Below are 135,179 nucleotides of genomic sequence, written 5' to 3'. Positions count from 1 at the left end.
GGGGCCCGGAAATACCACATGACCTTACGTTTATGTGATATAACACCCAACAGAACAAAGAAAGACAACATTATAGAGCCTGGTCAGACTGCATAGATATGAAGGCTGACCTGGCTCTATACTTGTAGGCGGTGGTATCAAGTTAAATGATGGAATGATTTGATTTTTATATTTTTCTGACATTGATCAACAGATGAGACAAATTGTTTTTATTAATCCAATGTTTTTCTGTTGACTAATGTAACCTTGGCCTTCCTTCTTTAAGCTACAGCCTTTATATGTACACGCAAGATACCTTTGGCTGCCAAGAGTTTTATTTTGACCTATTTTGAATTTGACCTTGACCCTATGATTGGCCTTGACCGGATGGTCAGGTTTCTGAGATTTGCGAAAAAAATCATCACAACTTTGTTTGGCATGGCAACTTTTGCATTTCACTTTATCTTCTTGTTCCAACAGAAAAGATCTTCAGTGTGAGCAGCCCTGTCACACTTTGGTTAAGTTTAAGCAAGTTGGTATCTCCAAAACTTTGAAAGGGAATGTTGAATTTAAGCAAGTTGGTATCTCCAAAACTGTGAAAGGGAATGGTGAAGTTTAAGCAAGTTGATATCTCCAAAGCTACGAAAGGGAATAGTGAAGTTTAAGCTAGTTGGTATCTGATAATCTCCAAAACTGCTAAAGGGAATAGGTTGAAACTTAAAATACTTGTTCTCTGTGATTATCTTACATTAAAGGCACAGGTCCCATAACTCTGAGTTACCTTTTAAAAGAGTTAATTCCTTTTCTGAACTGTCAAGTACTGAGAACAGTCGAACACTGTCTTACAGATAGCTCTTAATATTTTAGTAAGTTAGTGTATAATTGATATGCATTATCTCATACCTTTTAGTTATTATATATATTTTTTTTCTTTGTTTTTCAGTTTGTGTCATACTGTGTTATCTTCTGCTGTTGCTTGGCAGTGGTGTTGTCACGACAACGACCTTCACCCTCATGATGTACTGTTCACAGAGGTCACCAAGTGCAATTCAGGCCAGCCATTACACTACCATGGCAACTGTTGAAGTATTGGGAAAACTGGCTTTCTCAATTGTGATTGGTCAATTTACAGATATAGTTGGATACCTTTGCTCATTTTCACTGTTTGTTGTTTTATCAATAATTGTTATACCAGTTCTGCTCAAATGTCCTGTTTTACTTGTAGAAATGGACAGAAATAAAAGATGACGAATGTTTCTTTTGTCCTGTTTTGTTTTTTCTTCCATGGTCCTGTCCATGGTCCTGTTTATTCATAAGTTATTAGCTTGTCTGTTCGGAAAAAAAAGTCTTAAGGTATTAGCATGAAAATGGAATACATGTACTTGCTCATTTTGACAAGGAACAGCTGGAAGATCTATAGGGTAGTTACCTGAAAGTAATATTTTAGGAGTTATGCCCCTTTTTAGCTTACCTGTCACTTTACAAAGTGACATGGTGAGGTTTTGTGACCGCTTTTCGTCCATTGTCCGTAAATTTTTACTTTAAACGACATCTCCTTAAAAATCACTTAGCCAATTTCATCCAAACTTCTCAGGAATGTTCCTTTGGTGGTCATCTTTAAAAATTGTTCAAAGAATTCAATTCTGATTGAAAAAATGAATGGCGGCGTGAACGAGTGGTTAACGTGTCTGACTAGTAATCTAAGGATTGCTGACCGCATGGGTTCAAACCCTGTCAGGGGCAAGCCGTTGTTTCCTTAAGCAAGAAACTTTACATTCATTGCTTAGTACTGGTTGGTTCCAGGAACGGATTCGAGAGTGTTTCAATAAGCTTCAGCTTCCAACACAATGGAACTAAAATAAATTTGTATGAACTAAAAGATGAATGTTAACACTGCATGAGGTGCTCTCAATTATTGAGCTGGATATATAATTGCAAGTAAAGAAATAGACAGAAATATTTAAAAAAAAATTAGGGGAATATGGTTTTTTGCAATCTATTTATACTGGGAAGTCGCAATCCAGGGCTTTGATTTGCCTGGGTATAGACTACACATGTATGTTTACAAGGAAATTAAATTTTAAAAAAAAAAATGTAAAAATATATAGAATTCTATACCTATCAGTGAACGTTTCAGTATCATTTCATGTTGGGCGCCGTAAGGCAATGATAAACAACGAGTATTCTGATAATGAACCAATCGCAACTTTTCGATTTACAAGTTACAAAATTACAGACACAGTTCAACATGTTATTAGGGTTGCCATATTTCAATAAGTCTTTAAGAATACATGTTAATCAGCCTAATGGAAATTTAAAGGCACATTATGCCTTAGAAACAAATTAATTTTTACTTCTTTAGAAAGGGCAAACATGAGTTTTATGTTTATGTAAAGGTTTTAGAGAATGTTAGATGCTTGTTACCTTTAAGAAAGTAGCAATAAATGTGCAATTATTTGTCATAAAAGTAGCGAAATGTAAACAAGTACAGTACAGCTCAAGCAATTTTTCAAGCAAAGTTGGTTCAAGGATGAGTTGACAGTCACAGAGTGAGACAAATGTGCAGTCTGACCATTCCCCTAGCTCCACCAACTGAGATATCCAGCCTCTTACAGATTTTCTCCACTCATTAATTACAATATACCTAGACATACATGTAGTATTTTGACTTCCATACAAAATACATGTACTACTTCACTATAACTGGACTAGTACTGCCAAAAAGCAAGAGATGCAAAAGATGGCCTTTAATACAGTTGAGACTGTCATATGTGACTTTCCAAGGGATCTTCAGAAAAAGGTCACATATGACAGGGAGTCTCTTATTACAGTCTCAAAGAAAATTAAAATTTAAATACCATCTATACCTGTCTTTATACCATTTTGACTTAACATACATAACTGTGTGAAGGAACAATATCTAACCAATTGCAAATAAACATAGGTATTCTTAAAAGTTTTGATGTAAATAAAATAAGAATCCCTGTAAAACAAATATATTTGCATGTATATCATATAAAATTTAATTTTATTTTTTGTATTAAGATTTAAATTAAATCATTATGGTATAAAATAAACTTGAATTTGATGCATTCAAATTATTAAAATAAATATCATACTTTAAAAAGTTAAACAAATCCATATCCAAAGCTTTTTCTGGTTTGGTATCAATATTTTGCCGTAGTATTCACGCAGCCATAGAAAGGTAAATAAAAAAAAAATGCTGCCTAAAAAAATCTTCCGTTGGCACTCGATAATTTAAAATAAAAAATAATCTAACACAAGTCTTAATCCAGTTTACTCAGGTCATTATGTACATTACACACTCATCGATTGCATCATGCTTACCATATTTGGCAGTAGGGAACAGACGCTACCTCACTTGATACCTGTATACATGCAACTGTAAATATAGTATATATGCATAATTATAGTGTGTTATGTATTTGTGTTATTATTGTATATTTGCATAAATATTGTGTATTATGTATTTGTGTAATTATTGTACATTTGCATAAATATAACAAGTATTATCTATTTGTGTAATTATTGTATATTTGTGTAATTATTGTGTATTATTTATTTGTGTAAATATTGTATATAATTTTATGCATAATTATTGTGTATTATGTTTTTGTGTAAATATTGTATATTTGTGTGATCATTGTATATTTGCGTAGTTATTTGATATGTGTTATGATTGTAAATTTTAATAGTTAGTTTTGTATATTTTCATTATTTTTGTATTGTAATTCTTTGAGTGTGATTCTGTGTATTTACTGTGTATTTAGTGTGTAAGAATGTTATTTTGTCTCCCTATAGAAAAAGAAGCAGAAGAAAGACCCACTGATGATGAAGAAAGCAAGAAATGACCCAAATGCTCCTGCATCTACCAGAATACCCATGCCTGAATTGTGAGTATTTAACCCTTGATCTTCTGAGTTTGTGTAATAAATTGGTCCAGATTTACATTTATATAGAGGATATTAAATGAATGTAGTTTGATACTAAATTTATTGAACAAGTTGAATAAAATCATATTATGCGAGCCTCTGGCGAGCATAATATTGTTTTATTCAACAAGTTCAATAAATTTAGTATTGAATCTGCACAAATATAATATTCTTTTTATCACATATATAAAATAAGAATAGTAAACTGTTAAAATGAGTAATTTTTCAATGACGCGCCTATAGTGTAACGCTAACATTAGCGCGCTTTAACGCTATGTTTCTATATAGCGCAAATGACGTCACGTCAAAGTGTTATTACACTAGTGTAATATCGTTTTTATCAAATGGCTTAATTACACTCCTGTGCCGCGTTTTATGTGATAAAGTACAGTCCTTTCCAATTTTTTAATGGATTTCCATTTCAAAATACAAAACTTTAGATACCTACTGTATAAAACCTGGTCAGAATGACACTGTCATAGTTATAGGTCATTGACCAAGACTGCAACTTTAACCACTCTAGTTGTAGGTTTTGTAACCAAATTGTCTGGGTTTAAGTGGTAGAGAAAATGTGTTGTGGCTAAGGGGTGACCTTAAAGGATTAAGGCATCAGAATTCTAAAAATGTGTTGTGGATAAGGGGTGACCTTGAAGGATTAAGGCATCAGAATTCTGAAAATGTGTTGTGGCTAAGGGGTGACCATGAAGGATTAAGGCATCAGAATTCTGAAAATGCGTTGTGGCTAAGGGGTGGCCTTGAAGGATTAAGGCATCAGAATTCTGAAAATGTGTTGTGGCTAAGGGGTGACCTTGAAGGATTAAGGCATCAGAATTCTGAAAATGTGTTGTGGCAAAGGGGTGACCTTGAAGGATTAAGGCATTAGAATTCTGAAAACGTGTTGTGGCTGATGGGTTGCATCAGAATTACAACCACTGTTTATCCCTATGTGATCACAAGAGGCGACTAAATGGGTTCGAATTACTAGTCTCTGTATCTCTTTACTCCAGCAGACGAGGTGCTTTTGAACCCTGGTATTGCTTTGAGTTTGTAACACCCAAGGTTAGCCAAAATCATCTTTTCAGACTTTTGGCGCCATAGGACCTAAGTTGTGTTGGTGCGTCGTAAAAAACCAAACAATTTTTAAATGTAAAAAATATGAAATTTAATAACTTTGTTATCTTGGACTTCTACAGTATACTAGAAAAATAGCTCTCCCCTTTATCAAATCTGACTTCTCAATTTTTATTCTGAAATGTCAGATACAATGACAACTTTTTAGGGTATTTTCCTTTCTTTGATGTCTCTGTTTAAACCAGTAGATTTAACCTAGCTCCCCTAGTATATCAGCATTTGTTACTCATATGTTTTATTCCGAAATGCAAGCTCAATAGGAAGAACATCAAATCTATAGTACAGGGGTCACTGGTTTGATCCTTGGGTGGGGGGGGGGGGGTTTAGGCGACGCAATTTTTTGTGACGACTGATCTCTGACTTCAAGTATGTTGGTCATTTGTCTCTCACTACTGATTCAGAAATCATGGAGGATCAATAGCTGTTCACTTGCAGAAAAATTGGTAATTACACATTAATAATTCAGGATTGCTGGTTGGAACAGGAAATCTCCAAGATATGACCAAAATTGTTTTTTTAAATTGGCGTAAAAACCTGACAAACACTAACAAACAAAGAAAAAACTGAAATACAAGACAATGAGATATTAATAAAAATATTTCTTTCTCTGACTTTTACAGGAAGGACTATGATAAAATGGAAAAGATTAATGCATACAGAGAGGCCCTAAAGAGGGTGAAAATAGGACCCAATTCTCCCCCTTCTATATGCTTCTACACATTTCATAATGCTGTACAGGGGTAAGTAAAGTCATTTACATTTGTTAGGTAGGCCATGTGATGCTTTTAATAAAATGTTCCATGACAAACGTTTAGGTTCTTATATTTTTATGATGTTTAATAGCTTAGCAATGGTTTTTGTATGCTTCTTTTTGCTTTTAGGCCAATATAATTATATACTAATGTTTTTCTTTTGTACAGACATATTGAAAGTATTCTTTTTAACAACAGAAACAATAATTTTGGCAGCAGATAATATACACTTTTTAAGAGGTTTGGATGAGAGTAAATTTTGGATCTATTGACATATGACTTTCAATCTTTGCACACTTGTTCACCATCATGCCCCCAATCTGTAGTCAGAAGATGGTAACTCTTTCAAGCATTTTGACGGAATGATGCCCCTTTTTCTATTAGAAATTTATGTTAAATTTTGCATACCACCTCAAATGTTTTCAAATTCTATTGACATATGGCTTTGAAACATTGCACACTTGTTCACCATCATGCTCCCAACCTTAAGACAGGAGTAGGTAACCCTATCAAACATTTTATCAGAAAAACACCCCTTTTTCGACTTTATGTTAAAGTTTGCATACCACCTCAAATATTTTCATATTCTATTACATCTATTCTGGCTTTGAAATGGGTTAAAATTGTATACATTTCTTTGAATGCATTATAGGACTCTCTCCAAGGCCAATAACTAAAACAAGGATTTGAAAAAAACAACCCTTTTTTGAAATATGAAAATTTTACATTACCAAAGCTCTTTTTAACTATCAGGCATGTTGGAAGAATAAGAAAAGCTCAGTTGTACTATGCCCAGGGTCAGTGTCCGCATTGCCTTCACACTTAAGTTTTTGCATGCAAGTTGGCATCTCCAAAACTACTGAAGGAATTGGGTTGAAATTTCACACACTTGTTCCCCATGATTATCTTACATGATGTGCACAGATCTCATAACTCAGAGTTATCTTTTTGCGCTTTTCTAACTGTCATGAACTGATTATAGAAGCGTGTTCTTGTCTTACGGACAGCTCTTGTTTTAATTTAAGATCTATATAGATTATTTGACCATGATTTTACAAATAAATTAGAGGATATTAAATGATATTGAATGAGTGAACCAGTTGAATAAAGTTATAATATACAAGCCTCTGGTGAGCATAATATTGTTTTATTCAACTAGTTCAATAAATTTAGGAATGAACTTACACAAATTTGATTTTCTATTTATCACATGCTTAAAATAAAGGCTGTTTAAAGTGAAAAACAATTCTTATTTTATTGACGCGCTTATAGTGTAACACTAACATTTAGTGTGTCTTAACACTTTGTTTGTATAACGCAAATGACGTCGCATCAAAATAAATGCACGCCCATGTAATACCATTTTTACGGAATCGCAAAATCGGCACAGGTGTCACCATGTGTGATAAAGAGGGGTATCGTTAAATAAAATTTCTTATTTGCGGTATATAATTATAAAAGCTGTAGCTTACCGTGTTTCGGCCTTCTTCAGCGGCACTTATTACACATAGAATTAGAAACAAAACAAAGGATGTGAAGTAACATCACTAAAAGACGCCCTTCATGGCTCTTCTTGGTGTTTGCAGCATTATTCTTTAGTGTTCACACCATTAGGTTATTATATTCTTATGTTCTGAACTCATTTTTCATGTGTATGTTGTATAATTTGTGCAGTTTAACATCCGTTGAAATATCTGAAGACTCCAGTCTGATGTGCACAGGGTTTGGCGATTCAAACATCAAGATCTGGTCACTTACGCCAAATAAACTCCGAAGTATGAAGCAATTAGAGAGTTTGGAAATCATCGATAAGGAAGCAGGTACTTGTTGACGTAACTTCATACAGTCATGTGACTAATTTCATATTTGGCATGAAAGGGTAGGGGGGGTGGGGGGTAGGTGAGTACCGTGTGTGTTATGGGTGGGGGAGAGGAGAGTGTGGTGAGTGTTAGGGGGCTCTGTAGTTAAGGTGTTAAGATCAATGATTTGGAAGCACTTGACAATTACTGATGTGCATTTGAATTCAGCAAGGGACTTTGGATGGTTTTATGTGCGGAAGCTATCCAGCTAGCTTATAGAAAGGTTGATAGTTCTACTCTGGTACAGCTTTGGTCTTAAATAATGGACAGCAAGGCAACTTTTAACAGACATTTATGTTCTATGCAGACTTTTGATTGGTTTGAAATAAATGTCTTATATCTTATATTTTTTTCATTGAAAATAAGGTTTTGTGATAAGCTGTTTAAAAAAAGATTTACATGTCTATCCTTAATTACTAAATAAATGTCTTAAAACTGCTTTCCAGAATGCTTGCAAGTGAAATGAAATTGAAAGTAAATAAAAAACTTAGTAGCCCCATATTGAGACTGTTAGATCTTATTATTTCAGAACTTACAATGTTTTTTAGCTTGATTATCTCAAGAATAGGGAGAGCTGTTGAACACACCTTTGTCACACTCAGGTTGTTTGTGTGTAAGTTGGTATCTCCAAAACTACTGAATTTAATTGGTTGACATTTCACACACTGATAGGCCCTATAACTCTGACGTACATTTTTACAGAGTTATGGTCCTTTTCTTACTGTCATGTACTAAAAATAATCAAGCGCACAGTCTAATGAAAGCTCTTATTATTTATTTAATTTACCAGTGAAATGATACCACATGTAAAACAGATGTTGTTTTGACCCCCAATCACCCCCACCCCATAAAAAAGACCAGAAAAAAAAAACACAAGCTATTTTCCCCTTAGAAACAATCAAAATATTTTTTGAAATTTTGTCTGATTGATTCTACCTTAAGATTCTGCTGTTTTTCTCTGAAGTACTGATTGAAAACCCCTTCTCTGAAGTACTGATTAAAAATCCAAGATAGTTTTCAGTGTGGTTGCAACATAATAAATTTGTTAATGCAGGAAAAATGTCTTTAAATGGATGAAACTCAAAAGTAATTTCCTTCAGTTTGGTCATGTGCTCATTTTCTCAAGTGCTCAATTGTTGAGCCTCTGGTGGTTAAAACTAAACAAAAAAGTCTCGCACTAATTCAAGGTCTATATATACTACATTTTCTTGAGGTTATGCATTTTCATAGTAAAGAGGATTTGATATAGAATGTTGTTAAAACAAAAGTCTTTTTTGCTTAACGTAATAGTTTTTAAAGTGTTTATTTTCATAAGCAGCAGTTTTATGACACAGATTCTAACAAACGTTTTTCCGTTCATTTTCTATTTTCAGATGACGTATTGGAGAGAATGATGGATGAGCGAACATCTGAAGATACAAAACTGTTGGTAGGACACAGCGGGCCGGTTTACAGCACGAGCTTCTCTCCCGATAGAAGCTACCTCACATCCTGTTCCGAAGATGGCACAGGTGAGTGTTTGTGTCGAAGAATAACACTTCCCTGCTTTATAATGAACCTGTAATGTAAGAGGAATGATATAACTTAATTATCCCTTAACTTGATGAATTTGTGTAATGGAATTGACAATTGACCAGCTTTTAAAGTGACAATATGCACATTTTTCGCTTTCAAGTTGAGTTGAATTAGTAATATACTTCAAAAGATTGACTTTTATTATGGTAACTGACCAATAATTGATTATAAAAAGTGTATTATAATACAATATAAAACTATAATACAATATAAAACTTACCTTAATTATAAAAAGACTGCCCCACTCTTTTGAAGAATTGAGCATTACTGGTCCATTCTGAACAGTATTTATATATATAGAAATTTCCTTTGGTCAAGTGAATTATATTTTTGTCATAGTTAAGTATGAAATTGAACACAATTATGGAAAAATGTCAATTTATTTTCAGTTTCTTCTTTTCACTGACTTGTATGGACATAATGTCACTTTAATTTGGAACAGTCCATTCCAAGTTTAAAAAGATTCCTATCTCAGTATTAACATGGAGCTACCAAATGTATAGAGGCTGCCCTAGCTCAATACTGGTGACTAAGGCCTATTGGAGGTCAAGTGTTATGGTAGCTCAATCATGATGGAATTTAGGAGATTATTTGAACTTCCTTTTATTCACCTTGAACTTCCTTAAGTCATTGGCAAGTCATTGTGCAATCATTTTCAAGTGCTGTTAACAGCCCACTAGGGAAATAGCCCATTAGGACAATAGCCCATTAGGGAAATACAGTCAACTATCGTTATCTCGACATCGCTTTTCTTGATATTTCGTTATCTCGATGCAATTTTGAAAGTCCCAATTTTCTTCTTTTTTATCTATATTGAAAATATTTGTTTATCTCGATATTTTTATTTCGATATTTTCAGTATCTCGATGTAAAATTTCAGCCCCAACAGTTATTTTCACACTATTATCCTTTGTTTATCTCGACTAATAGTTTTCTTTCATCTATTCCCTTCAGACTTGTGAAAAACACTAACGATAATTGCTCAATAGAGCGTGTCATAATGATGATTATGTTTGTAACAAGTTTAGCTGTTATTTTAAAAGTTAATAATTAGCGTGTTTATTGACTTATGTTCAAAATGAGTGAATTTTACGTTCTTTATAAATATTCGTAAAACACTGTATCAATTCATTATGACTTTAAATGTAAATGAAAAAGTGAAAGTATAAAAACTCTATCGTTGCAATATTGTATCACAACATCACCTCCAAATCAATCTGCGGTCGAACAATCTCGAGAAGACCCGATAAATTACCCGGGAGGATATCCGGATCAACCACCAATCACTATATTGATGTATTACTAGTAAACCTCACTATGTGTTTTTATCACAGACACCCGTATTTCCGCTGCTTAACATCCGCAAATGTTCCTTTGTTAAATATTGACTAGGCCTATGAAAACAAGACATGGGGGTATCATAATTTATTTGACATAAGGTATGCACATTTTTTTTTTTTTTGTAAAAATCAGTTTCTGCATTATTCAAACCCTAATATGTTTATCTCGACATTTCGTTATCTCGATATTTTTTTGACGGTCCCGATGACTTCGAGATAACGAGAGTCGACTGTAGTCCATTAGGACAATAGCCCACTAGGGAAATAGCCCATTAGGACAAAAGCCCACTAGGGAAATAGTCAATTAGACCAATAGCCCGCTGTGACAATATCCCACTAGGCCAATACCCCACTAGGACAAAAGCTTGCTAGGACAGTAGCGCATTAGGACAATAGTCCAATGGGACAATAGCCCACTGCTAAATTTGGCTGGTGGGGAGGACAACTATTGTCCTAGTGTGCTATTGTCCATCCCTCTCCAGTACTTGTTCATAATGTCGAAACATGAATACTTCTCAAGAATAGGGAGAGCTATTGAACACACATTTGTCACACTCGGGTTGTTTTGTTTGTGTATAAGTTGGTATCTCCAAAACTACTGAAGGTAATGGGTTGAAATTACTAGAACAACTGGAGTATTACAAAGGTGTGTTCAATAGCTCATCCTATTTCTTGAATACTCAAGAAAAGCTCTAGCCAACAATTCTCTTTAAACCACTATGCAATCACCCCTCTTGTTGTAGAAATTAGGCAAAGGAGAACAATATTGAAATACAATTAATAAGAAGGTTATTTATATCTTTGTCCAGTTTGACCCACGTAGAATGTTGATATAGGTATACGAGGGTTGTCCCAATATTCTGTGACAAGATTGCTTAAAAGCTAAATGAAACGGGTACGAATTTGATATTTTAATATGTTATAAACCCATATCATTTCAACATTTTCACAAATTTTCAGAGATAAATATCAACAAACAACAAAAATATGCCATAAACACCATGGAAACTAACTGAATCGCGGCGCACGTCCAACGTCAAAGACGGCGTTAAATCTATATAAGGCGCCTTTCTCAAATACTCTCAATGGCTTTCAACGCAATAATGGTACCAATAAATCGTCAGTTTCTGACTTAAATCATGTGGTTGTTAATGTCTGTTGAATGTTTTGATGGCATACATTAATTTTTGCTATACGCGAACTTCCGGTCTCGTTACTCCTGTTTTTAGCTGTAGGAAAAAGGCGACGAAGATCGGCCTTCCTATCCGTGTTATCCTTATTTTCGCTTTTTGTAGAGCAAAACTCTAGTTTCGTTCATGCCTTTTGTACACAATTGCTTAGAATATGTTGCTAAACTGTTATATTTGGTATATTTGTTGAAAATCGTTACATGTGTTTTCTCGCAATAGTCATGAAACCTGAGTGACATGTTCACTGCGCCGCAAATTCTTCGAACGTCGCCATTTTAACTTTCCCATTTTATATGAGATATTTTCATTTATTCGTATCTTTTTCGTTTTTTAAGTTATTTAACTAAAATTTTCAGAGATGATTTAAACATAGCAGCAGAGGAAGTCAACGTGACATTGTGCAGACACATCATCAGATATTTGAAATATATGTAATTAATTTCAGCCTATTCATAACAAAATGTAAATTATTTGACGTGCGCCGACAACTCAAACCAATGTCGTTAATACTGAAAATTTCTAAGTAACTAAGGTAAATTTTTTGTAAATGATTTGTTGTAATGTTAAATAATAAACTTAACGGTTATATGTATGAATTATTTTCTATTGGCGTTAAAAATGAACCGGCTATAAAATTTGTCACGGACTTTTGGGACAACCCTCGTATTTATATCTGATGGAATCTTGTTTGACTTACATGACTTTCATGTATTTCAGTACGGTTATGGAGCCTTCAGACGTGGACAAATTTAGTGTCATACAAAGGTCACAACGCGCCAGTTTGGGATGTGAAATTCAGGTGAATATCTTATTTTTAGCTGAAATTTCTAAATGATTTTGTGCCATGTAAACCATGTTTTTTTTTCGAACAATGACTTTGTCATATTAACAGTGACTTTTTGTCATGTTATCGATGCCCATAGAATGATAATTTATATACTAAAAAAAATGAATGTGTGTCATGTTAACAATGATTCAAGGCCATATAAACAATGATTTTATGTCATATACATGTAGATAATGATTTTAGGCCATATGACCGCCTCTGTGGTCGAGGGGTTAGAGTCGATGACTTCTAATCTAGTTACCTCTCTGGCGTGGGTTCGATCCCCGGGAGATGTTTTGGTAGTTTAGCGCGGAGGAAGGTAGTCTAGTACTAGTGTAACTCTCCAGGAACGATGGTTAGGAAACTACCCGCCTATATGACTGAAATACTGTTGGGAAACAGCGTAAAATGAAACAAACAAAAATCTTAGGCCATATAAACAATGATTTTATGCCATATAAACAATGATTTTATGCCATATAGATAATGATTTAAGGCCATATGAACAATGATCACGTAAACTGATTTTAGGCTTAATAGAATCTAATATGATATCAGGCCATATCAACAATGATCTTGGGCCATAAAATCATTAATCTTAGTTAGGGATTGTAACCAAAAATCCCAGAACTCGTGCCATATAAACAATGATCTTAGGCCTTAGAAACAAAGACAGCATAACAGCCCTTTTTAAACATTATCCAGGCTTTGGTTTTAATATCAAGCTCTGAGAATAGTCAAGCATGCTGTCCTTCTGACAGCTCTTGTTATAGAAAGCACTTTTCTTTTTCAATAATAGAATAAAAAGGTTGTGGCCCAGAGTACAGTTTCAGGAAAATAAAGTTAAACTCAAACCCTTGATGCAAGGGTATGAAGCACTCATCTATTTCGAAAATACATTGTATTGAAATAATTCTCCTCAATACAGTAAAGCACTAAAAAATCTTTTTAAGAAAGCATCCATAAACAAAATAAATTTAATCACACATATGAAAAACAGTGATCAGAAAAAGTTGTACCCAAACAGTCCTTGAAAACTTAGCTGGATATATTGGGAAATTTCAGTTTATTTAAAAAAAAATTGTTATTTTTAAGTCGTCATAAATTTGATTTTATTATTTCAGTCCACATGGTCATTATTTTGTATCAGGTGGAAATGACAGGGTTGCTAGACTTTGGACAACAGATCACTACCAGCCTATCCGAATATTTGGGGGACATTTTTCAGATGTTGACGTGAGTTTGTTACAAAATACACATACATTCATTTTGAAATATGTACATACAAATTTTGTACCAGCTCTGTAATTATTTACACTATTAATCAGTAATTTATTTGGCGGTGTTAATCATTGGTTAACACATCAGACTAGTTTGTCTGTAAGTTAATAGCTGTCTACATAATTGAAATGAATCCGATATAAACTAAATCAGTGATTCATTGCAAGGTTTTTCACATACATTGCCTCAAATTCTAAGCTTTCTGAAACTAATATTGTGTAGAGGTCAAGGCCATTCTGCAAGGACAAAGGTATAAACAGGTTTGATTGATTTAATGTTTTACTGTCTGCTTTTAGAAAGTGATGTCAGGGACTTTAGAATCTTTCATGTGAGGCAGATATCCTATAATCCAGCTATCTTACTTTTACTTAGGTTCCCATTTGTGCCTTATGCACAGAGGGGCACCTGATGTTTTCCTCCAGCAGTATAGCTGGAAAGTCACCATTGACTGTTTAGGTGTGACATTAACAAACGCAAAAACGAAAAAAAAAACAACAGATGGTGATAGTCATCTTCTGAATCATTTACATTACAGAGTGTGCAATTTCATCCCAATGGTAATTATGTTGCCACAGGGTCCAGCGACAGAACTGTAAGGATATTTGACGTCCTGAATGGGTCTTGTGTAAGAACACTTACTGGACATAAGGTATTGATTAACAGTGCTTGTGTATTATAGCTTAGTCTTTATTGTCTAGTTTGACTTTGATTTAATTCATAATTTCTCTAACTTTGGATAAGTATCTTCAGAAAAACCATTTGACACACATATTATCTGATATTTTCAGACTTCTGTACATTTTGGTACATTCAGGGTTCTGTGTCTTTTAATATTTCAGGGTACTGTAGAGTTTGACATTTTAAGGGTACTGTACATTTAGATAAATTCAGTGTTCTGTACAGTTTGATATTTTCAGGTTACTTACATTTAGATAAATTTAGGGAACTGTACATTTAGATACATTCAGGGTACTGTACAGTTTGCTAAATTTGAGGGAACTGTATATTTGGAGGGTACTGTACATTATGATATATTCAGGATACTGTACATTTTTATAAATTTAGGGAACTGTACATTAAGAAAGATTCAGGGTACTGTAGTTTTTGGTAAAACCAGGTTATTGTGAATTTTGATAGTTAGATTGCATTTTAATTTAAACTACAGGTAGAGTAGGACTAAGAGAAACCACACGTCACCACCTTATAGGTTAAAATTATTTATAAAAGTCTACTATAGTTTCAATCATTACAATGATCTTCATCAGGACCTTTTAATTTGGTATATTTAGGGTAGTGTACATTTTGATATTTAAGGAGTAGTGCACATTTTGATATATTTAGAGGTAGTGTACATTTAGATATTTTCAGGGTACGTACATTTTGATAACACAAAGTGCTGTACATTTTGATTCATTTTCCAACATTGTGCGTTGCACTATATCACAGTGTTTTTAGATAAATTGAGTACCTGTATGTACTTCAATCTAATGCAATTCAATCTAATAAAATTTTGATATACTATGTTAATGCATTTCAGGGGGCAGTGCATAGCCTTTGTTTCTCACCAGATGGCAAATACTTGGCATCGTCAGGTAATTATAAAAATCTTTTATATATCATATTCTAACATTGGCATCGTCAGGTAATTATAAAAATCTTTTATATATCATATTCTAACATTGGCATCGTCAGGTAATTATAAAAATCTTTTATATATCATATTCTAACATTGGCATCGTCAGGTAATTTTAAAAATCTTTTATATATCATATTCTAACATTGGCATCGTCAGGTAATTATAAAAATCTTTTATATATCATATTCTAACATTGGCATCGTCAGGTAATTATAAAAATCTTTTATATATCATATTCTAACATTGGCATCGTCGGGTAATTATAAAAATCTTTTATATATCATATTCTAACATTGGCATCGTCAGGTAATTATAAAAATCTTTTATATATCATAATCTAACATTGGCATCGTCAGGTAATTATAAAAATCTTTTATATATCATATTCTAACATTGGCATCGTCAGGTAATTATAAAAATCTTTTATATATCATAATCTAACATTGGCATCGTCAGGTAATTATAAAAATCTTTTATATATCATATTCTAACATTGGCATCGTCAGGTAATTATAAAAATCTTTTATATATCATATTCTAACATTGGCATCGTCAGGTAATTATAAAAATCTTTTATATATCATATTCTAACATTGGCATCGTCAGGTAATTATAAAAATCTTTTATATATCATATTCTAACATTGGCATCGTCAGGTAATTATAAAAATCTTTTATATATCATATTCTAACATTGGCATCGTCAGGTAATTATAAAAATCTTTTATATATCATATTCTAACATGACTTGCATTTTTCCCTATTGATAATAGAAAGACCGAAAGTGTGTGTCATTAAGCATTAAAATCACTGTTTGACATTCTATATCTAGACATGTGATGTAACAATTAAAAATACAACACGCTGAAAATAAGTAAGGAAACAAATCAGGCGCAATTAAGTTGATAACAGATACAGCACCATTTATTTGTTGATGTTGTGTTAGAATCGAAATAGTATGTCCCAATCAGTGATTTTATCGCTTTATCAGGCTACATCCTCGTGATATAATTCGTCCCATCCAACTCTAACATTGATTTTATTTAGCGATTAAGTCATTGTTTGGGATATTGTTATTATTATTTCTTAATTATGAGTATAAAGTGTGCTCAGATTTTTTCTTCTTCATTTTTATAGACTCTTTAATAGTAAGAAGACTCTGCTAAGGTTTTTTGACATGACAGGACTTGAAATAATTTTTTTCGAGATGTTTCAGTTGATGTAGGTCTTGACTAATAATGTTCATGATTTTCCATTTTTCCAGGATGATTATACTAATTATAAAGAATGACCTAAAATTTAAAAGCCTTGCAACGTTTTTCATGCAAATTGAGCTGAGACTAGCAGAAAGTACGATTTTCTTCTTATTTCCGAGTATATTTCTTAATTATCTTTTGCATATCTTTCTGATTTAAGTGCCCCAGCTCAACTATGAAAGAAATTCAAATTTAGTGTTTTTAGGCATCAGTGGAGTCCCTTTAAGGACTAACTTACACATCCAATGTAGGCACTAACAAAGTTTGCACTCTTACCCTATGCTACGACCGGATGTAAACAATACGTTCGCACAGGGCATGCGCGGTGGTTAAATCCCACCCATTTTATTCGATTAGATTCTAGAACAACCTCTACTTTCGGTTTCAATTTTGCTGACAAGGAACAGTTTGAGTCAACGTAAGTGTTAATTTTAATTGCAATGTCCAAAACTTTGCACTACACGGCGTAATTTTCATTACATATCCGGTATTATCACCGTCATGGTAGTTTTTATTCCACTCGGTCAAAATGACGGTACACATTTACATGTAAACAAACAGATTTAACTTCTTAGACAATTTAAATAAGGAATGGACACACGGTAAACTCTGTTGCAACGTAAAGTATATTCATAAATCTGTTTGAGAAAAATTGTCTCCGTGTTCAAATAAATTTCAAAAATGGGAAAAAAAGCAGTCTTTTACCGATACCCTGCAACAGAACCTTATTATTCTGACGAATTAAATTGACTTTATTGATCGATTTTCATTATATTTATTTTGCAATACCTATCATTCAATATGCAATCAAACAAAACCAAGTTTTCATACATTCAAGGAAATTGTAAGTTAGGACGAGCTTTCAAAACGAACAGGTAGCAATTTCCAACACGCTTACCGAAACTCCAACATGGCGGCTCATTTGCATAATTTATTCATAAACGCAGGAGCATAGAACTTTGTTAGTGGTAGGGCCAAAATATGGTGTCACACAAGACTATAGATTTTGAAAAGTGAGAGTAGCAGGAATTTTCTAGACATTTATAGAGATAGGCTGCTCCAAATTCAAAGCTTAATATATAACTGTTACCTGGCCTTCAGGGTAGGACATAGAAGAAAACCCACATAAAACCCATCTAGTTACACTTAAAAAACAATGAAAATACAATTTGAACCTATTAAAGTCGAAGTGTAAATTCAAGTCTATGTTACATGTGTTTTATTTGTTTTAGGCTTAGATGGAAATATTTGCTTGTGGGATGTGTCGAATGGCAATATGTTGGCACAGATGAGGGACCATACAAGTACTGTTTACTCACTTAGCTTTAGTCGTTGTGGAGCTGTCCTGGCTTCAGGTATATCTTGTCTTTTAATATAATAAGACTTTTCCCTGGAATACTCTTCTTTCTTTATGTGTTTAGCCTGGTTCAAAGGTACATCCCATCTTTATCATGTATTTAGACATTTTTTCACAGGTAAATTGTTTATTTATCAGGAATTTAAACTCTAGAATTTATCTTGACTTTGGGGTATTTCCCAGATATATTCTGTCCTTGTCATGTATTTAGATTGCTTCGCAGGTGAATCTGGCGTCATCATGTATTTAGATTCTTTCCCAGGAATAGCTTGTCTTTTTCATGTCTTTATACTGGTGTCTTGGCTAACCTCATCTTTTCAGCATATGAGCCGCGCCATGACAAAACCAACATAATGGGTTTGCGACCAGCATGGATCCAAACCAGCCTAGGCATTTGCACAGTCTGATTAGGATCCATGCTGTTCGCTTACAAACTCTATAACAAGTAGAGAAACTAATAGGGAATAGCATGGATCCTGATTAGACTGCACGGATGCACAGGCTGGTCTGGATCCATGCTGGACACTAACGAATTATGTTGGTTTTGTCATGGCGCGGCTCATATATTGATTTTCGGTTGCACCAACACGGTAGAGGTCATATTTTTCAGCTCAAGTGCCCCTTCACACATTATTTCAGGCACAAAATGCACTTGAATAGAACCACTGACATTTTGTAATCTAGCTAGATAGCTTCTTCACATGTTAGAATACAAAATCCCTAGTGGGATTCGAACCATCAGCAGTGATGGAACAAGTGGTTTTAAGTTGATGACCTTCAACATTGCTGCCCAATAAAATTCATGGAGGGTTGGCTGCTCTCCTCAGGTGTCTGCTTGTGCCATTAAAGCTTGGAAGTTGCTATAATCAGATTGAAATGTGGGTCAAATTTAGGGGATCAAGATCAGTATGTTGATCAGCTATAAAAAGCCCATATCATCATCACCTAAGTGCACTAAAGATAGGATATGGAATGAGTGTACGTTCAATACTGAATTTATTGCATAAGTTAAATAAAAATTATTTTATGCGAGCCTCTGGCAAGCATGATATTATTTTATTCAACAAGTTCAATAAATTAAGTAATAAACTTACATGAATTTAATATTCTTTTTATCACGTGCCCAAAATAAAGACCGTTTAAAGTGAAAAAAGAGTCATTTTTCATTGACGCACCTATAGTATAACGCTAACATTTAGCGTGTCTTTACACTTTGTTTATATAATGCTAATGACGTCACGTCAAAATATATGCACGGCTGTGCAATACCATTTGTATGTAGTCGCAAAATCGGCACGGGTATGGGATAAATGATATTACTAGTAAACTGTTACTGCTCTAAAGTAAGGATATCTTGTTAAATAACTACAGATGTATTGTATAATGTCATAAACAAGTCCACTTTTATTAAGATGATGTTGAATAGTAAATTTACGGGGGGATAAGCAATGGAGAATAAACACCTGGCCCTGCTTTCACTAAGAAAAGATCAGGATGTCCATCAAATGATCCTGACTTAATCTTCATTGTTTTATAAAACTAAAATTGATTTATTTTGCTAGAAATTAAGGGTACATATTTAAAGCATAACAAAATGGCTGATTTGCAAAGAAACCAACCTATTTTGGGATAAAATCAACAAATAACAAAACAAATACATAACTATTCGGATCAAAATAAGGATCAGTTTTAGGATCAAGATCAATATTTGGATCAACTGTAAATTGCCTGTATTTTGCAAAAATAACAATAGATTTATCCTAAAATTTCATAAACACGCTATGTCAACTCCATATTTATCAAGTCAATGTTAAATATTTAATCTATGAGGGTAAACAATTGAGAATTTTTGAGTTTTTAAATTTGATCCTGATTCTTAAATCTTCTTGAACTCAGGGCCTGAGGTCTCCCTCCACCAGTAATTTAGCTGGAATGTCACCATATAACTTCAGCTGTTTAGCTGTGTTGGTGTAAATAAAAAAAAAAGGATATTCAAGTTTCTTCTATTAATACATAATTTATTTTCATCAAGTGGTATGAAAATAAATATTTCATGAGTGACGATAGCCATGAGTGAAATATGATAATTTTCATGCCACAAGATGAAAATAAATCATTTATTTGTAGAAAAAACTTGAATTTCTGTTCATTATTACAATTGAAAGAATTGTCTTTAAATTTTTGTCTACTGGCAGAATTTAAAAGAAAGTAGTCCGGCAAGACACCAGTGAAAATACGGTAAATATGTTTCACTGTTACAGTAGTGAAAAATAAATTTTTACAGTGAAAATACGGAAAATGAAAATTAGCATTTTATTTCATCAATATTCGTCAATATTTCATTAAAAAGTATATAATAAATGATAATAATGTACTCATCTTCTTATCATACAGGAGGATTAGATAACTGTGTCAAGCTGTGGGATGTTACAAAAGTCATCAAAGAAATGGATAAAGACATGGACGCTAGTATACCAAGTTCCCTCTCTGTGTAAGTATAAAATATGGAAACTTTCATATTGCTCCGCCTCTTCAAAATAGTACAAAGCATTTAATAACCTGTGTTTGTCTAATTACCTCAAAGGACACTTGAAATACCCCCCAGACACTTGAATTACCCCCAAGACACTTGAAGACTACCTCTAGGGATTTTTTGATAATGCTCTTCTGGAAAGAATAATAAAAATCTTAAGGTTGCAAAAATGACATATTTTCGTTAGGTTAGAAATTCTAAAGAAATAAAGAAAAATATGGATGGGACACACTTTATGGGTCTAAAGACAGTCTTAGGGTAAAAAAGTAAACCTGACAACATATGAGTTAACAGAGGTAAAGTTTAAAGGCCCAACTGGACTATAAAAGCCAGCAGATGGCGCTAGGGCAGGTTTCTTATGAATTTTATGCATGCTTCACTTCAGGGACCCTTTTTCAAAGATTTAAGATTAATTACCAAATGCATTTAAACAACACTTGGCATGTATGTAGGCATAGATATTCTTGATATAGATTGACCAAAATTATTCAAAATAAAACTTTGTTAAGTGTGTTTCTGGAAAAAAATACTGGCTGTCAAATTTGAAATTTGAATTTCCATGGGAGGAGCCAACTGATCATTACAGGTCATGAACCTTCAGTAGTAAACAGATGCACGTGGCAGTGTTTATTTCAGTGAGAGAGATTTGTAGCAGACGATATATATTTCAGGGAGGGAGATTTTCAGCAGACGACGCATTCGAATGCTGAATACATGATAAGAAAAAACAATAACTTTTACTGATCTTACTTTATCAAAAAGTATTTATATCCAACAAATTTACAATAATCCATTAATCTATGATTTTTTTAAATTTCAAAGTACTGATTAAACTTGTATTTAAATGGTTTAAACTTCATGAAAACAGTAAAAGTAACTTCCAGGTATATTTCATTTACACTATATTTTGTTGTAAGTATCTTGTAGCCAAAATTACATTTCACAAATGTTTATCATTTGTATAAATTTTTTATATATTAATAGTTTAAAAATATTTTAAATTCCTGTCAAGATCATTTTTAGCAGTTTTTCTTAAAAGAAATGTCCCATGTAAGGCACATCCCTTGGATTTGGATATAGTTGTCTGACTTGATGAAAAAAAAACTGACTTCAAAAATAATATCTGGACAAGATGGCTTGATAATGTCTTTTAATTAATCTGATTAATCTGTGAGTTATATAAAACATCCATTAAACCTCTCCTGTGTAAAATCAGCTGTTTTGTTTATATTCTCTCTGTAGGTTAACACTGCATTCTATTTTTAGCTCATGGTTTATAACATGGTTTATAACAGACAGTTTTACATCACTGATTAGTCACACCCACAAATACTCGCTGCCGCGGCAGCGAATGTTGCCCCTTTAAAGGCCCAACTGGACTATAAAAGCCAGCAGATGGCGCTAGGGCAGGTTTCTTATTAATTTTATGCATGCTTCACTTCAGGGACCCTTTTTCAAAGATTTAAGATTAATTACCAAATGCATTAAAATAACACTTGGCATGTTTGTAGGCATAGATATTTTTGATAAAGATTGACCAAAATTATTCAAAATATAACTTTGTAAAGTGTATTTCTGGAAAAAAATACTGGCTGTCAAATTTGAAATTTGAATTTCCCTGGGAGGAGCCATGTGATCATTACAGGTCATGAACCTTCAGTAGTAAACAGAAGCACGTGGCAGTGTTTATTTCAGGGAGAGAGATTTGTAGCAGACGATGAGGGAGATTTTCAGCAGACGACGCATTTCAATGCTGAATAAAACAATAACTTTTACTGACTTGCTTTATCAAATCCAACAAATTTACAATAATCCATTAATCTATGATTTTTTCTTTTAAATTTCAAAGTACTGATTTAACTTGTATTTGAATGGTTTAAACTTCATGAAAACAGTAAAAGTAACTTCCAGGTATATTTCATTTACACTATATTTTGTTGTAAATATCTTGTAGTCAAAAATTACATTTCACAAATGTTAATCAAACTGAATGTTGCATATGCATAAAATTTTATTCATTAACAGTTTAAAAATATTTTAAATTCCTGTCAAAAACATTTTTAGCAGGTTGTTCCTAAAAGAAATGCCCCATGTATTAGGCACATCTTTTGGATTTTGATATAATTGTCTGACTTGATGAAAGACACATACAGCATTCCAGTGAAAAAAATAAAAACAACTGACTTCAAAAATAATATCTGTTGTCAGTTTGAAGTCAGTCTGAAGTCAGTTGTTTTTATTTTTCACTGGAATGCTGTATGTGTCTTTCATCAAGTCAGACAATTATATCAAAATCCAAAAGATGTGCCTAATACATGGGGCATTTCTTTTAGGAACAACCTGCTAAAAATGTTTTTGACAGGAATTTAAAATATTTTTAAACTGTTAATGAATAAAATTTTATGCATATGCAACATTCAGTTTGATTAACATTTGTGAAATGTAATTTTTGACTACAAGATATTTACAACAAAATATAGTGTAAATGAAATATACCTGGAAGTTACTTTTACTGTTTTCATGAAGTTTAAACCATTCAAATACAAGTTAAATCAGTACTTTGAAATTTAAAAGAAAAATCATAGATTAATGGATTATTGTAAATTTGTTGGATTTGATAAAGCAAGTCAGTAAAAGTTATTGTTTTATTCAGCATTGAAATGCGTCGTCTGCTGAAAATCTCCCTCATCGTCTGCTACAAATCTCTCTCCCTGAAATAAACACTGCCACGTGCTTCTGTTTACTACTGAAGGTTCATGACCTGTAATGATCACATGGCTCCTCCCAGGGAAATTCAAATTTCAAATTTGACAGCCAGTATTTTTTTCCAGAAATACACTTTACAAAGTTATATTTTGAATAATTTTGGTCAATCTTTATCAAAAATATCTATGCCTACAAACATGCCAAGTGTTATTTTAATGCATTTGGTAATTAATCTTAAATCTTTGAAAAAGGGTCCCTGAAGTGAAGCATGCATAAAATTAATAAGAAACCTGCCCTAGCGCCATCTGCTGGCTTTTATAGTCCAGTTGGGCCTTTAAGCTCCTTTTACCGGACTTCTTCTAGACTCAGTTGTATAATGATTTTTCATCTTTCAAAGTTATAAAACAGTTGATTTTAACACCTTTAAGAAGCATCAACAGATAAATGATTGAATTTTCATGTAAAGACACTTGTCCAGGCGAGCTTGTCATATGATTCACCCGATACTATGCATTTAGGGAGTTTAATTTAAGTTGAATAATGTCATCTGGTTTATGGAATACAGAGGATCTAGATTACAGACTTAATTTTTTATAAACAATGTATTGTAAATTATGAACAAAACAAGACTTTGAAAATCTTTCTGTTTGGATAATGGAGTGTCATGATGATTGAGTTTCTACAATGCATCAATCGGAGGTCTAAATTTTAAGCTTTGGAGGATAATGTATTTTGCTTGAATTATGAACCTGTTTATCATTTCTGTCCTGGAATTGTTAAAACATGATTATCATTTACATCCTGCAAGTATAAATACTTGTTTATCATTTCTGTCCTGGAAGTATACATGTATATACTTGTTTATCATGTCTATCCTGGAAGTTTAAATACTTGTTAATCATTAATGTCCTAGAAGTTTAAATACTTGTTTATCATTTCTGTCATGGAAGTATAAATACTTGTTTATCATGTCTGACCTGGAAGTAATAATACTTGTTTATCATTTCACTCGTTGAAGTATAAATACTTGTTTATCATTTCTATCCTTGAAGTATAAATACTTGTATATAATTTCTGTCCTGGAAGTATAAATACTTGTTTATCATTTCTGTTCTTGAAGTATAAATACTTGTTTATCATTTCTGTCCCTGCAATGCAAAATTTAAAACTTGTTCATCCTTTCTATCCTGGAAGTTTTATCATCTATATAATTTTTATCCTGAAAGTATAAAATTGCTTTTCAATTCTATATAATTCTATTTTTTTGAAGTATAGAAAAAAAGTATAGTAACTTAAAACCCATCAAAACGAAAGAAAAAAACCCGAGCATTTCTTGCAGAAATCTGTGTCATATCCATTTTTATTACGATTTTTTTTTATTTTTAGTAACGAGAGTCCGAATCTTCTGATTGGCTCATTTGCCACAAAGGCCACGCCTGTATTATCTATACACTTCACGAGGAAGAATCTTCTCCTAGCTGCAGGACCAATGAAAGTATCATGAAGGGAATGCAAGTCAACAGGTGATAGTGCCTAGAAAAGACTAGTACATAACTATATTTTTGGGGTATCTATTCTGAAAAAAAAATGATGGAGTAAAAACCCATGTGAAAATGATAAGAAAAAGTTTGGCATATGGAAAGTGTTACTATGAATACTTGTAAACATGTAGGAGTTGAATGTGATGTATTGAGAAAAATATATTTGTGAAGGAAATTGTTACACATTTGCAGCACCATGGATAACGACAGATATAATTGTAAAGTGTTTCTTATTTGTAGTACCAGGGATAAAGACAGATATATTTGTAAAGGAAATTGTTACACATATGCAGCGCTTGGATAATGACTGACATACTTGTGAAATGTTAAACATTTGTGGTACCAGGGATAGAGACAGATATATTTGTAAAGGACAATTGTTACACATATGCAGCGCAGTGGTTAATGACTGATATATTTGTAAGAGAAATTGTTACATAAAGATATACATTTTGTATTTGTAAAGGAAAATGTTACACATATGCAGCACAAGGGATATAGACTGACATATTTGTGAAGTGTTAAACGTTTGTGGCACCAGGGATAGAGACAGATACATTTGTAAAGGAAATTGTTACAGATATGCAGCGCGGTGGTTAATGACTGATATATTTGTAAAGGAAATTGTTACACATATGCAGCGCGGTGGTTAATGACAGATATATTTGTAAGGGAAATTGTTACATAATGATATACATTTTGTATTTGTAAAGGAAAATGTTACACATATGCAGCACAAGGGATATAGACAGGTTTACTTGTGGAATACCTATTTCGCTATGTTTGTGATTGGCTCATTGTATATACATATGAAAGTTGACAAGATAAAATATTCCAACACTATAGATAATATTTATACATGCCATAATTCCCAGATGTCATTCTGGAACACTTGTCTCATTTGTTTTTCAATCATTAAGGATAACCCCTTCCCTTCGTAAAAACACCGCCCCTCCCTTTTTAGCTCACCTGAGCTAGCTCAGGGTGAGCTAAAAGGACCATTGAATGTATGTCGTCCTTATTTGTTTGTTAACACTCTAGTTGTCATATTTTTGACTCAATTATCATCAAACTTTGTAAGGATGCTTGCCTAGGTAATTGCTCGAATGAGTTTAAACGTAGGTCATCTGGGATGAAAAACTAGGTCACAGGAGCAAAAAATAGAAAAATCTTGTTAACACATTAGTGGGTACTGTTTTGATCCAAATATCCTTGAAATTGGTCTTCAAGCTTGTTTTGATGATTTCTAGGTCATGTATGAATATGGGTCACCTTGGGTCAAAAATTAACACTGTAGTTGTCACATTTTTTAACCAGGTTTTCAACGAAAACCGGGTTATTGTAATGCCGAAGTCGGCGGGCGGGTGGGCGGGCGGGCGTCAACTTTTGGTTTCCGGTCAATTACTTGAGTTTGCTTTGGCCTATTGCCACCAAACTTGGTGTGTAGGTAGCTTATATCAAGAGGCAGCTTGGGATTGCTACCCAGGTGTCTGTGATCAAGGTCAAGGTCACTGTTACTAAAAATAGAAATTCAGTTTCCACTCAATAACTTGAGTTTGCTTTGGCCTATTGACACTAAACTTGGTGTATGGATAGCTCATATCAAGAGGCAGCTTGGGATTGCTACCCAGGTGTCTGTGATCAAGGTCAAGGTCACTGTTACTAAAAATAGAAATTCAGTTTCCGCTCAATAACTTGAGTTTGCTTTGACTTATTGACACCAAACTTGGTGTATGGATAGCTCATATCAAGAGGCAGCTTGGGATTGCTACCCAGGTGTCTGTGATCAAGGTCAAGGTCACTGTTACTAAAAATAGAAATTCAGTTTCTGCTCAATAACTTGAGTTTGCTTTGGCATATTGACACCAAACTTGGTGTATGGATAGCTTATATCAAGAGGCAGCTTGGAATTGCTATCCAGATGTCTGTGATCAAGGTCAAGGTCACTGTTACTAATAATATAATTCAGTTTCCGCTGAATAACTTGAGTTTGCTTTGGCCTATTGACACCAAACTTGATGAATGGGAAGCTTATATCAAGAGGCAGCTTGGGATTGCTACCCATGTGTCTATGATCAAGGTTAATGTATTTAGTTTTCGTTTTTCGTGTTATAATTGAGTTTGCTTTGACCTTTCACCAAACTTGCTGAGTGGCAGCTTTGGATTGCCACTTACATATCTGGGAGCAAGTTCAAGGTCATTTGCTTACAATATAATTTTCAGCTTCTACTCAATAACTTCAGTGCACTTTGACCTATTGAATGCTGTCGCATCAAAACTTGGTCGTTGAAAACCTGAATTTCGTCGCATTGCGGCGCTTCTTGTTATTCAATTGTCATCAAACTTTGTCAAAATGTGTGTATAGGCAATTGCATAGACCAGTTTGAACATGGAGCATCTCAGATGAAAAATTATGTCACAGGAGCTAAAAAAATAGTAAAATCATCTTAACAATCTAGTGGCTGTTTTGATAAAAATATCCTGGAAATTGGTCCAAAGTTCGAACATGGGACTTGGGGTCAAAAACTAGGTCACACCGCCTAAATATGTAAAAACCTTGTTAACACTCTAGATGTCACATTTTTAAATCAATTGTCATCAAACTGACTTGGACCATAAATGTAATTTCTTATGTCAAATATCAAATGACCTACTTTCAATATTTATATTGTTTGGACCAGAGGTGAGGTGTAATTTTTGATGCAGAATCAAATAGTGATATCGTCTAATCTACTTTTGATATCACTTGATGTACTTTTTAGCTCTCCTGTTACAAAGTGACAGGGTGAGCTTTTGTGATCGCTTTTCGTCCTGCGTCTGTCCGTCCGTAAACTTTTACTTTAAATGACATCTCCTCATAAACCACTAAACAAATTTCATCCAAACTCGCCAGGAAGTTTCCTTTGGTGGTCACCTTTGAAAATTGTTCAAGGAATTTAATTCCATGCAGAACTCTGGTTGCCTTGGCAACCGATAGAAAAAACTTAAAATACCTTCTTTAAAAAAAAAAAAAAAAAAAACCCAGTCATTGATTTTCACTTTATGCATATAGTTAAAAAACTTAAAAAATCTTCTTTTGGAGAACCCAAAGAATTAGAGCTAAGATATTTAGCATGAAACATGTTCTAATGGATGTCTACCAAGTTTGTTCAAATAAAAGCCCTATGGTCAAGATTGGCCCCGCCCCAGGGGTTCATTGATTTTCTCTTTATGCATATAGTAAAAACTTAAAAAATCTTCTTTTAAAGAACCCAAAGAGCTAGAGCTAAGATATTTAGCATGAAACATCTTCTAATGGATGTCTACCAAGTTTGTTCAAATAAAAGCCCTGGGGTCAAAATTGGCCCCGCCCCGGGGGTCATTGATTTTCTCTATATGCATATAGTAAAAGCTTAAAAAATCTTCTTTAAGAGAACCCAAAGAACTAGAGCTAAGATATTAAGCATGAAACATCTTCTAATGGATGTCTACCAAATTTGTTCAAATAAGAGCCCTGAGGTCAAAATTGGCCCCGCCCCGGGGGTCATTGATTTTCCTTATATGCATATAGCAAAAAACTTAAAAAATCTTCTTTGAAAAAACTCAAATAGCTAGAGTTTAGATACTAAGCATGAAACATCTTCTAGTGAGTGTCTACAAAGATTGTTGAAATAAAAGCCCAGGGGTCAAAATAGGCCCCGCACCGGGGGTCATTGATTTTATTTATGTGTATAGCAAAAACTTAAAAAATCTTCTTTTAAAGAACCCAAAGAGCTAGAGCTAAGATATTTAGCATGAAACATCTTCTAATGAATGACTACCAAGTTTGTTCAAATAAAAGCCCTGGGGTCAATATTGGCCCCGCCCCAGGGGGTCATTGATTTTTTCTATATGCATATAGTAAAAACTTAAAAATCTTCTTTTAGAGAACCCAAAGAACTAGAGCTAAGATATTTAGCATGAAACATCTTCTAATGGGTGTTTACCAAATTTGTTCAAATAAGAGCCGTGGGGTCAAAATTGGCCCCGCCCCGGGGGTCATTGATTTTCCTTATATGTGTATAGCAAAAAACTTAAAAAATCTTCTTTGAAAAAACTCAAATAGCTAAAGTTTAGATACTGTCTACCAAATTTGTTCAAATAAAAGCCCTTGGGTCAAAACTGGCCCCGCTCTGGGGGCCTATATACAGGTGAGCGACTTAATGGCCCTCTTGTTTTGTTTTTTGATGTACTGACTTGAATTTTGGACCATGGGTGTAATTTCTGATGCCAAATTGAATTCTGATACCAGCTGACCTACTTTTGATATTATTGATATCATTTGACCTACTTTCTTGGTTTTTGACATACAGACATATAATTTGGACCAAGACCAATTCTGAATTGTTGATGCTGAGATGAATTTTGGTATTGTCTGACATTCTTTTGATATTTTTGGTGTCATTTGACCTACTTTCTTGTGTTTTGACATATATATTTGAAATTTAGATCCTGGGTGTAATTTTGTAATGCTGAATTGCATTTTAATATGAGCTTACCTACTTCTGATATTTTTGATATCGCTTGAACTATAATGAAATGATTGGTCAGGTGAGCGATCTAGGGCAATCTTGGCTCTTTTGTTTTTAGAAACTAGACTTCATACTTTGATCCTTCGCCAATAGCTGCTACGACCAACATGTTTTCACACAGTCCGACGATTTTTTCAGTCCGATAATTTTTTTCAGGGGCTAGGGAGACAAATATTGATAATTTCCTCGTTTGTTGCTAGCGAGATTACTCTTCCTTGAAAACCGGGTTATGTAAAAATTATTTTCATTGGTCAATATCGTGAAATAGACCAATGGCTGATAGCCGTACAATCGGCGTTATAGAACAGCATACTCGTAGTATTAATTTACAATTGCCTAGAAAAAGGAGAAAATAAATGCAGTTAGAAAGAAAAGAAAAGAAAAAATGAGCATAAAAACATGCTTGATAGATTAAACGCAAATGGAAGAAAGGGCGGGAATGTTTCTACGACAGTGCCGGTAAAATGTTAAAAAATTAAGAAATAATACATTTAAATCTGGATGCTCAAATTTCGTATTATTGCTGTCGAAGATCCTGAATTATCATACGTTTAATTTAACAGGGCATTCGACATCCTGTGCAATCCAGATCAGGAGGATAGACTTTCAGGATGACCTGTTAAACTAAAATAAACTGATGCTGTATAACAGGGATTGAGTTTAATTTGAAGATTATTGAAATAAAGGGGAAAATGTTTAATACCTGGCTTGTTTTCATAGCTGTAAATGTGTCGGTCTGACAGATTGTTTACCGGTATGACAAAATTCAAGGGTTTGTTAAACCGAATGTCTGACACTTTTTTCAAACTTTCAGTCTGTTACGTCCTTCATGACTGTGTGAATTATATTGCTGACTTTAATCTGGGACATACTATAACTTATCGTATGTCCCAGCTTTAATTAAACCACTTGTCACTCGATCACTGCCTAACAGGAACTACAAATGTGTACTTGTGAGAAAGTTTTCCCATGCACTTACACATCCGTCACGATTAAACATAATTAATCACTATATTACTTTAATAGCATTTATGACTTAAACTCTACTCACATAGACAAAAACAATATTTTGGCCCTCTTAAAGCTGCTTGCCTCCATATGAGCCAAAATACATTTGTATTTCAAGAAAATCAAATTTGAGATTCTTTTCAGAGATTTTAGAAAAGGTATCTGGATTCAATATTCATGTATTAATTTACATGTTAAATGCGATTAAAGACCGATCTTGCAGTATTTATCTGAATGTTCCTACTGTGTGACTAATAAAGAAAGTTTGTTTTATTTTGTGTGAATATTTGGACCTCTTTGGTATTTCAAGTGCCGATTGCAATGTGTAAATTACTTTCTTAGTTCACCTTACAAAATATTACTTTTAAATGCATCTTTAAACATTACATGAAAATAAGCATGAATTTGGAGGCGTGTGGCTTTAATGTCAATATAATATGAAACGTTAGTCATCCCCGGTATGTTTCCCACACATTGCGAATTTCTTTTAGTTTCATTCCAAAGAAAGTTGATCAGTTTTTGTAAGGATAATGTATGTTTTGAATTTTCATTTCAAAAACAAAAAACAGCTTTGTCTACAAATCGTAAAATATCCTACGGGCTGCCGTTGATTGTGTAATTCCATCTTGCTGTGAGCGAAGAACATGTAAAACTCATTAAATGAAAACATATTAAATCTTGTAATTTACTCGTAATATCAACAATGTTTAGACAAATTCTCATGCTCGAGTTTGCTACGATAACCCTTCATATCTTAATTGTTTTTCCTTGCCTTGTTCATATTTATTATATGGCATGACTTTTTTCAGTCATATGGAATCTTGGAGTAAACCGGGGGTATTTAAGCTTCACGCCTAGATATTTACGAACCTTCCAAACTCAAGTATCAAATAAAGTGATTTCAAATCTTAATAAATACACCAACATTCTAATGGGTTTTATTTTTAAATGTAATTTTAACAATGACCGAACAAAAATTAGAAACGGGGTAACAAACAAAAAAGGTAGAATCGGGGTAACAAACAAAAAGGTAGAAACGGAGTATGAATAACAAAAGTAGAAACAAGGTATCAAACAAAACAGTAGATGTAAAATAGCAGTAGTAAAAAATATTGTAGAACTATTTCCGTGTATCTAATAAAGTGACTTTATCTTGTCTAAAGCACTTATGAATATAATGATATTTTTCTTATATAATACATTTCCAGGGTTAAACTGTACTTGCTTTTCATTCCTAAAAAATACAGACATACGGAAATGGTTCAAGGGTTTAACTGTATTTCCTTTCATTTCTTACAAAAAAACAACAGACATAAGGATAATGTGCCGTGAGAAACGCAGTAAATTATGCCATGGTTGATTTAGGATTTTAGGATTTATTTTTTTACAATTAGGATTCCGGTAACGCCGTAAACATCCGTGAGATATTCATTAAATATTTAGCATGTGTTACATATCTTGTTATTCTGACAATTTTCTCCGTTATTGAGAGCAGATTGTCAGAATTTAGAGGGTAGTTAAAAAAGTAAGTATCCAAAGATACTAACCCTTTCATTGGCCTTCCCGTTTGAAAAGCGACAAATATGATTATTGGCAATCAAGGATGTGTTCTGAAAGTTACCAATACGTAGATTTATATCAACTCGGCAAACTTCAATGCTTCCTGTTTATGTGATAATCTCGAAAGGTGTAAGTTCTACACAACTGTGCCTGGTCATATCAAAGCTCCTGCGATATAAAAGCAAACAACAAACAAGTTTTTTTTAAAGTGATACATACGCTAAATTTTTGAGAAATCGAAAGATGTAATGACTGAATTACTCTCATTTTGTGGGCGTCCGTGGCCAAGTGTTTTAGGTCCTTGACTTCAACCCACTTGCCCGTAACCGTAATGGGTCCGGATCCCAACAGGGTTTTTAATTTTGCCATGAAATGAAGCTATCTAGCTAACGCAGGAAACGTTTGTGCTTCTACCCAGGTTCTTACTAGGTTCCTGTTTGTGCCAGAAATAATGACCGGAAGGGATGCCTGATGTTCCTCCACCAGTAAAGCTGGAAAGTCGCCATATGACCAATACTGTGATGGTAAAATGTAAAACTTTTTTTGCCCATTCGCTCGCCCATTCAACCTTAATTTATCTCATTTGCAGTCTTTATAAATATCATTCTAGCCATGCACATACCATGAATATCTTTTATTCCATGCAACCTTCGTAAATTTCAATTTAACACGTCTTCGTGAATTGCTTTTGCCTTATTAGATATACATGTAATTGTGCTCACGACGTTTTGTATGAAGAAAACATTTCGCCTGTGCAGTATTAGAATTTCGTCTACATAATCTTCACGAATGTCAATTTTCTCATGCAGGCTTCGTGAATAATATTACGCCAATGTTTCCCCACGTCAATATCACTATGCTTGATCAGTTTTAATGAACTTCACTTCGCCCATGCATTCTTTATTTATAACCCTCTCTATCTTGGTTACATCAATCGGAAAATATCGGATATTTGCCTTAATGTACGTTTTTTCCAGATAAAAGTATCAATATTCATTTACAAATTATTTGCATTTATGCAGCAACTATTGCGAAAGTCCAAAAATATAGTCTTAATTATAAATGTTTATTCAAACTGAAAACCATCGTACGTTTAAAACTGCATGCCTGAATCCAAATCCATTCCTTTTTAAAAGAAACTTTAGATAGTGTTATCAATGATACACCTATCTAATGCATTTATAGGATAAGCCTGATGAAGTAATATTCACAGATATCTTCTATATAAGTGCCTTGAATAGAAAAGTAAGACATATTTTTTCTTAAAGCCTATAATGCCTCAAAAACTGTTTATTTTTGTATCTTGTTTCCGTTTCCAAAAAGATACTTATTTTCGATATACAAAATCTATCTTTTGTACCTTTAGCTCTTTTGGCAATTGGCATAATTATAGTGGATTAGTATTTTGTATGGAAGTCAAAATACTACTTTGTTTATATTTTCCTACCTTTACGATACATAACTTTATGTTCAAGGCTAATTTTCAGCTGTTCAATATCTAACGTGCTCTTATTCCATTACAAAGAATTAAAGGAAAACATTGATTGCTGAGGCATATTGTTTTAAAATAAAATGTATTGTAGTAAATGGATTGTGAATGACTATAAATTTCTCAACTGTTTTAAATGCTTTTTCCACATAACTATGTTCCTATTAAATAGAGGATATTGAATGAGTGTAAGTTCAATACTGAATTTATTGCACGAGTTGAATAAAATTATATTATGCGAGCCTCTGGCGAGCATAATATTATTTTATTCAACGAGTGCAATAAATTCAGTAATGAACTTACACGAATTTAATATTCTATTTATCACATACCCAAAATAAAGACCGTTTAAAGTGAAATAAGAGTCATTTTTCATTGACGCGTCTATAGTATAACGCTAGCATTTAGCGCGTCTTTACACTATGTTTGTATAACGCTAATGACGTCACGTCAAAATATATGCACGGCCGTGCAATACCATATTTACGGAGTCGCAAAATCGGCACGGGTGTGTGATAAACCTTGTTTGAGAACTACAAATTTAATTCCGCCTATATGACTGAAATACTGTTACTGGGAATAGGCGTAAAATGAAACAAACAAACAAAATTAATATGAAAAGCACTTATGAACTAATAAGCTAAGACTGTACTTTTTAAACTTCCCTCGTGGTGTTAAATTTGTGGTATATAAGACTGATGTTTCCTGTGCTTCCCTCATACTAGACCCTCTTCCTGATTATCTAAACTTGTTCGCATTGTAAGATACGTTTGTGACACTTTGGACATAAAAATGAGAATTTCATTTTGTAAAATTTTCTTTTTGAGTTACCTACTGACATATGCAAAGTCAGAGGAACCGCACTGTTCAAAATATGATTTCGAAGAGAAAGTTTTAGAGAAAATGGTTCGCATGGAATTTCAAATGGAGAGAATGAAATCTGAAATGGAACAAAAAGTGACAAGCGTTGACCGTAAACTGAATGAAATGGTTGAAAAACAGGCGAAACATACATTAAGCATTAAAACAACACAGGAAAGGTTTGGTGAGACAATCGAAGCACTACAAAACAAAACGTCAAAGATCATTGATACAAAATTAAAAGAACTGCAAATTTTAAAAGGTAAATCTTATTAGTAAAATAAATTTTGGTTCATTCAAATGACTGTTTAAGAACGTACCATTGCTATGTAGTTCATAGTTGATGTCTACACATATATGATTCTGTACCTATGACCATTCTACTAATTGAAGTATCAAAAAGATAATCTATGTCTTCTTAAACTTCAATAATTGTCTTCTCAAAAATGATCAAAGCTGTCAACTTCTGTAAATCTATTTTTAAATCGACATTTTATCTATGTGTATATGTTTTTAGTATTATTCTTAAAAAGTCTCTGCTATTTGACAATAAGGATCAAAGCAGAGTAACATTTAAAATATCAATATTTTTAAAAGTAAACTAAAAAATAAAAAGATTGATTTATACGTACAGGTGATTGACTTAAACCTAAAGGAATGTTGATTTATAATATAAGTTATTAAAAATGATAAAGAACTGTTTCTTGAGTAAAAACATACAAATACGTGTCGTCCGTCTCCGAACATTTCCTTAGATTTTATTAAATTTATTGTTTGTGTAAGTGTGGCGGAGGGGGGGGGGCGTTCTACAATAACAGTATAAGGGCCATATTTATTTTACTAACCAGCTTTACAAAAGGAATAACTTAGTTGTATATTAATTAAGACACTGACGGGCACCTGAGTAGAACCACAGACGTACCGTCAGCTTTTCTCACATGAAAGAATTCGATCCTAGCGCAAATCAAACATAAAACGGTGAAGGGAAAGTGGTTTTAAGTCAACGACCTTAATCACTCGGCAACGTACGCCCTATGACTAAAATGACTTGATGTCAAGGTAAGACAAGTCATAGTGCTGTGTATAATGATAACGTAACACAGTATAGACATTGAAAAGAATATAACATGGCAGAGGCTCGAATAATATGATTTTATTTAACTTGTTCAATAAAGTCTCATGAAAATATAAATAATTTTACCTTAAATTAAATAACAGCGAAAATAATACACAGCATCATCTCTTGTCCTTCCTTGGCGTCATGGTATTGTACTAATGTTGTAATTAAAAACGAAAATTAAACATAAGCCACGGTACATTGTAATAGATAGAGTATTGAGAGTATTGAAGCCCTTAATCTGTCGGAAAAATATTTATGTTATCATGTTTTATCTATATTGTTAGGCAATATGAGCGAATATAGGTTATAAATAAAAACACGAGTGGTCAATAACCTCAAGGCACCCTCGTTGTATCGCACTCGGACCTGTTTAGCCCAGTCGCCTTTTCCTTATTTCAGGGAACTTAGGGTGTTATTCATCATAATCATTATGTAGTCTTGAATTCCACAACAGTATCTTCTAATTTAAGTACATAATTATAAAGAAACTTGTACCAATAAAGAGAAGGTACAATTCTATGATTGTCGTATCGAGCTGAAATTCATAACATAGATTTAAAACAAAGTCATATATGATATAGTTTCAGTTTGCAGTTTTTGTTTGCTGGGTGACCATGTACACCAGCTCCATTATGCTTGTTCCCGTAAATAAATTTCAACAAAGTTTTGTTTGCATACAAGCAATAAATGAAATTAGACGCATTAATCGTTATCTATATTTTAATCAAGATTTGATTTAGCAATTCGCCGAAGTGTGCACTCATTCAATATCCTCTTTTTTAAAACATCATTTTGTAAACCTTAATTTGGATGCTATTTCAGATCAGATTGTGACACCAACTGTGGCATTCAAGGCAAGACTAAATGCTCACACTGCCGCTCCTGTAGGTCAAGTTATAGTGTTTCCTGTAGTACTCTTCAATGAAGGAGATGCCTACAGCAGTCAGACAGGGAAATTTACGGCCACAACAAACGGAACATATCTTTTTACTATAGCGTTTTGTGTGTTTAATAACAAATATTTGTACGTGGATATAATGGTTGATGGTGTAGCATATACTAGGACATACATTAAAGACAACGATAATCTCGACTGTCATACAGCTGACACTGTCGCCGTGTTAAAAACTGGACAGAGCGTGTGGGTTCAGCCGTCTGATAGTTCCTCTGGTAATATAATTTACCATTCTTCAACCATTTGGAGCACATTTTCCGGGTTGTTGCTCCATAAATAAACACATTATTTCCTGCATAGGATTCAAACGAGTTGTAAATCAATTATTACTAAATATTATCAAACATGTTGATGAAACAAATGAAAAATGATTCTGTGAATAGCTATTAAACAATTTCATTCCTGAACTTGTTAAAATACTTTGATATTACTTACTTGGTATAATTATGTAAACACAATGTCACAATATCGCATCATTGTGTTATCTCACTCGACATGTTAAATATAGCATCAGATTAATTAACATTATTGTGTTCGTACATGAAGATATATTTGGACGAGTAACCATGCAGCCTGATAAATTTCAGAACTCTAGATACGAACTCACAACGGTTCCAAGCCAGAACTTAAACGACAATAGCATATACAACTCGGCTTTTATTTGCAGGTGAATATTTCCATGAAAAATATCGATTCGAACACAAAAGTAAATTTCGATTAAATATACGTATATTTAAGAATGCATGTATCTTATTACTGTTGGCACTGCGTCCTCGCCGGTTATCGGGGTAATGAAAACATTTAAAGAAATGAATGCAAGGCGCTACCTATAAATAATGCAGATTGGCCTCAATTTAACCCCTTTTTAATTACAGTTTTATATTACACTTGTACACGTTCATTTAAAAGTAAAACTACAACCCTTGTTATACTTCAATGTATCAAAGATAAGGTAGAAACAGAAAAAGCCTTTTCATTTTTTCTCGTTTACTCAAGAACCGTAATTCTAAAGATAAAAGTCATATTTATTATGTAGTAGTTTGGTTCTAAATGTATGTTTTTTATGAAAGATAATGGTCATATTTAGTATATAGTATTTTCTTTAAAATGTAAAGGTCATATTTAGTATATAACGGTTTGTTTTATATGTATTTTTTATCAAAGATAAAGGTCGTATTTAGTATAAACAATTTTGCTTAAAATGTATGTTTTAATGAAAGGCAAAGGTCATTTATCATGATACTTTCTTTATCTTTCTTAAATTAGAATAACGTTTCATTAAACAATCTCTTCTGATAACTGGTGATAACTGGACGATTTATAATGTAAAAATAGCATTTTCTTATTTACTTTTTTTTCTATGTTTTTGTTCACAATGTACTTTATATTTGTATAGACTATAAACATTGTTTTAACATGTTTAATACTGAATAAAATTTTCGTATTCGTATATTTAGTTTTATAATTATGTATGTTGTTTCCAAAGATAAAGGTCATTTTTAGTATATAATAGTTTGTTTTTCGTTTGTGTATTTATATCAAAGATTAAGGTCAAAAACAAAGGTCATGATTGGTAAAACATTAAACTTTATTTGTACTTATTGACCCATTACCGGGCATAACAAGCAGTATTATCAATTCATAATATATTAAAATATAATGTGCCAAAGATACGACGTAATAGGACGTAAGATCCGTCCTATATTTTCAAATGTCTAACATATCTTAAAGCTGTCTTACTGCACATGCCCTAACATTACAGAAAGGAACTAAAACAACAACAGCATATTCACATATTTAAAATGAGATTAGCCTTTTCATAATAACTCTAGTCAAATCCATATATACCGTCAGAGTTTACTCATTTATGTCACAAATACTGTACAGTCGTTACAAACATTGGCAAATATTTACTGTACTTAGCATCAACGTTGCCGCATGTTTCGCTTTTTTCTTATTCACATACATAAATACCAGACCTCAACAAAATTTTAGATCTGCTTTTCTTATCTCTAAATTCACTGAAAGTACTGTGACCCAATGCACTTTGTTAGTCAAATATTCTCGGAGCAGCCAGGTTTATTTGAAATTTGTCATATTGAAATATACACGACGTGGTGCGACTAGTTCTAAAAGACAACTCTGATTTGGCTAAATCTGACAGTATTCCAAGCTTAAAGGAAAAGAGAAAAACACACATAGAATAACGGTTGGTGGTGTAAATATTGAGCGAATGATAATCTGTTTTATACATATTTAGTAATGGAGATAAAATTTATAGTAAAGTAACGGAACAAACACAACAACAATATGACGACAAAATCATTTCATTACTTGGCTGAAATGTTAAAATGTCAAATCACGAATAGTTTGAAAATAAAAAAGACTTAACTCAAAAATCTTTTGTTTTTTCTATCTAACTTAATGGGTTGAAACTCTCCTTTACAAAATATTAGCGACCTTTTAGCTTTTCTGGTGGGTGGAAGAAAACTTAAAGTTTCCTTATATGCAATATTTCATGCAGGAGCTGGAAAGCAGAACCACCAACCTTCAAGAGTATAGAAGACATGAAATAGAGAAAGGACAAAAGCTAGCTTATTTGTGTATAAACCAGAGTCAATACAATTAAAGCTGCATGCCTACAGATGTGCTAAAACATTTTAAGAAATCCATCTTCAAGAAACACTTGAAAAAATGTACTAAGATTATAAGAAAACACACAAATCAAGATTCAAATAATAGTATACATCTTTTGTGGCATTAATGGCCGATTTTGAAGTATTTATCATGATATTTTTACTGCGTAACTAACGCAGTTAAGAATATTTTTGCATAATTTTAAATATTTGTTGATACCTAACGTGGTTTATAAGTGCGGTTTGCAATGTTTAATGTGTAAATGATACTTTTTCTTCATTTCACAATATTTTACATTTAATTTCTTTTTGAAATAAAATTAGCATGCATCTAGAGGCATGCTGCTTTAAGTTTGAAAACAAAAACCCCATCATTGACTGCACTCTTTTGCCTTAGTGGCCTAATAAAAATATGAAGGTTTGTACATAAATTATATGTTATTTTGGTTTTGGAGTGATATATGTGGATATATTACCTGTCAAGATTTTATATCACCCGAGCCGTCAGGAGGATGTTCCGATTGTACAGGAAATAATTAATTTGACATTGTGTACACCGGTCTTACTATTCGAGAGACCTTTGTGTACACAATGTTCAATTGATTAAGACATTAAGGTTGAACACCACAACAATTCTTAGATATTTATCATTGCTTTTGTCAGATTTTTTTCTTTGAACTGACGGTCATGTCCATGGGCAGAGCCTTATGTACAATGTAGTTCAATGTTATATACAAGAATAATTTACATATGCAAAGACTAATTGATAGTTGCCGATCATTCATATATTAAAATGCAACTTTGACGATATTCGTCACTGGTGCTGTTGTAGGCGACTTCCCACGCAAATTAAACGCTGTCAGAGTAAAATACACACAGATCCGATTAACCACTCTTTGCCCAATGTAAATCAACTGCTGATATATATTGTTTGTGTGTTTGCTAATTTACTTTTGTATATTGCACCACCCCCTACAGCGTTAGTGGTTATTTTTGGGGTGGTGTATGAAACAGTAGTTGCCTTAGTCCAGTGGTGACCCTAGTTCTTTAACCTTACCATATTTTGAGTTTATGCTAAGTAAAGCCATAGCGTCGCTATTACCATGGGTTTGGGGGAAATCTAATCAATGAAATGTCATGTATTACTAAATGAAATATCTGAAATATAATTTAATTTTAATGAAAATAACATCAAGTATTGAATGTAAGAGATAATGACATGAATAATGTCAAACTCAAAATTTGCCACGTTTCTCTATTGTATTCTAGGTTCATTTTATTTCCTTATTGTAACAAAGTTTAAGTAGTTTTTTATTTCATCATGATAATTGACACGATATATAAAACAATTTTTGCACTTTGAGCATACTTCATATACTGTACAAATTTATATACCCCCTGATTTTTTTTCATTTACCCCCCCCCCCTCTTTTTCAAAGGTAAGAGGTAAATACCCCTAAAAAAATAGAAGTTGGAACACTGATAATCAAAGTAATTATAGCTTTAAAAAAAGATATTAATGTTGATTACTGCAAAATTTTAGTAATACATTAAGTAATAGTAGCAAACAAATACACCTTAATTTAATGAGTGCTTGGTCCTTAAAATATTCTAAAAGTACGAATTATTTGAACGGTACAGAATATTTGTTTTTAACAGGTTTTTTTTTCTGAACGATTCTCTTTCAATTTCCGACCTTAATAATTATTAATTAAAAAGTTAAGTTTATTCGATTGAATTAAGTAAAACTGAAATTTTGTAGGTAACATTTTGAATTTCATGATCGATAGTTTATGCATATTTGTGAAGATGTATATTATTTTTAATTTCAAATTTGCACAGGAAGTTGGAAAGATATTTTTATGATTTTTATTTCTTTCTTAGACGAAAAATCCGTGCTATAAGATATAAATGCTACAAATATTCCGTCTTAAAAATGTTCTTACATTAAGTTGCATCTATTAGATATCATCTATTTAAAAGCCTTACGACTTACCCTCTTATCCATCTATTCATCATTTTTCTGTAAACAATTGTTTTGTTTATTCAGCATTTCATTTTTATTTTTTCCTAAAGACGTTAACATGGTTTAAACATACAGTCATGCATTGTTCTCAGTTCGTTCTCAAATTATCGTGCGTTAGCAGCACGTCTCTAGAGTCATGATTTGCTTTATTTAACTTCCAAACACTTAAACTATTATCATGTATCAAGTATGATCTTATTTTTATGTTATTCTAATTATAAGCGAATCAAAAGTAGAAAGGGGATGGAGATATGTAACAAATTAGAATAACCAGGAGCAGTAACAATAACAGCCCAGCAACACCAGTAGTAATATTATTAGTAGCAACAATATTCATACTCAATTTGCATAAAGCATGAAAGCCATTTAAGTTTTACTTACAGCTTACAGCTTTTTTATTTCTTACTTTATTTTATTTATTTATTTTTATGTTTTTTTTAGGGGGGGGGGGGGGTGTCTAAGAAAAATGAATGTAATGAAAACAATCCATGGGAACAAACTTTTTTCTTGGCAGAATTTCATATGTTTACAATTAATATGAAGTTAGGGCGTAAATGTTCGTGAGATATTCAAATATATCATAATAAACTTATCCTGTTTTCCTATAATATCAGTACAAAGCAGATTTCCTCCATTTTAAGGGAAGGAAGTTAAATAAGTAAATATCCTGAAATACTTCCATAACTGTATCAATAAATTCTCAACTTTAAGGCTATTATAATCATGACAAACTAATGGATTTAAGGTTATTGGCGACGTATTGCGAATGATAACAATAGATGCTATCAACCCGACACAAACCTCATCCCTACCAATGCTTACAAAGATTCGAAAAGGTACAGATTAACTCATTTCGTCCATGGGGTCTTTATGATTTTTATACGCCAATGCAGAATCACATTTTGCCCATGCAGGTTTCGTAAATCTCATTTCGACCATATATCGTTCTTAAATCTCATTCACTCATATATTTTTTGTAAATTTCATTTCTCCAATACAGTTTTCGTACACACAGTTTTCGAAAATTTCATTTCACCGATGCAGTCTCCGATTTCTGAGGCAGTATGTGCCTAACGTAAAGTAGTTAATGGATTGTGAATAACTATAAATTTCTCAACAGTTTTAAATGCATTTTCACATATCTATGTTCCTATAAAACTTCATTTGCTTATCTTTAGAACTACAAATTTAATATGAAAAGCACTTATTAACAAATGGTTGTACTTTTTAAACTTCCCTCAAGAAGTTAAATTTGTGGTACATAAGACTGATGTTTCCAGTGCTTCCCTCATACTAGGCCCTCTTCCTTTTAATTTAAACTTCTTCGCATTGTAAGATACGTTTGTGTCACTTTGGACATAAAAATGAGAATTTCATTTTGTAAAATTGTCTTTTTGAATTACCTACTAACATGTGCAAAGTCGGAGGAACCGCACTGTTCAAAATATGATTTCGAAGAGAAAGTGTTAGAGAAAATGGTTCGCATGGAATTTCAAATGGAGAGAATGAAATCTGAAATGGAACAAATAGTGAAAACTGTTGACCGACAACTGAATGAAATGGTTGAAAAACAGGAGAAACATACATTAAGCATTAAAACAACACAGGAAAAGTTTAGTGAGACAGTCGAAGCACTACAAAACAAAACGTCAGAGATTATTGAGACAAAATTAAAAGAACTGCAAATTTTAAAAGGTAAATCTCATTAGTAAAATTCATTTTGGTTCATTCGAATGACTGTTCAAGCACATACCATTGCTATGAAGTTCATAGTTAATGTCTACACATATATAATCATGTACCTATGTTCATTATACTAAATAAAGTATCAAAAAGATAATCTATGTCTTCAAAACTTCAATGGCCGTCTTCTCCAAAATTACCAAAGCTGTCAATATTAGTTTTAATCGAAATTTTCTTTAAGTTTATATGTTTTAGTATTATTCTTAAAACAAGTCTCTGCTATTTAACAATAAGGATCAAAGCAGAGTAACATTTTAAATATCAATATTTTTAATAGTAAACTGAAAAATAAAAAGAATGATTTATACGTGCAGGTGATTGACGTGGGGGCGTTCTACAATAACAGTATAAGGGCCATATTTATTTAACTAATCAGCTTTACAAAAGGAATATCTTAGTTGTATATTAATTAAGGCACTGACGGGCACCTGAGAAGAACCACAGACGTACCGTTAGATTTTCTCACATGAAAGAATTCGATCCTAGCGCAAATCAAACATAAAACGGTGAAGGGAAAGTGGTTTTAAGTCAACGACCTTAGTCACTCGGCAACGTACACCCTATGACTAAAATGACTTGATGTCAAGGTTAGACAAGTGATAGTGCTATGTATAATGATAACGTAACACAGTATAGACATTGAAAAGAATATAACATGGCAGAGGCTCGAATAATATGATTTTATTTAACTTGTTCAATAAAGTCTTATAAAATATAATTATTTTAACCGTAAATTAAAAAACAGTGAAAATAATACACAGCATCATCTCTTGTCCTTTCTTGGCGTCATGCTATTGTACTAATGTTGTAATTATTAAAACGAAAATTAAACATAAACCACGGAACAGTGTAATAGATAGAGTATTGAGTGAGTGTTAGCTCAATACTGAATGAATTGAACGAGACGTATAAAATTATAATATATCAATATCATTAATAGCAACAAGTTCAATAAATTCATTAATGAACTTACACGAATTTTATATTATATTTATCACATACCAAGAATTTGATATTCTATGTATCACATAACCACCGTTTGAAGTGAAAAATACCACTTTCATTGACGCCCCTATAGTATTACGCGCCTTTAGTATTACGCTAACATTAGATTTAAGTCTTAAGGCAAATGTCGTCAGGTCAAAATATATTGACGTCTGTGCAATATTATTTTCACGGAGTCGCTATAGCGGCACGGATATATGAGAAAACGAAATTTGGCGAGAAGTTATTAATTTTGTGTAATGTACAAACATAGCGTGCTAAAGTAAGCGTTACACTATAAATAAAAGACGCGTAAATGGAAAAAAATGCCAGAACCTCGCTCAATATGAGTTTTATCAACTCGTTCAAAAGATTTAGTTTTTACTATCACTTCAACGAGTGTCTAATTGGCGATTTTACAAATTATCATATTTTGCGAGATAGTTTATGAATAAATCTAAATAAAGATGGTATTGAACACGATAACCTATCATTTAAATAAAAGAAAACTATGTATTTGCATTCAAAATTATCTACGCGAAACGGCACTTGCGAATATAGTTAAAACACTTACGTTTATCAAGCACGGTATGGTGATTGTCGTATTTAGTATAAATGTATTCTTAATTGGTTGTCTTTTATGTAAAATATCGTACTTTCCAAGAATGAGCTGCACAGAATGCCCTCAATCTGTCGGAAAAATATTGATGTTATCATGTATTTACCTTTATTGTTAGGTAATTTGTGCGATATAGGTTATAAATAAAAACACGAGTGGTGAATAACCTCAAGGCACGCTCGTTATATCGGACTCGGACCTGTTTAGCCCAGTCGCTTATTCCTTATTTCAGGGAACTTAGGCGTGTTATTCATCATAAGCATTATGTACATGTAGTCTTGAATTCCACAACAGTATCTTCTAATTTAAGTACATAAGTATAAAGATACTTGTTCAAATAAAAACGGCACCCAGGTACATTGCTATGATTGTCGTATCGAGCTGAAATTCATAAAACATAGTATTGAAACAAAATCATACTAAGTATATGATATAGTTTCATTTTGCAGTTTTTCTTTGAACGGTGACCATGTAAACCCGCTCCGTTAAGCTTGTTCATATCCACGTTAGAAAATTTCAACAAAGTTTTGTTTTACATACAAGAAATAAATGAAATTAGACGCATAGCCTGATATTCATTTTTTAATCCAGATGTGATAAAATGCAGGTGGCCAATTAGCAATTCGGCGAAGTGTGCACACATTCAATACCATATATTAATATTAATGTGTCTTTCATTACCATATCATTTTGTAAAACTTACTTATGATGCTATTTCAGATCAGATTGTGACACCAACTGTGGCATTCAAGGCAAGACTAAATGCTCACACTGCCGCTCCTGCAGGTCAAGTTATAGTGTTTCCTGTAGTACTCTTCAATGAAGGAGATGCCTACAACAGTAAGAAAGGGAAATTTACGGCTACAACAAACGGAACATATCTATTTACTATAGCGTTTTGTGTGCTGCATAACAAATATTTGTACGTTGATATAATGGTTGATGGTGTTTCATACACCAAGACAAACATTTATGGCGACTATAATAACGACTGTTTTACAGCTGACACTGTTGCTGTGTTAAAAGCTGGACAAAGCGTGTGGGTTCAGCCGTCTGGTAGTGCCTCTGGTAATATAATTTACCCTTCTACAGTCGGATGGAACACATTTTCTGGCGTTCTACTCCAAAGATATAAATAAAAACATCATTTCCTTCATATGACTTCACACAAGTTGTAAAATAATTATTAAATATTATCAGACACGTTGATGAAACAATGCAAAATGATTCTGTGGATAGCTACGTATTAAACCTTTTTTCATGAACTATCTTCAAGATATTTGAGATTACTTACTTGGTATAATTATGTAAACACAATGTCACAATGGTTATTACTGTGTTATCTCACTAATGGTAAATAAAGCACCAGATTATTAACATCATTGTACTCAACATGAATATATATATTTGGACGAGTTTTCATGTAGCCGAAAAGACTATATCTAGACTATATCGGGGTAATGCCAATATTTATAAATTTGAATGCAACGCAACGCTACCTATAAATAGGGCAGATTGGCCTTAATTCTACCCATTTTTAATTACAGTTTTATTTGACACGTGTATATACATGTATGTATTTAAAAGTAAAAATACAACCGTTGTTATACTTCAATGTATCAAAGATAGGGTAGAAACAGAAAGGCCTTTTCATTTTTTTTCACGTTTACGCAAGAACCGTAGTTCTAAAGATCGTATGTCATATTTATTATGTAACAGTTTGGTTTTAAATGTATGTTTTTATGAACAATAATGGGTCATATTCAGTATATAATAGTTTGTTTTAAATGTGCTTTTATCGATAAAGGTCATATTTGGTATATAACATTTTGTTTTATATGCATATTTTTATCACAGGTAAAGGTCGTATTTAGTATGTAAACAGTTTGTTTTGTACGTATGCTTTTTATGAAAGATAAACGGCATATTAAGTATGTAGTAATTTGATTTTAAATGAAAGATTACAGTCATATTTTATTATACTTACTTTTTTCTGTCTTAAATTAGAATAACGTTTCTTGAAACATTCTTTTCTGATAACTGTATGATTTATAATGTAAAGTAGCATGTTGTTATTTACTTTTTTTCTCTATTTTTTTGTTCACACTGTACTTTGGATTTATATAGACTATAAACATTGTTTTAACATGTTTAATTCTGAATAAAATTTTCGTATCGTATATCTACATTTAGTTTTAAATGTATGTTGTTTCCAAAAGTAAAGGTCATAATTAGTATATGATAGATTGTTTTTCGTATGCGTGTTCATATAAAAAATTAAGGTCAAAAACAAAGATCATATTTGGTAAAACATTTAGCTTTATTTGTTCTTATTGACCCATTAACGGGCAAAACAAGCAGTTTCATCAATTCATAATATATTTAAATGTAATGTGCCATAAAATAGGATTCCGAAGTAAGATCCGTCCTATCTTTTAAAATATCTAACCTATGGTATAGCTGTCCTATTGCACATGCCCTTAAATTAGACAATTGAAATATAACAACAACTTCACCACACATTTAAAATGAGATAGGTCTTTTTATAACAACTCTATGTCCAGTGAAATCCATATATACCATCACAGTTAACTTCTTTATCTCTATGAACAGTAATAACAAATACTGTACTGGCGTAACATAGGCTAATATTTACTGCACTAAGCATCAACGCTACCGCATATTTCGTTTCTTCCTATTCTCATACATATATAGCAGACCTCAGCACAATCTCATATTTGATTTTCATATCGCTATATAATGAGACCAAAGGCACTTTGTTTTAGTCAAATAATCCCTCAGCAGCTTTGTTTAGTTAACAATTTTCCTGTTTAAATATGCTCGATGTCGTACGACTAGTTGTATTAAGCTAAGTCTGACAGTATTCCAAGCTTAAATGAAATGAGAAAAACACATATAGAATATCGGATGGTGCTGTAAATATATCGCTTATGATAATATGTTTATATATATTTAGAAGTGTAATCAAAAAAGCCAATTTAAATTTGCTGTAGCTTTGGACCCTTCGACCTTCTTCAACGCCATTTATTATACATACAAATATATCAAACAAAACAATGGAAGTGACATAACGTCATTGAGCGACGCCCGCATTGGCGTTGCTTGTCGTCTGTCGCGTTATTCTTTAGTATTTACTCTTAATCTATTTTGCCGAAAATTTTCTAGTGTTTTTCGGTATTGGTCAATTCCCGTATACTTTTCTAGCCACATTATTTAAAAAATCACTGGCCGTGTGCCGTTTGTGTAAAATTGTGCATATAACGGGTCGTTGTACTTGGTCATTAAAAAGATGTCTTTGGTCAACATATCTCCTGTTTGACCATCATAAATGTAACGTTCGCTACGCTTACAATAAACTGCATACACCACATTCGTGGATTTACATTTGATCTAATGCGTGCCTTGTACGAGACCCAATTTATACCAATAAATGTGTCTTCGGCAATGACACATGGCTGTTGAAAGAATAGTTTGTTGTGTTTGTTTATGAACAAGAATGTCCTGTAGGTTATTGTCTCTTCTAAATGCAATAATTGGATGATTTTGGATTTTTGCATTCTGTCTGAGGTGTGTAATTCTGATAGGTGTTTTTGTACTATTTGTCCTATAGAATTGAAGATATAATGTACAATGAAATAAATAACAACCACAACAACAAGTTGACCCACCACTGTACTACAGATTAGCGACTTTTGAGTTTTTCTGGTCGAAGAAAACCTTAAGGTTTCCTTATATGCAATATTTCATGCAGGAGCAAGCAAACAGAACCGCCGACCCTCAAGAGTATATAAGACATGAAATGGAGAAAGGACAGATGTATAGACCAACGTCAAAACTATTAAAACTGCATACCTCCAGATAAGCTAAAATATTAAAAAACATCTTTAAGAAAAAACTTGATACAATTTTTTGAAAGCTTTAGACAAGCACACTAATTCAATATTCAAATAATAATTTATTTGGTTTGTGGTATAAATGACAGTTATTGCAGTATTTATCATCATATTTTTACTGCGTGACTAACGCAGTAAATGCCATTTTGCATAATTGTACATATTTTGTGGTAATATACGAGATTTGTAAGTGCATTTTGCAATGTACAATGTGTAACATACATTTTTATTCACTTTACAACATTTTACTTTTAAATACATTTTAAATTTCTAATTAAATTAGCATGAAACTGGAGATATTCTGCTTTTAGTGTAAAAACGTAAAACCCTAGTATTGACGGCACTCTTGTGATGTAGTGGCCTAATCTAAGTATAAAAGGTTTGTTTATTAATGAATTGATATATGATTTTTGACAGGTTATATGGACCTATATAAACAGTTATTTGTAAATATATTATATTGCAATTCACCGTTTATAAACGTCCAATTTACTCGTCAGAAATACTTATAATAAATTTATAATACAGCAAGCATCTTTTTTAGAAAAAAGATCTTCATAAATTGATAGCATCCGTGTTTATAAATCTTTATAATACTGCACGTTTGTAACGTCATTTTTCATTGGATAATCGTGACGTTTATATAGTTTTATATACACGGCTGCTGTCGATTCATGAATATAATCTTACTTTTTTCTCTAAAAAAGATGCTTGCTGTATTATAAATTCGTTATAAAGATTGTTGCCAGGTTATATGATCGTATATAAACGGCTGTATGCGATATAACCCTCGCCTAACGGCTCGGGTTATATTTACAAATAGCCGTTGATATAGGGTCATATAACCTGTCAACGATCTTTATAACTAATATTATAATACTGCACGTTTGTAACGTCGCTTTTCATTGGTCAATCGTGACGTTTATATAGTTTTATATACACGGCTGCTGTCGATTTATAAAGAAATCTCGCTTTATTCCTCTAAAAATGGTGCTTGCTGTATTATAAATTCGTTATAAAGATTGTTGACAGGTTACATGGCCGTAAATAAACGGATCGGGTTATATTTACAAACAACCGTTTATATAGGGCTATATATAACCTGTCAACAATCTCTATAACTAATAATATAAACGTCACGATTGTCCAATGAAAAGCGAGTTAAAAACGTGCAATATCCTATTTGCCTTTGTATATCAGTCGGACAAATATCGTTTTGCATTTTATAATTTCTATACTTATATGTATATATAAATGCATTGCATTCTGTTCAATGTTATATACATGTACACTAATGTCTGGTATTTACTTAAAATTAAAAGTCCACGTCGAAGGTTGTCGTTTCTTTGTACACGTTGTAGTGAAAGGGAAGTAACCATTGTAAGACTGCAAGACTAAGCGATTCGATTAACAACCCTTTGTAAGACTTCTTTTCAATTTTGCCATATTCATATATTAGTTGATTGTTTAACGGAGTAGTGCATGATTCAGTTGTTGCCCATTTCAGGGTTCTTTTATATTTCAGTGCAGAACATTTTTTAATGATACCTCACAACTATTCCGGTCATGCGAGAAAACAATAACATAACGAAACATTAAGTAAGGTGAAACCATGACAATGCTATGAGCTGTACTTGCTTTAGTTTTCATTTCGTAATTCTTGAAAACAAAAGACTTTAAAAAAAATCTGATTTTATTTTGGATATGTGATAAGTATAATATTATATTCATGAAGATTCCATGTAATATTTTATGAATTAATATTATTTGAATAAGTTGAATAAATATACAATAATAAATGATATACAGTACCCATTTAATATCCCCTATTAATATCTCTATTATTTAGTATCATTTTGTAAAGCTTAAATATGATCCAATTTCAAATCAGATTGTGACACCGACTGTGGCACTAAAGGCAAGACTAAATAATAAATAAGACTGCCGCTCCTAAAGGTAAATTTATATTGTTTCTTTCACTACTCTTCAATAAAGGAGATGCTTACAGTAGTCAGACAGGAAATTTTACGGCCACAACAAATGAAACATATCTATTTACTATAGCGTTTCGCATGAGGCTTCAAAGTTATTTGTACGCGCAAATATTGGCTGTTATAGCGTACACTTCGACAACCTATTATGGCGGAACAGGTCATGAATGTTCAACAGCTGACTCTGTCATTGTGTTAAAAACTGGCCAAATCGTGTGGGTCAGATTGTGGTACCTCTTGTGATACGATTGATCATCAGTCCTCTACTAGATGGAACAAATTTTCGGGAGCTTTCTTCCATAAATAAACTTACTTCTTTCCGATACAGGTTCTCACAAATATTGTAATGAAATGGTATCCAACGATTTTAAGAAACTATAATAATTTAAAAACCAAGTCAGTTGTAAGCTGTGTTTGAACCAACAACGCTCCGAGGCCAGAACATAAGACCAATAACAGAACATCTGGCTATTCTATTACTAGGCATGACTATTTCTAATCTTATTTACTCATCTGCGCTTAAAGATATATTTTTAAACTAAAATATATAAAGGACATATTACCATTATTAAGTTAATATATATTATATAATTGATATCTTGCGAGTGCTTAATTGGATATTTATTTGCTTGATTCCTTTGGGTTTTCATATAATGGAATATATTTAGTGTGTCTAATTATCTTTATTCTAACTGGGTAGAGACATATTGAGCCTATCATTTATGAGTGTATGTTTCTATAAAATAAAAATAAATATATTTTTAAGGTCTCATTTTACTTTAATTTCAATGAGTGATATTTATTTTGACGGGCAGAACAATTGCATATAGTTATAAACACAAAATGTAATTTAAATATCAAGAGGTTTATTTTAATCAATACTCGGCCGAATACCTGCTTTAACTTGCATTTGAATAGAGGGAGAAATGTAATGTCTCCTTGTTTGAAATTAACGTAATAAAGTAATTACGTATGCAAATTTTCATTCTATCGAAGACGCCAGCACGATCAAAACATAATTGCATTCTTACTCAACATGTTCGCTTCAATTTATTTCCCCCTCATGTATATCGTTCATAGATGATGAATAACGTTTTGCGGATATACTTAATTCTCAGATATGGAACACCAATGCAAACACCGAAAGAAAATTTAAATTCGAAAGAGTCCAAATAACACTTAGTCTTTTGAATTTATTTTGTAAAATTACTATTACTAACAACAGTTTGTCATAGCATTCAATGGTAAGATCTAAGAAACACTATAAGGTATGTTTTTAAATGAAACTGCCTTGTTTCGGTAATTGTACGTTACACTGACATATTCATGTGCAAATTAATAGTTGCTTCATTAATATACAATGATACATGCATGAGAATCATAAACTCAAAACAATTGAACACATCAATAATCTTATCATAGCATGAACACTGACCATAATCCACTTAGAGTACCAGGAGAGATCAGAGTGTTTTTTGTTGTGTCTTTCGGTGTTTTCATGCACATGAGTTTCCGTGATCGTGAGCGTTATTCTTGGAGTCGCTATTTTAGACAAAACTTTTATCAGTTAAATAACAGTTAATTTATATGTTAGATAAGCTGTTTATTACAGAATTAAAAAGTTAAAAGGAGTGTTAATTGTTGTAAAATGTTTAATGGGAGGGAGCACGGTTCACTGGTTTCACATATCCGGGAAATTTACCTAGGTATTTGTTTCCGAAACATCTTTAGATAATTTACGAATTTTGATTTGTATACTACCAATAGCCAATGAGATTCCATGATTTCAGATTGTAAGCTTAGAATGACCAATTGTAATCATACCTTTATAAGTCCTTCCCTGTATATTTTTTAGGAAATCAAACTGTTTTCAGAGGGAACTCGAAAACAAAAACAATTTCCACCGTCGGGGTAAGTTACCTCATTTCTTTGGAAAAAAAGAGGACGTAATGACTTGTTTATGATACAACTAATATTTAGCATTCATGCAGTCTGGCAGATCTTAAAACCTTTTGTTGCTGAATTTAATAGTTTGACATTGAAAACCTAAGAAATCTTGCAGAACGGGTTCAATACAGAATTTCAGCGCGAAGTAATTAGCTCACTTTCGAATTTTCTGTTGATATGTTCTGTTTCTGAGCTAGCTCAGGGTGAGCTTTTAGGATCGTTGAATGTCCGTCATCGTCGTCTATTGACATTTGTTCGTCAACACTCTAGTGGTCACATTTTTGCCTCAATCATTTTCAAATTTTGTCAGGATGCTTGTCTAGTGCATTGCTCGGACAAGTTCGAACGTGGGTCATCGGGGGTGAAAAACTAGGTTACAGGAGCTAAAAATAGAAAACATCTTGTTAACACATTAGTGGCTATTTTTTTCATCCAAATATGCTGAAAATTCGTCTATGAGTAGGTTTTGGTGATGTTTGGGTCATGTACGAATATGGGTCACCTAGGATCAAAACTAAGCCACAACGCCCAAATATAGAAAAACCATGTTAACACTCCAGTTGTCATATTTTTGACTCAATTTTCACCAAACCGACTTAAAATTTGTACATAAAAGTAATTTCTGATGCCAAATTAAATTATTGATATCAACTGACCTATTGTCGTCATTTATATCGTTTGATCTAGTTTCAAGTTTGTTTTTTTTTACGTATAGACCAGAGGTGTTATTTCTAATGCAGAATTGAATCATGATATCAGCTGACATACTTTTGACATTTTTGATTTCACTTGACCTTTATTTTTGTTTTTTGACGTATAGACATGAAATTTAGACCAGAGGTTTAATTTCTGATGCAGAATCGAATTGTGATATCGGCAAACCTATTTTGACAGTTTTGATGTCACTTGACCTACTTTTTTGTGTTTTTTTTTGACGTATATACTTAATTTGGATCATAAGTGTATTTTCAGTTTTCAAATTGAAGTTTGATACCAACTGACCTACTTTTAATATTATTGATTTCATTTGACCTACTTTCTTGCTTTTGACAAACAGACTTGTAATATTGATCAAAGGTGTAATTTCTGATGCCAAATTGAATTTTAATATTATCGGACCTACTTTTGATATTTTTGATGTCATTTGACTAATTAGGATCAGGGGTGTAATTCTTTGATGCTGAATTGAATTTTGAAATCAGCTGACCTACTTCTGATATTGCTTGAACTACAATGAAATGAAGGGAGCCATTTAGGTCCATATTGGCCCTTTTGATTTAAGAAACTAGACATAGTCCTTTGAAGTTACGCCAAATAGCTGCTTCGACCGACATAATTTGACACGGTCCGACGACTTTGTTCAGGTTAAGTCAGTCCGACTGTCCGATATTTTTTTCAGGGGCAAGGGAGACTAACATCGATGATTTCCTAGTTTGTTGCTAGCGACATTACTCTTCCTTGTTAACCGCGTTATGTAACAATTATTTTAATTGGTCAATATCGGGAAATAGACAAATGGATATAACTGTACAATCGGCATTTACAGAACAGCATGCTCGAAGTATTAATTTACGACGACATATTGCTAGAAAAAAGGGAAAATAAACGCAGTTAGAAAGAAGAGAAAAGAAAAAATAAGCATAAAAACATGCTTGATAGATTTAACGCAAATTGAACAAAGGGCGGAAATGGTTGATATATGACGATGTAAAAAACGAAATGCGCTGTTCCTCCCCTATGAGTTTCTACGACAGTGCTGGTAAAAATGTTGAAAAAACACGAGCATTTAAGAAATAATACATTTATAATTGGATGTTAAATTTTTCGTTTTACTGCTATAGAAGATTCTGAATTATCATACGTTTATTTCGACGGGAAGTCGACATCCTGTGAATCCAGATCAGGAGGATAGACTTACAGGGTGACCTGTTAAACTAAAATAAACTGATGCTGTATAACAGAGAATGAGTTTATTTAAAGATTATTGAAATAAAGGGGAAATGTTGTTAAATACCCTGCTTGTTTTCATATTGCTGTAAATGTTTGGGTCTGACAGATTATTTGTTGGTCTGACAAAATTCAAAAGTTTGTTAGACCGAATTTCTGACACTTTTTTCAAACTTTCAGGAAGTTTGTTACCTCCTTCATGACTGTGTGAATTATATTGCTGACTTTAAACCACTTGTCACTCATTGCCAAACAGGAACATCAAATGCATGCTTTTGGGAAAGTTTTCCACTTACACATCCGCCGCCATTAAACCTAATTAATCACTTTATTTCCTTAATAGCCTAATGTCCCTCAAAGCTGCATGTCTCCATACGCGCTAAAGTATTTCAAGAGAATCAAATTTGAGATTCTTTTTAAAGATTTTAGAAAAGATATATGGATTCAATATTCGTGTAATAATTTACATGTTAAATGTGATTAAAAACTGATCTTGCAGTATTTTTCTGAATGTTTCTACTGTGTGACTAATAAGTATTTTTTTTTTTGCATAATTATGTGGATTTTTTTGGTATTGCAAGTGCCGGTTGCAATGTGTAAACTACTTAGTTCACCTTACAAACTTTTAGTTTTAAATGCATTCTCAAAATTATCATGAAGTATGAATCTTGAGGCATGCTACTTTGATGTCAATACAAGTGTAAGTGCTTGATATGCTGATAAGAAACGTACGTCATTGCGGTAAGTTTCTTACAAATTGCGAATATTCTTTATGTAAATACAGTAGAACTTTTGTAAGTCAACATGAAGGTACTTGCGTGAAAATTTTGAGACATCGGAATTACGACTTATGAATCGATCTCAATTTAATGACAATCTTTCGAGCCTTTGACATGATTTACAAGGAAGTTACAAAATGCGTAATAAAAGGAAAGGGCGATAACATAATCAGCATATAGTAAATAAATATATCTCGGACACCGGGTCACGGAATTTCTCAATTACTACCTAGTACTACAGCAATTCAAATGTTATCAATAAAAGCATTTTATCACAAATGTTAAGGCTGTTACAAGACACGGTTTGTAATTAACACATGTCATACAGTTGATTGGAAAATATCTTTGCGGTCAGAAAAGGTGTGAAAAGTGTCTTGAGGTCGAAGTTGTCAAAATGACCGAAGGACTTCGAATAAATTGTGGTAAATTGTACTTGATTTATCATATACCGACCACGAAAATACTTCGACACATCGAACAATTCGACACATGAAATTACGACAGTCACTCTTATTCGACTCACTTATGGTTTTTATAAGGAAAATATGAAGGGGAATGCATGTTACTTCGACACATCGAGAAAATCGACTCATAGAAGTTTTACTGTACATAAAGGGAGTTGATGAGTTATTGTAATGGTATTTTATGTTTGGGTCTTCATTTCTTTTCAAAAGCAAACAGCTCGGATAGAAATTCCAGGCATGTTCTGTCTACACCACAATAGACGGTCGTAATATATCCTAAGGACTGCCGTTAACATCTAGCTGTTAGCGAAGCACTTGTTAAACTCATTAAATACAAATATATTAGATCTTTTAATTAAATCGTAATGTCAACAATTTTTCAACGTGTTCTCACGCTCGAGCTTGCCAACGATTACCCTTCATATCTTAGTTGTTTTTTCTCGTCTTTTTCCTATTTACTTGATGGCATGATTTTTTTTCTTCAGTCATATGGAATCGGAGTAAACCGGCGGTATTAAAGCTTCACGCCTAGAGATTTACGAAACTTCCAAACTCAAGTATCAAATAAAGTGATATCAAATCTTCATATATGCACTTACAAATCTAATGTTGTTTATTTTAAATGTAATTTTAGCAATGAGCTAAGAAAAATTAGAAACGGGTAGCAAAGAAAAAGGTAGAAACGGGATATGCAATCAAGGTAGAAACGGGGTATGGATAAAAAATTTAAATTGAGGTAGCAAACAAAAGGACAGAAACGGGATATGAATAAAAAAAGTAAAACGGTGTAGCAAACAAAAAGGTAAAACCGGAGTATGAAAAAAATGTAAAAACAAGGTAGCAAACAAAAAGGTAAAAACGGGATATGCAATCAAGAAGGTAGAAACGGGATATGCATAAAAAAGTAGAAAGGAGGTAGCAAACAAATAGGTAGAAACGGGGTACGCATAAAAAAATGTAGATACGGGGTAGCAAAAGACAAAAAGGTAGAAACGGGATATAATAAAAAAGGAGAAACGGGGTAGCATAAGGCAAAATGTAGAACGGGATATAAATTTTTAAAAAAGTACAAACGGAGTAGAAAACAAAAAGCTAGAAACGGGGTATGGATAAAAAGGTAGAAATCAGGTAGCAATCAAAAAGGGAAGAAACGGGGTATGCATCACAAAAGTAGAAAGGAGGTAGCAAACAAAAGGTAGAAACGAAGTATGCATCAATAAAGTAGAAACGGGGTAGCAGACAAAAAGGTAGAAAAGGGGTATGAATTAACAAACAGTAGAATTGAGGTAGCAAACAAAAAGGTAGATACGGGATATGCATCAAAAAAGTAAAAAGGAGGAAGCCAAAAACAAGGTAAAAACGGGGTATTAAACAAAAACAGTAGAAACGGGGTAGAATTGTGTAATTAAATTGAAGTAGCAGCCAGGTAACAGCAGTAGTAAAATAGCAGTAGTAGTAAATATTGTAGAACTATTTACGAGTATCTAACAAAGTGACTTTATCTTGTCTTAAGCACTTATCAATATAATAATAATATGTAATTTTATATTATACATAAAGTTCAAGGCTTTAACTGTACTTGCTTTCATTTCTAAAAAAGGCCAGACATACGAAAATGGTTCAAGGGTTTAACTGAACTTGCTTTCATTTCTTACAAGAAAATACATACGGAAAATGTGCCGTGAGAAACGCAGTAAATTAATATGTCTTGGCTTATTTATGTTTCAGGATAGTTGGTTCTTTACAATTAAGATTCCGGTATACAAAGTCTTCAAGGCCATAAAAATAGCCGTAATATATTGATTTTGATTAAATATTTAGCATGTGCTACATATCCTGTTATTCTAACTTTTTATCTGTAATTGAGAGCAGATTGCCAGAATTCAAAGGGTAGTTAAAAAAGTAAGTATCCTTAGATACTAACCCTTTTTTCTGGCCTTCCCGTTTGAAAGCTTCAAATATGATTATTGACAATCAAGGATGTGTTCCGAAAGTTACCAATACGTAGATGATATCAACTTGACAAACATTGATGCTTCCTGTTTCTGATTTAATCACAAAAGGTATAAGGGTAATACATAAGTTCTCTGACTTAGCAAAGCACGTGTGATATAATAACAAGACAAAAACAAGGTTTTTTTAAAGTGAGACATATGCTTAATTTTTGAGAAATCGAAACATGTAATGATTGAAGTATTGTCATTTTGTGGCCAAGTGATTGAGGTCCTTGACATCAAACCACTTGACCCTAACCGCTGTGGGTTCGGGTCCCAACATGATTTTTTTATTTTTTCAAGTGAGGAATATATCCAGCTTAGTAACGTAACGTCGTAAGTTAACTCAATATACTACTTAGGTGACCGTTTTTTTGCCTAAAATTATGCACGGAAGGGCATCTGAGGTCTTCCTTCACCAGTAAAGCTGGTAGGTAACCTTAAACCATTCATTCCATCCACTCTCCATGAATATCGTTTATTTCATGCAGTCTTCGGCTATTTCATTACGTCCATGACATGATGTCTTGTATCTTGTTTCAGGTTCCAAAATCATACTAATTTGCTATATACAAGATCTATCTTTTGTACCTTTTGCTGTACCAGCAATTGGTATAATTATAGTGCATGAGTATTTTGTATTGAAGTCAAAATACTACTTTATTTATATTTTCCTACCTATACGATACATAACTTTACGTTCAAAACTAATTTTCAGCTGTTCAATATCTAACATGCTCTTAATCCATTATTAAAAGTTTATGGAACTCAAATTTGACATATATAAAGAATAAAGAAAATATTGAAATGTGCTTAATGTGAAGTAATTAATGGATTGTTAATAGCTATAAATTTCCCAACAGTTTTAAATGCTTTTCCGCATAACTATGTTCCTATTAAACTTTATTTGCTTATCTTAAGAACTACAAACATAATACGAAAAGCACTTATTAACAAATATGCTATGATTGTACTTTTTTAACTTCCCACATGTTGTTAAATTTGTGGTACATAAGACTGATGTTTCTTGTGCCTCCCTCATACTAGACCCTCTTCCTCTTTATTTAAACTTCTTCGCATTGTAAGATAACGTTTGTCACTTTAACCATAGAAAATGAGAATTTCATATTGTAAACTCTTCCTTTTGAATTACCTACTTATATGTGCAAAGTCGGAGGAACCGCATTGTTCAAAATATAATTTCGAAGAGAAAGTGTTAGAGAAAATGGTTCGCATGGAATTTCAAATGGAGCGAATGAAATCTGAAATGGAACAAACAGTGAAAAGTGTTGACCGGAAACTGAATGAAATGGTTGGAAAAGAGAGAATGAAATCTGAAATGGAAAGAACAGCAACAAGCGTTGATACAAATTTTAAGGTACTGCAAATTTTAAAAGGTAAAGTTAATTAGTCATATGAATTTTAGTTCATTCCAGCACATACCAATACTATTTAGTTAATAGTTTATGTCTAAACATATTGTAAGTGGCAATATGCCCATCAAAGTATAATGCTTTGTGAAAGGGTTGATACAAAAATAACTTGACATTTTGTCAATATTGTGCTTGATTATAAATTTTACAATGAAAAAATAATTATTATTCCATGAGGAAAACGAAAATTTCTATACATATCGTTCCGAATATATTAGTTAAGTCAATTTTTAATAAAATTGGACAGTCTTGTAATGATTTAAGTAATTCTTTTAATCTTGAATCATACTATAAAAAATTTACCATAATCACTTGTTGATCAATCAAAATTATATTAGCATATCTTCTGAATATGTATTACTTAACTCAACTTGACATTTAAAAATTAGCAGTGTCACTTTAATTCTTTACCTATGGCCGTTTGACTTATTGAAGTTTCCAAAGCATGATTAACGTGTTCTGTAATTTCAATTACCGTCTTCTCCAAACCGACATGAATTGTCAATTTCAGTAAATGTATTGTTTTCTTTTGATTTTTGATTTTTTAAGTTTACACGGCTTTTTTTCTGAATATTACCTGTTAAACAACATATCAATGGTTTTAAAATTAAAGAAAAATTGCTACCGTCTTCGTTAGTAAAGTTCCATTGTTATAGCGACATTGTCGAATGTTTTAATTATTGATAGAAGTGCAAATAATTCATGTAATCATCTTTTTATTAACCATTAGGTAATTTATGTGAATACAGATGGTAAGTAAAAACAGGAGTGGTCAATCTTACAGCCCTTTGTTATATCATAAAGCGTAAAGTTTGTTATTTTTAGACGTGTTTTTCACCATAATTATTATGTAGTCGCCACTTCAACAACAGTATCTTCGGAATAAGATACTTAATTATTTAAATGTAGCGGCCCGTGATATTTTGTTTTATTTTTCTTCACATTAAAGTTAACACAGTTCAATTTTTCAGTTTTATTTTTCTACCTTTTAAACATCTATATTTTCAAATTATCCAACATTTCTTATAATTTTCGGTGTTCTTCTACACATTTTTTTTTTCAAACTATGATAATTCAAGATTACGTCCAAAGTAAATCTTAACAAATTGTAAACATCGAAAACTTGATGATAATGCTAGGAAATGACATGACCAGTAAAAATCTCTCCCGCGATTAGCGACAATAGATACCTGTGCCAATAAAGACAAGACACCTTGCCACAATTGTCGCATTGAGTTGAAATACATAGTATTTGAAAAGTTGATATATATGTCACAGTTTCATCTTGCAGTGTTTGTTATAAGGGTGACCATGGAAACCCACTCCGCCGTTAATAAATTTCAACAAAATTTTGTTTTTGCGAACAAGCAATAAATTAAATTAGATGCATAACTAGTTATTTATATTCTAATCAAGATTTGGTCAAATGTATATGGCCGATTAACAATTCGTCGAAGAGAACACACATTTAATAACTTTTATTTATGTCTCTGTCATCGACATATCATTTTATGAATCTTATTTAAGACCCGCTTTCAGATCAGATTGTGACACCAACTGTGGCATTCAAGGCTAGACTAAATGCTCACACTGCCGCTCCTGTAAGTCAAGTTATAGTGTTTCCTGTAGTACTCTTCAATGAAGGAGATGCCTATAACAGTAAGACAGGGAAATTTACGGCCACAACAAATAGATCATATCTTTTTACTATAGAATTTTGTGTCCTACAAAACAAATATTTGTACGTGGATATAATGGTTGATGGTGTAGCATACACTAAGACAAACATTGAAGACAACGATAATCTCGACTGTCAAACAGCTGACACTGTCGCTGTGTTAAAAGCTGGACAGAGCGTGTGGGTTCAGCCGTCTGCTAGTGACTCTGGTAATATAATCCGACATCATTCTTTACACTATTGGAACACATTTTCCGGAGTTTTACTCCATAAATAAATACATTATTTACTGCTTATGATTTTACACGAGTTGTAATATTATTATTAAATATTATCAAACATATTGATGAAACAAATGCAAAATGGTTCTATGGATAGTTATTAAACCCTTTCCATTCATGAACTAGTTTAAGGACATTTGATATTATTTACTTGGTATAATTAATAAATACAATGTCACAATGTTTCATTACTGTGTTATCTCACTAATGGTAAATAAAGGATCAGATTAATTAACATCATTGTACTCAATATGAAGATATATTTGGACGAGTAACCATGTAGCCGGATGGAATTCAGAACTCTAGATACGAACTCACAACGGTTCCAAGCTACTGCTTAAAAGAAAATAACATAAACTTTGGCTTTTATTAACATGTCGCTTTTGCATGAAAATTATTGATTTGCACACAAAAGTAAATCCTTTTGATTAAATATATGTTTAAAAATGCATGCATCTTATTACTGCTGGCTCTGCGTACTCATCGGGGTAATGTCAACAATTATAGATATGATTACAAGGCGCTACCTATGAATAGGGCAGATTGGACTTAACTCTACCCCTTTTTAATTACAGTTTTATATGACATGTGTATACGTCTATTTAAAAGTAATAATACAACCCTTGTTATACTTCAATTTATCAAAGATCAGGCAAGAACAGAAAGCCCTTTTCATTTTTTCTCGTTTACGCAAGAACTTGTCATATTTAGTATATATAATAGTTTGTTTTAAATGTCCTTTTTTCGATAAAGATCATATTTGGTATATAACATTTTGTTTTATATGCATGTTTTTTAAGGTAAAGGTCGTATTTAGTATGTAACAGTTTATTTATACGTTTGCTTTTTATAAAAGATAAACGGCATATTAAGTCTTAGTAACTTGATTTTAAATGAAAGATTACAGTCATGTTTTATTTTACTTACTTTTTTCTTTCTTAAATTAGAATAACGTTTCTTTAATAATCTTTTCTGATAACTGTATGATTTATAATGTAAAAATAGCATTTTGTTATTTACTTTTCTTTTTTCTGTTTTTTGTTCACACTGTACTTTGGATTTGTATAGACTATAAACATTGTTTTAACATGTTTAATACTGAATAAAATTTTCGTATTCGTATATTTAAATTTAAATGTATGTTGTTTCCAAAAATAAAGGTCATATTTAGTATACAATAGTTTGTTTTTCGTATGTGTGTTTATATCAAATATTAAGGTCAAAATCAAAGGTCATATTTGGTAAAACATTAAGCTTTATTTGTACTTGTTGACCCATTACCATGATTACCGGGCATAACAAGCAGTTCTATCAATTCATAATATATTTACGTATAATGTGCCTAAAGATAGGATGTAAGATCGTTCCCATTATCTAAAGTGTAAACTATCTTATAGCTGTCTAATTGCACATGCCCAAGCATTAGACAATTGAAATAAAACAACTTCACATATTTTAAATGAGATAAGTCTTTGCATAACAACTCTACGCCCAATGAATCCCATATATACCATCAGAGTTAATTCCCTTATCTCTAAGAACAGTAATAGAAAATACTGTACTGGCGTTACAAACATTGGCAAATATTAAATGCATTAAGCATCAACGTTGCCGCATGTTTCGCTGTTTTCCTTTTCACATACATATATAGCAGACCACAACGAAATCTCAGATTTGCTTTTCTTATCTCTGAATTTCACTGAATGTACTGTGACCCAATGCACTTTGTTAGTCAAATATTTTCGGATCAGCCAGGTTTATTTGAAATTGGTACAGACGTGGTACGACAAGTTCTAGAAGACAACTCTGATTTGGCTGAATCTGACCGTATTCCTTGCTTAAAGGAAATGAGAAAAACGCACATAGGATAACGGATGGTGATGTAAATATTAAGCGAATGATAATATGTTTATATATATTTACTAATGTAGATATAATTTAAATAAAATAACAAAACAACAACCACAACAATATGACAACAAAAATCATTGCATCACTTGGCTAAAATCTTAAAATGTCAAATCACAAATAGTTTGAAAATAAAAAAGACTTAACTCAAAAATCTTTTATTTTTTCTACCTAACTTTAATGTGTTGACACTCTCCCTTATAAGGCATTAGCGACATTTGTGTTTTTCTGGTAGGTGGAAGAAAAACTTAAAGTTTCTTATATGCAATATTTCATGCAGGAGCTGGCAAGCAGAACCATCGACCTTCAAGAGTACAGAAGACATGAAATAGAGAAAGGACAAAAGCCATCTTATCTGTGTATAGATAAATACATTTATATTATAAGTTTAAATATTTTTGACAGGTTATATGGCCCTATATAAACGGTAGTTTATAATATATTATATTGCAAACCAACGTTTATGTACGGCCATATAAACTGTCAGACAGATTTATAACAAATTTATTATACTGCAAGCATCTTCTTTTTTAAAGAAAAGGTGATATTTCTTCATCGACAGCAGCCGTGTATATAAAAGTATATAAACGTCACGGTTATCCTTTGAAAAGCGACGTTATAAACGTGCACTATTATAATATGCATAAATATTTTCCTTTGTCCGTCAGTTAAAATTAAAGGATACTACAATGTTATAAACATGCACAAGAATGATTGGTATATACGGAAAATTCCAAGTTCAAGTCGAAGAATATTGGTCACCGGCTGTCGTTTCTGTGTAGTGAAGGGGAAGTAACTGCTGTATGACTACAAGACAAAGCAACTCGATTAACAACCCTTCGTAAGATATAATTTAATTTTGCCATATTACTAAGTTAGTTGATATTTTTTGGAGTAGTGCATAATACAGTTTTTCTCATATCCAAAAGTTACCCGGGTTCTTGCCGGTGCAGAACAGTTTTTTTATTCATACCTCATTGCCAAACTGGACATGCGAGAAAACACCAATATAACGAAACAATTAGTAAAGTGAAACCATGGTAATGCTATGAGCATATGTACAGTAGAATAAAAATAAAATTACTGTAATAGAATTAATACAATTGCATGTTTGAATTGGAGAATGTGATAGTTTTGTAATATTTAGAATATAAACACTGATAGTATATTAAATATGAGACCTGAGAAAATTCTCGATAGCTTCTTCACATGGACGGATTCATAGTCCCTGGCTGTATTCAAACCAACAGCGAGACTAAAAGTGAGATACATTTACCACTTGGTCATAGTGGCCCCATCAAAGCCATGATCCCTCTCAGCTTGCAAGATTTAGTATTAACCCTTTCATAGATGATTGATGATTTCAAATAATTTACTACTAAATGCAGCTAATATTTTCTATGTACAAGCAGGCTTATATCAAATGATTAATATTCTATATGTTTACAAGATATTAACTAAGATATAGGTCTGTTCAATTTTTTCGATTGTCACATAATACAACATTTAATACAACAGTAACAATAATATTACAACAACAACTTAACAACAATCATATATTATAAACGAGGCCTTGTCAAAACAATTGAATGTATATTGAATTGCATATCTCATCATACGTAGTAATTTATCGCAAATGAGAACATGTTTATACATGTATATATTAAGACAATCATATACAATTGTTAATAAGAACAATATAAAATAATCTGCCGGACTAATTTTGATGGATTAAATCAAAGATCATTAGAAAGTCAAATTCAACAGCCTTCCATTTTATCAAATTAATATATTAAAAGTCGCCTTATTTTGAACTGTTTATCTTGCAATTCACACTTTCTTTGACTAAGTATGTAAATACATAAGATGCCCCATTAACCATGTATTTCCTTCATTAGCTGGTAACTTAGTATAGTAGAACCTCCGATTTTCAAAAAGTATACTAAGCCATAATGAAATTAACTCAACAATTTCTGTACTTATTTGGGCGGGCAAGAAACAACAGAAATGGCCCACCTTACTGGTATCAGCCCTTTCCGTCAGTATTAGTATAAGAACCTCAAACACAATAGGATAAATACATACAACGTATATGGTATTTCGGTCTAACCTACGCTAAGAAACTTAAAATGTAAACAAATAGTAATTTAATGCTTGAAGATGTTGGCAAGTTTATTTCCAATGCATCAAGTAAAAGTTCATCTAAAATATACAAAACAAACAATACATTTTTATATATATATATTTAATGGTTGCAGAATCCAAAAGTACAAAATGCCAACCTGTTGACATTTAGCCGGATTTACTTTAATTGTACATCAGTGGGCATATTAAAATGTTTGTCAGACATATTTTCAATCATAATTGTATGAAACAGACTTCATTTTCCTTTAGGTAACAAATTTATGCATTCTTTTTACAGTATCAAAGATTACAGTCTCTAGTTCTGTTTACATTTGAAATAACGTGGTAGAACTACTTATAATCCGTTTAAACAACAAAGTTATTGGAGAGGTCACAAGACATCGAATATGGATGATCTCCGGTCAAAAACAAGGTTACAGGAGCTAAAAATAGATAAATCTGGTTAACACTCTAATGGCTACTGTTTTGATCCATATATCCTGGAAATCGGTCAGAATGTTTGTTTTGATGATTTCTTGGTCAAGCTTAAATATGGGGCATCTGGGGTCAAAAACTAGGTCACACCACCAAAATATGGAATAAACCTTGTTAATATTATAATGTTCACATTTTAATTCAGTTGTTATTAAACTTGGTCAGGATGCTTGTCTAGTTGATTGCTTAAAGGAGTTCGAACATGGGTCATCTCTGATGAAAAACTATGTCACAGGAGCTAAAGATAGAAAAATCATGTTCACTCTCTAATGGCTACTGATGTAATTCAAATATACTGGAAATTGGTTTGCATGTTTGTTAAGATGATTTCTATATCAAGTTTGAATATGGGTTACCTTGGGTCAAAAACAAGGTCACTCTGTCCAAATATGGAAAAACCTTGTAAACCCTTTACCTCGTTGAAAAGTCCGATGTTACAAGTTCAAACTGCTATGAAAAAAGTTCAATATTGATGAAACTTGGCACAAATGCTAACTGGACCATAGCCTATGTAACAGCATGTTTAAACTTAAATTTTCTGTTACCGTGGCAACGGCGGACGTCTCAAAATTGCCAAGAACCACTATTTTGCATTGTTTTTTTTATCAAAACTTATTTTAAAGTGCTGCAACTTCTCAATGGATTAAGATAGAGTAAACGGTTTTTCAGTGTTGGTTACAAGTTACCTTACGATTGACCTGGGGCCATTTTTATTATAAGCCTGTCAAATGTTCTTTTTTTTGCGTAAAAATTCTTGATTAATTTGTTTGGCGTGTTATCTCCTTACCACAGATTGGGATGGATTGGAGCTCTAAGCATATATTTGATCACTGCCCAAGGAACATTACTATAACATGAAATTTAACAGAATCAAGTTTAAATTTTATTTGCATTATCCGGGTCTGGGGATAGTTGGGCAAATTGTCATTGTTCAAAATGACTAAATACAAAGGGTTTTTAAAATCAAACTGAAAAATACACAGAATATTGATTTTCAGTTTAGTTCGGCGTATGTTCTTTTGTATCAATATTCATAGGTGTAGGAATGCAAAGTAAATACTTCTAAACAATCTGAGTGTGTAATCCATCGAAAGCATTTTTCACAACAAAAATACATGAAAATTCAAGACAGTTTGATGGAACCTATACATGAGCGATAATGAAATAATGCAACACCCTTCGTACCCCTAGTACCGACTTGAGCGGTACAACTCGAAAAAATTCAACACTTAAAAGTGTTGGAGTCAATGATCCCGAAGAACCAAAATAAATATGGGAACACTTAAGTGCAGTACAGAGCAACTTTTTACTGCTGCCATACAGAACTTGATACCTGCTGTTATGAAGTATCATGATTTCATCGCTATATAATTATGTGAATATACATGTACCGCTATAGCCCACTCAAAGATTCGGGTATGGTAGGTCCACTTAAATTTAAAATGTTACTGTGTTTATTTCATGATATGACCAAAAAAAAAACAAACAAAAAAAACAACTTGTCATATATATATACATGTTATTAAAATATTATTAAAAGAAACACTGAACTAGAGCACATTATACATTGTGCATTTGAATAGAGCTTATAAAAGCGATAAAATGAAGATATTATGCAATTAAAGGGAGATTAATATTGCACTTATATATCAAAATACTTATCAAGAATGAGTTCCCTTTCATTTGTACATTTAGTTTGTGTACACATTAATAAAACAATTGGTAATACAATTCTAGGGAGACTACGAGTATTAATCTTTCTAACAAGGGTAACTTCCTTTTGATCATAAATCAGATAGCAATACATAAAACATAGTATTTTGAAAATATGGCGGCTATAAACAAGTTTTCTGTTTTCAAAGAAGTGATCACATGAATGGATGTAACATTTTAGAAGGTTACGTTGATAAGCATGCATGTAACCTTGCATTAATTGATATATGATTACTTGGTGTGTTACTGAAAATCCCTAAGTTTAAGCTTATTTGAAAGACAGATAATTCCACGTGTTTTCCATCTTTGATGATAATTGATATTTGTCCGTATTAAGTTGCCCCATGTGCATGAAATAAAGGACAAAGGGGCACCTGATGTCTTCCTCAATCAATAAAGCTAGGAAGTCGTCTTATGATCTATTCTGAGTTGGTGCAACGTAAAATCCAGCAAAACTAGACATGTGTCCGTATTGGGATCCGTTTTATCAAATTCAAAACAAACGACTGTTACTTATAACCGTGATAACTTTCAAGACAAACTTGCAGATTGTTCTGTTATATAGCTGCGTTATGATTAAGATTATAAATTATATACCGGTATATGTTAAGACTATTTCGTGATTTTAAGATATTTAAGCAGTATGTTTCAATATTTTACGTTACTATATTGTTACTAAGTTGTTATATTTTTCTGGTCCTTTGGGATCATTGATTCCAACACTTTATTTGGCAGTTGAAATTGAGTACCACTCAAACCGTTGCTAGGGTTCGTGAGGTATGATGCACGTTGTCATTATCCCTCATGTACAGACTAAATCAAACCGAGTGTGCAATTTTCTGGTAATTTTGTTGTGATAACTGCTTCCGATGTATCACATTTTATCCATATTTCAATGGTCATAACTAAATAAAAACCCATGATTTAAGATACGTCATTCTTTCATTTAGCCAAAACAAGGGACATAATAAGCAATGGTCCATTCAAAATTTTATTACATATTTATTTTCTTCTTCTCGCTATGATCAATAAATTAGGGCGTCCATTTGCCGAATGGTTTAGGTCTTTGACTTCTCATCGCTGCAGGTTCGAGCTGCGCCCGCGTCTTAGAATACTATTGTGAGAAAACAATTCAGAAAGCTATTCCCGTTTTGTGCCTAAATCAATATACATATGGGCACCTTACAACTATATACTGAGTTGGTTGGACATTAAATTGAACCAAAAAATGCGTATATTATTTGTCTGTTTTGGGAAACAATTATTTTAGAACTTTTCCATCCTAAATATATATTCTAATGATATATTCAAATTAATGACTCCTGATCATTTATTCAACAGTTTCGTTTTTTTCCCCTAAATGATATGGTATTACATAGCTCTATTTTGTTACGATTTGTACTAATATTTAATCATCGGAAAGTATGACTATAGTAATATTTTCACTAACCAAATAACAGCTGTCATTAAGTCCTACATATTTTTTTTAAATAAAACTGAAATCGGCATTACACACCAAAAAATATATTTTTTGAATCTACCAGATGTAAATTTCAAAAGCATTGGAGAATGAATACATTGCTTCAAACGGTGCTATATGAATGAGAGATGTCAACAAAAACAAAATACTGTTTAACGTAGTGTTAGGCTGGTGAAAGATGTTTACTAAGACTGAAAACTGCTTAAGACAGCGCTAGGTGGATTTGAAATGTTAACAAAAGTAAATACTGCTCCTGTTTAAAACTTTCCCATGCTTTTCGGCATTCAATTTTAGATATTTGAACTCTTAAGAAACTCATAATGTTGTCCTGAAATGGAAAAACAAACCTGTTCTGTAACTAAATTTAGCTATATAGGTCAATCCTGAAAATCAAAGTATTCCATATATCAAGGTGTTGATGTCAACCAAAAGTGGTTGGAGGTGTCGAATAACACTCAAATTACCTTTTCCAAGTAATAGACTGGTATGTCTTTTAAAAGCGATATTTCAGTTATTAATGTTATAGTCATTAGTATAATTATTATTAATTTTGGTCAGGCTTTAATCAACAAAAATATTAATGAAAATAGTGTACAAACTGCATGGGTCAGTAGATGGTTAACATACTTGTATGTAGAAATAGCTTATATGTAAGTATATATTCCTATACATATAATTGTTTGACAATGATAAATGTAATATTGGGACGCTGCGGGTTTTAATTGAATATTGATAAGTTAACATTTTTGTATTGTATCACCTTAAAAATTAGTCGTCTTCTAATTCATCAGAAAAAAAGTCATTTTAAATACTAGATTGCTTTCAAGGCTTTAATCAGACGGATAAAATGCACATACTGGATTGTTCTATTTTAAAGTACAAAAATCAACAGTAAACAAATGAATTTAAGGTAAAAAATGACAGCTTTCTAAATATGTTATACTGTTTGTCTGTGTATAAGTAACAATGGTAGGTCCTTAACGAATTATAATATACATTAGAAATGTAACAGAGAATTCACATAACGGGTAAATATATATTGTCTATCGGCAGATTGCACAAGAGGAAGGTTTTGGACTGTTGTAATAACCTTTTAGATTTCTGTATTTCCGTGTCCCGATTTACGCTTGATGCATGATTTTATACTTCTATTTTATTTGAGTTAATATTTTTAACGGTTTCTGACATATATTGTATTTGCAGTACGTTGTTTCTTGATAAAACTATTGGAACTGTGCTCTCAGTTAGCAACCAATATCCATTGTATTTTAGATACATAGATATATTTTAATATACATAATAACACCGTGTCTGCAACTGTCATCTAATTATGTCTTGGTTTGTTAACCGTTTCTGCAATTTTCATATAATTAACTTGTGGTTTGACAACTGTCGATGTTGACAAGTGATGTATGTTGATCTCACTATAAAGACGTTGGCCTCCGCCGATGCATTATCTTAGTATTTTAAGACATTACTGTTGTGGTACCATTGATTCTTTATACATATAATACCTAGGATTGTTACTACAAAGGTCGTTTCTAGGGTCGAGTGAAGTAGCATTTTTTCCATCGAAAGATTCTTGCTTTCCCAGAACATACGGAAGATTTTATGAACATGGAAAGGAATAATCGCCTTATTTACATGTTTTTGTCTACGTAATTATTAACAAATACGACTTTGCTATATCAAGAAGATTTATTTTGTGTTATAATCCTATTTACAAAAGTCATCTTCACACATGTTTAGGTCTATAGTTAAACATCATATGAATACTAAATATCATTAAGAATCAATCAAATGCGACAAGATTCTTTATAAAATGTAATGATTTATTTCATCTTTGTATATATGTATGAGTTGCAGATGTATGAGTGTCATAATAAATATGACGTAAACGTCAAACTTTTCCAACTTCTTTACGAGATTACATGATTTAATGCTCTTCAAAAGATGACATTTAAATAGTAACAATATTTGCAGTAAATTTTATCGGAGGAATGTTTCAGATAAGCGTTTCAGGAAAATGATGTAACCATAAGTATGATTGTTATTGACTATTGTGTTTTACTGGTGTTTTTTTCCAGAAAGCTAATGTTTAGTCGCCTCTGATATAACCGGACAATCTACCAATTGTCCAACAAGCGTGTTTTGTTCACAAAAGCAATGTTTTTCGATTTAATATGTACCAGTACCTTAACTAAAACTATAGCTTGAACTATATATAAATTTTATAACTAAAACGGTCATCTTGTATTTTGATTTTACATTACATGTAATTGCAATGTAGAAATTATATCTTTAATTAAAAGCAAGGAACGTAAGAAAAAAAGTACTATCAAAGAAAGAAATTGCAAAACCAAATAGTTTCTATTTGTTTGATTTTTTGGTTATGAGAAACAGAAGATAAAAAAACAACAACAAAAAAACACAACACAGTTTGTTTTGTATGTTGAAAGTAAAGTTAAGAAAGAAAGAAATTGTATAAAGGACATGTCTGTATTTTGCTTGCTTGGTATAAGGTTACTAAAAAGCAATATTAAAAGACGTTGCTGGGATTGAAGTAAGTTTTGTTTTGTTTGCTTGAAGTTAAGTAATAAAATGAAATTGAAATATCAACTTGTTCTGTATGTTTGGAGTGAGGTTATAAAGGCAAAAATTCAAATGTTTGAAGTTAGATTTAGAAAGAGAAATTGCATATAAACAAATAGTTATGTATATTTGAAGAAAGAAATTGCAAAGAAAGTGTTTTATACATGAAAAGTGTTTATTTGATAAAAAGGTAAAAACTTATATATATATTTATATGAGCCATAATTCATCATTGCTGAGGTTCAAATTTAAGAATTGTCGGAGTAGTTTTTATAATTGATTAGTTAGGTATTTAGAACAAGTACTAGATTATTATTTACGTGCGTTCCTATTTAGTTATTTTTAATGCTGCATTATTTTTAGCACAGTTAAATATATTACGTCAATATAAATCTGTTTTTCCAATTTTTAAATGAATCTTGCATTCAAATAAAATCTACATATATATTTTATTAACGTTGACCAGTGTGTTCTTTGTGTCTTTCTCAATCACTTAATTGTAAAAATATCCAATACCTGTATTACGGGTTCGATATACTTTATCAATAGAAATTTACTGTTTTTATGTTGTTTTTTTTTGGTTGTTTTTTTATGTTTTTTTTTATCAAATATGTGTTTTTGTTTAATCGGTCCATTAGTAGTACACTAGATCACTAGTAACACCCTGCAAACATCTTTATATGTACTATATTTCTATATCTGTTTCGCAAGTTTATTATGAGGCAATATATAAACCCAAACGTACTCTGGTACTCTACTGTCAATTATTTCAAGCAGAAGCGGATACCTGAGCACCGTATAAGCACCGACCCTCTGTTCTTTTGTTTCAGCGATCTCTAACCTAAGCCATTTATCCTTTTCCAAATGATAAACAAATTGTGAATATATTGTTTTTTTTTCTATTTGGGACATGACAATTATCATGAGTGTCAATTAAATGTTATTGATATGCTATACATTTTAATGTTTGTTGATTAAAATAGTTAATGAGAATATTTTCCTACAACCATAGCTCACGATAGAAATAAACTGTCAACTGTATCATTCTCTCCTCAACTGCCGAGAATTTTTTATCAAATAAGAAAGGGATAATACTTGGATGGTACTTACATAAATACGACATTGATTATGACATGGGAATCTATGTATCGTGGTAAATTATGAGCAGATTGCAAATTCTTCATAATTTAATCTTCAATCAATTATTTAATAAAATCTGTCTTCTTTGTTATGTTTACTTTAGAACTTTGAAATTATTGAAGTTCGTAAACATATTCGTTCACGTTACAAAAAAAATCTTTAATTATGGAAATGAAAGTTATTAAAAAAGTTATATTATCTTTTTATTTATGAACTATTTTTCTTTTTGATTAAGTAGGCGGCTTTCAATTTAGTTATAAGAAGAAGGTTTCACTGATATTTGCTCTTTAGAATTAGCACTATTTCAAGATGGATAGATGTGTATTTATTAAAACAGTTTAGTAAAGAAAACACCCAGAGTAATACGAATCCTTTATCAAGCAAATAAAGACTGATTAATATACATGTTTTCGTGAATAAATGTATTGGGAAAAAATATGATATCATTATTAATATTTTGAAATATTCTATTACAATATGATTTTATAAAAGATTGATATAACTTTTATTTGAATGTTATATCCAATACTTAACCTTATTGTTCCAATCTTCATGCAAACAATATGTACCGCAGCTTATCTAGACAATCGATTCGGTATACAATGTATTAATTCAATGTTTGAGGACAACATTTTTAAAAATCTGAAGTAAGAGCAGGATGCAAATTAATTAGTTATCTAAAATAATTCAAGAAACAAATAATTAGAAACATAAGCATTATATAGAGAACTGTCTTTAAAGCTTTGAAATGAATTGAACTAGATCTCACATAATTAATTATCACTTTAGCAAATACTTTTAAAGACCGATGATTATAATATAAAGCATCATAAACATACAACAGAAAAAAACATTGTATAAATTGTTTAAAATATAAAATCAGATTAGCGATTTCGTATCTATTTTATTTTTTTATTTTCGTTTCTTCCAGCATTAATAAGTTAATTATATATGTTTTGAATTGATAATACTGTAAGATGCTTATTGATCAATTAATCATTTATTTTGCATATAATCAACATGATAATTTGTTATCAACAGGTACATAGTAAGTATATCTCTTTGAAGCGCAAAAAATTGGACAGTATCCGTTTGAATTGCTTACTATGTTTAAATTCGCCCTTTTAAAGTTTTGTTTCTTTTTTTATCACTTTTTCATCAAAACTGCGATATTTTAAATATATATTGGTTTCATACCGGCGATATTTATGGTCTTGACGGACCAGTCTATCTGATATACATTTAAATAAATAAACGATTTAAAGCAACTATCCTATTTACTTAATACGCAACGACTGGGCGTTATTAAATGTAACAAAGTCACGTGGTAGTTTTATTTCACATTCAGTTGCTAGCGTTCTGAAATACAATTTGAATAATCAATATCGATCCATGTTAACAACAAGTATCTAAAGATTTTCATAAGCCATTACATTGGAGACATGTCAAGATGGCCGCGGAGAGCCCAGGATAAACATTCACATCAAGAGGAAAACATACGGTATGTTTTATTAAATCTATTGATTAGAAATGTACGCAATTTGTGATGAAGACAAATGTCAATAGGAAACAGTGATAGGTTTATTTGAGAGTTAACATATTGTATGTTCGATGAATAAAGGTTGGTATATCTAGCTGATATAAAATTGTTACCAATTATAAACGAAATATATGTATTTGTTCAAAACTTTTGTATTAAGTTAAACCTTATCATTTCTGAATAAACCTACATAATATTTGAATGTAGACTTGACATGCTTGTTTCTCAATTTTTGACGGGTCTACCCATACAAATCTTGTTTTGTCTTATGTAGATTACTAGATTTGTTGGCATACACACTTTTGCTGTTTGATGGTTTGGTCTACAAACAATTGGATATTACATTCTATCGGTTAATATAACATCATTTATAGTCAATTACTGTACAGTATTAAATAGTACAACATATAATTATAGTATTAGCATTAATTTAATTGATAGAAACGTATCTCCTTTTTATTGATATAAGTCAGTGATGAGGAAATAACTTGAATTTCCATATAGATTATGCATTAAATTATGCATTAAAATATTCATCTGGAAGATAAAGGTTACTTCAGTATTTCGGGAGACGTAATTACAGTTCATGTCATCCTAAGCTTAGTTTGTGTCTGCTTAAATACTCTTTTGTTGTTTCATGGTTATGTCTACAAACGATTGCATATGACATTATACCGGTGAATATCTCATCATATTCAATTAATAAATTGTCAATAATTGTATAGTATTTAATAGCAATAGTTATGAAATAACACTTTTTGATAGAATAGTATTGATTTGTTATTGATATGTCAGTGAATGTTTTGTATGAATAGAAGAAATAACGTGATAGCGGGAAAATAAATTCTACTTCAGCACAATTAAAAAAAACAACGTTACACCGTCATTATCACTACTCATTCAAAGGATATTCGAAATATTATTTATAAACCATTGATGTCAATGGATATTGTACTGCTTTATAATTTACGAGTTTATTCTACTTAAGTTAAACTTCTTTGGAGAAAAGAAACAACATTTTGTTGACAAAGATTAGTTGTTGTTGCTCTTTTGACGTTAAAATTATTGTGAAATTTTATCTAATGAAATTATGAAACGGTTGAAAAGAAGATTTTTCTGTTCAAACGAACACTCTGCAGAGGTTACACAGTATTTCAATTTGTCATGGGAAAATATTTGTCATGAATAGTTTGACTGCTTTATCATATTTTGCAAATTGATGTTTAACTACCTTTTCATATGTATTTTACCACTGAAAGTTTGACTATATTGTCAGGTATGTTCAGTGAAGCGTTACTCCTTTATCATATTTTACCCATGGGTGTTTATCTACTTTATTCTATTTGCCATCAGAGGTTTGCCCGCTTTAAAATATTTGACATATGAGGTTTAAGTTCTTTATTATGTTTGTTTTGGGACGTTTTGTCCTTTATCATATTTACCTATGGGTACATGTCTACTAATGCATGTTTACCAAGGGAGAATGTACTGCTTTAACATATTGGGGAAGTGATTTTTAATTACTTTCAAACTTGAAACTGTAGATTCGACTCAGTTTTACTACTTTTCGTATTTGCCCAAGGCATGTAGAATTGGCAAATGCTTATAATTATCATTAGAGGTATTTATTTTGTCAGTAATTTAACATTTGTTATTACACAGACAGGGAATATTTCATCATGTGTTTTAGAAGTATTTTATTGAATGCAAATCACATATTAACACGAGGTTTGATATCACAGAAGCTATTTATAATTCAAAGTTAAATTCTATGATTGACATACATTTGAAAAAAAAAACATACAAAAAACTACTACAAAAACAACAAAACCCTCAATTTCTTTCTTTAGCAAGAGGGTAAAGTAAATGTCATTTACAAATATCCTAATATGATAGTGTTTATTTATTAATTAATCTCAATTACCTTTATTTGAAACGAAAACCTCAGTTATTAAAAATATATATTTGCAGAGCTTTTGAAAGACTTATATGTAGAAACGGAAATTATTTTCATTAGATGCAAAAATGTTCTTATATATAATGAACATGTCTTTAGCAAATGAAATAGAAATAGAAATCGGTCTTTCAATTTTCATTTCGTTACTTCGTGTAATGCAACATATATGTGTTATGTACTGTTTCTTTACGATTCTATAATCTAAGGCCATTATTTAGTATCAATTTAATTTTCTAAATTTTATCTTGAACGCGTTTTTCCGAAGAATTGACTGTAAAACAAAATGTTGTATTTTAATGGCCTCAACAGCTGGTAGGTTTCATCCAACATTTTTTTCCTCCGGTTAGATCCCTTGTAGTATTAATTTACTGGAGTATCTGTAAATGTTTACACTGTATTGGTATTGACCAATAAAGGAGATTGTTTATGAGGTTGACAAAAGTTTCGGACGTGGTTAGGAAGTGATCTTAGCCAGAACAATGCTCTCGCCGTTCTTATTTTCTCCCGCTTTGTTTGCAAACCGACACATTGTTGAAGTTTGTTAAAGAATGATAGAAAATGGTCTAACTAAGAAAATAAATCCGAAAATGTATATCTTTAAATTTAGTCATTAATGCTGTACAGACGTTTTAAGTGTTGTTTACGTGACGTCACAATGTAGTGCCCAACAGCGCGTGAAAAATCAAGAACGCAATTTCAATATCGAAAAACTGTTTCATTACATATTTATTTCACTATAAAAACTATGTATTTTGCTTCATATGTATAAAGTGAAATAAAATAAACATTTCTTATCAACGATTTAAAAATTCGTTATTCTCAAAATATTTCTCCAAACGTCGGACTTAACGACAGTTGTTTTTTCAACCGCCTGGAACAGCCTTTCAAGAACGTTTCTATTGGAATCTTGCAGGCGAAAACAAATTTAACCCCCTATTGCATTTTTTTCTTAACGTGTTAGAATGGAAATAGATATTCTTTTTTATTGCATTATAATATAATAATGCACGGTTTATCGTTTACATGTTTTGTAATTAATCGGCCTGAGTGATTATATTCCTACACATTTGAATTCAAACCGTGAATTATTCTACAACAATGCACTCAGAATTGATATATATTTCCTTGATAAGTACAGATTTCTATCTTATCTGTATCTGCTTTTTTCCGAATGATAATGATGACATGAATCATAATTTGCAATTACTTTCGACGTCATCCTAACCCTAGTTTGTTTCTGCTTGTTTGTGAGCAAAGGAGGAATACAGCGCACATAAAAAAATCTTGTATAGCTTGTTCGCGTTATATCTGTAGTATCTTCAGATAAATACGTCATATACAAATATCTATTGTACTTACATCGTATATCGTCATCAATCAATTGTTTAATGATGGCAACATATTATACAATTTACAATATTTGACCATTACTACCCGTTCACCACCTGCTCTAAGTCAACACTTATAGAGACTTTGATAACATTTGATAACGCAATGGACGACAGAAAACCTTAAAAATAGGAGCCTCAGGCGCACGTTATCCACCATGTTTTAATTTGGTTTACTTACATAAATATAAAATTGAAATACTATTTTTGTGAACAAAGCTAGAAGTCAGTGTATATGTTTCTACAGATAAACATTATCCAGAAGGTCCTCTTTTGTTCAGTAGGGAATCTAGATGTTTTAATTACGTTTATAAAAATGAATAACCGGCTGAACGGCGTTTCCTACCATTTTATTAGGAATGTTATTTTGTAAAATTACGTAAACCTTTATGCATTGTTATGTAAATTCTCTGCAAGCAGAGACGAGACGGATTTTTACTGCTTCGGTATATCTAAAAGTAAGATTGATAATAAAAAAGAGAAAGGAAAATAATACGCAAATATATAGAGCTTAGATAATAAAAATGGCAATTGAAATGTGTGTGTCCTTTATGTTTAGAGCAATCCAAATAAAGTATAGTTATTGTTATGTGCAATTAAGAATATGTTGTGCCAACGGTTAAATTTTCATCTTTATTAACCTCGTTTGCAAGTATCCGACATTTAAAATGCTATACAAAAGGTCTCTATCGATATCTCAAGATAAATATTTTTTAATCACTGCGTATTTGTTTTCAAAGTTTAAAATAGGACAACAATATCCAGCATAACTTCTTTTACCCTTAGGCAAATTTAAACACGTGTTATGTTTTGACATAAATATGACATTTTCATTTATAATACGACAATAGACAGTGTAGTAGTCTTAGTGAATATCACGAAAACAAATAACATTCAATGCATTACGTTAAGAGTTTCTAAAGAATCTAATATAAAATACAAAACACACATTGAACAATTCCGTTTCAATTATATGACACCATCTTTACAACAATGGTAAATATTTTAGAACGTTAAAATTGAAAGAAATACTGAATATTTTATTTTCTTTGTAATATCTATTGATCAAACTGTAAATTTAAATGCCCTGTCGTAATAGCATGTACACAAAGACTGGTAGATGTTTACTTAAATCAATCGAAGGTAATGCACAAGTTATATTGGAACAACTTGATATTATTATAATTACCTTAAGTCTATTACGAGAAGATCGTGATCAATATTTTAAAGTTTCCGAAGTGTTTGCTAACGTACGAAAGCCTAATAGTGTCAAATAAAATAAAAAATAAAAATGCAAATGCGTTATAACGCGAATAAAGGCGTTATAACGCGAATCAAAAGGCGTAATAACGCAAATAAAGGGGTTATAACGCGAATCAAAAGGCGTAATAACGCGAATAAAGGCGTTATAACGCGAGTCAAAATGCGTAGTAACGCCGTTACTCGCGTTATAACGCGAATCAAATGGCGTCATAACGCGAATAAAGGCGTTATAACGCGAATCAAAAGGCGTAGTAACGCCTTTATTCGCGTTATTACGCGAATCAAAAGGCGTAATAACGCGAATAAAGGCGTTATAACGCGAATTAAAAGGCGTAATAACGAGAATAAAGGCGTAATAACGCAAATCAAAAGGCGTAGTAACGCGAATAAAGGCGTAGTAACGAGAACCAAAAGGCGTAATAACGCAAATTAAAACGCATTATAATGCCAATTTAATACCGTATTTATACTAATCAAATTGCCTAGTACCGCGAGAAAGGAAGACCAATATTGATCCGAATCTATTGCTCAAGATATAAACTCGTATAGAATAATACAATATACATTTACAATAACTATCATTCCATTTGCACAGTAATAATGCAAACTATTTGTCATAAACTAATGAAGACTCTTTAATATTTGCCAATATAAGATGACTTGGTGTCTTATTGGTCCATTGGACTGGACTTCAATAAAGTTACTCTGAATTCACATGTATCACATCATTGATTTTAAACACGTCACTATAGTAAATGAATTTCTTTTCTTATCTTTTCTTTTCTTATATCTTATCTTATCTTATATGTGCGTCATGTGTTCAATTATCTACGGATATGTCCTGTATAATTACTTAATAACATGTAGTATCTTCTAATTATGTGAATGTCGTTCCCAATTACGCTATATGTAATAGGCTATAGGAAACAAGATTTTGAATTAAGTAAATCACATTAGGGTGAAAGTATATCTTAATTATTGATAGGTATGCTTAGAAGGGTGAAAGTGTTTCTGTTAAGTTTCAATTATAGGAGACATTGTCTTCTTTGTCCTTGTAGAAAACTATCTAAAGTTGGGTGATAGTAACCTTTAATCCGACGAAAGCATTTCCTAATAAAAGATTTAAAAAAATCAAACTGTGGTCTTAGGACGTATCCGTACAGAATTGAAAATACAACGTACATCCTGATCAATTCATTTAGATCAACATTGTTCTTCCTTTCTTACATGACTAGGCCATTGTTTGGAATTTATATGGTATAAAATAAGCGTTATAACGACTTTTGTTTTGCGTTATAACGCCTTTTGGTTCGCGTTATTACGCCTTTTATACGTGTTTCGCGTTATAACGCAAATAAAGGCGAATCAAAAAGGCGTAGTTACGCCTTTAATCGCGTTATAACGCGAATCAAAATACGTTATAACGCAAATTGAAAGGCGTAATAACGCGAATAAAGGCGTTATTACGCCTTTCAATTCGAGTTATAACGCTTTTATACGCGTTATAACGCCTTTGATTCGCGTAATTACGCCTATTGTTTCGCGTTATTACGCGAAAAAAGGCGTTATTACGCCTTTCAATTCGCGTTATAACGCCTTTATTCGCGTTGTTACGCCTTTCAATTTGCGATATAAAGCCTTTATTTGCGTTATAACGCCTTTGAATTGTAAGGCGTAATAACGCCTTTATTCGCGTAATAACGCAAAACAATAGGCGTAATTACGCGAATCAAAAGGCATAATGACGCGAATAAAGGCGTTATAACGCGAATCAAAAGGCATAATAACGCGAATAAAGGCGTTATAACGCGAATTAAAAGGCGTAATAACGAGAATAAAGGCGTAATAACGCAAATCAAAAGGCGTAGTAACGCGAATAAAGTCGTAGTAACGAGAACCAAAAGGCGTAATAACGCAAATTAAAACGCATTATAATGCCAATTTAATACCGTATTTATACTAATCAAATTGCCTAGTACCGCGAGAAAGGAAGACCAATATTGATCCGAATCTATTGCTCAAGATATAAACTCGTATAGAATAATACAATATACATTTACAATAACTATCATTCCATTTGCACAGTAATAATGCAAACTATTTGTCATAAGCTAATGAAGACTCTTTAATATTTGCCAATATAAGATGACTTGGTGTCTTATTGGTCCATTGGACTGGACTTCAATAAAGTTACACTGAATTCACATGTATCACATCATTGATTTTTAAAACACGTCACTATAGTAAATGAATTTTTTTCTTATCTTTTCTTTCTTATATCTTATCTTATCTTATATGTGCGTCATGTGTTCAATTATCTACGGATATGTCCTGTATAATTACTTAATAACATGTAGTAATCTTCTAATTATGTGAATGTCGTTCCCAATTACGCTATATGTAATAGGCTATAGGAAACAAGATTTTGAATTAAGTAAATCACATTAGGGTGAAAGTATATCTTAATTATTGATAGGTATGCTTAGAAGGGTGAAAGTGTTTCTGTTAAGTTTCAATTATAGGAAGACATTGTCTTCTTTGTCCTTGTAGAAAACTATCTAAAGTTGGGTGATAGTAACCTTTAATCCGACGAAAGCATTTCCTAATAAAAGATTTAAAAAAATCAAACTGTGGTCTTAGGACGTATCCGTACAGAATTGAAAATACAACGTACATCCTGATCAATTCATTTAGATCAACATTGTTCTTCCTTTCTTACATGACTAGGCCACTGTTTGGAATTTATATGGTATAAAATAAGCGTTATAACGACTTTTGTTTTGCGTTATAACGCCTTTTGGTTCGCGTTATTACGCCTTTTATACGTGTTTCGCGTTAAAACGCAAATAAAGGCGAATCAAAAGGCGTAGTTACGCCTTTAATCGCGTTATAACGCGAATCAAAATACGTTATAACGCAAATTGAAAGGCGTAATAACGCGAATAAAGGCGTTATTACGCCTTTCAATTCGAGTTATAACGCTTTTATACGCGTTATTACGCCTTTGATTCGCGTAATTACGCCTATTGTTTCGCGTTATTACGCGAAAAAAGGCGTTATTACGCCTTTCAATTCGCGTTATAACGCCTTTATTCGCGTTGTTACGCCTTTCAATTTGCGATATAAAGCCTTTATTCGCGTTATAACGCCTTTGAATTGTAAGGCGTAATAACGCCTTTATTCGCGTAATAACGCAAAACAATAGGCGTAATTACGCGAATCAAAAGGCATAATGACGCGAATAAAGGCGTTATAACGCGAATTGAAAGGCGTAATAACGCAAAAAAGGCGTTATAACGCGAATTGAAAGGCGTAATAACGCCTTTATTCGCGTAATAACGCAGAACAATAGGCGTAATTACGCGAATCAAAAGGCGTAATGACGAGTATAAAGGCGTTATAACGCGAATTGAAAGGCGTAATAACGCAAATAAAGGCGTTATAACGCGAATTGAAAGGCGTAATAACGCCTTTATTCGCGTAATAACGCGTAACAATAGGCGTAATTACGCGAATCAAAGGCGTTATAACGCGAAAAAAGGCCTTATAACGCGAATTGAAAGGCGTAAAATAACGCTTATAAAGGCGTTATAACGCGAATTGAAAGGCGTAATAACGCCTTTATTCGCGTAATAACGCAAAACAGTAGGCGTAATTACGCGAATGAAAAGGCGTAATAACGCGAATCAAAAGGCGTTATAACGCGAACCACAAGGCGTAATAACGCAAAACAAAAGGCGTTATAACGCTAATTTAATACCATATAAATTCCAAACAGTGGGCTAGTAATGTATGGAAGGAAGAACAATGTTGATTTAAATGAATTGATCTAGATTTGCGTTTGATTATATGCTCGACAGAATTTCGGGCATATTATGTTATACCCCCTTAGCGTCCGTCTGTCCGTCTGTCCGTTAGCAATTTGGTTTCCGGAGCATAACTTAAGTTCCATTTGGCCCACAATATTCAAACTTCATAGGGGGTTTGTTATTTGAAGGAGGTAATACTTTATGACCTATAAGTAACCAACTCATCTTATATTGGCAAATATTAAAGAGTCTTCATTAGTTTATGACAAATAGTTTGCATTATTACTGTGCAAATGGAATGATAGTTATTGTAAATGTATATTGTATTATTCTATAGGAGTTTAAATCTTGAGCAATAAATTCAGATCAATATTGGTCTTCCTTTCTCGCGTTACTAGGCAATTTGATTATTATAAATATGGTATTAAATTGGCATTATAATGCGTTTTACATTGCGTTATTACGCCTTTTGGTTCGCGTTACTACGCCTTTATTCGCGTTATTACGTCTTTTGATTTACGTTATTACGCCTTTATTCGCGTTATTACGCCTTTTGATTCGCGTTATCACGCCTTTATCCGCGTTATTACGCCTTTTGATTCGCGTTATAACGCCTTTATACACGTTGCTTCGCCTTTTATCGCGTTATTACGCCTTTCAATTCGCGTTATAACGCCTTTATTCGCGTTATTACGCTTTTGATTCGTGTTATAACGCCTTTTGATTTGCGTTATAACGCCTTTATTCGCGTTATAACGCCTTTTTTCGCGTTATTACGCCTTTTGCTTCGCGTAATAACGCCTTTATTCGCGTTATAACGCCTTTGCATTTTTATTTTTTATTTTATTTGACACTATTAGGCTTTCGTACTAACGTTTCTGAAATTATTAAATGTTTTCCATCGATTGATAAAATCATTTTATGTTCGTCTTTACATTAAATCAACGCATGTTGCAACTACTATATATAAATATCGATGCGTAAATAAATTGACCAAATTGGTCAATTTGTCTCAAAAAACTAATGACATGGCTGCAAAAGAGTATATAACACTCGATATATTTTGCTTGTCCACAAAATAATTTCCAAAATTAAAAGATCAGTGACATTAACACTGAAAAGTCCCGCTAAAGAAATATTTTACATCCATCTTCAAAAAAGGAAATTATTTTCGAAAAATAAATTGCATCTTCTTTTAGCTGATTGAAAACTTTTTGAAATAGTAAGACAAACCTATTTCTTTTAGGCTTCGTGAGGATTGATTTCAAACATTCTCCTATAAAAGAGAGAGAGAAAAAAAACGCAATAAAACTTAAAATTTCACTAGACGCATTAAATAAATGTACCCTTAAGAAACATAATAAAGCAGAAGTACAGTAATAATTCAAGTTAATCACATGATTCTTGGAAGAAATGTCTTATATACGGATTGAATTATTATCTTTTATTCAGGAAATAGACAAGCAAAAGAAACACATATATTTTTTGGGTAAATGGTTCAGCTTTTGTAAAATTCAATAATAAAATAAATAATTGGACGGTTTTCTTTGATCTAATCACACTTTTGCGAGACTTTAAACATATTAATCAACAAAACTGTACAAGACTTAAATTAGTGTGAATAAAATATTGTTATACGTATGGAAATATCACATCTAAAATAAAAATGCACTAGAACAGTAGTTTAAGATTGAAATGGATCAGGCTTATAATGTTGAAATAATTTCCGGTAACCTCCGAAAAGCCATTGATATTGTTGTGCATAAGATTTTTTTATCAAAATAACAGCAATTGGTCTATCCGAACTTCAGTCAGAATGGTATCGTTTTGCTTGTCTAACAGGAATAAGTTGGTTGATATTTCAGGAATACTTTCATCTTGTGCTGATATTTGTAACTGAGTACCTCAGGGGTCAATTCTAGGTCCTTTGCTCGTCTTATTGTATGGTAATGATACGTGTGTTGTAGTGAGAAATAAATCAAATGTGCAAATAGACTACTCTGTTATATAGAGGATATTTGTTTAGTTCAGTGTAAGATCGGAATATATTTCACCGAGTGAGCACCAAAAGGTATATTTCACGAGTGGCGCAGCCACGAGTGAAATATGAATTTTTGGTGTTCACATTTCGATCTTACACTAAATTAAACAAATTTTCTTTTTATTATATGCAAAGAAACGTTTCAAAAAGACATTAAACCTAATACTGAATGAAAAGCGCGCCAAATAATAATACAATGTGACGTCATTTACGACGTCACGTCATTAAGTTGGTACCCAGTACTGTGCACGCTGGTATTTCACTGAAACAACGTAAGGGGCTTAAATTCAAAACAGTGAAATTATCAAAGTGGTAATTTCACTGTTTCAAACAGTGAAATTACCATTTTTATATCACTGATATATTTCTATAAACCCCCGAAAAGCATGTAATAAACATGTGTCATGTATATCCCTGTATCACCGATTCTGTTTAAATGTCACTAATTAAGGAATAAGCCCTGTAAAGACTGAGGGCATTGAATTGTGTTTCCGGTGCATTTAGGGCTGTTTTTTGCAGTAACACGTGTAAATGCCCTTTCTTCCAAATTGTATCCATTTAATCACACCCCAAATTATCAACATTTGATTGAGATGCTTTAATTGCTGATTTTCGAACTGAAAATTATCTGTATTTCATAATCTTTGTCTATCATATGACTTTCTAAGTAAAAATAATGAAATATTTCAGACAACCAAAACATGTTCTAACCTAGTTAATATTCTATAAGGGACACAGTCAAAATCATACAAATTCCGATGTTGATGATATGATAATTATATCGCTTCTCAGTTACCTTTGTAAATATTATCTAATTTCTTTTACTTATTATCTAATCTCCTTTAAACTTTGTGCTATGATGCCTTGCACAACATTACATGTTTCTACCATATGTGGTATTAAGAAAATGTCAAGTGTAAACCAGAGACTTTTATTTCATCAATTTACATGAAGCTATACATTACATATGTTTAGAAAAAAAGAGATATTTTACTCTCAAAAGATACGAATGGGGAACACCTATCGTAAAGTTACGACAGATTTTGCACTTAAAATTCTATAGAGGATATTAATTGTAAGATTAAAATTATCTTACAAAAAGAAATTTGTCTTGATATATTTTGTAGAAAGGGATGCAGAAATGCAGATAAGATGCTCACACGCCTAAATTAAGCAAGAAAATTATACGTTTACGCATACAAATAAAAATCAAGGCAAAGAATAGTATCCAAAAATCTTAACTTTAAACTGAGAATTGTGGTTTATGCCTCAAGCTCTTAGGGGTATACGGAGCCATGTAGAATTTCTTTTGTCTGTCCCTTTGTCATACTGTCCTGCTGTATGTCAGAAGATTGACAGTGGAGAGCGGGGTCATCTGTGCCCTATGTACACATTTTTAGTTTTATTAATATTGGGCTATATTTATTTAACAAAATATGTCAATTATCACATAAACCGCAGCACAGGAGTGTAATAAAACCATTTAATACGATATTGCACTAGTAGTGTAAAACACTTTGAAATGATGTTATTGCGTTATATTCAAGCAAATCGTAAAAGCGCTATTTGGATTTTTATCGTCGAACCCACACAATGTAGGTCATATGGTGACGTTCCAAGCGGATGAAAAATACAAAAATAAATTGGTACGAAAATAATGTTTAATCGCTTGCAGTACGAAGTGATATACTGCTCATGTGTTTAAACTTGCTTTTTATCCAGTATGACAGCGTTAAATTGATAGGTTTCTGAGGGAATTTTCGGAAACTGTGGATATTGTTCGAAAAAAAGACAGGGGAAAATGTCAGCTCTGTGGATTGGGGACCTGATATTTGACATATATTATTTAATTTTTGCAAAGACTACTGAAATAACAACAACAACAACAACAACAACAACAACAAAAAAACAAACAAACTCTGGTTCTCTTCATCTATCCAACCTTTGATGTGCATGCCGGAAGCAAATAACGTTTCTTTTTGGCAGGAGAGACTAAAACGACTCCCATATTTTTACCGGACAGGTAAAGTGAAGTAATACTAGAAGTCTAAAAGAGAAAGTTTTATATTTCATTATACTGTATGTATCACTTTTATTATAATAAGTGTTTTATTTTGCCACCGTCTTGTTATATAAATTGCCCTGTGATTAATCTGGATGTGCGTCCAGTGTCAAAGCCGCGTAAAAATCTATAAAATAGATAAATACAGAATCGCTAAAGAAAGCCCAACACGGCAAAATTGCAGGCTCGGTTTGATTGAGCCTGTTCATGGACTGTAGTGGAAAGTGCAAGTTACCGTCCACGCCCCCTAGCACCGGCTTAAGCAGAATTCAACATTTAAACATGAAATAGTAAAATTTTGAATTTAGAAGCATCCGCAGATGTGTTCATACGGCGGTTATCATGGAACCTTCAATGTGACACTTCCGTGCCATTCCATGAAAAGCGGCGTATGGTCCCCAAGTAATAAAAAGCGTGTGCCCTAAAAACCACACGGTTTCAAAATATGTGTGTGTCCCAGTGGGCGCATGTTAATCTGTTAATTTGTAACCACTGTGTATCACGGTTTATGATTTGCATGTACTGTTGATTAGTTTAAATTTCAGTTGAAGATAAGATTTGATGTATAGATTTAATCAAAAGTCGGGCCACTATTCAATCAATGGCAAAAAATAGAGCGTTCATTACTCTTTTAACGCTACTGCTATGTCGAGCAACAACTGGGTGATCGCTGTTTTCACCTACATGCATTTTGATACTGAGTTTATTTTCGGTCTGAAAAAAAAAAATCAAGCCACTTTTCAGCCCCTGTGACAATTTCTCTCAGGCATCTAGGGTCTTCATCGTTGAACCTAGTCAATAAGGCTGAGGCTTTTTCAACCATCTCCTTTTTTAGAATTAAGCAAATGCAGGATCCAACTGGCGCACACTTTCCTTAAGTTTATCTTTCCTTTCAAGATGGAAAACCCATAAGATGAACTAAGGCCTGCTGCGTCACTTATCTCCTCCACGGTATGTTGCGTCGTCATTAACTATGGGTTTGTCAGTTCTGATGTATTTTACAGACGGTAGCGGAAATTTGATATAAGTCATCCTTGGCATTAGTGCTACATTTCTTAAACTTTGACACATGGCAATTGTACAATATGGAAAGGCATTTTCTCCATTAACTAAAATAGTAAAAATAAAAATTCCTAAAGAAAGTCCAACACGACAAATTTGAAAATGTTGCGGTTGCATTTAGCCAGTTCATGGATTGTAATGGAAAAATGCAAGTTACCGTCCACGCCACTAGCTCCAACTTAAGCAGAATTCAACATGAAATTGGAAAATTTTGAATTTAAAAAACATCCGCAGATGTGTTCATACGGCGGTTATCATAAAACCATCAATGTGTCACGTTAGTGCCATACCATGAAAAGCGGGGTATGGTCCCCAATTAAAATAATGCGTGTGCCCTAAACGAGAATCAATGGGTGAAATTAAACAAAATAGAATTTTGAAAGGGGATCAGATGTTATGAAGCCTGCATATCATATATAAGAAGTCAAAAGACAAAGTTAAAAGCAGATAAAATATTCTAAGTGTGATTCCTCATTATTCAAATAGGAATATTGGAACTAGAAAATGCCACGTATTTACACAATAACCCACAAATTTTGAAATAAGCTCTTTGCTCCTCTCTCAAATTGTCAATTCAACTCAGCCATGTCTTGTTAATGAGCTTCATCATCTATCACACACAACAAACAAGTCAACTGTACTATGAAATAATCTGCGTTTACCATTCATATCATTTATGTGTTATCATTAAATATACGTTTTCCTCATTTTAAACATGTAACATGACATCACATGTTTACATTTATTTTTTTCTAAAGAATCAGTTGTAAATTTACAATCATTAAAATGGTTAATGAATTTCATTGTTTTTGTTCATTTTATGATGATATATATTTAAGGAAGACATAAAACACCAGGTGCCTCTAATTCAATTTTGATCTATTTCAGTTAAATAAATGATAACTGTTAAAAAATGGTTTCAGATTAAGCAACCTAATAACTAATATTCTCAAGTTAATTCAACTCAGCCATGTTTACAACCAACATGTATTCAAATGACTTTCTAAAATCTTATTGCGCATGCAAATTATACGAAAATATACTGTTGATTAGAAACATCAAAAATCTTTTCAACGGTATATTATTCGTGTACTTTCACGTGCAAATCATGGTTCAATTGAGTTGTTGCCACTAATTAAAACATGCCTCTTGTATGTACTTTTTAATATCATCAGATGAATAATTAATCTCCAACGATTACGGACATAAGGTCAAAATTGGAAGAAATCATTGCTGAAAACGTTAAATCCAAAGCAATTTTTGCAAGACTATTTCAATTTTTGATCGATATCCGTCCATTATCGGCATTACTCAATCACAGCGTCCTCTTTGCTTGAGAACAAATTGCTCTAACAAAAAAGTATATCTATTCTGAATATGTAAATCTTAATTAAATGTTTAATATCTCAAGAAGACAATGCAAAAATAAAACAATGCCCCACATTGTAAGTGAACTAATTATTTTCAGCTGTTGATTGCCGGCGTGCCTCTTTAATGAGATAAAGGTCTGTCAGGTCAGGTCTTTAGAACTTTGTCAAAAGAAAATGATTAAAGTGTAAATAAATGTTTAATGTGGTTTAAATTTAGTAAGTTTAGTGTACATGTTTGATTTCTCAGCTCACCTGAGCACAAAGTGATCACATTTTGTGCGGCGTCTGTTGTCCGTCAGTACGTCATTCAGATAGTTATAAAACTTGTGCCATTCAATTTTCAATAATTTTCTGGAATCTTGTTAATTTGGGCAGAAATTAAGCATATAGCAAAAAGCTATACTTTAAAAGATACTTTAAAACAAACGAAGTACCAAGAAAATGTCCTCTCGTAAGAATGGACGTCTGTCAATCTGTCAGTCTGTTCCTCGGTCAACAAAAACTGGATCCCGTTAAAACGCAAAATGAACTGAAAATATTTTATGAAACTAAAAATTGGGACGATTGTAGTCTGGGGATTATAAATTTTTTTATCCTAATCTTCTTCCCTTATTTAAGGATTTGGTTGCTATGACAACAAATAGACTTCGAATATGGCAAATACAACAATACTAGTGACAATTCAAAAAGAACTGGAAATTTGTATGAATCTTAATATGACAATCCAGTCAAAATATTAGAAAAACATTGTTAACTCTTTATAGGTTACATGTTCTTCCTTAATATCCTGGAAGTTTTTTCAGAAAAGTTATCTACGCTGAAAAATTCGAATTTAGTCATTTGGGGACAGTTAGACCAAATATAGAAAACATTAAGATTTTCACTAATTCAGATGCACATATGAACGTTGTGAGATCATTTAAAGATCAAAACATTCTATCTGCTTTCCATTCTTAGCGAGCAATATTGATTGTTCTTTTTCATGAAGAGCCTTAAAAATAAGGCAAGGGCAATGACTGTTATATCTTGTTATCTAATACCAAAATACGTATCAGATGAATTCAAAAGACCGGCACAAATAATAGTCAGTATGAATCAAGTACCTACTGCTCTTAGTTAAATATAAACTGGAGACATCATCAAATAAAAAAAATCCCGTCATGCCTGTAATAGTTTGTTGTCCCTGTAATTGATTTAGTTTAGAAACTTCGCTACATTTATAATATTTACCTGATATTTTGGACTTCAAGTCCAAAACCTTATTTCCTTATTCATAAAAATACAAAACATAAATTTCTCTTTTTTATTTCGTTTAGATACTGATAGAGTATCATGATGGCACATCAACTTCAGTTAGAGAATGAAAAATACAGACAGTGGGTAAAGGCAGGTTTAGGACTTGGATATTTAAAGGAGGGGTTGGCACCATTCTGTAATGACATAGCTCACCAACAGCATAAGGATATCTTACAAAACATTTGGTCCACAAAATCGCTACCATCAACTGTGACGTGTGGCAGCTGTCGAGTTGAAACTCTCAAGCCAGACCATAAGCCGGTAGGGAATGCTGGAAACAAAGTTTGTCCTTTTGGGCAAGTAAAATGCAGCTGTCGCTTTACAAGCGGTAAAATTCCTTGTCCGAACAACATATGTGGCGCCATCTATGACTATATTGTACAGCATCATGCATCCTCACCACCTGCACCTAACTGGAATAACAGCGATGCCCAATTGTGGTCGCTAGACCCTTGGAGCATTTGTAAGTGTTTTATAAATGCTCCAGGGTACGAGCAGAAGCAATCTGCTAGTGAAACTGATTGTACTGGGCTTTTGCATCTATTGATAAATAACCAGTATTTTCATAGCCACATTGGATGCAATGTCACAGGAACAAACAACATTTTTTCAAAGGTAAATCATTAATAAAATGTCTTTTACTTATCTTTTATCAGTGGTACTGTGATGTTCATGATCTGAAGTCAGCGTTAAATTAATTAAAAACAAATGATGATTTTACTATGAAGGTAATGAAGTAATTTACTTCTAAGGTCGATGATTTGAAAAAAATAAGGTAGATATTTTTGTATTTGGTGTGAGATAGCATCCTGGACGTCTAGGATATATTTTTTATTTCTGAACAGTTCCAATAAGACTTATTATACCCCAGCGCAACAAAGTTGTAAGTGGGGTATACACAAATCAATTTGTCCGTCCGGCCGTCTGTCAGATTTTCCGGCCAATAACCTAATATTCCTTGGCGCACAGTCTTCATATTTTGTATTGAGATTGGGCATGATAAGTAGGTGACCAATATTGATTTTAAGGTCACTAGGTCGAAGGTCAAGTTCACAGGAGCCTTGTCTAAAAAAGCCTGTCTGCCTAATTAGTTAAGAATCCTTTAACCCTTAGTCTCCATGTGTTGCACGGAGTTAGTCATTAATATTTGATGACTCCTATAGATTTTCAGGTCCAAGGTCAAAGACACAGTGACATTGACTAAAATAGATTGTCCGCCCAATAAATTAAGATTATTTTGATCTACACTCTTCATATTTAACATGGCTGTTAGTCATGACCATTAGATGACCTCTATTGATTATGAAATCACTGGGTCAAAGGTCAAGGCAACATGAACCTTGACTTTAAATAGCCGGTTGGCCTTATTACTTAAAAATGCTATAGTCAACAGTTTTCATATTTGGTATTGAGAAGGGTGATGACTAGTAGATTACCCCTATCAATTTTAGTTTACTAGGTCAAAGGTCAAGGTCACAGGGCTTTTACTTTAAAAAACTTGTCTGCACAATAATTTATAAATCCTTTGATCCATAGTCTTCATATTTGACATGGAGGTTGATCATGACCAAGAGGTGACCCCTGTTGATTTTAAAGTCACTGCGTCAAATGCCAAGGGCACAGGGGCATTTTCTTGGAAAAGCTTATTCATTCAATTGCTTAAGAATGCTTTGGTCAACAGTCTTCATATTTGGTGTTGAGGTTAATGACTTGTAGATGACCCTTATTGATATTTTAGTGACTGTTTCAAAGGTCAAGGTCACAGGGGATTTACTATAATAAGCTTGTATGCTTAGATGCTTAAGAATGCATGTCCATAGTATATTGATTTTGACATCATATGTCAAGGTAGTAATGCACTAGCTTTCGACCCTCAGATTAAGCAGGGAGGTTGTCTTTGAGCTCTTATTGACCACTGTTGATTCTGACAAACGATATGTGGGTGTATTTAGGCCATGACAGTGGCAGTTCTAGTTTAAGTTTGATTAAAGAATTTCAACATCTTGAATTCTGGCATATTTTTTTCCAAAATGATAAACTTCACAATTACTTTCTTCCAAAATTGAAAAAAAGCAATTATCCAAAATGTCCCATGTGGCATTTTTCTAAAATAATGGAAATAGGCCTAGTATAATTAATGATTGAATCTTATATGTAGGTAAGTACCTTAACAATTTTCAACAAAATTTTGATTGCTTAACACTGTATATTTATGTATATGACAATATTGAACCTGTGTTTTCTAATTAATAGGTACGTCAGTATAGAAATGAATTTTTTCACTCAAGCAGTATGGAATTAGAAGAAAGTGAGGCAAATTCTTTCATTGAAGATATGATAGCAGTTCTACAAGATGGTAAAGAGCTATTGCAACGATCCGATGCCCAGATAGCTGTGAAGAAACTCCAAGATGTAAGTGTAAATAATAAATTATGATTGTTTGAAATCTTGATAGAGTCAACTTATAACGATTTGAGATAATAAACCTCTACGTGTTGCGTACTGTTAAGGTAACAGAGTTTGAAGTGGTAAATTATAGTCAAATTAAAAAAAAATCCTTTAAGTTAATTGATAAAGTGTCATAAAATACATATGTACCTATAACTTGTTTAATTATTGCAAGTATAGTATAAGTTAAGAAATCAGGAACTTCTAAAATCCGAAAACGTCTGATATCCAAACACTTTATCAGGGTCCCGAAATTCTATTTAATTCATACCTTTGACTTTCAGGATTTCTTAATTCTGAATTCCAAACCCTTTTTTGAAAATTTACTTCCAAAATTCGAAAGTTAAAAAATGTTGTCAAGGATTAACATTCTTTAAGTGAGTAATACAACCTTGAAAACGTTTGTATTTTCCAATAATCTGTGACTTATATAATTCATACCTCTGAATCATCAGACTTGTAAATTGTGAAGTCTAAACGATTTTGCAAAATGTAAGTATCTTCAAATTAGCAGTGATCATATATCTTGACCCCTATTATAACCTCAACATGTCAAGCATGTCAAACCGTTGATTTAAGTATGCAATTAAGAAACTAAGAAGTATTATAAAAATTTCGAAAATCTCTAAAATCCCACACGTTACACTGAAAAAGATAAAAAGAAAGTAAGAAAAAAGTAATGTCTGAGAATCAGGTTTGTATATACGGCACATCCTGCCTTAAAAGTCGACTTTGAAAACACACAAAAAAGTATGAGAGTTAAAATGAAAAAGTAAATGAGGAAATGATATTTTATGAAAGAAAATGTATTAAAACTGATTTCTTTTAATCAGCTGAAAAATAAAGACTTCATTATTACGACTAAAAGCTTTGAAGAAATTATGAGACAAATCAAGGAAGAAATGGTTAAAGTTCAGAAATCGACAGAAAATGCTCCAACTAAAGAGGAATATGAAAAGCTCAAAAACAAACTTGAAATACAGATTTCCAACTTAAAAGAGGTAAAACTTGAATTTTCATTTTTTTGTTTCTGGTTAAAATACTGGTACAGGTATTACTTACAGCCATGGTTTTAAGAGAACTATTGTTTAAATAGAAGACCAGCATTATTAGCTTCTCATGGGTTAGCAAGCTTTGTGTTTTCATGATGCCAGTTGTTACAAGGGATGATTAAAATTTAATTGGACTAAATAGTAAATTAATTACCTATTGAATGCATTTATATTAAAACACACAGAACATAAATTTGAATATATTCCGTACAAGATATCATTAGAAATATAAATGTCATGCTGTTAAAAAGCATGTATAGCGATCCGACGTATGGTATAACGTAAAATTTGATGTAAACGACGACTCAAGTGTATTGTATTATATTTGGAGCAATGTTCGCGTTCTCGAAGTAGGCACATGTATCCTCCATAGATATTTGATGTTAGCAAAATCACTGCCTATATACTCTTAAGATTTGAACCATCTGATAATCTGTTTGATTTTAAGATTTTTGAAGTCAGTTTTGACTGTAAGAAACTAGTGACTTATTTTTGAGACAAGCTTGTTTTCCAGATATCAGATTTTTAGAGTATATCTCTTTAAAATTAAGTATCATACTATAATGTTAATAATAAAAGTGTTTTCATAATGGCCTTGTTATTGGACTGAAGACTATCATATCAGCCTGAGGCCAAAGGCCAATAACAAGGCATTTATGAAAACACTTAATTATTGACAATTTTATTTATTAACTACACATAATCTAAAAAGGTTAAAGTGTATAAAGCTTTATATCTGATGCAATAATTAATATTTGATTTTCAAAAAAGTATACTTTCAAAATGTTTGTATGAAATAAAAATGGCCATAAATTGCTTTATAGCGAGTGGCGCATGCATAAATCATTGCTAAACGGATAAAACCCTACTTAAAATAGCAAATATTTTGTTCCGGTACATTTTATTCTTTTTACGTATATTCTTCATGTGTATTAAATAACAGAGACATTCTTTCTTGCATAGCAGACTGGCGTTTCCGTGAGTTTTACCCATGCCGGAAATTTCATCTGGCATGGGGGTGCCAGATGAGTCGCGTGCCAAACAACAACGTCATTTTAGCGCACTTTATGAATGAACCGCGTTAAAATGACGTCGTTTTAGAAGGAAAATATGTGCTTAGGATGACGTCATTTCGCCGTTGTTATTTAAGTTGTAAGTTCATACGCTATTGTAAGAAAATAGTTATGGATGAAATTACTTTAATTTTCATGAACATATATCATATTGAGGTAAACCATTTTAAATATGAAATAATATGGCAGAATATGCAAGAAAAAATATCTTTCATATGTTTGCGGTTCGGATCGGAATATCCGTCCCTCGGGAACCCGCCCATGGTCGGTAACTCGGCAAGCCTCGTAACCGCCCAATGGGCGGGTCCCCTCGGGACGGATATTCCGGTCCGAACCGCAACATATGACAGATATTATTAATGTTACAATGTTTTCGGGAATCAACCAAATAATAATGGAACAAATATAACTGTTGACAAATTTTATAGAAATATTTCATGAGATATAGACTTATACCATTTAAGTACTTAGTGAATAAAAAATAACTTATGCAAAATTCCATTATTGTGAGGTATTGCAAATGAGATTCTTGTTTTAAAATGTCTCGGAAACCTTCCTTGCAGGAATTCAAATTGGCGACTTTTTTCACATAGAGGCAGATTCATGATGGTCGAGCTGGAGGGTCAATCAAAATTATCCAATCTCATAATAGCCAAGATTTCTCACAAAGACCGTACTTTTTGCATAATGACATTGTTTAATGTTCATTCTGTCGTGGTGACCTTCATATTAGCCTTACATTTGAAGTGAAAACGTGCTTAATATTGAAAAGTTATTTAATGACGTTTTGTAATTGTCTGGATGACGATAAATACTTTCTGTATTTGTGGAAAATTTTGTCCTCTGAACTGTGTTGAAAACTAACACCTGTAATAAATTATGTCATAGAAAATAATTTTGCTGAATGACTATGCAGAATACATACAAAAAATAAGATAAAACAACTCAGAACAGAATTTTAATTATGAAAATAAATAGTAATTACATTTTTTTTCTCCAAATATCAAGTTTGAGCGTAATATATACTTTAAGAAAATAGTAAATACTGGTCTAGATCAAAAATGAGAAGGCCCTTATTGTTCAAGCTCAAGTTAAAATCTATAAACGGCCATTAAATGTATGTTATAATTACTCAAATTACAATTTTTAGGCCAACAAATAACTACAAATATCAAAGCCAAAGCACTTTTTTAGTTTCTTACTATGTTGATACGAAAAATGATTCTGTGGTCACAGGTCGTTACATTGTCCTTAACCAAAAAAAAAGATGAAAGAATTCCGTAGTAAATTGAAAGAAGGTATATTATGTTGGCGGAAAGCAAGCTGTGTGTTTTCAGAGAAGCAATAAATTAAAATTAGAACATATCAAAATGTCATTTCGATTACTTTCAAGTACTATTGTATTTGATGAAAGATTTTGAAATATATGTAAGTTATTAGTATATTTTTGTCTTCTGGAGGCGTGCTGCTTAAAATTTCGTAAGAAGAAAAATTAGAAAAAAGGTCTAAGCGATTGACGCCACAAAAGTCCTTGACAAATTCTTCGTCTGCCTCTTCCTTCATTTTCTGCAATCTCTCCATTACCCATACGATGGACGTCACCAGCATCCTCAATCAATTATTGGTCTTGTTCCCAAAATACTGAGAAAAAAAACCCTAAAACTCTCTTTTACATTTTCTTGATCAACTAAGTTTGCTAATCAAAAATTAGGTCACAGAACATTTCCATGTATAGTAAGTATATTTTTGTAAGTTAAATACAGTGTGACAAACTTTTATCATTGACCGAATTTCAATTAGTTCTGACAACGTTAGTTTTAACGCAAGTATTAATTTAAAAAATATGTTTTTTTTGTAAATTCTGATTGCATCGGCAAATTTAGTTTAAATGTTGTAATAGATATGAGGCATGACGTTTTAGTGTATTTATAAAATCTAAATAGTGTACCATAACCATATCATAAAGTGCCTTTCATCAGAACAGAATATTCACCCTGCACCTAGTTTGCGTAACCATGGTAAATTTACTGTCAAGCAATTTGCGTTATCAGATAAGAAATTGCAATAATAATAAAAGTCATGTTGACCTTAAGTTTGACATTGACCGTAAAGTGGCACTGACTGCCTTAGTCAAGGATTTATATTATGCCTAAATTACATTAACATTGTTATAAATGGTAATACACAGTTTTTATTCACACTAGAACAAATTAACACTTGTGACACGCCAGCTTGTTGAATAATTTATTTTATAACTTTGATCTGTAACTGAGCTTGATTGTATCATGGCTGTTATACGTGGTTTGTCAACCAACCTTTCTTAAAAGTTTGACTAAATTGTACAGATATTATTCTTGGGTTATTTCAAATGACCTTAATTATGACTTTTCTAGCCATTGATCTCTGGTGAGTGACCAAATACCATATTATTTTCTAGTGCCTAATTTTGCTGATTAAGCTCAAATGCAAAATCTGAAAACATAATTAAAGACCACTGCAAATAATAAATTTAAAATAAAATGGGCGTATCAATTGGTAAAAGGTAGCATAAAAAGTATGGACTATAGACTGTTTGAATATTATTTTTTATTGTCCCTCAATTCAAATATGTTATGGAAAAATTAGATACTCTTTAGTAAAATTATGTATGATTGCACCAAAAATGTAGTGATGAAGAATTCCTCCATTGCAATAACATTGAATTTTCAATGAAGGAAAGTTAATTTGATGTTTTTGATATACATTGGAACACTGTATGTTAAACAAATTGACTGAACATACCAATATGACTTTATTCAGTAAATAATTTTGAAATATCCGAATAAAACAAATTTATTTGTATTATATTCTATATTGTAGGAGATAAAAAGACTTACAGAAGAAGATTCTCCCCAACAAAAACAGTTGGAATATGAAAAGGCTAAATCAGGTATGTTATATAGAATACGAAAAGGTATATTTAGGTATGTTAATATATAGAATATGAAGAGAGTAAATTGGTGTGTTATATAGAATATGAAAAGTCTAAATAAGGTATATTACTTAAAACGTGAAAAGGCTTAATAAATTTAGCATGGTTTGAGGCATTTTAAAGTAGCTTGGCACAAATTATCACGTCTAAGACCCATGTCCCTACCTCAAAGTCCAAGGTCACACACGCATTTTACAGTTTCACATTAACACAATTAAAGTTTTTGGGTACACTCATTCGTGTCCGGACCATAACTTTGTCATGCATTAAAAGGTTCTGAAATAAATTTAAAATAACTTAGCATAAATGTTTACCACATCAATGCGATGTATCACGTCCAAGATCAACGTCCCTACCTCAACGGTCAGGGTCACACTAACATTTGGAAGTTTCAAATTATAATAATAAAAGTTTATAGGTACACACATTCGTGTCCGGACTTTAAATTTGTCATGCATCGGATGACTTTAAAATGACTTGGCATAAATGTCTACCACATCAAGACGACGTGTCGCGTCTAAGAACTCCAAGGTAAAGGTCACACTTGTAGTTAAAAGGTACTGATTCTCCCAAGAACAGTTTAAAGGTACACATTCATGTCCGGACTATTACTTTGTTATGCATCGGAAGATTTTTAAATAGCTTGGCACCAATTTCTTTTGCATCAAGACGATGTGTGATGACTAAGGCTTATGTCTGTCTGTCCGTCTCTCCGTCCAAACTTTCACAACATGCGTGTACTGACTGTAACTTTGTCATGCATTGCCATATTTTGTAATAGCTTCGCACCAATGTCTTCAACATCACTACGATATGTTCCGTGCAAGAAACACGTCTCTACCTTAAAGGTTTAGGTCACACTTACAGTTTGAAGGTTCACACTATTAAAAATAGAGTTTATAGGTACACACGTTCGTGTCCGGACTTTAACTTTGTAATGCAACGGAGGATTTTTAAAATAACTTGGCATCAACGTCAAGGTCACACTTAAAACTTGAAGGAAGTACAGAATCCATGCACGGACAGTTACTGTCGTTCATTGAAGGATTTTTAAATAACTTCACTCAATTACTTGGCCCAAGTGTCTACCACATCATGACGACGTGTTGTGTGTAAGGTCACTTTCATAGTTTGAAGGTTTCCGCTCTGATTATCTTAAAAACAATTCTTCACAACGTCTTCTTATTTCAAATACTGATTGGTCATAACTGGTATAGGAGTTCCACTAATATTTTTTGGTAATTAGCACAGGGGCCTTATATATGGAAATGGTTTCCGTTCATTGTCTTGTAAACTATTTATAGCAAAGTCTACATATTTCTTATATTTATTAGTCATATGAAGTACATGACCACTATCAATTAATTGGTCAAAGGTCAATATCACAGGGGCCTTAAATATCAGAATGGTTTCCGCTCATTATCTTTTTAATTATTTATCAAAAAGTATTCATATTTCATATATTGATAAGTCATATGTAGTAAATGACCCTTATCAACTTATGGGTAACAAGTTCAAAGATAAGATCAAGGTCACGGGACATTAACTGTCAGAATGGTTTCAGCTAATTTCTTTGAACATTTTAATCACAAAATCTTTATCTTCACATACTGCTTAGTCATATGTTGTAGATGACCTTACTAATTTATGGGTGACAATATCAAGGGTCAAGGACACCGAAGCATAAAATGTCAGAATGGTGTCCGCCAATTGTCTTGAAAACTATTTATCACTAATTTTCTATATTTCATACATTAATCTGTTATAACTAGTACATTACCCCTTTTAACTTTGGGTTTTTAGGTCAAAGTTCAATATTTAAGGGGACTCAATATCAGAATTATGTCCCCTTATTATCTTTAAAACTACCTGTTATCAAGTCTTTGTTCTTCACATTTTAATTAATCATCACTGAGTCTAGTAGATGACCGCTATTGATTTGATCTCATCAGGTCGAAGATCAAGGTCACAAAAACCTTGAATGTCAAAATGGTTTCCACATTATCTCTTGACACCTATTAATAACAAAGTCTTTTATTTCACATATTGATTTGTCATAACTAGTATATGACTTTTCTGATGTTGAGGTCACTAAGTCAAAAGTCAAGGTCACAGTGGCCTTAAATGGAATGGTTTCTGCTCATTATCTGCAAACTTTCAATCACAGTATTCAAAACTACAATACGACTTTATTGGTTTAAAGGTCACTAGATCAAAGGTCAATATCACAGTCACCTGAAATTAAAAGTGGTTTCCAATTAATCATTTTTAAATGACAAGTCTTACACATTTATGTCATGTTTCTATAACAAAATTACTCATAGTAGGAGTCAATGCTAGAAAGCGGGTCATATGTGGCGTTTAACATTTTTGTTATTCTTAAAGTTTGTCTAGACTACTCGCCATATACCACTAAAGCAATATCAATGAAATGTTCATGATTGATTTGTAGCTCAAGTTTTTGTGCATGATACACAAGTTTTCTGCTCGATTGAGTTTGGCTCAGTCATGGCCCTTTTATAAAAGGTGTTTTTTTGTGTTGTCAGCTACACAGAAGCTTGCCTTGACTTCATCTCAGAAACTACTGGTGCAATTTCATCAATACTTTTCCTGAATGATCAATACTATGTCTAGTTGTGAATCTCATCAAAATGATGGTTCATTGATTTTGAAGAGTCGTGACCCTTTAATGATTTTAATCTTTTAAATCATTCTGGACTACTATTGTTATACAACTAACGCAATTTCAATGGAACTTTAAAGGATTAATTGGTAGCATATTACAAAGGTTTTTAGGTTGACTAATTTTTGGCTGAGGCGTGAGGCGACATATATGATCACTTATCACTCCTGTATAGAATATACAAAATCTAAATCTGGTATATTGTATGCCAGTGACTGATTGTTGTTATAAAATTGCTTCAGTCTGTTCAATGTTTGCTGACTGACTGATCGGATTTTACATTTGAATGAGTCCCTCAGTTCTGTGTTCTATTTCTTTAATATATTTCTGTATTATTTACTCATTGATTTGTTCTCATTTGGATTTCATATTATCATTTTAATTACAGAATGGCGGAAAAAGCTGATAGAATGGTATCACAAAACCCTGCTGCAAGTTCCTACAACACCTTTACAACCAAAAAGTGAAAAATTTAGCTTTAATGAGATTTATATTATACCCAAAATAACAATGGAAATAAAAGGAGAAAAGGGGGCGACAGAGGAGGTGGAGGTTGCAACAATGTCAGATATCTTCACAAAGAATGGAACCCCCCAAAAATCCGTATATGTTCAAGGAGATGCAGGATCAGGAAAAACTAGTTTTTGTAAATATCTGATCAACTGTTGGTGTTTGGCACACAATGAGGCTGATAATGAAAACGAAGATGACAGTAGTAAACCTGAAGATGACAGTGAAAAACATGGAGATGAGGGTAAAAAACTTGGAGGTGTCAACGAAATTGAAGGTGGCAATCAGAAACATAGAGGTGATTACGAAGAACATGAAGCTGGCAATGAAAATGAAGATGGCAGTAAGAAACAAGGAGGTAATAATGAAGGACATGAAAAACATGGAGCTGACAATGAAAATGAAGGTGACATTGTAAATGGAGTGGTCAAGAGGAAACAAAGTAGAGACATTGAAAGCGAAGAAGGAAGTAAGAAACATCGAGGTATTAATGAGAAACAAGGAGATGAAAAACACGTGGGTGACATTAAGAAACATAGAAGTGACAGTGATGACATTCAGGATGAAGATGATGACTTATTATACTCTGACTTCTACAATGATTACTCTGATGGTGACTTGACAGACTCTCAATCTGACAGTGACGACTTTAAATATGACAGCAAAAGTTATGAACTTAAATTCAATGGTGTTTTAGAGATGACAAAATTTGATTTTCTATTTTACATCCCCCTTAGACACCATCAAAACATTGACATTATTGATGAAATGCTTCAAAAACGCTATCAAATGAAAATTTTAAGTACCCTTCTTGAAGAGGAATCCTCTAGGGTGATGATTTTGCTTGATGGCTTAGATGAATGGTCTTCTGAAAATGTCCCAGAACATAGCATATTTAAAGAGTACACAATAGTAACTACTTCACGGCCATGGAAATTACATACATTAATATCAAGTGATGTGATGATTGAACAGTCGCTCAAATTAAAAGGGTTTGATTATAGATGTCAAAGGGAAATGGTAGATAGGACAGTGTCACAATTAAATGTAAAAAGACATGAACATAAAGAAGCTATAGATTGTTTTGAAGTGCTGGAGGAAAAGTCTCTGAAATGTTTAAAGCAGATACCAATTATGCTACAACAATTGATATGTCAATGGTTTGATAGTAAACTTGATAAAACCTCAAGATGTGCCATCTACACCGGTATGTTAGAACTTTTCTTTACATGGAATGACATGAAAACTACAGGAACAAGTACTCGACTTGTGAAGGATTCTCTGAAAATAGATCTTCCTAAATATTTAGCAGATAAAAACATATTAAAATTAAACAGCCATTTCATTTATAATGTGTCACAGTTGGCTTATGAGGCACTATTTAATTGTCCAAAGAACAAATCCTTGACATTTGACATTTGCATGTTTGATGAACTAGACATATCAGATGAAGTAAGAAAAAATTGCTTGAAACTTGGAATAATGAGAGAAGATGAATGTCCAAGTTTATCTGTGTCAGAACCACCAAGCTCATTGTTCTCTTTTATTCACAAATCAATGCAAGAATTTGTGGCTGCAGTGAATATTTGTATCAATTTCAATACAAAAATGGGTTCGTCAGATATTATAGAAAATGTTGGATTAGCGCAAAAGTTTATTTGTGATATTTTTCAGAAATGTTTAACAGTAAATGACATATTAGAACAGTCAAATGTCGTAATTTTGTTATGTGGTCTTGAACCTAGATTAACAACACATGTTTCAAAATACATATATGACACTGTGTCGGAAGACTCTCGTATTCAGGAATACAGGAGATCAGTGAATAGCGAAGACAATACAGAATTTTGTATTTTTGATTCTTATACAAAATTGATTGCTGATATTCAAAAGCTTTTTTTTGAGTCAATGAAAGAATTAAATGCATCATGTAGTGTAGGAAGCTACCCTGTATATTATATAGGAGATGTAGTCATTTCTGGATGGAATCAGTATTGTGATATTGTTTGTTCAAGTATTGATCAGAAACAAATTGCTTTTGACTCTGTTCTGTCTATTTATGTAAATAACATCAACACAGAAAATGTTAAACTCATAAAAAATTTACCAATGTTTCATCATCTTGAAAAAATTGAGATAACAAGTGATAACTATGAAGATGATGATGAATTGCAAAGTATATCAATTTCAAAATGTAATGAACAGATGATTAATGAGATTAACAATTATGTTTCTGAGACAATAAAAGTAAATACTTTCACACTAAAATCTCTATCTCTTGTTAGTGACTATTTCACAGACACATATAGCCAAGCAGGTAAAACACTTTTTAGTTACTTTCCTAGTATGATCAATCTTGTAGCAATAAGAATGAGTCGTATAAAAATGAGTAATGATGATACTACTTCATTTTGTAATTTTCTTGAGAAAACCAGTCATCTTGAACAAATCTATCTTGATGATGTTAAATGTGTGTGTATGAAGCAGCATGAGGTAAATTTATCAAAACATCAACAACTTCAGTACCTTTATTTGTATGATACTGTTAGTGTGATAGATGCTGATACTACTCACCTTGAACTATTTAGATTTAGTGAATTGAAAGATAGTAATTATGAGAAAATATTTGAGATTATTAAAAAATCTTACAAATTAAAAGAACTTGTTTTGCATGGATGTCTTTTCAGTGAATCTCAGTTATATCATATCAACATAACCGAGAGACTAATAACAGTATTACCATTGTTACACAATCTCAGTGAGCTTGAGTTATTGTGTTGTAGGTTAACTGACAGTATAATACAGTCACCTTTAGAAATGAAGAGGTTAAAGAGCATTAAGCTTAATAAAGTAATTATGAGTTTGACAACATGGCAGAAGTTGGTTGATAGTCTTCCCGCTATTCCACATACTGTGGATGTGAGAGCATTGCACTGTATTGAATCAGGAGAAGGTGAGGAGTTAAATGATATGTTAACATTAACATCACCAGAAGGATGGAAGAAATATGATGCCCAACATTATGTAAAAGATAAGGATCTTTTTTTTCATGTAAGCCTTGATACCTGTTATGGCTTTGCATTTTCAACAAAAAAGTGATAAATGATACATATATGTAACACAGTGTTTGAACTAAATGTTTATTTTTCTTTGCAATGAAAAATGGTTTGATTTTTAACATAGTGAGAGATGATACATGCAATTAACAGTTTAGTCTTAAATTAAAAATTATTTCATGTTGAAAGACATAATGAATTAAACTATTGAATTTTTAAAGAATTATTGCCCTTTTTGAAGTTAAAAAATCTGCATTATCCACACTGTGCTGTCGACAACTCTTGTTCTTCATAATGATATAAAAATGTTTAAATGTTTAGAGCTTAAGTCTGCCTGAACATTACACGTAATTGTGTATGTTTGTGATATGTAACCATACATACGTTTTAAACAGTAACTGTTATACTTGTTTGCTTTAAAGGCTCATTAATGGGTTTGTTTTTACCAAGTTTTTGCCCTTTTGCTCATTTAGAAAAATAATAATTGGTTAACCTGAAACGGCAAATTGCAATTGGATATATATTAAGTTCTATCTACATTATCTTTACTAATGGCTTCATAATTACCCTACTTACTTATCAATACAAAGTACATGATATTGCCAAGATATATAACTTTGCCATCCATTTCCCCCAGTTATTTCCCTTTTCATCACTTTAAAAAAGGGCTTTGTATCGTTTACCTATTCCGAAAAGTTGGATTTATCTTTAAAATCTCATAATTACGTCATTTATTTAATGATATCTTTCATATTTGGTAGGTGGATACCTGAAATGGTCCAATAATTATTATGGAGTAAGGGGTCTCTAGGGTCAAGGTCAAAGTCAATGGTGTAAAAAACAAATTTAAACATCTGTGCTCATTCAGCCTTTGTTTTTTAGTTGATGCCATTCATGTTTAGTACAAACTGCAAATGGAGGTTCTCTTCTTTTGAGTTTAGTTAGAGGCCATTTGGGGTCAATGTCAAGGTCTGCAATGTCAAAAATAGATTTTTTACTTTTTACAGGTGAATTAACCTCATTCACTTACAGATGTCTCTTATTTGGTAGAAACATAAAATTGAATCGTCTTCTTCGGATGGAGTTAGCGGTCAGTTGAATCAAGGTCACTAGTGTTAAACATAGATTGTTACACTTGTGCCCGTACAGCTTTTATTTATTTCATATATGATAGGAAAATCACAAGCATGGTATTCTTCCTTTTGATTGAGTTAGGGGTCAGTGTGACAAGGTCAAGGATGCCAACAATAAATTTATACTAGTTTGCTTTTACAGCCTTTACTTTTTGATTTATGTTTTTTATATTTGGTAGGATGATTACATGCATGGTCTTCTTCCACTAAGTCGAGTTTGGGGTCAGATGGGTCTAGGTCATCAGTGCTAAAAAGTATTTTTTTTTGCTTTTGTCTCTATAGCTTTTATTTATGGACAGATGTATTTCACATTTGATTGGAAGATAGCTTGCATGTTATCATTCCTTTCAATTGAATGAAGAGTCAGTGTGTCAAGAACACCAACAATTGTTTTCTACGCACTTGCTAAAACAGCCTTTTTACTGATATAATTCTCATATTTAAAAAGATGATATCTTGCATCCTTTTATTGAGTTAGGGGTCAGTTGGGTCAAGGTCACCAGTGCTAAAAATAGATTTTTACACTTTTGCCCATATCGTCATTATTTATTGACAGATGCCTTTCATATTATTATTTATTGACATATGCCTTTCATATTTGGTAGGAAGATATCATGCATAGTTTTTGGATTGAGTTAGGGGTCAGTGGGTCAAAGTCGATTGGGCCAAAGATAATATTTTGTACATTGGCTTATAAAGCCTTTATTTCTAGCCTGAAGTTTTTCATTTTTAAAAGGAACATACTTTTGAAAGGCCAGTGCTAGGAATCACAAAGTCAATGCCACTTGTAATGACAATAGAATTTCTACACTTTTTTTATAAAGCCTTTGTATTTTTTACCAAGATCTCTTATTTACAAGGAACATACCAAAGGTGGTCCTTAAAGTTCGGATTGAGTTTGGGGCAGCTGGGTTCAAGGTTAAGTATTGCATTCACATGTAAAGATAATAGTTTTAATAAAGATAAATATTTTTCAACTTCATCACATGTCATTGCCATAGACTTGCCAACTGATATCTTTCACAATTACAAAACGCCATGATTCTGTCAAGTGATATAACTGTGTTTACATTTTTGGCAATATTCCGTCCTCAACTGAGTGAATGGAAAAAGTATTTTTGAAATATTGTTACTGACACAAATCTGAGCCGGGAGGCATTTATGTTTAACAAACTACTTTTTATGTTAAGATACGTTTTTTCTTATGAGCACATGCATCAAACATGTTTGTTTGTGACGTTGAATATAGATTATATAATTCTAGTACATTTGTAAACATATAATTTACATGTACATGATAACAAATCTATATTGGCCATAATTCATGCTAAAACAATTTATATGAAGTTAATATAAGTTCTGCTGAAATATATTATGTCAATTGTACATATATATCTATATTATACATGATTGTTTAAAATCTAAAATTTTCATTGAAAACATTATTCATTATATGTTATTATGTTAGCATAAATAATAACTTGTCTCAATCTTGAAACATGCTCAATCCTTTTCACTATATATGAAACTTTGTTTGTTGAAATTAATTAGTTTAACTAAAGAATTGGAAGGTAATAAATTACACAAGATTTTTGGCATTGGTTGACTAACATTTACACTTATAACATGTCTGAAACACTATGAATTTTGTTAGGTTGAAAAGTTGAACTTTTATTAGAATAGAGGCCTATCTTCATGAAATTTATCAAACAATTGTGGCATGTATATCAGTATAGAGAAATGTTAACAAAATGTAGCCAATGTATAACCTTTATATCTTGTCATAGAAACTTTATATAGACCATTGTTATTCTACCGGTTTGTTACGTTATAATTATTATGTTATAAATGTAATACTTTTAAAAGAAGTAAAAAAATCATTTTTTGATCATTTTTGATAACATGAATGTGTGAATTTTCTTAATAAAAAATGTACATAATTAATGTGTGTATTATTTGCCCCCCACCACCCTCTTCTTTTAATACTAGTTGAGGCTATTAAAAATTATTTTAATTTCACTTTCCACTATTTTCTTATTAAACAAAGACTAAGCTATCAGTGCATAAATAATGCTATGTACAATATATGTTCTGTACTAGGAATGATACATTGAGTCGTGGAATAACGTGTAAGATAAAACACAAAGGGCGCAATGGAACTGCAACAGGATCTATTTCCATATTAAACATATACAAGTGTGCCAAATGCATACTCAAGGTGTACGCTTTCACCCATCATATATGACGTCACATAATTACGACATGTTATAGATTATACCTTTGGTAACGAAATTGTTACTGCACGTTTATACACATTCATGTCGAACGGAGTTTAAAGAAAATAGTTATATTTAAGTGAGACTAATCATACAGTTATATGAATCCTCTTTGTGTGTGCAATTTCCCTTATTCATAATTATAATTCGGATGGCATTACTTTTTTAGATGTAGCAGCTATAAAAGAACCTTTTTGTCATTGGACAAATTAGTATATATAAATTGTAAATTTGAATAGAATATTATATTCATTATCATATAACCAAATATAGCTCCAAGCTCTATTTTAATGATTTTGGATATGTTTAAACTTCCACATATTCCAAACTTTGACGTTAACTGAAATTTGTCCGTAATGGGATCCGCAATATCTAATTTAAGTAAACGAGCGTTTTTTTATAAATACAACATTCAGCAGTTCAGACGCACTAATGATTTTTCTGTCATGATGCATTATTATATAGTTTACATATAATATACCAGAATGTGTTAAGACATAAATATTGCGGTAAATACATATCAGTTATATGATATATAATGAGTGAATGTTATATATAAATACCAGTTATATGATATATATAAGTAATTGTTATACATAAATACCAGATTTATTATATATAGGACAAGAGGATGGTTCATATAAATACCATTGGAATGAATGTAGGAAAAGTGAATGGTAAAAATAAATTCCAGTTATATGATATATATATAAGACAAGTGACTGGTATATATAAATATCACTGTTATGTTATATATAGGACAATGGGATTTGTTTATATTATTTACAAGTTAACCCTTAAATGAAAGTTAAATGTTAAAGGAAATTAAATGGTATATATAAATATGTACATAAATGTTTAAATTGAGATGACAAAAATGTACTTGTTGATAATGCTCCCCTTCAATGAAGTGAGGGTATACTGCTTTGCACCTGTCGTCATAGCCTGGGCTCCATTCTATCGATTTTATTATGTGCTTCTCTTCGGCAAATCTTATCAAAACACGATCGAATATGAAATAACGCGAATGGTATGAATTAGCAATAAATATCAACGTCTGAATCCCAGGCTAATGTAGTCAATGCGTCTGTCGTTTGGTATGAGACAAAACATTTCTGTAACATGAGAACGCCTTAGCAAAATAATAAATATTTACAAATTGATAGTATTTGTATAACTCAAATTATATAGATAAATTTAAGGAACTCTACTGAGGTTTTTCACTTTGCAGAACGGGAATTATTTTTTTGAGATTATTATACTTTTTGATGATGGTCTTCTTCAATTACAAGTGTTTCAATAAGCTTATAGCTTCCAACTATTGATCTAAAATAAATTTGTATAAACTAACAACAAGCGTTCAAAAATTCAAAATTTCAGATTATTCCCTCACTTTGTTGGGTATCTCAATCGGTTGATACTCGTTTCTTTGTGACTATCTAACATTATTAGCATATAAAGTCGTATAACACTAGGTCATGCTTTATGTTCGACTTAAAAATTCTTGTTTTTTTTGCATGAAAGCTGGTATCTCCATTACTACCTAGGGGATGGATTGGACCTTAACATCACTTAATAAGTAATAGGTCACTGTCTAGGGATCATAACTATAGCATGAATTTGGACAGGATTATTGCCAATTTTGAACTTAGAAAATTCTGCAATGATAACAGTTGAGCAATACCCTAAGTGCTGTTGACAACTCATGTTATTGTTCAAGATGACCTAAATATTAGAAAGCAACTCAAACTGGGCTATAAATTACATGTTCATCGTATACTGATTTTCAGTTTAATAAAGAGACTCAGTATATTTCTTTTGTATCATTTGTTTGCCCAATTTGATATTTTGGATTCTCGGTTTTTATTATTCAAGCTAATGCACCCCATTGGAGTTCATTTAAGTAACTCTTTGTTGTTTGTGTTAGAATTGTATGGATAGAAACAAGCAAAGTATAAGCCTGTGTAACTAAAAATTTAGATGCACTAGTAAATACTGCTACTTCATAGACAGTAAAACATAAAATGTGCTAAACCAAATATATTTTTAACATATTGTTTTTAGGACTATTTTGTATTAAAATTGAGTTTGAAACAAGTTATACACGTATATGGGTGTTAATATGGGTGTGTTATACCTTCATTAAATATAAACATATATACACATAAGATAATATAACACAAAGCTGTCATGTGAAAGTGTATATTGGTAACGCTTTATTGCCTCTTAGCTGTCCCTTTTGGGGACATACATAAACCATACGATAGAGATATATAACTTTAAGCACTGTAAGACCATTTCACCCATACAGTGATCATGGTTTTCAATTCACCCATGCAGTTTTCGTTAGAAAATGTGGAAAAGGTGATCCCTTGCGAGCATTTATCACGACAATATTACTTGAAAATTACAAACTCCGTTTGATTGCGTCTGCACATAAATGATAATTAAAAATGTGCAACATTCCTCACGCTTCCTTGCATCGGCGTGAGTGGTACTCATTTTCAACACTTAAAAGGGACCAGAAAATACAACACTGAAGTAAAGAACGGGGCAACTTTTTACAGCTGCAACACAGTACATGACACCTGCTATTGTGAAGTATAAAAATCTGGAGAAAAGTGATCCCTCGGAAGCTTTAATTACAAGAAAGTCTCAATTCACGCTTGCAGCATCCGAAATCTCATTTCTCCCAGGTAGTATTTATGAATTTCATATAACCAATATTGTTTTTGTCTGTGTGGTCCTCTTACATGTTTCTTCATAAACATCATGTCACCCATGTTGTCTTCTCTTGAACGCAGTCTTCACATTTCCGCCCTTGTAGTCGCCTCTTGAACGCCGTCTCCACATGTCGCCCATGTAGTGTTCACTTGAATGCAGTCTTCACATTTTGCCAATTTATGTTTCATTAATATAACTTTGCAGTATTAATGAATCAACTTTTGCCTAGGATTATAAAGGTTGCTTATGCTGAGGCTTGCAGATCATATATTTTACTTTTGCTCTATTGCAGGTCTCACGTTTGCCTATTGAAATTATTATGAAATATTGGCTACAAAAATTATAACGGTTATTTATTAATATGTCTTTGCTATAAAGTTTTGATAAAACTTTCTATGATATCCGAAAATTACAAACTATGTCAACAGAAATATTCTCAGTAGAATGAAACTTGTGACGCATCTAAATCAACAATGAGAATTTTATTCTTTAAACTTTTCTTTCTGAATTAACTTCTAGCATATACAAAGTCGGAAGAACCGCACTGTTCAAAATATGATTTCGAAGAGAAAGTTTAAGAGAAAATGGTTCGCATGGAATTTCGAATGGAGAAAATGTAATCTGAAATGGAAAACAGTGAAAAGCGTTGAAACAAGAACTAAGGAGCTGCAAATCTTAAAAGTTAAAATTTATTAGACATATCAATATTAATTTTATTTGAATAATTGTTCAAGCACGAACCAATGCTAAAAAGTTCATAGTTTATGTCAACAAATTTTAAATTCTTTATCTAAGACCATTTGATAAATTGAAATATTCCAAACATTATTAATGTTTTGTGAAATTTCAATAACCTTCTTCTCGAATACTATCTAAAAATTAAGTGGTTAAGTGTAAATATTTATTTTTTCGGTTTCCATTTTATGGAGTTAAAAGGGCTTTTTTGTTTACATAGTGTGTGAATAAGTATTTGTTCCTATTATTTTGTTATTTATAAGGTACAAAGTAGAATAACCTGTACATTGTAAGACGACATAAAAAACAAAACAAACCGATATTACGTTGAAGTTAATTCATAAATACGTGAAGTAATCATAAAAGGATATTAAGAACTATGACACAAACGAGCTCCTGACTAGAACCACCTGGAAAGCATTATCACATGTGAGAATTTGAACATACAACGGTTTGAGGCATTTGGTCTGAAGTCAACGACCTTAACCACTCGGTCGTGGATGCAGCTTTGCCTATACAGACTTTGTGTAAAGGAAAGGCTAGAAATGATGCTGTTATTTTTGCTGTGTTTTACGTAAAAGCGAGAAAATACAAGCCTAACACTGTAAGGACGTGTATATTCAAATCGTTCAATATATTTAGTATTTTATCTATACTTCAACGAATTTCTATTAGGCTATTTAATGAAATGTAATATTTTACAAGCTCCGCAATCAAAATATGTCTAAAAATAATTATTTTAGTATTATACACAATTACCTATAAATTCGCATTCAGGATTATGTTTGTTTGTTTGTTTAATTTTACGCCTTTTTCCAACAGTATTTCAGTCATATAGGCGGGTAGTTTCCTAACCATCGTTCCTGGAGAGTTACACCGCATTCAGGATTAACAAAGGCACGTGCGTCAATAGATTATACACTTACGTGTCTCGTAAACGGTATGGTAGTTGTCGTATTTAATACAAATGGGTTTTTTGCTGATTCCGTTTTTGATAGATATTAAACGTTCCAAGAATGAGCTGCACGGAATGTCCTCAAACCGATGGAATTATGATATCCGGCGTTTTATTTAATTAAGCTTCCTTGTTAGAGCTGCTCTATGCTTTATTTATTTAAGTGCAAAATGTTGAAGTTATCATATTTTTATCAACGTAAAGGTAATTCATACGACTAAAGCTTAACAGTAAAACATGATTGGTCAATCTTAATATTGGACTCGGGCCCGTTAAGCGTAAAGTGTGTGCCCGGTCTCATTTGTCTTGCAGGGATCTTGAGGCGTTTTATTTATCATAATTAGTATGTAGTCGCTAGTAAAGCAACAGTATCTACAAAATTAGATACATTATTGAATAGATGCTTGCACCAATTAGGACGAGGTACCATGCTGTAATTGTATTGAAACAAAATCATATACAAACATTGATTCATTTGGAAGTTCTTGTTTCAATGTGACAATACTCCGTTAAGCTTGTTTGTTTCAATGATAAATTTCAGCGAAGTTTTGTTTAGAATACGAGCAATAAATGAAATTTTACACATGGCTGGTTATTTTCATTTTAATGAAAAAGTGATAAAAATGTAGGTGGCCAATTAACAATTCATCGAAGTTTACACTCATATAATTAATAACTCACACAAATAATTTATTTAGATTTCATCAAATACAGGTAAATTCGTTAATATTCTAGTAGCTAAATATGGCAATATCTAAGTCATATGTGGAACTATATGGTTGTAACGAAATGTCGATTACATTTATTTAATTCTTTCAATATGGAAACAAAAGTCTATATTCATATTGGTTCATACTCATATATTTGCATCAAATATGTAATTTCAGTTCCATGGTAGCTGGAACTTCAGGATAGAATCTGAAAAATAATATCATGAGAACTGGTAGATACTGACAGTCGGAGCGCATGTGCCGGGTATTTATAGTATTTCATATCAGATTTCAGGCATATACGTCAGATTTTAGCCCAAGCCAGCACTGTCTCCGACATGCATGACCGATGATGCCTGTTACATTCGGAATGGGTGAAACCGGCGCTGTCTCGGATATGAGCGAACGATAAAGTCCGTTACATTCGAAACGGCTGCAGCCGGGTAACTAATTGACAACTTTAACGTGTTTCTTCCGTACTTTGCGTATATATAAAAAGGTACTGAACCATAATAGGTACATTTGACATATGTAAAATGTATTGATTCACGGAAGGAATCCAGGTTTTCATATATACGAAGACAGAGAAAGGCATCAGATGTTCGTAGTGTTGTAGAAGTCAGATGAAACATCTTATCCGAAGATTATCAATGAGCGGTGCTTGGTCGTTACAATATCCAATATATTCTATTTATGTCCCTTTAATTAACAAATCATTCTGTAAATCTTACGTATGGCAATGACCCTATTTCAAATCAGATTGTGGCACCAACTGTGGCATTCAAGACAAGACTAAATATTTGCAGTGCCGCTCCTAAAGGTCAAGTTATAGAGTTTTGTACAGTACTATTCAATGAAAGAGATACTTACAGCAGTCAGACAGGGAATTTACGGCCACAACAAATGAAACATTTTTAGTATTATTTTTGTGTGCAAAATAAAAAAAAACATTTTATCGTGGATATCTTGGTTGATTGTGAAGCATTCACCAACTGAAGACATACTTTTTATTGCGACGCAAATCACGACTGTGCTACAGCTGACATTGTCGCTGTGTTAAAAACTTATGAAAGCGTGTGGGTCCAGTCAGGTTGTGGTGGCTCTGGTGATACAATAAATCATTCCTATAGCAGATGGAACACATTTTAGAAGATTTACTGCATACATAAATCTATTTCTATCCGATACAGGTTTTCACATATATTATAATAAAATGCATCACACAAGTTAAGGAAACCAGAAATTCAACCAAGCCAGTTTAAGTATGTGTTTAAAATAAACAACGCTCAGAGGCCAGAGCTTAAAACCAACTACAGAACACTTGGCTATTCTATTGCTAGACATGACTATTCTAATCAATATTTACTTATCTGCGCTTCAATATATATCTTACATGTGCATTTGTAATCAAATATTAACGACATATTACCATTGTCAAGTTAGTGAGTATATAATATAATTGATATCTTGCTAGTGGTTTATTTACTTGATTCCTTTCGTTTTTATTTGTTTGGGTCGTCAGACCAAACAAATCATGTTAGCGAAATTTCAGACCCTGGTGATCTTATTTGCAAAAACCGAAAGTAGTCCAAACTCCTCGAGTTACTTCCCTTTATATGTACACTAACTCCGAAAAATTAAAGGGGAGATCACTGCATAACGATTGTTAAATGACAGGAGCATTAATTTTCAAGCCTTCTCGGGGAAGAAAAAATAGTTCCCGATTAGTCGAAGATTTCTTATATTGTGTTATTCTTTATAGATATACATGCTTATATAAAGCTCCATGATTATTTACACCAGTGTTAAACATCAGGTTTACCGTGAACAAAATAAATCGAAATTAATAAGGGTTACAAACCCTTATTTTGAATTATGTGGATTTCTTCAGGCTTTTATCTTTAAAATTTCCTGTGGTCGAGATGTTTACACGCTCGCTGAGGCAGCGACAGGACAGAATTCAAATCCAAGTTTAGGCAACTAATATTTTTTTTTTAATTGTTTAAGCCAAATTGGATATCAGTGTTGCAATAGTCTTATGGCCAATCGACTACAGTTACAACACTGGAAACAGCATTGGTAGCACTATACAAAACAAATTGGCTCATAATCTCACAACATTCACCTTTCTGACATTCTGAGACCCAAACAAATTCAGCGCCTTCTGTGCTTTGATTATATAATGGAACATAGTGTTTTATTTTACTTTATTCTAACTAAGTAAGTGCATATTTGGTTTATTATTTGCTTGATGAGTGTGTGTTTTTATAAAAGAAAAATATCTTAAGGTGTCTTTTTACTTTATTTTAACTGAATGATAATCATTTTCCCGAGCAGAACAATTACATGTAGTAATATAAATAAAATGAAATATAAATAACAAACTGTTTTCAACCGGAACTCGTCCAAAAATGTTAAACAATCGGGGTTAGTTTTCTTATTTCCTTGAGCAAAACAGGACTTAATGACATTTTTATCGTACCACTACATATTGTTTTCATGCAGTCTGGCAGATCTCTAAACCGTTTGTTGCTAAACTTTTATATTTTGACAATGAATTAAAAAATAATCTTGCAAGTAAAGTTTAAACTTTAAAGTTAAAAATAAGTGGTTATTTTGATCAAAAATCTGAAAATTTAAGTTTGTTTTTTAGATATTAGGTAGTGAAAAAGGTTCTGGGGGGCGAAATATGGGAAAAATTTGTTAAAGACTGGTGGGACTTTTTCTCCCATTTCATCAAATTTACGAAATTTACCATTTTTAAGTTTTAGGAGAAATCGAATAGTGATATGGCTACCCCTTTTTTATTTTTTTTCACTTACCTTTTTTTGAGTACAAATTGAATTTGGACCCCGGGTGTAATTTTTGTCTTTAAAAAAATTTTTCCGCTGACCTCTTTTTTTTTTGATTTTATTTTCCTACTTTTTTTTTTGCATACGCTGTAATTTGGCCGAGGGTTTAAATCTGAGCCGAGTTGAATTTTAATATTATCCAACCTACTTTGATATTTTTGATGTCATTTGACCTACTTTCTTGTTTTTTGTTACATATTTAAAATTTGTATCAGGGGTGTACATTTTTAATGCTTAATTGAATTTTGATATCAGCTTACTAACCTACTTCTGACATTTTGATATCGCTTGAACTACAATGAAATGATGGGTCAGGTGAGCAATCTAGGGCCATCTTGGCCCTTTTGTTTTGAGAAAAGTAGACATAGCCCTTCGAAGTTACACCAAATAGCTGCTTCTACACGGTCCGACTACATTTTAAATTAAATTAGTCCGACTGTCCGTTATTTTTTTCAGGGACAAGGGAGAAAAATATTGATGACTTCCTCATTCGTTTGACGCTAGCGTGATTTCTCTTTTTTTAAAATCGCGTTCTGTAAAAACTATTTTCATTGGTAATATCGTGAAAAAGACCAATGGCTGATAGCCGTACATTTGGCATTTACAGTGCAGCATGCTTGAAGTTTAACGAAGGCACAGTGCCTGGAAAAAGAAAGGTGAGAAAGAAAAAAAAAAGAGTATAAAAACAGACCTGATAGAAGATTTGACGCAAATGGAAGAAAGGGCGGGAAAAGCTGATATATGACGTTGTTAAAAAACGAAATGCACTCTATCTTCTCTATAAGTTTCTACGACAGTGCCGGTAAAATGTTAAAAATCAAGAAAAGTTAAGAAATAATACATTTAAATCTGGATGTTCAAATTTTCGTATTATTGCTGTCGAAGATCCTGAATTATCATACGTTTAATTTGACAGTGAAGACGACATCCTGTGCAATGCAGATCAGGAGGATAGTCTTTCAGGATAACCTGTTAAACTTAAATAAACTGATGCTGTATAACAGGGATTTAGTTTAATTTGAAGGTTATTGAAATAAAGGAGGAAATGTTGTTTAATATCTTGTTTGTTTTCATATCGCTGTAAATGTGTAGGTCTGACAGATTTTTGCCGGTCTGACAAAATTCAAGGGTTTGTGAGACCGAATGTCTGACACTTTGTTCAAACTGTATTACCCCCTTCATTACTGTGTGAATTATATTACTGACTGTAAGCCACTTGTCACTAATTTCCAAACAAGAATTTCATCTGCATACTTGTGAGAATGTTTTCCCATGCACTTACACATCCGTCACCATTAAAACTAATTAATCATTATATTACTTTAATAGCCCGCATGACTTAAAACCTACTCACACAGACAAAAAAATACATTTTTGCTCTCTTAAAGCTGCATGTCCCATTTGAGCCAAAATATTCCAAGACAATAAAATTTGAGTTTTTTTTTTGTTGAGATTTTAATAAGAAAAATATCTGGATTCATTTTCATGTTAAATTCGATTAAAGACTGATCTTGCAGTATTTATCTGAATGTTTCTACTGTGTGACTAATTAAGTAATTTGTTGTGCTTTTTGCATATTTGGATTTTTTTGGTATTGCAAGTGCCGGTTGCAATGTGTGAATTACTATCTTAGTTCACCTTACCAAGTTTTGAATGCATTTTCAAAATTATCATGAAGTATGAATCAGGAGGCATGCTACTTCAATGTCAATACTAAGTGCTTGACATGCTGATAAGAAACGTAAATCATTGCCGGTATTTTTCATGCAAATTGCAAACATTTTTTATGTAAATACAGTGGAACTTCGGTAGGTCGAACTTTAAGGTACTGGCATAAAAAAAACGTCGACACATCGGGACTGCTGCTCATGAATCGATTTTAATAAAATTACAAAATTTCGAGCCGTTCACATTTACAAGCAAGTTACAAAAGGCGTAATAAAAGGAAAGGGGGATAACTTAACCAGTATATAGTTAAAATATCTTGGACACCGGGTCATTGAATTTCTCAAATAAAAGTAGTCCTTAATACATTACGGCAATTCGAATGTTATCAATTAAAGCATTTTATCACACATGTGAACTCATTTCAAGTCTGTTAGATGGCTGTAATTAACACCTGTCACACAGTTGATCGGAAATAATCTTCGCGGTCAGAAAAGGTGTGAAAACTGTCTCGAAATCGATGAAGTCAAAATACTCGAAGGACTACGACTAAATTGTGGTAAATTGTACTTGATTTTGTCTATACTGACCATGAAAATACGTCGACATATCTAATAATTCGACACATAAAATTTCGACTCATATTAAGGGTTTGTATAAGAAATATATGTGGGGAGTCGGGACATTCATTTTACTTCGACACATCGAGAATATTGACGCATAGTAGTTTTACTGTCTAGATAGGGAGTTGATGAGTTCTTTTAATGATATTTTTATGTTTGCGTCTTCATTTCATTTCAAGAGCTAACAGCTCAGACGAAAATTCCAAACATATTCTGCCTACAAATAGTCGGTCGTAATATATCCTACGGGCTGTCGTTTATTGTGTCATCTCTGCTAGCTGTAAGCGAAGCATTTGTAAAACTCATGAAATGCAAATATATGTTATCTTGTAATTAAATCGTAATGTCAACAACTTTTAAACGAATTCTCACTCTCGAGCTTGCCAAAGACAACCCTTAAAATCTTAGTTGACTTTCCTTGTCTTGTTCATATTTATTATAATTATGGCATGAATTCTTTTCCAGTCATATGTGATCGGAGTAAACCGGGGGTATTAAGCATCACGCCTAGAGATTTACGAAACTTCCAAACTCGAGAATCAAATAAAATTATTTCACATCTTCATATATGCACTTACCAGTCTAATGAAGTGTAATTTTTTAAATGTAATTTTAAAAATAAGAGAACAACAATTAGAAACGGGTAGCAAACAAAAAAGGTGGAAACGGGATATGAATAAACGGGGTACACATAAAAAAGTAAAAAGAGGTCGCAATCAAAAAGGTAAAAACGGGGTATGCATCAAAAAAGTAGAAAGGAGGTATCAATCAAAAAAGGAAGAAACGGTGTAAAAATAAAAAAGTAGAAACAGGGTTGTAAACAAAAAGTTAGAAACGCGGTATGCATCAAAAAGTAGAAAGTAGGTAGCAATCAAAAGGGAAGAAAAAGAATATGCATCAAAAAAGAAGAAACGGGGTAGAAATGTGTAATTAAATTAAAATAGCAGCCAATTAAGTAACAGCAGTAATAAAATAGCAGTGGTAGTAGAGATATTGTAGAACTCTTTCCGAGTATCCAATAAAGTTGCTTTATCTTGTCTGAAGCACTTCTTAATATAATAATGATATTTTATGTACTATAAAAGGTTCAAGGGTTTAACTGTACTTGCTTTTATTTCTTTAAAAAACAGACATACGGAAAATGTGCCGTGAGAAACGCAGAAGTTATTTATGCCATGGCTGATTTATGTTTTATGATATTTGTTTTTTACAATTAAGATTCCGGTCTACAAAATCTTAAAGGCCGTAAACATCCGTGATATATTCATTAAATATTAAGCGTCTTTTACATATCCTGTTATTCTAACATTTCATCTGTAATTGAGAGCAGACTGCCATGATTTAGAGGGTAATTAAAAAAGTAAGTATCCTAAGATACTAAACTTTTCTCTGCGCTTTCCGTCCGGAAAGCGATTATTATGATTATTGGTAATCAAGGATGTGTTCCTAAAGTTACCAATACGTAGATTGACGCGGCAAATTTCAATGCTTCATGTTTCTAAGAAAATCTCGAAAGATATTGGGTTGATATATTATATTTTCTTTTCAGTTGCCCCTGGTCACATAAACGTTCATGTGATATAAAAACAAAAAACAAAACGCGAATTTTAAGTGAGAGAGCATGTCGAATTCCTGAGAAATCGAAATATGTAATGACTGAAATACTGTCATTTTGCCGGCGTCTGTGGCCGAGTGGTTTAGGTCCTTGTTTTCAAACCACTTGCCCGTAACCGTTATCGGTCCGAATTCCAACAGGGATTTTGAATTTTTTCATGTAATGAAACTATCTAGCTAGCTCACGGAATGTCGGTGGTTCTACCCAGGTTCTAATCAGGTTCTCCTTCGTGCAAGAAATAATGACCGGAAGGGCACATGAGGTCTTCCTCCACCAGTAAAGCTGGAAAATTGTCATATGACTTATACTGTGATGGTAAAACGTAACGCCTAACAAAAAGTCTTTTCGCCCATTCGCCCGACCATTCATTCTTAATTAATCTAATTTGCAGTCTTTATGAATATCATTTCTGCCATGCACTATCCATGAATATCGTTTATTCCATGCACCTTTCGTAAATTTCAATTTGACACGCCGTCTTCCCGAGTTTCTTTTGCCTTAAAAATATTATTTGGCTCACGAAGTTTGATATGAAGAAAATATTTCGCCTGTGCAATCTAATAATTTCGTCTACGTAATCTTCACGAATGTATATTTTCTCACGCAGTCGTCGTGAATAATAGTACGCCCATAATTCCCTCGTCAATATCAGTTTGCTTGAAAAATTTTCATGAACTTCACTTCGCCCATGCATTCTTCGAATTTATAATCCTCTTTATCTTGGTTACAGCAATCGGAATGTGTGCTTTTTTTCAGATATAAGTAGCAATATTCATTTACAAACTATTTGCATTTATGCAGTAACTATTACAAAAGTCAAAGAAATATTGAGTTAATTATAAATAATTTAAAATGAAAATCAACGTACGTTTAAAACTGCATGTCTTTATCCAAATCCATTCCGATTTAAAAGAAACTGCTGTTTTGGCAATTGGTATAAATTATTATAATGAATAAGTATTTTGTATGAAAGTCAAGATACTATATTGTTTAAATTTTCCTATGTTTACGATACATTCTTTTACTATACATAACTTTACATTCAACGTTATTTTTTCAGCTGTTCAACATCAAACATGCTCTTAATCCATTATCAACACATTATTAAACTCAAATTTGAGATATATAAAGAATTGAGAAATATTGATTTCTAAAGGCATAATGTGCCTTTAAAATAAATTAAATTAAATTGAATTTCTCAACAGTTTTTTATGCTTTTCAACATAACTATGTTCCTATTAAACTTTGTTTGCTCATCTTTAGAACTACAATATGAAAAGCACATATGAACTAATAAACAATTACTGTACTTTTTATACATCCCTCATGATGTTAAATTTGTGGTACATAAGACTGATGTTTCCAGTGCTTCCCTCATACTAGGCTCTTTTTTAGGCATTGGAAACTAAATTTGTGTCACTTTGAAAATAAAAATGAGAATTTCATTTTGTAAAATTTTCTTTTTGAGTTACCTACTAACATATGCAAAGTCAGAGGAACCACATTGTTCAAAATATGATTTTGAAGAGAAAGTTTTAGAGAAAATGGTTCGCATGGAATTTCAAATGGAGAGAATGAAATCTGAAATGGAACAAACAGTGAAAAGTGTTGACCGACAACTGAATGAAATGGTTGAAAAACAGGCGAAACACTCGTTAAGCATTAAAACAACACAGGAAAAGTTTGGTGAGACAATCGAAGCACTACAAAACAAAACGTCAGAGATCATTGATACAAAATTAAAAGAACTGCAAATTTTAAAAGGTAAATCTTATTAGTAAAATAAATTTTGGTTCATTCAAATGACTGTTCAAGCACATACCATTGTTATGTAGTTCATAGTTAATGTCTACACAGATATAATCATGTAAGATATGTACATGAATGTTGATTTATAATATAAGTTATTAAAAAGGATTGAGTAAAAAAATGCAAATACGTGTCGTCGGTCTCCGAACATTCCTTTAGATTTTATTAAATTTTTTGTTTGTGTATGTGTGGCGGGGAGGGGGGCTCGTTCTACAATTACAGTATAAAGGCCATAATTATTTTACTAACCAGCTTTACAAATGGAATATCTTAGTTGTGTATTAATTAAGGCACTGACGGGCACCTCAGTAGAACCACAGACGTACCGTCAGCTTTTCTCACATGAAAGAATTCGATCCTAGCGCAAATCAAACATAAAACGGTGAAGGGAAAGTGGTTTTAAGTGCACGACCTTAATCACTCGGCAACGTACGCCCTATGACTAAAATGTCTTGATGTCAAGGTAAGACAAGTAATAGTGCTGTGTATAATGATTAAGTAACACAGTATAGACATTGAAAATAATATGACATGACAGAGGCTCGAATAATATGATTTTATTTAACTTGTTTAATAATGTTTTATAAAATATTAATTTAACCGTAAATTAAATAACAGCGAAAATAATACACAGCATCATCTCTTGTCCTTCCTTGGCGTCATGCTATTATACTAATGTTTAATTATTAAAACGAAAATTAAACATAAACCACGGAACAGTGTAATAGATAGAGTATTGAGTGTAAGTTCAATACTGAATGAATTGAACGAGACGTATAAAATTGTAATACATGTTTATCAATATTATTCATAGCAACGAGTTCAATAAATTTATTAATGAACTTAGACGTATTTTATATTCTATTTATCACATACCAAAAATTTGATATTCTATTTATCACATACCAGAAATAACCACCGTTTGAAGTGAATAAATACCACTTTCATTGACGCCCCTTTAGTATTACGCGCCTTCCGTATTACGCTAACATTAGATTTAAGTCTTAAAGCAAATGTCGTCAGGTCAAAATATATTTCACGGAGTCGCTATACCGGCACGGATATATGAGAAAACGAAATTTGGCGAGAAGTTATTAATTTTGTGTAATGTAACATAGCGTGCGCTAAAGTAAGCGTTACACTATAACAGACGCGTAAATGGAAAAAAGTGCCAGAACCTCACTCAATATGAGTTTTATCAACTCGTTCAAAAGATTTAGATTTTGATATTCACTTCAACGAGTGTCTAATTGGCGATTTTACAAATCATAATATTTTGCGAGATATTTTATAAATAAATCTAAATAAAGATGGTTATTTAGGTATTGAATACGATAACCTATGATTCAAATAAAAGAAAAATATGTATTTGCATTCAAAATTATCCACGCGAAACGGCACGTGGGAATATAGTTAAAACAATTACGTTAATCAAGCACGGCATGGTGATTGTAATATTTACTATAAATGCGTTCTTAATTGGTTGTCTTTTATGTAAAATATCGTACTTTCTAAGAATGAGCTGCACAGAATGCCCCCAATCTGTCGTAAAAATATTGATGTTATCATGTTTTTATCTATATTGTTAGGTAATGTGTGCGAATATAGGCAATAAATAAAACCACGAGTGGTCAATAACCTCAAGGCACCCTCGTTATATCGGACTCGGACCTGTTTAGCCCAGTCGCTTATTCCTTATTTCAGGGAACTTAGGGTGTTATTCATCATAATCATTATGTAGTCTTGAATTCCGCAATAGTATCTTCTAATTTAAGTACATATATAAAGATACTTGTTCAAATAAAGAATAGGTACACTTCTATGATTGTCGTATCAAGCTGAAATTCATAACATAGTTTTAAAACAAAGTCATATATTATATAGTTTCATTTTGCAGTTTTTATTTAATGGGTGACCATGTAAACCAGCTCCATTATGCTTGTTCCCGTAAATAAATTTCAACAAAGTTTAGTTTGCATACAAGCAATAAATGAAATTAGACGCATTAATCGTTATCTATATTTTAATCAAGATTTGATTTAGCAATTCGCCGAAGTGTGCACTCATTCAATATCCTCATTTTTAAAATATCATTTTGTAAACCTTAATTTGGATGCTTTTTTAGATCAGATTGTGACACCAACTGTGGCATTCAAGGCAAGACTAAATGCTAACGCTGCCGCTCCTGCAGGTCAAGTAATAGTGTTTCCTACAGTACTCTTCAATGAAGGAGATGTCTACAGCAGTCAGACAGGGAAATTTACGGCCACAACAAACGGGACATATCTATTTACCATAGCATTATGTGTGCTCAATAACAAATATTTGTACGTGAATATAATGGTTGATGGTGTAGCATACACTAAGACATACATTAAAGACAACGATGATCTCGACTGTCATACAGCTGACACTGTCGCTGTGTTAAAAGCTGGACAGAGTGTGTGGGTTCAGTCGTTTAGAAGTAGCTCTGGAACTGTAATTTACCATTCTTCTCCAGACTATTGGAACACATTTTCCGGAGTTTTACTCCATAAATAAACACATTATTTACTGCATAGGATGTAATATAATTGTTAAATGTTATCAAACATGTTTATGAAACAAATGAAAAGCGATACCATGGATAGCTATTAAACCTTTTACATTCATGAACTAGTTTAAAGACATTTGATATTACTTATTTGGTATAATTATGTAATAATGTCTCATTACCGTATTATCTCACTTGACATGGTAAATAAAGCATCAGATTAATTAACATCATCGACTTAACATGTAGATATATTTGGACGAGTAAACATATAGCCGGATAGACTTCAGAACTCTAGTTACGAACTCACAACGGTTCCAAGCTACAGCTTAAAGACAATAACATACACTTTGGCTTTTATTTACATGTGGCTTTTGTATGAAAATGATTGGTTCTTTAATCCTTTTGATAAAAAAAAAATGTTTTAGAATGCATGTATCTTATTACTGCTGGCACTGCTGCCAACATTTATAGATATGAATGCAAGACGCTACCTATAAATAGGGCAGATTGGCCTTATTCTACCCCTTTTTAATTACAATTTTATATGACACATGTACACGTGTATTTAAAATAAAAAATACAACCCTTGTTATACTTCAAAGTATCAAAGATAAGGTAGAAACAGAAAGCCCTTTTCATTTTTTCTCGTTCACGCAAGAACCGTAGTTCTAAAGGTAAACGTCATATTTATTTTGTAGTAGTTTGGTTTTAAATGTATGTTTTTATGAAAAATGATGGCCATATTTAGTGTATTATAGTTTGTTAAAATGGCTTTTTCGATAACGTTCTTATTTAGTATATAACATTTTGTTTTATATGCATGTTTTTTTTATCGAAGGTAATGGTCGTTTTAAGTATGCAACAGTTTGCTTTATATGTTTGCTTTTTATGAAAGATAAACGGCATATTAAGAATGTAGTAATTTGACTTTAAAGATTACCGTCATGTTTCATTTTACTTACTTTTTTCTTTCTTAAATTAGAATAACGTTTCTTTACACAATCTTTTCTGATAACTGTATGATTTATAAAGTAAAAATAGCATTTTGTTATTTACTTTTCTTTTTTTCTATGTTTTTGTTCAAACTGTACTTTGGATTTGTATAGACTATAAACATTGTTTAACATGTTTAATACTGAATAAAATGTTCGTATTCGTATATTTAGTTATAAATGTATGTTGTTTCCAAAAATAAAGGTCATATTTAGTATACAATAGTTTGTTTTTCGTATGTGTGTTTATATCAAATAATAAGGTCAAAATCAAAGGTCATATTTGGTAAAACATTAAGCTTTAATTGTACTTGTTGACCCATTACCGGGCATAACAAGCAGCTCTATCAATTCATAATATATTTACGTATAATGTGCCTAAAAATAGGATGTAAGATCGTTCCTATATTTTAAAATGTAACCTTATAGCTGTCTATTGCACATGCCCTAGCATTAGACAATTGAAATAAAACAACTTCACATATTTAAAATGAGATAAGTCTAATATTAAATGCATTAAGCATCAACGTTGCCGCATGTTTCGCTTCTTTCCTTTTCACATACATATATAGCAGACCTCAACGAAATCTCAGATTTTCTTTTCTTATCTCTAAATTTCACTGAATGTACTGTGACCCAATGCACTTTGTTAGTCAAATATTCTCGGATCAGCAGGTTTATTTGAAATTGGTCATCTTGAAATATATACAGACGTGGTACGACTAGTTCTAGAAGACAACTCTGATTTGGCTGAATCTGACCGTATTCCTTGCTTAAAGGAAATGAGAAAAACGCCAATAGGATAACGGATGGTGATGTAAATATTAAACGAATGATAATATGTTGATATATATTTAGTAATGTAGATATAATTTAAATAAAATAACGAAACAACAACCACAACAATATGACAACAAAAATCATTGCATCACTTGGCTAAAATCTTAAAATGTCAAATCACAAATAGTTTGAAAATAAAAAAGACTTAACTCAAAACTCTTTTATTTTGTCTACCTAACTTTAATGTGTTGAAACTCTCCCTTATAAGGCATAAGCGACATTTATGTTTTTCTGGTAGGTGGAAGAAAAACTTAAAGTTTCCTTATATGCAATATTTCATGCAGGAGCTGGCAAGCAGAACCATCGACCTTCAAGAGTATAGAAGACATGAAATAGAGAAAGGACAAAAGCAATCTTATCTGTGTATATATAAATACATTTATATTATAAGTTTAAATATTTTTGACAGGTTATATGGCCCTATATAAACGGTAGTTTATAATATATATTATATTCAAACCAACGTTTATGAACGGCCATATAAACTGTCAGACAGATGTATAACAAATTTATTATACTGCAAGCATCTTCTTTTTTTTAGAAAAAGTGAGATTTCTTCATCGACAGCAGCCGTGTATATAAAAGTATAAAAACGTCACAGTTATTCTTTGAAAACGACGTTATAAACGTGCACTATTATAATATGCATAAATATTTGCCCTTGTCCGTCAGTGAAAATTAAAGGATACTTCAATGTTATAAACATGCACAAGAATGATTGGTATATACGGAAAATTCCAAGTTCAAGTCGAAGAATATTTGTCACCGGCTGTCGTTTCTGTGTAGTGAAGGGGAAGTAACTGCTGTATGACTACAAAACAAAGCAATTCGATTAACAACCCTTCGTAAGATATAATTTAATTTTGCCATATTCCTAAGTTAGTTGATATTTTTTGGAGTAGTGCATAATACAGTTTTTCCCTTTTCCAAAGGTAACCCGGGTTCTCGCCGGTGCAGAGCAGTTTTTTTTTTATTCATACCTCATTGCCAAACTGGACAAGCGAGAAAACAACAATATACCTAAACCATTAGTAAAGTGAAACCATTGCAATAATTTAAGCATATGTGCAGTAGAATAAAAATAAAAATCACTGTAATAGAATGAATACAATTGCATTTTAGAATGGGAGAATGTGATAGTTTTGTAATATTTAGAATGAAAACACTGATAGTATATTATATATAAGACCTGAGAAAATTCTCGATAGCTTCTTCACATGGTAGGATTCATAGTCTATGGCTGGATTTAACCAACAGCTGTTGATGGAAGAGATTAAAAGTTGCAGACATAACCAATTTGGTCATGGGGGCCCCATCTAAGTCACGATCCTTCTCAGCTTGCAAGATTTTGATATTAACCCTATAATGGATGATTGATGATTTCAAAAAAATACAATAGTGGCTGCTAAAGGCATCTACGATTTTGTATATACAAGCAGGTTTATATCAAATGATTAATATATGACATGCATATAAGATATTCGCCAAAAGATGGATCAGTTCTATAGCACAAAGCACATGATAATAAAACAGCATTAATAACATAACATTAACAACTTTATAACCACCTTATATTGAAAACGAGGCATTGTCTTAACAATTGAAAATTTATTGAATTGCACATCTTATCATAAGTAATAATTTATCGCGAATGAGAATATGTTTATACATGCTAATGTTTGGACAATCATATACCATTGTAAATAAGACAATATAATGAAATATGCTGGACTAAATTTTGATGGATTAAATCACAGATCATTTGAAAGTCAAATTCAACAGCCTTCAATTTTATCAAATTACTTTATTTAAAGCCACCTTATTATTATTATTATTATTATCATCTTGCAATTCACTTTCTATGGCAAATAATGTGTCATGTGGCGGCTTTCTAGATTTACCTGTGGAAGAAAATCTAAAGATGCCCCATTGTCCATATATTTCCTACATGACCTGGTAACTTAGTAGAACCACCGTATACCTCCAAAAGTATATTGAGCCATAAAAAAACTAACTCACCTAATTAGTCGGTCAAGAAAACAACAGAAATGGCCCACCTTACTGGTATCATTCGCAACTTATCGGCCATTTCCGACAGTCTTCGAATACAAGGATGAATACACAGAACGTGTATGGTATTGCGGTAAGAAATTTAACATGTAAACAAATAGTAATTTAATGCTTGGAGTTGTTGGCAGTTTATTTCCAATATATCAAGTAAAAGTTCATCTAAAATAAACAAAAGAAAACAATACATTATTTATATATTTATTATAATGGTTGTAGAATCCGAAAGTACAAAATGCCAACCTGTTGATATTTAGTTGGATTCGTTAAACATTGTACATCAGTTGGCATTTTAAGATGGTCGTCAGGCATATTTTCAATCATAATTGTATGAAACAGACTTAATTTTCCTTTCGATATCAAATATAAATATTTGTCTTACATTAACGAAGATTACACTCTATAGTTTGTTTACATTTGAAACCACGTAGTAGATCTACTTTAATCCGTATTACCTCCGGGGTTATTAAAGATAATAGTCGAGGATGTTCCGATTGTACAGGAAATAATTAAATTGACATTGTGTACACCGGTCTTACTATGCGAGAGAGCGTTGTGTATACAATGTTCAATTGATTAAGACATTAAGGTTGAACACCACAACAATTCTTAGATATTTATCATTGCTTTTGTCAGATTTTTTTCTTTGAACTGACGGTCAGGTCCATGGGCAGTGCCTTCTGTACAATGCAGTTCAATGTTATATACAAGAATAATTTACATGTGCCAAGACTAATTGATAGTTGCCGATCATTCATATATTAAAATGCAACTTTGACGATATTCGTCACTGGTGCTGTTGTAGGCGACTTCCCACGCAAATTCAGCATTTTATTGCAGTGAAAGATAAATAAACGCTGTTAGAGTAAAATACACACAGATCCGATTAACCACTCTTTGCCCAATGTAACTCAACTGCTGATATATATTGTTTGTTTGTTTGCTTATTTACTTTTGCCTGCTATTTCCTATATTGCACCACCCCCTAAAGCGTTAGTGCTTATTTTGGGGTGGTGCATGAAAAAGTAGTTGTTTTTTTCCAGTGGTGACCCTTGTTCGTTAACCTTAACACATTTTGAGGTTATGCTAAGTATAGCCATAGCGTCGCTATTACCATGGGGTTGTGGGAAATCTTATCAATAAAATGTCATTTAAATGAAATATCTGAAATATATTTTTTGAAACTTACATCAACTATTGAATGTCAGAAATAATTACATGAATAAAGTCAAACTAAAAATTTGCCACGTTTCTCTATTGTATTCTAGGTTGATTTTATTTCCTTCTTGTAACGAAGTTTAAGTGCTTTTTGTTTCATCATATTAACCACGAGATATTAAACACTTTTTGCACTTTGAGCATACGTCATATATTGTACAAATTTGTATACCCCCTAATTGTTATTTTAAGTTTTCAAAGGTTAGGGGTAAAAATACCCCTAAAGAAAGATAGAAGTGGGAACACTGATAGTCAAAGTAATTATCTCTTTTTTAAAAAAGATCTTAATGTTGATAACTGCAATATTTTAGTAATACATTAAGTTACAGTAGCAAACAAATACACCTTAATTTAATGAGTGCCTGGTCCTTGAAATATTCTAAAAGTACGAATTATTTGAACGGTATGGAATATTTGTTTTTAACAGTTTTTTTTTCCTTTCTCTTTCAATTTCCAACCTTTATATTTATTAATTAAGTAGTTAAGTTTATTCCTTTTCCAACATAGAATCATGCTTTAATGATAACAGAATTCTCTCTTACCATAAGTCTGTAGTCGTTATCTAACGTAAAACAAAAGAATTGGGACAAGACATGTGATGTATTTACAGAAGAATATCCGTTATTTCCTAACTCAATTCAATAAAGTCAATAAAATAAAAAGAAGAAGAAATAACTTTCTATGGTTATAAGTTCTGAACATATTCTATTTTACCGTACTTAGATAAAAAAAAAAATGAAATGAATAACAATAAAAAATTGCTGTGGATGTAGGCATTGGTTTGCTACCCTGTATGAATCACCGCCGTATGATAACATCTGCGATTGTTTCTAAATTCAAAATTTTATCATAACATGATTAAATGTAGATACTGCCTTAGCCTGTGTTAAGGGGCATGGACAGTAGCTTACACTTTACAGTACTTCCATGAACAGGCTCAATTAGACCTAGTCTGAAACATTTTCAATTTTGCCGTTTGTGGTGTTCTTGAGGAATTATAACTCTCCAATTGTGCTGCGAAGACGTGACACATAGTCTAGTCTACTAAATATTCTAAACGAATTCAAATGAATATACAGTGGAACCTGTCTAATCCGAACTCGTCCGGACTAGAAGAAAAGTTCGGATTAGAAAGGTTTCCGGATTAGAAAGGTTTCAGGATTAGAAGGTTTTTTTTATATGTTTGTTCATGTTATTGGCAGGATAGTTTAAGTAAAGAAAACCGAAATGCATTTGAAATTGCAATAAAATTATTTATTTTTGCAATCTCTTATCGTTCATTTTAATACATGTGAATACAAAAATAAATAGATAAATAAAAATAAATAAATAAGCAAAAATGTTATATCCTCCAGGGTAAGTTAATCTAGGATGATAAACAGAAGGCTGAGACATGATTAAATATTCGTACCAGCATTTGTCAATTGTTGTTTACTTTTATCTGATTCAGTGATTATCCGAATTCACGGACAGTTTCCCTTAATCACATGTTATTTAATCCATTACAGAAGATAAAATGATATTTCTATTACATTATATCAAAATATTTATTGAAGGTGATGATAAACAATCAATTAAGCCATTATAGTTGATATCAAGGCAAGCTAAGTGTAATTTTCACACCTTCGCAGATCATACGTTTCACCCATTAAAGCCTAGGTCACAAATAAGAAAATGCCGCCGGGCGGTGTCTGTTTCTCCAAAAAATCGCAATATCGGCCGGCGTCCGTCCGTCCGGCGGCAGTGACTTTCGGACGGCAGCAGCTGAAAATTTTGCTCATCGGGCGGGCGCCTTCGAGTTTTAAGTAATACTTAAAAGCTAACGGCGGCCGGCCGGACGATAATTTTTGGGGTCACTGAGTATAAATATCATCGAGCGGACTTGAAAGTTACTATTTAATTAACATGTAAAATGCTGATTAATAACTACTAGATAAAATATGAAAATGCATTCCACTCTGACGCAATCGCCAAACTGCAGATGAGACGTAATGTTGTATAATTATACAGTTAACAAAGTGTCATTAAAGTTTAGTTTAAACTTAAATCCAGCGCGTAAAATCAAACTAAGTATGCACATATTCGACAAAGGTATCATCCTGACCATACCTATTAACTAATATGATATTCTATTAACATTCGATTTAAGTAAGTAAAACTGTTATTTTGTAGGTAGTATTTTGAATTGCATGATCGATAGTTTATGCATATTTGGGAAGATGTATCTTATTTCTAATTTCAATTTTACACAGGAAGTTGGTAACATCGTGTTATGATTTTCATTTCTTTCTTCCAAAGCAAATATCTTAGACGAAAAAGTCATGCTATAATATATAAATGCTACGAATATTCCGTCTTATAATTGTTCTTACATTAAGTTGCATCTATTAGATATCATCTATTTAAAAGCCTTACGACTTACCCTCTTATCTATCTATTTATCATTTTGTTCTGTAAACAATCGTTTTCTTTAATTCTGCATTTCATTCTGTCTTATTTTCTCTTTTTTGCGTGTGTGTTCCTAATGTCGTTAACATGGTTTACAGTCATGCATTGTTCTCAGTTCTCGAAGTATCATGCGTTAGCAGCACGTCTCTAGAGTCATGATTTGCTTTATTTAACTTCCAAACACTTAAACTATTATCAAGTATCAAGTAGCGTCTAAAGCACTTGATCTCATTTTATGTTAGATCTATTCTTATTATATGCGAATCAAAAGTAGAAAGGGGAAAGAGAAATGTAACAAAATAGAATAACCAGGAGCAGCAAAAGTAGCAGCCCAGCAGCAGTATTAGTGATAATGTAAGTAGCAACAGTAGTCATACTCAATTTGCTTACAGCATGAAAGGTATTTCATTGAACTGAAATATTAGTTCATTTCTTTTATTATTTATGTAGACCCACCTGTATATTGAATACCGAAAGTTATTTTATGGAAACTTTTAGACAATAACCTCATCTCATTACAAGTGTATCAACAACGATATAGGAGTTTCACAAATTAAAAAAAAATACTGTGCAACTTTTATTTATTTATTTTCAATTTTATTTAATTTCTTTGATTTTTTCTTAGAAAAATGAATGTACTGAAAATGTACCATGGGAAAAAGCTTTTAACTTGGCAGAATTTCATTTTTTTACAATTGATGTGAAGTTAGGGCATAAAAGGTCGTGAGATATTCATTAAAATATCATGATATAATACTTATCCTGTTATTCAGTACAAAACAAATGTTGAGGGAAGTTTAATAAGTATGTATCCTTTAATACTAGCATAACTGTATTAATACAATCTCAACTTTAAGGCTATTACAATCATGACAAACTGATGGATTATTGGTTATCGGCGACGTATTGCGAGTGATTGATGTTATCAACCCGACACCAACCTTATCCTTTACCAATGCTAACAAATATTCGAAAAGTTACAGATTGACTCATTTCTTCCATGAAGTCTTTATGACTTTCATTTGGCCCATGCAATCGTCATAAAATTCTCATTTTGCTCATACAGTTTTCGTAAATCTCATTTCGCCCATACATGTTTCGTAAATCTCATTTCATATAGTTTTGTAAATCTCATTTCGTCCATGCAAAATTCGTAAATCTTATTTCGCCCATGCAGTTTTTCGTAAATCTCACTCCCTCATACAGTTTTAGTAAATTTCATTTATCCAATGCAATTTTCGTACATAGAGCTTTCGAAAATAATTTTTCGCCCATACATTTATCTTAAAATTTAATTTCACCCAAGGCGTGCAGTCTCATAATTATCAGTTTGCCTATGCAGTCTTCATGATTCTGATTTTGCCCATGCAGTCATTGTAAATTTTCTATAGTCCATGTTGACTGTTGAATCTTATAATGCAAAATATGTTTTCGCATGATTGGTCCTCTTATTTCTCCCTTGCATTCTTCCTAAATTTCATTTCGCCCATTTCTAAAATGCAGTCCTCACATTTTGCCAGTCCGGTTTACATAAATATCATTTCACTCCTCATGAAACTTACTCCATCTATGGCGTCGTCATGTATTTTGCTAAGGCCAGAATTTAAGATAATAATGCTTAATTTACCATGAAAGAACAGTACTCGAGGTTTCAAAAATGGAAAGTTTGGACATGCGCAGGAATGTCACTTTGTGCCTATACATTTTTGTAAACTTTCATTCACAAAATATTTGGATTGTTGCAGCAACATTTCGTATGACAAATGATAGGAAATTTATATTATTACTAAATCCATTATCAATTTAAAAACTACAAATGTATGTTTGATAGTTCAAAAGAGCATGCCAAAGTTCAATATCCTCCCGATTTAAAGGAAAGTTTAGAAAGAGTTTAAAAATAATAAAACTTATATCATAAATAGGAAAAGTGATTTTAGCTAGCATGATGTACTAACTAGTCACAGAAGTTATATAATTATGAACTATTCCTTAATCTTTTAATTTCATTCTTTTTTTTAACCTTTTCTACCTTTCTTAAAATTTTAGTTCCTCAAACCTATGAGATAATAATAATAATAATAATAATAATAATAATAATAATAATAATAATAACAATAATAATAATAATGATAATAATAATAATAATAATAATAATATTATTATTACTTATAAAAATAAAAGTAATAATAATAATAATAAATAAATAAATAGAAAAAAACACAACAATTTAGGTTGCTTATCTATTGCATGTCATTTGCGTGCTACAACTACAGAAATTATACAAATATTAAAGCCAAAGACATTATTGTCCATGCCATGGTGTTATTTATGATAACAGCTGAGTTATTAATTCTGAGACGTAAAAAATATGAAAGTAATTTTTAAACTACCCTTTTAGGTTAAAACATTGAAGTTTGTACTGTTCTCTCAAATCTTATCCTCTTTCCCAATACATTTTAAGTATTTCTTATTTTGATAGAAGCATCTGAAAGTTTCAAAATAAAAATGAGGATTTCATTCTGTAAAATTTTCTTTCTGAATTATCTTCTTATGTTTGCAAAGTCGGGTGAACCACACTGTTCAAAATATGATTTCGAAGAGAAAGTGTTAGAGAAAATGGTTCGCATGGAATTCCAAATGGAGAGTATGAAATCTGAAATGGAACAAACAGTGAAAAGTGTAGACCGTAAACTGTATGAAATGGATGAAAAAGTGGAAGCACTACAAAACAAAACAGTGAAAAGTGTTGACCGGAAACTTAATGAAATGGATGTAAAAGAGGAAGCACTACAAAACAAAACAGTGAAAAGTGTTGATCGGAAACTGAATGAAATGGATGAAAAAGTGGAAGCACTACAAAACAAAACAGTAGAAAGTGTTGACCGTAAACTGAATGAAATCGATGAAAAAGAGGCAAGAAGTTCGTATGCCATTAAAACAACACAGGAAAATTTAAGTGAGAAAATTGAAGCACTTCAAAACAAAACGACAGAGGTTATTGACACAAAATTAAAGGAACTGCAAATTCTAAAAGGTAAAACTAATTAGTCATATAAATTTTAGTTCATTCACATTATTGTTCAAGAACAAAACAATGCTATGTAGGTCGTACTTTATGTCTTCACATATTCAATTTTACCTATGACCATTTGACTAATTGAAGTATTCAAAACCTAATTAATGTTGATGTTTCAATAACCTTCTCCAAAACGATATAATATTAACCTGTCAATCTCTGTAAATGTTATTTTAGTTTTGTACACAATTACATATCAATCAAATAAAATAAAATGCATTATGTATTTTATGAAAAATATTTCCAAGTTCCACTACATTATCTGTAAAATTAGATACATAGTTATATAAGTACTTGTACCAATAAGGACAAGGTGTCTTGCTATAATTGTCGCATCGAATTGAGATATATAGTATTGAAACAATATCATATATGTCTTAATACTTTCATTGTGCAGTTGTTGTTTGAAGGTTGACCATGTAAACCCGTTCCATTATGCATCTTGCCGTTACTGAATTTCAATAAAGTTTTGTTTTACATACAAGCAATATTTTAAACAAGATGTGATAAAATGTAGGTGGCCAATTAGCAATTGCTCACTCATTCAACATTCTTTATTGTCTCTTTCATAGACATATCATTTCGTAAACCTCATTTATGATATTGTTTCAGATCAAACTGTGACACCAACTGTGGCATTCAAGGCAAGGCTAAATGCCTACACTGCCGCTCCTAAAGGTCAAGTTATAGTGTTTCCTGTAGTACTCTTCAATGAAGGAAATGCCTACAACAGTAAGACAGGAAAATTTAATGCCACAATATTGGGAACATACCTTTTTACCCTCTCATTCTGCGTGCATTATCAAAAAGCACTGTACGCGGATATAATGGTTGATGGTGTAGCAAACACTAGGACAAACATTTATGGCGACTCAAATCACGACTGTTTTACAGCTGACGCTGTCGCTGTGTTAAAAGCTAGACAAAGCGTGTGGGTTCATCGTAATAGTAATCTGGGATTAAATAAAGATTCTATCAG

The 135,179-nt window shown here is 32.2% G+C and overlaps 6 protein-coding genes across 7 annotated transcripts; all 6 read left to right on the top strand.

The window, feature by feature from the left end:
- Positions 1–3,801: 3,801 nt before the first annotated feature.
- On the top strand, positions 3,802–26,238 carry LOC132743189 (transcription initiation factor TFIID subunit 5-like; the record flags this gene model as incomplete). The annotated part of the gene is given in 11 exon segments (XM_060731718.1): positions 3,802–3,893; positions 5,684–5,803; positions 7,490–7,635; positions 9,048–9,185; positions 12,497–12,578; positions 13,730–13,841; positions 14,422–14,535; positions 15,424–15,478; positions 18,010–18,132; positions 20,529–20,625; positions 24,760–26,238. Coding segments are annotated over 11 exon segments (1,197 nt in total), but the record flags the coding sequence as incomplete, so codon positions are not given.
- A 7,956-nt stretch (positions 26,239–34,194) lies between these two features.
- On the top strand, positions 34,195–36,864 carry LOC132743188 (complement C1q and tumor necrosis factor-related protein 9A-like). Its single transcript, XM_060731717.1, has 2 exons — positions 34,195–34,644; positions 36,325–36,864. The coding sequence occupies exons 1-2, from the start codon at positions 34,314–34,316 to the stop codon at positions 36,735–36,737; spliced, it is 744 nt and encodes a 247-aa protein (XP_060587700.1). The 5' UTR covers positions 34,195–34,313; the 3' UTR covers positions 36,738–36,864.
- Positions 36,865–42,393: 5,529 nt separating this feature from the next.
- LOC132743185 (complement C1q and tumor necrosis factor-related protein 9B-like) lies at positions 42,394–45,604 on the top strand. Its single transcript, XM_060731712.1, has 2 exons — positions 42,394–42,814; positions 45,186–45,604. Exons 1-2 carry the CDS (start codon positions 42,484–42,486, stop codon positions 45,602–45,604), a joined length of 750 nt encoding a protein of 249 aa, XP_060587695.1. The 5' UTR covers positions 42,394–42,483.
- Positions 45,605–58,726: 13,122 nt separating this feature from the next.
- LOC132743184 (complement C1q tumor necrosis factor-related protein 2-like) lies at positions 58,727–60,889 on the top strand. The gene is made up of 3 exons (XM_060731711.1): positions 58,727–58,879; positions 59,665–59,686; positions 60,462–60,889. The coding sequence occupies exons 1-3, from the start codon at positions 58,727–58,729 to the stop codon at positions 60,887–60,889; spliced, it is 603 nt and encodes a 200-aa protein (XP_060587694.1).
- Positions 60,890–73,750: 12,861 nt separating this feature from the next.
- LOC132743187 (uncharacterized) lies at positions 73,751–106,980 on the top strand. Of its 2 annotated transcripts, XM_060731715.1 has the most exons (6): positions 73,751–73,846; positions 90,154–90,748; positions 92,387–92,545; positions 93,415–93,582; positions 97,566–97,635; positions 100,749–106,980. In XM_060731715.1, the coding sequence occupies exons 2-6, from the start codon at positions 90,170–90,172 to the stop codon at positions 103,967–103,969; spliced, it is 4,197 nt and encodes a 1,398-aa protein (XP_060587698.1). In that variant the 5' UTR covers positions 73,751–73,846; positions 90,154–90,169; the 3' UTR covers positions 103,970–106,980. The 2 variants fall into 2 exon arrangements, with proteins under 2 accessions (XP_060587698.1, XP_060587699.1); XM_060731716.1 differs by lacking the exon at positions 73,751–73,846 and having other exon boundaries at positions 90,571–90,748; positions 92,425–92,545.
- A 13,613-nt stretch (positions 106,981–120,593) lies between these two features.
- On the top strand, positions 120,594–124,656 carry LOC132743186 (heavy metal-binding protein HIP-like). Its single transcript, XM_060731714.1, has 2 exons — positions 120,594–120,978; positions 123,149–124,656. Exons 1-2 carry the CDS (start codon positions 120,648–120,650, stop codon positions 123,562–123,564), a joined length of 747 nt encoding a protein of 248 aa, XP_060587697.1. The 5' UTR covers positions 120,594–120,647; the 3' UTR covers positions 123,565–124,656.
- The last annotated feature ends 10,523 nt before the right edge of the window (positions 124,657–135,179 follow it).

This window comes from Ruditapes philippinarum, unplaced genomic scaffold, assembly GCF_026571515.1.
Source record: "Ruditapes philippinarum isolate M1 unplaced genomic scaffold, ASM2657151v2 ctg1217_1_1_1_1, whole genome shotgun sequence".
In the NCBI taxonomy this organism is placed as follows: domain Eukaryota; kingdom Metazoa; phylum Mollusca; class Bivalvia; order Venerida; family Veneridae; genus Ruditapes; species Ruditapes philippinarum.
Note: the sequence above shows the minus strand (reverse complement) of the source record. Positions and strands in the feature narration are given on the sequence as shown.

Coding starts and splice junctions, on each gene's coding strand:
- LOC132743188 (XM_060731717.1), top strand. CDS start 34,314: ATGAGAATTTCATTTTGTAAAATTTTCTTTTTGAGTTACCTACTGACA. Junction 34,645..36,324: donor AGAACTGCAAATTTTAAAAG/GTAAATCTTATT, acceptor ATGCTATTTCAG/ATCAGATTGTGACACCAACT.
- LOC132743185 (XM_060731712.1), top strand. CDS start 42,484: ATGAGAATTTCATTTTGTAAAATTGTCTTTTTGAATTACCTACTAACA. Junction 42,815..45,185: donor AGAACTGCAAATTTTAAAAG/GTAAATCTCATT, acceptor ATGCTATTTCAG/ATCAGATTGTGACACCAACT.
- LOC132743184 (XM_060731711.1), top strand. CDS start 58,727: ATGGTTCGCATGGAATTTCAAATGGAGCGAATGAAATCTGAAATGGAA. Junction 58,880..59,664: donor GCGTTGATACAAATTTTAAG/GTACTGCAAATT, acceptor ATTAACCATTAG/GTAATTTATGTGAATACAGA. Junction 59,687..60,461: donor AATTTATGTGAATACAGATG/GTAAGTAAAAAC, acceptor ATCTTATTTAAG/ACCCGCTTTCAGATCAGATT.
- LOC132743187 (XM_060731715.1), top strand. CDS start 90,170: ATGATGGCACATCAACTTCAGTTAGAGAATGAAAAATACAGACAGTGG. Junction 93,583..97,565: donor AGATTTCCAACTTAAAAGAG/GTAAAACTTGAA, acceptor TCTATATTGTAG/GAGATAAAAAGACTTACAGA. Junction 97,636..100,748: donor ATATGAAAAGGCTAAATCAG/GTATGTTATATA, acceptor TTTTAATTACAG/AATGGCGGAAAAAGCTGATA.
- LOC132743186 (XM_060731714.1), top strand. CDS start 120,648: ATGAGAATTTCATTTTGTAAAATTTTCTTTTTGAGTTACCTACTAACA. Junction 120,979..123,148: donor AGAACTGCAAATTTTAAAAG/GTAAATCTTATT, acceptor ATGCTTTTTTAG/ATCAGATTGTGACACCAACT.